Source organism: Pygocentrus nattereri, chromosome 6 (assembly GCF_015220715.1).
Source record: "Pygocentrus nattereri isolate fPygNat1 chromosome 6, fPygNat1.pri, whole genome shotgun sequence".
Classification (NCBI taxonomy): Eukaryota; Metazoa; Chordata; class Actinopteri; order Characiformes; family Serrasalmidae; genus Pygocentrus; species Pygocentrus nattereri.
In genome coordinates, this window is record NC_051216.1 from 24,369,948 (window position 1) to 24,514,126 (window position 144,179).

Genomic DNA, 144,179 nt, shown 5'->3' on the forward strand with positions numbered 1-144,179 from the left:
ATCTTTCAGCTTTACAATTACTGCCAGGTTAGCACATTAAATAAGCTCAGTAATACAATTTGATTTTGTTTGCTGAAACTGAACTTAACAGAAGCACCATCACATTACATTTTAAGACTAATGTACCCTAACTTGTTAAAGGGATTAACCAGGGTTTCCAGGTCCAGCAAACTCAACACCAAAAGAAACTGTAAATTGCATATAAAAATACGGTGTAAAATTAGTTATGTGTTATATGTAAATCTGTTGATCTGGGCAGTAGTTATTATTAAAAAAAACATTAAATTCAACACACAAATAAAGAATTCATTACTTTTAACCATTTAATACCATCCAATGCAATGCCTGAATCTCGCATGGCTCCCTACTCCCTACGTAATGCATAACATAGGCCTTAACTTACAGCTCCTGCACTCAAACACTGCATACTGTAACAAAGAGATACTGGCAATTAAACAACCTGCACACAATTGACTACAGGACATTCAGAGCATGAAGAAGCCAAAACTCCATAATCCTTATTCAAGATGAAGCAATCTATGAGGAAACTGTACTTTTGTTTCATCCGTAGTCTCTTACTCCCTCTATTTAGAAAATACAGGTCAATATTGTTAGAATTGCTATAGTAAAGACATCTTAAGCTAAAAATAGTTATGTTGTTTGCAAAAAATAAGCTAATGCAGTAATGGTGTTAATCGTTTCTAGAAACGTCTAGTGAGGATATATTAAGCTAACTCAAGTGGGGGGAAAAACAGAGCTAATGGTGTGAAACAACCACTCAGAAATTACTGGCAACTATGAAACGTATGTTTTTGTTATATTTGTTTATTCTAATAGGTTGTAAGTTCTCTAGTAATTTGAATGTGCATATGACAGAAATCGTTAGTTAAAGAGGTCAGTGCCACCATTTCAGGATATTACTTTACCCATGGAATGTGCATGGCAGACTAGATAATGATAATGGCGGATAGATATAGTCCAAAATCTGGATTGGTTATTGGCTGTTTAAATTATGTGTTGTAATCATGTACGTAAATCAGTCTAAAACAAGAACAAGTCCAAACAGAGGTGTTTGTTTCTATTTGTAAAAAAATACTATAGATGTTCTGATATAACATTTTATACACAGTTGTAAAAGTTGTAAGCACCTAAGCAGGCTGTTTAGAACCATTTATATTGGCAATGAGTGTATTGTTCAAAAACTCCAAAGATATTAGAATATATTCAAGTGTGGTGTCTGACTTCTCCTTGATGCCCATTAGCCATCGCATGTATTTGTGCAATACCTGCAGTTACAATACCATCTGATCCATTAGCCCCAAAATCTGCTGTACTAGAGTGTAATGCACCTGTACAATCAGTTCTACACACATACTACATATTAAATCCTCTTGCACCTGCCTTGTCAGCCTTACAACCTTCAGCACTCAATCAGTTCTATAGCCTCCAGCACTGCAGTCTCCTGAACCTACACCACAGCCCCTGCCTCATCTGGCCTACAGCCATCAGCACTGCAGCCTCAAGTCCACCAATATCAGACCCGCAGCATCACACACCTGCACCATCAGCCCTGCAGCCTCAGATACCTACCACAGTCAGTCCTGCAGGCTCAGACACCTGCATCATGCACAACTGTACAGGGACAGACTCCACTGTCAGCTCTGCAGCATCATTTACTTGCAGCGTCAGCTCTACAGCATCAAGTACTTCAGCTTCCTGCACCATCACCCCCACAGCCTCCTGCATTGCAGCCTGCAGAACCTGCAATGCAGTTTTATCGGACAACACATGATTTTTTTTTAATGTATTCTAGTTCATGCATGTTACAAACCTCATATAAAAGTGTATAATAAAAAAGTGTATATGTGAAAGTTTTATTTATTAAGAGGTTTTACTTGCTTATGTTAGGTACAATTGAACTGTCCTTTTTATGTCAACACAGAAATATTCCCTTGTGAAAGAATTCTGAGAAGGAGAATCAAGGAGGTCAGTATAGGAGGGAGCTGCAAAAAATATAGCAGATCTTTACTAACTAAAAAATGTTATCTGGCAGGCCATGTTGGGGTTTACTATTTCCAGACATAACATTTGCTATGGGAAATTTGGCAAAGATAAAGACAGACATGATTTCTCCTTTTTATACATGGTCAGCTGTTACAGAAGGCTCAGTGTGTTTTATGGGGTTCTTAAATTCCAAACTTGAATGGTATTAGCTGCTAAGATGCCACTTTAATTGATGCAGTTGCTAAAAGCCACAGTTTGTGCTTAAACTATTTAAATGACCTTGCAGGTTCCTAGATGTTGACTCACCAGTAAAAGCTTTCAAAATGGTCTGACATGATGAACTCAGGACAATATATGTGATGGTGGTGATGATGATGATAGACTCAGGATAACAAACATGATGATGATAGACTCAGGATAACACACTTGATGATGGAGTCAGGACAACACACGTGATGATGGACTCAGGACAATACACATGATGATGAATGACTTAGGACAACACATTTGACGATGATGGACTCAGGACAAGATATTTGATGATGATGATGATGATGATGATGGACTCAGGTTACACATGATGATGTACTCAGGACAACACCCATGATGATAATGATGATGATGATGAGGATGATGATAGACTCAGAATGACATGATGATGATAGATTCAGGATAACACACATGATGATGATGGACTCAGGATAACACACATCATGATGATGGACTTAGGATAACACACATCATGATGTACTCAGGAAAACACACATGATAATGATAGACTCAGGACAACACACATGATAATGATAGACTCAGGATAACACACATGATAATGATAGACTCAGGATAACACACATGATGATGGTGAAGATGTGCTGTTTGTTTATTTAGTATTTCACTACTTTCTCCACATCGCAGAGAGAAGCTTCTTCATGGTCTTGACCTTCTTCTGCTTTTTGGGCTCTTTATCCTTCTCGAGGTCGAGGTCAACTGTTGCTTCTCCTTCAGCTTCTGTCAGCACTGCTCCAAGCAGCTCTAACTGCTCCAGCATGCGGCTCTCCAATCTCTCTGCCCATTTTGAGCTCTGTCAATGAGCTGTCTCTCAGCTTGATGAGCTGCCTTAAACTGCTCGTTCACTTTGGCAATCAGAGCGTTTGTAAGCTTCCTTGCACCTCCAAGGAGCTCCACCAGTTTTGCCTGTCCTTCTTTGTGTGCACTCTGCATTTGTGCAAATGACCGACATCACTGGTTAGCTGTGTCATGTAAATGGAAGCTGTTCTTTCAAATTCTTCTAATACATCCTTTTTTCAGGACACTGCACTAGAACAACTCCAGCTAGCTCCAGTAAATTAGTGGAACCAAAACGCTTCCAGTTCTCACAGTGACTAACACAATGAGCACAGTAGTGCACCGCAGAAGTACAACAGTGCTCGGTGACATCATCCACACGATGATCACGTGAGTAAAAGATGAAAAGGGTTACAAACTATTTTTCGAGGGACACCTCTTCAATTTCGAGGGTAATTATTTTTAAAGAGGTTAGCAGTTAGCTAGATAGAGGGCAATGAATGAATGAATAATGGTACATAACTAGCTAGCTAGCTGGTTAACATTTTTGCCCCTATTTTAACAATTACTATACGACTAAACATTTGATGTGCTTATATGAAAGTGGAAGTGACAGTAAGGGCTAGGTGTCAAAAAATGAGGAGCCCCATAGAGTGCAGGTGTTTTAGTTAGGAAGGTTCATAAACAGGTTGAAAAATTAATATTCAGCGACATTAAACTATCTTATATTTATTTTTAACAGTTCAGTTAAGCCTAAGCTGATTCTGTGTAGTTTGGTAGTTTGGTAGTAATCCAGTGGCTCACATATAGTCTCTTGTACTGAAGCTATTCTAGCAGCCAAATGCTTCTGCAAGTTCTGGTGTTAGTTTTCCACCTGGTTGGTTAAAGCAGTGCTTGGTTGTTAAGAGGTTCAGTATTTTTCCACCTTTTTCAAATATTGTTCAGGTAGACAGTAAGTTTAGGGTCGCCTAACAAGTTACAGATGTGGTAATAAGTGAATGGCTAAAACATGGCTATTTATATTTGGTGACTAATTAAAAATCTCTGTTTTTCTCTGAGCTAACATTATGTCTGTACTTTGAATTATAGATGATCTTTTGTGGCACAGAGTTATAGCACCTGTAAAGCTATATACACTGATCAGGCATAACATTATGACTTTGTTTCTATGCTCAATTTGGAAGTTGATCCTCTGTAAGCAATCCGAGAACCCCAATAGCAGCTTGTCTGAAATAGATGGGGTTTACTTCAAAAACTGAATAATGAGGCAAGAACTCCACAACTGCAAGATCTGTAAAGAAGAATGGTTTTTTTCTAACAAACATTAAGAAACTCAATCAAAATTATTGTTATATTATAAGCTATTTGCAGGTGAAACTAATGCAAGACAGTCCTGACAATGAACCATGAAATATCGCCTCACCTGTGTGTGTGTGTGTATATATATATATATACATATATATATATATATATATATATATATATATATATATATATATATATATATATATATATATATATATATATATATACACACACACACAGTTTAATATATGTAAACATATATACATGTGTATTCTGAATATGTAATTTTGATAATAGTGGCAAATCTAAAAAAAATGATTTTTACTTAGGTCATCAAACTAATACTTGTTGGGTAGATTAGCTTGATATGTTTGTTAGCATTTGAGGTGAAAGTAAGATGGATGTACAATGTAAGCCCAGCACTCCATAATTTCATTAGTTTCAAATTTTATATAAGCTTGAAGTAAACTACATTAACCCAGTTGCCATTTTAGCTCATAACCTGAAGTAAAATTAGGTTAGCTAACCTTATGCAGCAAGGGGATTTAGTTAGCCACATGATATCAATAGTAATGGCCTGTTTAAATTAGTGTTTATTTTCTGTAATTTTAACTGTTAACTTATATGATGGTGAAGTCCCGTGTGGTGTTAAATTACATTTATTGTGAAATGAGATATACATTGCTTTCAAATTCAGCTTCCAGTACAAAATCTTATGGAAATGTGAGTACACTGAAAAATGTGACTAATGGTTACTTGAAAAAAAACAAGTAACACATAATTAAATAGACTTGACTTACCTAAACTTTGATTGAAATTTAAGCAAAAAAAAAAGGTTAAAAAATGCAACAGTTAAAATGTGTTGTATTTAGTATTAGTATGCCACATTGAGTTAATGTAGCTCACAAATCGTAAGTAAATACAAATTATTTTAACAAGAAACATTTAGTAATGTCTACCAGGTGTCTGAGCAAAACTGCTTTATATTTACTCAATATCTGGTGAAAACTACTTTACAACAGCTGTGGTTGCTAGATCTTCATGGTAAAAATATATAATGGAAAAGTATAAGACATTACGGTATGCTTTTTTTTTGCCAACCATAACTTACTCTGTTGTTTGTTTATGGTAATCACTGTTAAAATAAGCATATATTGTAAATCTGTGTACAGTAAATTATTATTGAAAACAACAGATATACTGACGGAGAAGCGGCTTAGAAAATGGATGGATGGATGGATAATTATAGTCTATCAATGATAAACACAGTACAACCATATGACACAAAGTATTTTATTGCAAAGTTCAACAGTCAGTTACCGACAGCTGTGGCTGCCAGAATTTCATTGCAAAAAAATACAGTACAACTCATAAGGAATATTACAATTAGTTAGCATAGATTTAACAGTCAACAACTGCTAGTGATAAATTACAGACTATATTGATGAACTTCAAGGAACTTTTCTTGCATTATTCAACAAAATGTCCAGTCCAGCATATCCACAAAGCTATGTTGAGATGATGAAAATACAGCATGTGTCATATATACTCACCATACAAAACAGAAGGATAAAAAATCCTGAACAAACAGTAGACAGTATCAAAAATAAATCCAAATATCCAAATACAAAGTAACAAGAAAAACAAAGGTATATGCAAAGCAATACAAGAAAGAACATTGTACGGTATTTTTCAAAAGCACACATTCTTTAAAGTTGTATTGTTGTCATAGACGTTTTGCAAAGTAAAGAAAAAAGTAAAGCAGATGAGTCAAATACATGTTAAAATATGTAATGTTGACAATGTCTTGTGCTAAAAGACGTATTAAAATATTTAGTGTAATATATAAAAATATTACAAAGAGCAATACCATAAAGATACTATAAATTAAAGTACCTGGGAAAATTCCTGATCAGCTTAGAACAAGAAGCAGCAGTGGGTGGCTGTAAAAGATTAAACATTTGGTAAAGGTTTAAAAGACAAGCTTCAACAACTGGAACAGATACGGGCACATTTATGTTGACGAACTTCATTTATATAAGCATTCAAGCCTCTTGAATATTGTAAACATGCTGCTTTTATAGCCTAGAGATATTTTTCTGGCTTATTCTGGAGTTGGTAATCAGCGAGAAGCAGGGTGGACAAAACACACAGCATCTTAGTTGTTATGTAAGACAGGTGTTGGTAATTTGAGTAAAAGCAGAAATACTTGGTTAAGTATTACTTGTGAAAAGGTACTCAGTCAACATCTGTATGTGAGTCAACATGCAGAAAATATTTAAAAACGTCACAAAACTTCTTTCCCAAAGTCAGTCAACAGTCAGTCATGAGAAAAACAGACACACTAATTATTAAGTTTAAAACACTGACTTCAATTAAAGACAGACATATTCATCTTGGACGATTACAAATGTAGACAAATGAGTATAAACAAATCAGTAACATGCCAGAGAAAGAGAGATAAATAAAAGCTGCTTCCATACCTGAGAAATGCTGGTGGTAGATGTAGGAAATGTGTAGGTAACTGCAAGAAGAAAATAACCAGAACCAGGAACAGTGAAACTGAAACAACAACAAAAAATGGTAATCATATGAACTGCATGTAATGTTCAAAATAAAGAGTTGTTGTTTTCACAGATGTTCTGTTAATATAAACAAATCTAGCTGCTAATTCCAGATATTAGAAAAGGTGTATGTATACAGTTAACAAGCATGTTGTTCACAAATCTATAATGAGGTATTCACCCAACATATTAATATTATCTTTGCTTAAGTAGGACCGGGAAGTCTTTCTTCAACAAACCTAGACATGCAGTCATACATTCATCCCAAAGTATGTGCTGCAGTTGAGGTCAGATCCATTTGATGCTATGGTGTATGCTGAGGCAGTAATGTCAAGAACCAAAACAGTCACGAAATTCAACATGGTGGCCAGTTCTGTTAATGAAGTCAGCCTCAACACACTGGAGACGACTGCAGAGAGGAGAATAATGTCCACACTGCCCGCCGTCCCAACTCATCTCACCTTGGCCCAGGTAATAGAACATCTTCAGAATGAATGTGCATATTTGCATGAAAGATACAGTAGATCAGTCATCCCCTCAGCTACATAGGCATTGAAGTTTATCATTCATGTATGTTTGAACGCTACCTTATATGATGCTACCTAGCAGGGTAGATCATTTATTGTGATTTAATTTTTTTAACCTGACCTATGTTTAGAAACCATGGGCAGTACACCTTAAGGTGGGTATTTATTTGTTCAATTGTTGATAGGTATTTAGTTGATAAGCTATTGACAGAATCTTATGTCGTCATCAAACTTTCTCTAGAGGCTAAGAACTAATCCATGTCTATTCTTTACATGAACAAAATTGAACCCAATTTTAACTGAACACTGATCAATATTATACTGCATGAAATAATAATGATGTGGGCCAGATGCGTTAGTGTTTAACAGTGCCATTAAAAATAATAACAAATACTACAATAACAACATACTACTAAAATAATATTAAAAATAATAATTATTGCTGTTATTACTACAGAGCATTTAATTATACAGCTCTCTATTACAGAAAGGACAGTATCAAACACTACTTAAATCTAGTAGATCTAGTTTAAAGTTTTAATTCCACTATATATATATATATATATATATATATATATATATATATATATATATATATATAGTGTGTGTGTGTGTGTGTGTGTGTGTGTGTGTGTGCATGTATTGTCTAGCTTTAAAACTGTTTTTGGGGGTAATGGGGAAACGTGACTAGTGCTTGCGTTTAACGTCAGCTTTGTCATAGGATATTTATCTGCATATACAGTTCATCTAACTACAAAATAATGAACAAGAACATGATTAAACACAAATACATTTATTTTGAGTGGGCTTTAAAAATTATCTTTGATATAGGCATCAATATAAAAGAGGACACTATAGTTTTAATAAATGGAAATGGGGTTTTATACAATCTTGTAGACTGTAACTTAAGTTTACAAATGTTTGAGTGAACAACATTCGTAACATTAACTAAACTAGAGAGCTGCATATAAGCTAACAAAAGCAAAGGTTTCTAATAAAATGATATATTAATATTTTTCAAAACCCACCAGAGACACCAACAATCTCTGCAACTCTGTGCATTATTTTGGATAATTTCCAAAATAAGACAATGATGAACAACATATATATGACCATATATGTCCCAGTGTTTGGCAGAGGTAAAAACAGTACTGTGCAAAAGTCAGAGACCGCCCTTTCATTTATTTAATTTCCTATTTAAAAAAAAGTAAAAATAAAACCTATGTTGTAAATTTCAGGATGTAATATTTAGGATCTACACCTGTTTGCTCTTCCCCAGCCCCAGATGTTTCTCTGAATTTCTTAACCCGAATTTTACAACCTGAATTTCTCAACCTGAAAAAGCATCAGGAATTCAGGTTCAGCATCACAAATTCAGGTTCAGAATCATGCATTCAGGTTCTGGTGACACTGATTTAACTACATATTTGGAGTTGAATCATATTGAAACTGAGATGAGGCTGTTTTAGTTTCAAGTATGTCTTAGACCATTCTCAACACGGTTCTCCATTTGCAGCATCAAAGAATCATTTCCTACAACAATGTATGCACTGGCAGCAGAGAAAGATTTGGGAAATCATTCCACTATCTGCTGAACAACTTGCCTTAGCTTCGTTCTACCTGGACGAGATCCACTGGCAAGAAGATTATCAACCGTGATGTGAATCATCTCTCTTCTGAGCTCTGGCATTTGCCTCTTTTTTTTTTAATTCGATGCTTTGACAAGCTTACTGGGTAGTCTCGTGTGCCTGTAGAAAGTGATGCAAACGTCAAGGAGTCTGGACAAGTCAAATAGAGCTGTGTCGTAACTGGGTCATTGCGTGGCTCCAGATTACTCTGTGGTGCTGAGAATGAATAAAACAAACAGGATTTTTAGTTTATGTTTCTAAGCAACTTTAAATACAGTTTACAGATTTAAAATACTTCTGCCACCTGATAAAATGACAACATTTCTTTAGTCAACTGCAGTAAAATAAATCCAAACCCTTTAAACATTATTTAATTAATTAAATAGTTTAAAAACTATTTCATAAAATAAAGGGTTAAGCACTCTAAATATAAACGTAGAGAAAATATTTAGTAGAAACACTAGAAGAGTAATATGTAAAGGTTTATAAAGCCTCTATTTTTTAAAAAGTACACGTAAAAAACCTACAGTTTAAATGTTATATTACAGAAATAGTGAGGATAACTGCAGCAAGAAACATGGAGCAGAAGCACAACAGCACAGAAAAAGAGACAACAGCAAGATATACACAATGGCAGAGAAAAAACTTCTAATGTTGATATACTGCAGTGAATACATATTTATTACTGAACACTCTGGAGTCTTTTTTTCATGCTTCTTTTTTCCCCTCTTGTAGTGACTGATCACAGTATATTTATCATATCATACTGCTTTTTGCATATACATGTATTTCCATATATATATAGTACAATTCTTTTCCCCACAGTAAATCTTGCTAGTACAATAGTAGTAGTAGTTGTAGTACAATAGATTTATATGTGAAACTAACCTGTTTTGATTTTTCTTTTCTTTGTTTCTATATAATTCTCATCTTTGTCAACATGCTATTAATGTTGATGGGAAAACATAAAAATAAACTTTATTTGTGAAATCGCTACATTTATGTTTAGCTACATTTCATGTATTTTAGGTATTTGATAACAGAATTTGAAGCTTAAACAGTGTGGGGAAGTTTTTATACTAGTTTGTGCTTGTATGCAGACAGAACCGCATAATTCTACATTTAAATGCTCTCAGGATTAAAACCGTCTGCATTTTGGTCCATTCCAGAAGGGAATTTATTTCTGGATTCAAATGCTCAGCAGTAAAAAAATAAAATGACTTTTTTTTGTTAAGATATAAAAAGTGATAGTAGGATGTATGCGTTTTTCTCTTTTTTTGAAATGTTTGACCTTTGCAATCTTAAAACTGCACTGAACACAGATAGAACGAAGTGAAACCGTCAACTGTGTTAAACTATTTCAACTTCAAAATATGAGAAGTCTTACAAAGAATGTGGAAATTAATGCCGTGTTTACTGATAATGGTACCCATATATAATGTGAATAATATAGGTCCTAAAACAGAGTCTTGTGGAACACCATACTTTACTTTTGCAAGAACAGAAGACTCAGCGTTTACATTTACGTTTACTGCTACAGTGGTCATTCGTGTTAAATGATGCACTAAGATCAAGGAGGACTAGCAGAGATACATTTCCTTGGTCAGAGATCATTTACAATTTTCACTGTTGCTGCCTCTGTACTATGATAAGTCCTAAAACCAGACTGAAATATTTCATGTATATGATTACTATGCAGATTGGACCTTAATTGTTTTGCCACGATGTTTTCCAAGATCTTTGATATAAAAGGAAGATTCTAGATAGTTTGCAGGGATCATGGTTAGCTTTCTTAATCAGAGGTCTAATTACTGCTAGTTTAAATGGTTTTGGGATATAGCCAAGGCTAACAGAGAAGTTTATTGTTGACAGAATAGGCTTGGTTATTTCTAGCCAAATTTCTTTGAGTAAACCTGTAGGAATCGGATGTTGCAGAGGAAATCATTTTAACTAGTTCATTTTGTTGAAGTGAGGTAAAAAATTCCAGCCTCTCTGCAGTAGTTACAATATTCTCAAGATCTGGATTGGCATTATAAGGCAGAGTTTGTGAGTTTTTAATTTTTGCCTAACTTTTGTTCAATTTTATCACTAAAGGAATTAATAAAATCGTTGTTGCTATAGGCTAATGGCATCTGGGGTCCAGTAACTTTTTGGTCAGTTTAGAAATTGTGTTAAATAATAATATGGGATTATTCTTAATTCAGTGACACAGGAGAGATAGGTTGAGTGTGCTTCAGTAAGTGCTCTTCTATAGTAAGTCTCTCCCTCCAGGTGGACTGGAATACTTCTAGTGTAGTCAGGTGCCATTTTCGCTCTAGTTGTCTGACAGTCTGTTTTAAAGCTTGAGTATAATTATTGTACCATAGGGCAAGTTTTTTTTTGCCTTATTATCTCAATTATAATGGAGCCACATTATCTAGAGAAGATAAAGTCAAGGCCATGTGTACCATTGTGTAGCATCCCCTCTTCTTTTAGCAACAGTCTGTAAACGTCTGGAAAGTGGGTCTTCTTTGCCAGATTTCTCGTTTCATGATGTACCAAATATTTTCTGTTGGTGAAAGATCTGGACTGCAGTCAGGCTAGTTCAGCACCCAGACTCTTCTTCTGCAAAGACATGCTGTTGTGATGGATGCAGTATGTGGTTTAGCATCATCTTGCTGAAATATGCGACGCCTTCTCTGAAAGAAACGTTGTGTGGGTGGAAGCATATGTTGCACTAAAATCTTTATATACTGTTCAGCATTGATGGTGCCTTTCCAGATCGGTAAGCTGCCCACACCATAGGCACTAATGCAACCCCATACCATCAGCGATGCAGGCTTTTGAACTTTGCACGGATAAGAAGCTAGATGGTCCCTCTCCTCTTGAGTCTGCAGGACACAGCATCCATGGTTTCCAAAAAGAATTTCTAATTTTGTTTTACCACTGAACAATGATTCTGGAAGTGTTCCTGAGCCCATGCAGTGATTTCCACTACAGAACAATGCCTGTTTTCAATGCAGTGTCACCTGAGGGCCTGAAGATCACAAGTACCCAATACTGACCGTCAGCCTTATCCCTTGTGGACAGGGATTTCTCCAGATTCTCTTAATCTTTTTTGATATTATTATGTACTGTAGATAATTATAATAATATCCAAAGTCTTCGCAATTTTATGTTGAGAAACATTTTTCAAAATTTGTTCCACTAGTTGTAAACATAGTTTTTTGCAGATTGGTGAACCTCTGCCCATCTTTGCTTCTGAGAGTCTCTGCCCCTCTGAAATGTTTATTTTATACCCAGTCATGTGAGCTAGTTGTAAATTGCTCCTTTAGCTGTTTTTTGTTAGTACCACTTTTCCAACCTTTTGTTGCCCCTGTCCCAACTTTTTTGAGATGTGTTGTTGGCATCAAGTTCTAAATGAGTTAATGTTTTCATGAAATGGTAAAATGTCTCACTTTCAACATCTGATATGTGTTCTATGTTCTGTTGTGAATAAAATATGGGTCTGTGAGATTTGCAAATCATCACATTCTGTTTTTATTTACATTTACTTACATTTTACACAACGTTCCAACTTTTGGAACTGATGCTACTTTCCTCAACGGAAACAGTATCTGCCACACAGCATCTGTGTCACATTTGTGTCTGTGTCCACAATTTTGTCATACAGCAAAACAGACAAAAAACGTAGCAACCACTAATTTTGAGAGGCTTGTCTCCCAAGCTTAAGTCCTTTACTCAGAACAGCAACTGGTTTGTTAGCGAGCCCTTTCACCAGGAAATAATTTAAGCTCATCATTTAGACATCCATAACTAAACTAGTGTTCTTTAACCCAAACTTGAAGCCAGAGTACACAGATGGGACAAACTTACAGTTTGTGTGCAATGTCCACGCTTGGTAGTTTATAGGTTCTAGAGGGTTCTCTCCCTGTTCACCCCATTTTACTTTGCTCGTTGGGTCTTTTCTGACTATTTAAGGACAAGTGGAAACATCAGAGAGCCGTTTTTTGTTTGTGTTTGTCCCGTTGGTGTACTCGGGCCTGAGGTAACTTAGCTAGCAAGCCAAGATTGTTGGATTAGATCCATCCACTCTGAGAAACTTCTTTTCCCTTTGAATGGAAAAAGGCACATGTTTTCAGGCTTTCGTTGCAGCAGAGATTATTTTTTTGTCAAAACTATGTTGATATTTAGTTACCAATGAGGCGATTGTGTAAAAACCAAAAATGACACAAAAACGCTAACGTTAGCCTGTCCAGAAAATATGTGGTAAGCTTTAGCTAATTTACAGCTAATGCTAAAGAGCTAGCTAGGTTAATTAGCCAACTACGTAACCCACAGGCAATGCTTCGTCATCTATATTAAATTTGTTGAGTGGGATTATTTATCTTTATGATACTAGCTAATAGCTATGATACTAGCTTCTAGACATGCACCTAAGACAGATACAAATTTGTGAGATTCAGGGGTCCATATCTCTGGTTCCCTGTAGGCTGCCTTTCAGAGCTTTCCAAAAAGTTCACCTCACGCTCTACTGAACTGTGTAGTGTCATTGGGTTCTAAAAGTTCTCTGCCAAAATACAGCATTTCGAAATTTCAGATGTTCAACACTTTGTTTTGAACTCTTCAGAGCTGTTTGGACCTTAAATGATACATTTTAAACACTAAAATTTATTTTCCACACTAAAAAGGCACTGTCTGACCAGAGGAGGGCATTACTTCCACAGTCCTCTCTGAAGTATTTAAATGGGGGATATGGGTGTAATCTGGTTGAAGGAGTGCTAAGGGGGAATGGTAAAGCAGTTAGAAGCCAGGAGCACTCCATAGGGTTTCAGACTCAGCTTCAGAGAATTTCCTGGTATGCCGGAAGAGCCAGCTTTAAAACGAGATTTGTCCAGTTTGGTACAACACAGATGTAACGCGAGACCAGGGTAGAATCCAATCGCAGGTTTATTGAGGATAAGGTTAAACAAATCCAAAAAACGTACAAACAGAGGGGAATCCAATAATCGTAGTCGGGGTACACAGAAGAAAGATCATCCAGAGGCATACAAACAAAGGGAAATCCTAAATCGTGGTCAGGTTCAAACAAAGCAAGGTCATACACAAAAAATACAGAGAAAGGACAAACGCTTCAAAATGACTATGGGAAGACAAGACGTCGCAAGATGAGTTCAGAGGAGCGTGCTTAAATACTGAGCTAATTACAGATGAGATGCAGGTGAGTGAGTGCTAGAACTGGGGCGAGAGTGACCTCCTCTGGGCAGGAGGGGTAACTGCAGGGCCAATAGTGACAGAACCCCCCCCCGACGGTCGGCCCCAGCCGACCTAACTGCTCTACGAGGACGACCACGAGGACGGGGGGCAGGACGATCAGGGCGAGCCCTGTGGAAGTCATCGATAAGGGATTGGTCCAGGATGTCCACAGCCGGAACCCATGACCTCTCCTCCGGCCCGTAGCCCTCCCAGTCCACAAGATAGAGCAGTCGTCCCCTACAACGTTTAGAGTCCAGCAAAGTACGCACTGAGTAGGCTGGGGCTCCGTCGATGTCCAGAGGTGGGGGAGGGTCAGCCACCGGCACAGAAATCTGAGTAGCAGAGGCAGAAACAGGTTTGAGAAGGGAAACATGAAAAGTGGGAGCTATCCTATAGTGTGAAGGCAACTCCAAACGATAAGATACTGGAGAAACCCTTTTGATAATACGGAAGGGACCTATAAAACGTGGACTTAACTTCTTAGAAGGAAGTCGTAGTCTCAGATCACGTGTTGACAGCCAAACCCTCTGTCCAACCTGGAAGGCTGGAGTAGGACCTCTCCTCCGGTTAGCCTGTACTTCCATGCGGCGGACGGCTCTTTGTAATCGTACGTGAGCCTCCTCCCATGTTTGTTGGCTCCTGTTCTTCCATTCATCCACTGCTGGTACCTGACTAGGCTCAGAATCCAAAGGGAGGAAGGGAGGCTGGTATCCTAGGACGCATTGAAAAGGTGTGATACCTGTGGCAGAGCTGATCAGGGAGTTTTGTGCATATTCCGCCCAAGGGAGAAACGAGCTCCAGTCATGTTGATTGCGTGAGCAGTATGAGCGAAGAAAACGTCCGATCTCCTGGTTCAAACGTTCCACTTGCCCGTTGGATTGGGGATGGTATCCTGAACTGAGGCTGATGTTGATGCCCAGGACTTTACAGAAGGCCCGCCATACATGTGAAGTAAATTGGGTGCCCCTGTCAGATACTATATCCTCGGGTAGACCATAAAACCTGAATACCTTTTCGAATAAGGTTTCAGCCATCTCCCAGGCTGTGGGTAGTTTCTTAAGGGGTAGCAAACGACAGGACTTCGAGAACCGGTCTATAACCACGAGTATAGTAGTGTTACCATTGGAGGGGGGTAGGTCAGTGATGAAGTCTACCCCCAAATGAGACCATGGGCATCTAGGGATTTCTAAAGGGACTAACAACCTCGACGGAGGGGAGCGAGGAGTCTTGCTCTTGGCACATTCCTCACAGTCCTTAACAAAGCGATGAGTATCCTCTTCAGAGGTAGGCCACCAAAACTTGCGTTGAAGCAACTCCACGGTGCGTCTCATGCCAGGGTGTCCAGCGCTAGGGGAAGCATGAACAATTGTCAGTACACGAGTGCGCATGGTCTTGGGTACATACATTTTACCTTCGGGACATTCAGCAGGAACCGGATCTGTGGCATATTCCAATTGTAGCTCTCCCTCCAGATCCCAACTGACAGGTGCTAAGACACAAGAGCGAGGGAGTATAGCCTCAGGTTCACAGTGGTTGGCGTCCTCGGTGACGGAAAACATGCGTGAAAGAGCATCTGCCTTTCCGTTCTTGGAGCCAGGCCTGTAGGTGACAGAAAAATCAAACCTATTAAAAAACAAAGACCAGCGAGCCTGACGGGCATTGAGTCTCTTAGCCGACCTTATGTATTCCAGATTGCGGTGATCCGTGAAAATCAAGAAAGGATGTCTTGCACCCTCCAGCCAATGTCTCCACTCCTCCAAAGTGTACTTCATGGCCAGGAGCTCCCGGTTTCCCACGTCATAGTTTCTTTCGGCAGAATTCAATTTACGTGAGAAGTACGCACACGGGTGTAGTTTGGGTGGCACTCCGGTTCTCTGGGATAACACAGCCCCTACCCCAGTATCAGACGCATCCACCTCTACTTCAAAAGGCAGATTTGGGTTAGGGTGCGTCAGAATAGACGCAGTGGTGAATCTCTCTTTTAAAGCCTTGAACGCAAGATCAGCAGTAGGTGTCCACAGCAGGTGTTTTTTCTGACCCTTGAGCAAGGCGGTGAGAGGAGCAGCTACCATACTGAAGCCTCTGATGAAGCGACGGTAGAAATTGGCAAATCCGAGGAAGCATTGCATATCCTTAACAGTTTTCGGCTGTGGCCAATTGACTACCGCCTTGACCTTGTCAGTACTCATGCTGACACCTCCTGGTCTAATGTCATATCCCAAAAAAGAGAGGTCCTGTACATGGAACTTGCATTTCTCGGCCTTCACGAACAATCTGTGGCGAAGCAGTCTCTGTAACACGGACCTCACATGTCTGATGTGCTCAGAGAGGGAGGACGAGTATACTAGGATATCATCCATAAAAACTATGACCCACCTGTCTATCATGTCCCTTAGGACATCATTAACAAACGCCTGGAAAACGGAAGGAGATCCGGATAAACCAAAGGGCATGACCAGTTACTCGTAGTGCCCTCTGGTGGTGACATGCCGTTTTCCATTCGTCTCCCTCCTTTATACGTATGAGGTTGTAGGCGCTCCTGAGGTCCAATTTAGTGAACCATTGAGCGTCTCTCAACTTCTCCAGGGCTGAGGGGACTAAGGGCAACGGATATGGGTTCTTAACAGAAATAGCATTGAGACCCCTATAATCCACACAAGGACGGAGACCACCGTCCTTCTTCTGGAAAAAAAGAACCCAGCAGCAAATGGAGACGTGGAGGGTCTGATGTGGCCCATCGCGAGAGCTTCATCTATATATGTCTCAAGTGCTTGAGATTCTGGTTCTGACAATGGATACACTCGACCCCGGGGGGGAGTAGTATTAGGTAACAGTTCAATGGAACAGTCGCCGGGACGGTGTGGGGGGAGTTGGGTGGCGCGTTCCTTGCTAAATACCTCCATAATGTCGTGATAACAGTCCGGAATGACCGAAAAATCCGGGTTCCTCTGGGCTTTCAATAGTCGTAGCACGACATGGCAGGTCGAGACAATGATCCTGGCAATAATTACTCCATTTGAGAATCTCCATGTTTCCATGAGATGACAGGATCATGTTTAGCCAACCAAGTATATCCCAAGATAATGGGGTGATCGGGAGAGTCAATGAGAAAAAAGGATATTCTTTCTCGATGAAAGAGTCCAACCTGGAGGTCAATGTCAGGTGTTTGTTTGGTAACTGTCCCTGTGCCCAGGGGACGACCATCCAGAGCTTTTATCCTCAGCTGGTTGTTCATGGGTTGGAGGGGGATTTTGAGTTGTTCCGCCAAAGCAATGTCCATGAAATTCCCAGCTGCTCCCGAATCTACAAGGGCTGATACAGAAAATGTCTCAGCGGCCAGTATGCACGTAACATCTATAGACATGTGATTCAGCAACATATCAGTGAATGACACGCTTACCTCTGCCGTCCTGGTTTGACCAGGACGAGTCGGGCATGATGAGCATAAGTGACCAGCTTGACCACAGTACAGACACAGGCCCTCTCTGCGCCTGCGTTGTTTCTCCTCCGGAGTTAACCGTGTCTTCCCCAATTGCATAGGCTCAGCTTCACGTGGAGAAGATTCTCCCGAAAAAACAGGAGGAAGGGACTCCCTCAAAAGCCTCTTTCTTCCGCGGAGTAATGAATCGAGAGATATGGCTGCCTCAATAGCCTGATTAAGAGTCAGCTCAGGACCACGAAATACCAGTTCAGCCTGAACATCCTCTCTTAACCCTCTCATGAACATGGTCTTTAGCGCAGGTTCACTCCAGCCACTGCCCGCCGCGAGCGTGCGGAAGTCCAGAGCATAGTCAGCCGCAGAGTGGGTGCCTTGTTTTAAGTCACATATTTGAGATCCCACCTCTTTTCCGGTGGGAGAATGGGCGAACACAGCCTTAAACTAAGAAAGAAACCGGCTCTCGGACTGTAATATCGCACTATTTACTGTCCATAGAGCAGTGGCCCATTCTTTAGCCCTGCCAGTGAGCAACGAGATAACAAAATGCACTTTATCTGTCTCAAGACGAAACTGTGAGGGATTGTGAGTAATATAGAGAGTGCATTGCATTAGAAAACTATTGCACATACCCGGAGAGCCGTCATAACGTTCAGGTACAGCTATAAATGCAGAGGAGTGCGAAGGATGGCCTCGTGGTTCGGGACTCGCAGCTTGATCCGAATCCTGGCCATGTGGGGCTGCCGGCGTGGAAATTCGCTGCAACAAACCCTGGACTAGCTGTGCCAACTCGTCCAGTTTCTGGTCCTGGGATGTCAGCCGTTGTTCCAAACCTGCTGGATCCATTTTAGGCGACGTCTTATGTAATGCGAGACCAGGGTAGAATCCAATCGCAGGTTTATTGAGGATAAGGTTAAACAAATCCAAAAAACGTACAAACAGAGGGGAATCCAATAATCGTAGTCGGGGTACACAGAAGAAAGATCATCCAGAGGGATACAAACAAAGGGAAATCCTAAATCGTGGTCAGGTTCAAACAAAGCAAGGTCATACACAAAAAATACAGAGAAAGGACAAACGCTTCAAAATGACTATGGGAAGACAAGACGTCGCGAGGTGAGTTCAGAGCAGCGTGCTTAAATACTGAGCTAATTACAGATGAGATGCAGGTGAGTGAGTGCTAGAACTGGGGCGAGAGTGACCTCCTGTGGGCAGGAGGGGTAACTGCAGGGCCAATAGTGACAACAGAACACTTGACAGTACTGGGTTGAAAAATAAGGGGGTAAAATTCAGGTTGAGAAATTCAGGGAAACATTTGTAGTGCTCAGGAACAGCAAACAAACATAGAAATAATCAAATCCCTTTTTACATTATAAGAAATCAAGCATCAGCTTTTATCTGTACGAGCAACCAATAAAACAATAAGTACTAGTATTGATCTGAGCTTATATAAAGAGAAAGAAGAATAAGTGATTGGAAACGTTCCACTGGCTTGCTCTTTTGCCATGGTCCTTCATCAGCATGTACTTGGTGACTCCCACAGATGTTTAGTGATTGGCTAGGTATGAGCTACGCCTGAGTGCCTCGGATGTTTCTCTGAATTTCTCAACCTGAAGAAAGATCACAGATTCCGGTCCAGCATCACAAATTCAGTTTCAGGTTCTGGTGACACTGATTTAACTCCATAGTTTCTCATTAACTGCACACACTCATTTTTTTTCTGCTCATCATCAGCTGACAAACCATTGAATCTGAGATAAGACTATATTTGTTTCAAGCTCTAATACTTGAGTGAGCTGTACATGCTCAACTCATCATTATTGCTATTGTAATTGCTTTAGTGGAAGCAGCGTTACCCTGCAGCACCTACTTCCGGCAGAAAAATGCATAAATGTGAAAAGGGCCAATTCAACCATTGGTTCTATACAGTGTAATGCATTACTGGAGTAAATGAGCCTATTTTGTGGCAATGGTCTTTTGTTTTAGAGATACACATACACTCTCTCTTACAATGTTTCATTGCAGCTTATTACTGTATGCTGTACCACACACTGTTGTTTCTCCTGTCAAACTCACAAGGTGGGGTTTATTTGCCTGTTTGCCAAAAAACAAATCCCAATAACACATCCCAACTGCTTTGTAGTCTTTAAAACTGCTGCAAAAATAACAACCGTCAGGTAACATAAGTAGTAGCAGCCATAGTTCACATGCAAGTGTTTGGGTGGGAAATTACGTTTCTTCCTAAGTGAAAATAACATTTCATCTACAGGGAACACATTTCCACATGTTACTGTTACTGTAAACTTACTTTTTTGCTTTTATTCAAAAGTTATAGGATATTGTAGATTTTGTCATTTCCCAACATGAATTGAACTCAGCTAAATAAAGAAAGAAAGAAATAGTAAAGAGAACAGACATTTTGCACTGAAATGTGAAGAAAATGGCATATTTAAGTGCGTTCTCTGTAAAGGAAGTGTTGACTTATTTTGACTTATAGAAAATCAAGAGAACATGTCATTTGACCAGGGGTGTTCAAACGTTTGCATACAACTACACAAGGCAGTTTTACTTCTGTTTTCATCTGCACTGTTATTCACACAGTAATGCCATGTATAGCACAACCTCTACTAATCAGATTGTAGAGGACTATCAATTTAGACCAACAGATAATGCTATTAACACATTATAATATGCCTATATCATGTATTCTGAGCTTACGAATGAAATGCCTGTCGTTATGATCATATTTTGTGTGGCCACCAGGGGGAGTAAAGGGACCAGAAATGCTCCGGAGTGTTTTGAGCTCTGATCATCTAAAGGCTGTTCTTAATGGAGGTCCGCTCGGTCAGTATTTCAGTATTTCCAGTACATCTGCTTTTGTATAAACAGCCTCAAACACTTTTTACATTTTTTACATTAAATATTCCGTAAGACACTGACGTGAACAACCAATGACTGTCATTATGTTCCTATTCATTGAATATCTATACTCGTATACACACGCTGCATCAAAACACACACACATGAATGCTCTGTGAATACATTAGCATGTTTAGCAGCTATATGTTATTTGAGAGACGGTATATGGAGTACTTTAGGCCTAATAAATGAAAGAGACATCAAGGGGAAAAGACATTGGATTAAATCTATTATATGGCTGTTTTTTTCCCCTCCATATTTAAACACTCATCTGGCTACAGATTATCTCCAGTACAAAAAAATCAGATATAATATCACTAAATTAGCTGTACATGCAGATTAGCCTGGTTCAGGTGGACACTGAGCACATGGTTCCTCGTGTGCTGAGTCCTGATCAGGGTTTGAGGAGCTGCTGCTCGTGAACGCGCTGAAACACCTGAACCGTCCTTGCTGCTCGGTGCGCGTGCCCGCTGATGGGTGGCGCGCGCCCCCGCCAGGCTGAAGGCGGCGCGAGCTCTGGCGCAGCCGCGGAGCTCCACATCAGCCGCTCGGCTCTCTGCTCCAGCAGCTCAGGCGTGAACCGCGGCTCGACGTTCAGCGGGAACTCGTCTGAGGACGGTAAGAGCTCTCGCTTCCTTCGCCGTTAAAGCTCGCGGCGTGCGCGGACCCGTCTGTGTGTTCGTGCTGCCTGCGACGCTGCCTCGACTGCCTGCAGACTTCCGCGCGCTATTGTTTTACACGACGTGCTGGGAGCTCAGGAATGGACTGTGTATCTCTTCATTAACCGGACAGGCAAAGTTAAGGACGAGCTGGTGGTGGATGCTAGCACGAATAACCCCGCACAAGCTCGGGCAGCGTGCGGTGTGTTACTTTGCTGAGGGAGAAGCCGGATAATCTGTAACGTGTTGAATGTTTTCGGTGTTAATTACTGAAATGTTGAGGACGAGGTGTTCGTGGTGGAACATGTGCGGCAGCAGCAAAGTCCTCTCGGACCCAGGGCTGTTGTTTCTGTGGTCTAATCCATGTGAGTCTGTGCGAACTAGGGTCATAGTCTGTGCGCTGTGCACGAGCAATACCAGTGACTTCTGTCGTGGCAGCTGTTCTCTAAGTTTTATGTAGAAGGCACAGTTTTCTAGACGAGCTTGAGGAATCTGACAGCAGTCGTTATAATTAAGCCCAGTCCTCCTCAGCGGCCCTCTGTGATCTGTTGCTCTCTTTCATCTCGCAAGGTACGTCACCGGCTTTAAAGAGCGCTGTGTTTTTTAATGAGCCATTAAAGAGTAAGAGCATCTCTAATGAATCACAGTGATTGAACCGAGCAGCATCTGATTGGCTGATGGCCTTGATGACACGGTCACCTGGGAGACGCTTCAGCACCATGGAGAGGGTTCTGCGATCTGCTAGGCTACAGGGCCAAACACGGAGCAAACTCATTCAGACTCAGGGCTGAAACTCTCTTTAAACCTCTTAATGCACTTTTCACACTTTCAAGGCTCTCACACATGCAAAGTAGAACCGTTTTAAGTTTCTTGGTTGTGATATATATGTGATATGTGATATATAGCTTCACAAAGAGGTGAAGAAGAGGGTGCAGGCAGGATGGAGTGGGTGGAGACGGGTGTCAGGGCTGATGTGTGACAGAAGGATAGCAGCAAGAGTGAAAGGGAAGGTTTACAAGACAGTAGTGCGTCCTGCTATGATGTATGGTTTGGAGACTGTGGCTCTGTCTAAAAGACAGGAGGCTGAGCTGGAGGTGGCGGAGATGAAGATGCTGAGATTTTCGTTGGGAGTGACAAGGATGGACAAGATTAGAAATGAGCAGATCAGAGGGACAGTGAAGGTGGAGCAGTTTGGAGATAAAGCCAGACAGGCCAGGTTGAGATGGTTTGGACATGTGTTGAGGAGGAGTAGTGGATATATTGGGCAAAGAATGTTGGAGATGGAGCTGCCGGGTAGAAGGAGAAGAGGTAGACCTCAGAGAAGGTTTATGGATGTAGTGAAGGTGGACATGGAGATGGTTGGTGTGAAAGAGGAGGCAATGGATAGGGCAAGATGGAGGCAGATGATCTGCTGTGGCGACCCCTAAAGGGAGCAGCCGAAAGAAGAAGAAGAAGAAGATATATATCTACACACCATCACACCACGTGTGTCCACAAATCACCTTCGATACATTATACAGTTTTATCAGCTCCACTTACTCTATATGTGCACTTTGCAGTTCTGCAATTACAGACTGTAGTCCATCTCTTTCTCTGCATACTTTGTTAGCCCCATTTTTCCTGTTCTTCAACAGTCAGGACCACCACAGAGCAGTTATTGTTTGGGTGATGGATCATTCTCTGCACTGCAGTGACACTGATGTTGTGATGGGGTGTTAGTGTGTGTTGCAGTGATACAAGTGAGCCTTTAAACTCACTATCTACTCTTTTAGACCCTCCTACCTTGTTGGTCCACTTTGTAGACAAAAAGTCAGAGACAGTAGCTCACCTGTTGCTGCACAGTTTGTGTTGGTCATCCTCTAGTCCTTTATCAGTGGCCATCAGGCTGGTCACTGTTGGATGGATATTTTTGGTTGGTGGACTGTCTCAGTCCAGGAGTGACACTGAGGTGTTTAAAAACTCCATCAGCACTGCTGTGTCTGATCTACTCAGACTACCGCAACACAAACTAACACGTTGCCACCATGTCAGTGTCACTGCAGTGCTGAGAATAATCCACTGCCCAAATAATACATGCTCTGTGGGGGTCCTGACTGTCTAAGAACAGGGAGCAAGGGGGCCAAAAAAGTAGGCAGAGAAACAAATTGACTACAGCCTGTAATTGTAGAACTACAAAATGCACCTATATAGTAAGTGGAGGTATAATCAAAATAAGGTGATTTAACCAAAAAAGATATCAATATTTCTTGCATCTGTTAGCCTACATGCCTACATGCATTATGCTAAAAAAAAGGAAAAGGTTTTGGAACAAGATATTTGTAATGTATCTGAACCCACATAGCATCTTATCTAATTTGTCTATTGTTAAAATTCCCATGGTTCTGTTTTCTGTTTATAGGTAACTAGTATGGAGCCAATATATGTCCTTTGCTTTGTGTTGCTTTATTGATAAGAAATGTATGCCAGTAAGTATTTTTTGTCCTCTGCTTACCTTGAAACACTGAAGCAAACAACAAAATTACTTACGCAGGAAAAAACACAAAGGACACAGTTCTCTAATATGTTATAATATAGCACGTCATTGTTATGCTTGTGTTTTGGCACAAACAAAACGAGACATGCCAGCTTTTGACTGACCATTTACATGACCCTTCCCGGCAAATATTCTCCCACTCATGCTGTTTATAAATACAGTCATGCTACAAAAGTGAAACCTTACCGATGCCTTCTAGTCCCACTGAAATTAAATTATTGTCAGTAATTGCAGTGGCATTTTAATGTAGTACATTACATTTGCCTGGTTCTGGAGTTTTAAAAATGTTAATTCAGCTACGAGACTGGAAGGTCTTCCTGCTGGCCTTGTCTTTTCAAAAAACCCAGCTGTGTTTTCCATCGATCCAAAGGGTGTCCAATTAGGCTCGCTTACAGCTCTGCAGATACATGGCTGCCTTTTTTTTCTGCATTTTTATTAACATTTTCCGCTGGCTCTGCATGTGAAAGCGACAGAAGTGCTTGTGTAAATAACCGCTGGAGAAAAATTACACTGCTGTGGGTGCATTGTGTCGCATCACATGGTTTGCATTTCCTCCAAAGGTCTGTTGTTGAATGCTGAAATACAAAGGAGCCGTGTGCTCTCCTTTTAGCCACATGCAGATGAAAGCTGAGGCCATGTCGATGGCTAGCTTTCGCTCAGAGATGTAGGACGCCGGGAAGGTGATGGTATTTGCCATGGCATGCTTTTCCCCTTGCCGCTGGCCGCCACCACCAGCTGTCTCCTCTGGTTAGTGGAACCTGGCGTCATTAGTGTCACCGCATCAGATATAGTCATCCTTGGGTGTCTGCTCCTCCATTCATCAACTATGATCATCACAGATGAGGCCAGCGTTATCCATTGTGCCAGATTAGAATGGCTTTGGTCACAGCTGCTCTTTGTCCTCAGGGGCCACCATTTCTTATTGCTTCTCAGCACAGCAGATATGAAAGTGCCCTTTGATGTGGGGATACTTTTTGTGGTGGTGTGTGAGCTGCTATAAGCTGTATTTTATAGGAGCTGTGGAGCCTTCCAGTAACGCTTGGCATCAAATCAGGTTAATTTAATTTATATGGACATCCATGGAAAAGCAAGCAGGAAATGCAATTTGCTGCTTCTCAGTTGCTGGAATAAAGGCAGCTGGTTTAGTGTACGACGACGACGGATAAAGCAAAACCCTGAGGGGGGGGCAGTTGTGCTTCAGGAAACAGAAGACTGTATATCTCTCAGAAAACTATGGAATACAAAATGCCCAATACAGTACTTCGAAATGCAATCAAAATATACATTACTTTAATTCTTATAAAATAAATATTTACAAAGTTTGAATTGACTGCTTTTCCTTTCAGCTCAACTATTTTTTTATTGCAATTACACATTTTAAGTGCTGAAGTTAATTAGCCATGGGTAGCACTTAATGCCCTATTTAAATTTCCCTCGATGATAGTTTATTATCAAATAAATATGACTGCCTGTTAAAATGGGGAGTTTTCTCACCTTCCTTTAATCTCTGTGTCAGATAACAAGTACCTACATTAATGGTTGCAATGGACGTTTTTCTTTTAAGAAAAAAGCACCACATGACCTCAATTATGCTTTCATTTGTCTTGAGAGGTGTGTTGGCTGGAACTCTCAGAGTTAGAGGGATAAACGAGGGTGTTACAGATAAGAGCAGACCTTCAGTCTTCCTATTACCAGCCCATGACCAGAAAGAGCTTATCACAGACACAAGCATATACTGCTGCCCCTGTATACACAAGCAATCAGTACTGCACCATAATAGTGTGGACAAAATTGGTTTTCCTGTAGGTTTGCATGTTTCACTGTCTGGGGATTAACTGTTGGAACATTTAGCAGACTAGACACATCTATAAATTTAATACGGCTCCATGTTTTATGTTTCCAGTGCTGTGGAAATGATTCTGTTTGAGGCTATAATTGTCACTGTCACATATGAATGCAGGGCTGTTATTCACAATTGAATGTGGTTTAATTCATATGAATAAGTAGATGTTGGTATGGGTGTATCGATGTAAATAATTAAAGTACTCCTGACTATGAACTTGACAAACCTTGCACTATGAATGCTTAGAAAATTTGAGTGGGCAATATGAAAAATATTCAACATCACAACACACTGAGATATTTTCATGAGACACAATAAACAGCTGTATATTAGCACCAGAGGCTAAAGTTAGCTTAGTGAGAAGGCTAAACTACCAGCTGGCTTATTGATCTTGCACTGAAACAAGTTTAGAGGATAAAGCCTAAAACTGAAGGAGTGAAGTTGTGTTGAGGTTTAGGGACCCTCCTGTGTACATTTTTGGTAGTTTCTTAATCACGCCAGAAATGTATAAACTTTTAAAACGTTTTTTATTTAGTATAATTTTTTGTGTTAAAAAAAAATTAGGGGTACTTGTGTACAACATCCACGGTAAGTTCAGAAAAGCATACCGTGGCAAAATTTATCACAATGATTTAATATTGTTGTATGGCCCATCCCTGCTGAAGACACAGAAATAAATGAGAATTTACTGTCATAGGCTCAAATAAATCATGCAACACTATGTGAATGAAAATGATTAGAAGTCCAGTCTGGATTATTAGGATGAGAGATAAGTGGTTTGGTGTGAAGCTCATTATGTGGACCTGGTTGTTTTCTTGTTGCTGTTTCAGGCTTTTCCAAAGAAGATTGTCTTGTTTTTCTGTGTGCATTGTTTATGTTCGGTGCTGGCCACCCAAAGGTTAAGACATGGCATTTTATGCTACATGTGAGCATGCGGCTGTAGTGGTGTGCAGGTGCAGTGCTGCAGCAGTGATGTGCATGTGGAGCAGGATTACTGCAGATGAGCCCATGCTGTTCCCTTAGCAGGTGCTGTGTGTTGTGATTAGGGGTTACTTTGAGAGAAGAGCATTGGCTGGGCTGGGTGGAAGACCCTCTCCGGTGTGACGCAGGGTCATGGCTGTCCTTTCAGCTGGAGGCTCAGTGTGTCCAAACCCAGTGTGTCCAAAGCCTGGTGGCAGCGTGACAGTGAGAAATGGGCTCTTACAGGAAAGAATGGCATTTTTCCTCTGGAAAGAAGACAGATTATTTCAGTCTTTTTCTTCCTCTAGAGGGAACAAAGAGAAGAAAAGGCAAGCTTTAATCTGCCATTCCCATTGCTTGGCAGAGAGGGGGGGGAAAGTTCCTGCATAAGTGAGATGTTCACACGGGTGCATAAAATGTCCCCCAGTTTTATAGATTGCATATTGTTAGATAATGCAACAATGCCCAGTCCTGTGGATGCTAATGGTTTTTGCTGTGTCCATAAAAGACCTTCATCCTCTTTACCATAAAAGCTCATAAATGACTGTTAGCATGGAAGTACAGTTCTAGTAAAATTTTTGACATTTTATTTTTAAGAATGAACTGTATTATATGGGTGCAACATATTTTGCCAGTTGTGGAATAGTTATGAATACACAGGCAGATTGGTTGAGTGCTGTTATATCCGTTCCATATAGGCCTAATTGTGATAACAGCACCGCCTTTTCACAATAAATGCATTATTCTTCTGAGCACTGGTTGGCAAGTAATGACTCACTTTATGCTGCAGTTAACCATGTGTTTCTGCAAAAACAGAAAATGGACCCATTGGATAATTTCTATAAGGTTGTATTTGACCTGCAGTTTGTTGGGTCAGATTCAGAGTATAACAGTAGTTAAGCTGGTTAAGCTGAACCTGATACTGCAATAGTTATACAGGTCTATCCAGAAGGAATAATTAATATTAACTAATGTTTGATGCACTTTTGCAGAACTGTTATATGAAAGCAATTAAAACAACCTAGATTGTGTGTTATTATGAATAATATACAAGAGGGAGTGTGTTCGTAATATCACACAAATATCAGATAGTCGTATGATGTTAGTAATGCACTCCCTCTAGTATTATACTGCTTGAATATATTATTCACTCATAAATTGAGGACCTTTTGTTATTATTGGTCTAATATTGAAATTACAGTTGATAATTGCTACCAATAACTTGGTGCCCTGTTTGTGCTTAGGCACACACTGATGCCTGTGTAGTCGTTAGTGATGAGTGGCGGGTGTCTCAGACTCAGCTTTTGTTCAGTGAAATATATAGCATAGTGTATAACGTCACAGCCCTGCACATGAATGATCAAGTGCTTGATTCATCCTCAAGGCCGAATCACCATTCCAATACCAGTGAGAGTCTCAAGGTGAGGCTCCTAGCATTACATTCTGTGATTGTCTGTTAAGTATTCAAGTGTTTACAACATGCCTGATTTAGCTACAGTGTGTAAAATGAATGAATAATCAATTATCTCTTTGTAGATTTTTAATCTGTTTTATGCTCACTGCATTGCATGAGTGAATTATAGCGTTTTGAAATGCACAAAAAGTAAAAGTGTTGACTACTGGGATTGATATCAGCCACAGCAAGGTTATCTGTTGTCATTATCAGCCCATCAATTCCATATTAGTCCTTCTGTTTTTATGCACAACCTCTTCAAGGGCAGCTCTGATCTCTTCTCTCCTTTGCTGCAAGGACAAAGAGTGATAAAGGTGGGGGATGGTGGGAGGCTGCTTAAGAAGAGTAGGTCATACAGCCAGCACTGGACCACTTGCTCTCAGCCTCAACTCCTCCCTGTCTGCTTAATACTGCCCACCTCTGTGCCCTCTACAGCTGGAGGTGATGGCGAGGTGATGAAGAGCTTAGTGGGTCTGATTGGGCCGCAGCTCCAATTCTCTCTATGCTCACATATCTGTGATGGGATTTCTCTAGACAGCAGTGGCCAGTAATCAGGGGATTGTGCTGGGCTTCCGTTGTCTTCCAGTTGGATGGAATGTCTGACTGATATGAAGAGAATCCTCTTTCATCTCTGGCTCAAGCCGAGGCTTGGCTTCAAATAAACATTGCTTCTTGCATTCAACTTTTGTTTTTTGCCATTTGAACAGTGGCGACTGTGTCAGCAGCGATTGTGCTTGTGCAGAGTACATCTCCTGGTCACTGTCTCATCTCTGGCCCACTTCCTTTCACCTAGATTGCTTGGGGAATTGATATGGCCCTAAGGGGCTGGACTTATAAATAAGAGTAAGGAAAATGTGCGGACTACAGGGCTACAGCCTCTCTCTGTATTACTGAGGGTCGGGGTGGGTAGAAGAGCACTGAATTGTGCATTGGACCTTAAAGCTATATAGCAGTGCTGCATCATCTCCTTCAGCCTCTGACATTAACGCACTCCTGACAACATGAATACAGCCTATGCAAATTGCTGGAGTTAAACTGTGAGTCTCCACCATCTGATGTGCCCTTCTGTTCAAGCATGTGCGTGCACCCTCAGTGATACATGGATTAAAAATTGAAAAAATGCCTTAAGTCCACATATGACAAAGCATGACACTGTTCATGACCCACTTTATAGTGATGTGGAATTGTTGTTATAGCTAAGCAGTGTGGGTACACCAATCTTTCTGTCATATCTTCTAAATGTCATTGTTTCAAATAATACAGTGTGGAAAAAGTTAGAGACCACCCTTTATTTATTTAATTTCCCGTCAAAATGGCTGTTATGTACACATTATTGATTTTTCATGAGATGTTTCTGAGGAAATTAGATATAAGATAATGCACTTGCATAAGAAAGAGGAAAGCCAAAATATGGGACTCATAACAACCATAGAAGACCTGGAAGACCACCAAAACTGTCCAAATCAGATAAACAGTATTTAGCTTTCATCTTTGAGAGAGGAGAAAATTTAATTCTGCTCTTGATATTTAAATAACCCAAAGGTGCATCTATCCACTGTGAGATGACAAATCAGTGTTGCAGGTCTTACAGGATGTGTAGATGTCAAGAAGGCGTTACTGAGAAAAGAAAGTGAACATCAAATCAAATAAAGAAGCTGCTAGTGTTCTCAGATCAGTGGACTGACCACCCCAGAATCCAGACCTCAACAACACTGAATGTGTTTGGGATTACTTGGATTGTGAGGAGCAGAAACTACAACCAACTTCTGAGATTGAATTTTGGAGGTGTGAAAACAAATCATCAGAAAAATGATAAAAGCTGTAATAAAGACAGGGTTGAAATGAACTTAATGAACGTTTTGTTCTTCTTTTGCATAGTTCTGTATATTCACCAAAATGTGCTATTACATGCCAGGGTTCCTTTGCTGCAAATACAACAATTGAAAATAGCCTGTGCATGAGCAGAGCTCATTCTGTGTTCACCAATAAGAGGAATAGAGCAATGCCCACAGGCTGATATACACATGTACCACAGATCTGACACCTTTTCAGTGAAAAATTAACAGGTTGCTTAGCAACAATGCACAAGCATGTCCTTGGATTCTTTTAATCTTAATTGGGGTGTGACTTTGAGTGGGCATTTTTGTAGGGGGTGGGGGGTTGCAAACTCATGTCAAGGTGTTCCCTGGAAGTGAAATGTTAGCAAGAAACCTGAAGTTTAGAGAATAAATTATGAAACCGGGGACAGTGCCTTTCCCTGCTCAATCTACCTCGAACGATTTGCATAGGCACACTCCTGTTTTTCTTCAAGCGTAACGGAGCGGCAGCACCTGAATGCTACAGAGTCGATTGTTTCTCAGTGCAGTTGAGTTCCTTCTCCACAGGGAAAGGAGCGTAGCATGAAAACTGGAGGTGCAGACCTAACTGCCTCTGTAATTTTACTGACATTTGGAAAAATTACTCACTAGCGAGGCATGCCACAGTATGAAACCATGGTTAGGCTCCAGTTCTTTTTTTTTTTTTTTTTCCTGGATTTCCACAAAAATAATTACTTTGGGATGGGGGCCGTGTCTGTAAAAACAAATGTCTGTCAGTGATTTTGCAGTCCAAATGAAAACATATTTGATTTCATGTGTGCCATGAACCATTTTGCTGGGGAATTATGGGTCACTCCAGATTGTGTTGACACATTGTTTTATTTCAAAACTGGCGGCCTCATAATAGAGAAAATGATTTTATGCTATATTTCTGTTGTGATTAAGTGCAGTTAAGTGCAGCATGCGTAATGATACTATCATACTATTATTTGCATGTACACACAGAAAGCATTCAGTGTTCAGACTGAGATTTCTCCTGTCACTGTGGTGTTTCCCCATTAATGTTTTAGCAACCACCTCCCGAGGGTGTCAAAAATAAGTGTAACATTATCCCTCCCCATCACAGTGACACAGAGGCAGCATGTGAAATCTACAGCCTGAGAGCTACAGAGTAGCACACATTCTCACACTCTTCTTTCCAACCAGCTCTCTATCTGTCTCTCTATCTCTCTTGCTATCAATCTATCTCCCTCTATCTCTCAAACGCACATACATTCCCGTTCCACATTTAGCAAATACACACTCCAGGCATCAGGGAAATAAGAACATGCTGTATAATATCAGTGCAAAAGCTGTCTCCATTCATTCTGAAGGTAATGCATGCAGAACAGTACAGCGATATCCAAAGGAAATAATAGTTTAAATTCTAATGACTTTTGCAGAAGGCGGATATTTCTTTGGTAACACTTAGCCGCACAGGGTAAAATCTGTAATCCTCTTTATTGGACGGAGACTCAGCATATTCCCATGGGAATATACCGATTCTGTATACTAATGTAGTTCTTTGGGGAGTGAGAGGAGACAGGGGTGATGTTCCTTTGTTCAGCCTGTATAAATTTGTCTCCATTCTTATGTGTTGTATTGAGACTAAAGGCTCCAAAGCCAAACCTTTTGTTCAGGATATATTTATACCACTTTATAGTAATGATTGAGCTATTAAATATAAGTTGTGCTATGTTGTTTAACCTTTTTCTGCAGGCATCCTAGTGAAATTGACACAGATATTTTCAATTAATATGATTAAATAAAACTATAACACTGTTTTTTAGGTTAACCTCTTAAAATCCCAAGCTTATTACATACTATGGCTGATCATTCAATAACTACAGGGACTTAAATGGCAAGTGACTGAGCTATTCTTAGGTTATAGAAGTGTATAATAAAACCTTTATGGCATTTAAGGAGTTAAGCTGGCTATCTGTGTGTGAAATGTTGTGACTCTGCTTGTAGCTGCTAGTGAGCAATGAGCGGTGAAAAGGCAGGGCTAAGAACATCTCGTTGTAAAAACAGTTAACTCTTCACAGATGCTCTTGCCGTAATAAAACAAACAGCTATAAACTGGAGCTGTCTTCACATCAGAAATGGCATAAATAATAAAAAATAAACATAATTAACTTTCATAAATGATGATATGCTTAGTTACCTAGGAATATGAAGATCCAGCTCATTTCAGGTTTTTTAAAGTATACACATTTACATTTACATTTTTAAAGAAAAATACATAAAACAAAAACTGAGGGACCACTATAACAGGTGGAAATCACATTCTATAGCTACTGTGAAAAGAGGTTAAGATGAAACAAGGATTGTATAGTTAGTTTCTGGATTAAAAATGCAGTTATAAAACTAAATTACTACATGCTGTTAACCACCTAAATTCCAGGCTTATTACATCTTAAGGTTCTCAAACTGATCTTCTTGGCCCCCCAGAGGGTTCACATTTTTGCTAGATCCCAACTCCTAACACATAGAGATAAAGCCCTGAGGACTGTTTTAAGAACCACTATCTTGTGGCTTATTATTCAGTAACTACGCTGCAATGAGTTATTCTTAAGTTATAGGAAAAAGGAACGGAAGACTGGAGGAACTGGTGGCATTTACAGGGTTGATTTTCTGCAAGTTTGGCATGAGACAACAACAGGCAATGGCTTTTGATATGCCTGTGCATAAACAGGAATAGCTAATTAACCTTGATTTCCATATGACAGTTTCTGAAGTTTCAAACCCCGGTTTCAAATATACATCAATCATTTTCTTCTTGTAGATCAAATGACAACAGGTATGTGGAAAATGTGGTGAAAATGTTCTCATGGGTGCATAAGTTAGTACTTGAGAGTCAAATGAGCACTTTCTTCACTTGAATGGTACACGCAGCCAAACTCATTCCCCTCAATTCCACAGTGATCCCACAGACATTAGACATTATGGTAGAATCATAACTGCTGGCACTGAGGCTTCTTTTCATAGTAAAACTCAGTGACACTCGTGTCATATTTGTCAGTTTATGTAGATCTTGCAATATCTTAAACTAGCTCATTGGATTCCAAACGAGGCCCAGTAGCCCTCTCCTCTGATTTCTGATTGCTGTCATGTTTTGTGTAATCAGTATTTAAACTGCCTATAGCCAGGACATCTGAACGGTATGGAGAATAGCAGAAGTTCAAAAAGGTAATGCAATGCATGTGAAGATAAAAAGAGTCAGCAGCCACACATTTTGAAGGCCATTTATGTGCTAGAAAATGTAAACGCACCGTTAAGCTTTCGATAAAGTCTGTGGTCTATTTATTCATGGTTTAATACAGAGAACACAAAAATCAATCGCACCTCTTGTGCAAAATGAAGAAATGAGAAGTAACCGCGCATATGCTACTCAGATCACATTTCCCAAATTGATTCAAGATATGTTTGTACGTTCAACACCATGTGCGATTAAATTTGAATTAGAACCTATATATTGCTGCCGAGAGCATACGATGCCTGGTATTTTCAGACTTCCTCTTCTGCTGATTATACTGCAAGGACTTCTTCGGGCACCCTGAGGAGCTCCATCTGGTTTTTGTTTTGAAGTTAATGGTGGATGGAAACATTTGAATGCTTGGGTAATGCGGTAAATTTCTGAGTGCTTACCTTGTGTTTGGATGTTTGGACTTGTCTGGAAATGGTGATGAACGCTCCTGCACTCAGCAGGATCCCAGTCATCCAAGATTACTCAAGTAATGACCAGTGGAAGTGGTGGCAGTTTCCCTTAATTTCCTTGCGACAGAGTGAGAGAGAACTCCAAGTTCTCTGCTTTTGCATTTTTTTCAAAGAAAAAGGGTATTTGAGGTCATATGTGCTTTTGAGCTCTGAATGTGGTTTGCATAGCAGGGTTCCCTGGGTTCCTCTGAGCTTTTAGCATAATCCCCTTGGAAACTGCCTTTTGCTGTGTTGATTGAGATGTACAACCTGATACACATGGTCTGAATACTTCCATAGCTGGACTTAAAGAACCTTGACGGGAAGTTAAGTATAGCATAACATTTCCTGAGAGTGATTACTGTGCTTCACTTCCACATTCTACTGCCCAGCAAAATTACAGGCTAATATTCAGTCTATGTTCTCCACTTGGTTGATATTCATGTTATTATTCATACTTTATAAGACTATATGTTCTCTAAAGCACATCAGAAGGAAAGGCTATCTGAGGCTAGAGCAGTACAACAATCTGATGTTTACCCGGCGTGTATAATTAAGCAATGATTGATAAGAGGGTTTGGTGAAAAATTGATTGTGTCAGTGGGATAAGTGCTGGTGTGTGATGTTAACTAGTATGAGAGCAGCGAGGTGCATATCCCTGCCTGCCTGTGGGTGATTGATCATGACTAAAGCACCAGCCCCACCTCTCGGCTCCCAGAGAAGCTCTAGTCGGTCCAGCTATAGAAGCTGCTCATTAGGAGGAGCCCTCTCTCTCCATGGACATTATGATGAATTAAAAGGAATAGAGGAAGGGACCTTGTCTGGGCTCCAAGCTGATGGCTCTTTATCTGTGAGCATTTCTCTATGTCTTTATGTCTTGAGCCTGCCACTGCATCACCCTTCAGCTACTGCGTTGTTTAAGCAAAAAAAAAAAAAAAGATCCCCAATGTAGCTGATGAAGTTTGCTTATCTAGCTTTGCACTGGAGCATTGAGGCTAATGTAGCTAACAGGTAATGAAAGCTTGTACTTCACCTTTGTCTTACTTGCAGCTCAACCAGCAGGTTGATTGGATTTTCATCTTTCATCATTGAAGGGCTTGACTTTTTATAAACAGATACCATGTTATGAGCATTACAAGCTTTTATATTTATATTCCAATCAGTAAACTGGCTCCTCCTTTATAACAGTGTATGTACAATGTACAATGCTAATTGTTATATGGCATTGCTTATTAGCTGCATTACTTTTGTAACTCCAGTGTAAAACTAAAGATTTGGACACCAAGTATAAGCTTGCTGATTTATTAAAGGTGAGAGGAATGTTGTTGGATTTTTCCCTGGCATTTTAATCTGTTTCCTTAAACTAGCTTCATCAGCTCTGTTTTCCTTGATGCGTGAAAAATATATGCAGGTTTTTATCATCTTGTGAGTGAGACACTAGTTTGTCATAAAAATGTTGTGAATTTTTTGTGAGTAGTTTTTATTCATTTAAAAGGAGCAAGCCTGTGCTGGTTTATGTGTGCATGCTTGATTAGATTTCTGTGTGTTTCTCTTAATTACTGTGCCAGTGTGCATAATTTAATGACTAAAAAATGCACTTCTCACCCAATGCATCTTGCTAATGAGGCGTTTTCTCCTAGTTTTTGAGAGCAGGCCCTGTTCTTTTCCATATGCACAGACATGCTGCACAGAAATCACTGATTTAGCTGTGGGTCGCCTGACCATAGCCGAGCTCTACCATATGTGAATTTCTGGCACAAATGTCCCTGCACTCAATCACCACTCGAATCTGATTTCACAGGAGTGATTTCTGATACTTCTTTCCACAAAATATCAAAGCATGCCGTCTCTACTGTTAGCAACTTGCCACGTTCCTCACAGTCTCTTTCCAGTGTGATGTGAATATGCCAAAATCACGCTATTTTATGCTCTTCTTCTCTCAGCTTAGATTGCCCTCAGCAATCTTCACAGGCGATTGATTCTTGGTGCAGTGACAATGGGCATATAGGTCCTTTAGGTCTGATCTCAGATGTAGGGTCTAGAGCCCTACAGCAAGCTACCAGCAGGTCCACAGAGCTTCACAGACAACCACACAAATGAAAGATAAGCACTTTGTCCTGATTATGATTTATGCACACTGACAATATTTCAGTCTTTCTGTAAGTTTCATAATGTACCCCCTTGAGGATAATGGTTCCTCGGGGGGTTTTAGTTTGTTGTAGTTTAATTGGCTTTAATTGGTGCAAGACCTTTACAGAATGTAGGTTCTTTGAAAGATCATCACATCATCTTATCATGGTTCTTCAAATCACCATTGTAAGGTCATTTGTTTCTTCTGTGTTATTCGTCCAAAAAATCCTTTTTGTAGCTTTAATTTTAAGAATGCAGATCTATACTTGCTCATACCATAGCAGGTGTGTCCTCAAAATGACAGCTGTTGCCCTCTGTAGAAAGTCTCAGCTCTTTGGCGCTGGCCTATTAGTGTAACTCTGACGTTCTGTGATGATGTAAATCATAACAAGTCTGTCTCCCACCCTGCTGCTACATCCCAACACCGCATGCAACTTGGCTGCACCCAGAACCTTCTGCTACTGCATATGTTGACCCTTTGTACTCTAAGCCTGTTATTAGTTATTAATCTTAAGGCTTGATTTTCACTTATTATTATTAGTCATAGTAACATTACCTAGAGGTGCAACGATTATTCGACATAGTCGACTAAAAACGAATTAGTTCGTGACGTCATTACGCGTCTTTCTCGCGCTCACTAGGAACGTTTTCACATTACCTCTCACTGGAGAGTTAACAACAGCGCGATGGCAGCCCCAAAAGCAAAATCCTCGAAAGTGTGGAGTTTAACTCAGAAAAAAGATTGTCAGCTGTGCTATTTGTAAAGCCGAGCTCAGCTGGCACGGGAGCATCTGAAGACTAAACTCGTCAGCTCACTGGATGAAGATTCAGCTTGGTATACGCCTCGTCCCAAACCGCATACGAGCTCACTAGATAGTGTGTAAAAATAGCGCATATACCATGAGAAGTGCACTCATTAGTGTAGTATGTGAAGTACAGGAGTGTGTGGTTTGGGACGCGGCGATAGTTGTGCTAGTGAGCTAATGCTAATGCTATAAGCCGCCCTTCTTCATGTTATGAGCTGAGCTGTAACATGTTCTGTTCCGAGATGCAGGTTCTCTGGTATCGTTAACGGAGCTGGAACAGAGAAGTAACTATTATTCACAGTGACCCTGTTCACCCTGTTCCAGATAACGCTTAACCAGTTTGAGGCCAACACAGGAGGTCCAAACAGGTCTCCGTTCTCCGCGAGCGTTTGGCACCACTCGCTAACACTTTATAGAGAAGTTTGCCACAAACTTTCGACACTTTCCCCTCCGCGCCACCAGAGCGCGTCTTCTCTGCTGAGCGGAGTGTCTGCTCTCAGAGGAGATCGAGTCCCTCACACGAGCATGCAGAGATGCTGACTTTCCTCCGTTTCACTAAAGACCAGTGACTGTAGAATTCAGTTCCAGCGAAGTGCAGACAGACAGCGGAATTCACAGAGCACAGACTGCACTGTTTACTTTTAAATTTAGATGGATTTGATTAAAGAAAAACTGATTTAGTTGTGTTAAGCTACATTTTATTGCTGCTTCCTTGTTTATAAATTTTGACAGGACAAATATATGGGAATTTTATTTTTAATCTTTTAACAGGAAAGTTCATTAAAACAGTGAAATCTTGAATGATGTTCATCTTTATTGTTTTCACTGATAGTTAGCGAATGCATAAAACAACCTCAAGCTGGATTTGCAAACTGATAGCTACATAAAAGATATCTGGTAATGTAGTGATTCATAATCCAAATAATCGATTATTTGTTTCAGTAATCGATCAGATATTCAACTATCAAATAAGTCGTTTGTTACAGCACTAATATTACCATGAAATGAATATGTAAATCATACCGTGCAAACATCAGAGACTTGATTTATTACATTTCCAGTCAGAATAGCTTTTAATTTATTCATTTTTCTGAATAAGTTATTTCTGAGAGAAAGATATTTCTGAGATAAGAAATAATCCACAAGGGTATCGGTCCATCTTTCCACTGTGAGAAGACAGCTCAACACTGTGAGTGTGAAAGGATGTGTAGCTGTTGAGAAACCTTTATTGAGAAAAGGAAGTGGACAAAAAAAGCTGCTGGTGTTCTCAGAATATGGACTGACCACCCCAAAGTCCAGACCTCAACATCACTGAATGTGTTTGGGATTACTTGGATCATGAGAAGCAGAAAATGCAACCAACTTGACTGAACTTTGGAAGTGTAGAAAATATCCCTGTAGATGTCTTTGAAAAAAGCAAGTTTCCCATGAAATCTGTAATAAAGGCAAAACATTAAATGTTTTTCTGCTCTTTTCATGATGCTAAAAAAACAGAAAACTTGTACTTAATTAGCTGTTTTGACTTTAAATTAAATAAAAGAAGGGTGGTCTCAGACTGTTGCACCATTCTGTAGTTATGAGAGTATGAAATTGTGATGTGGGACCTTGTACAGGCCATCAGGTTTTAAGAAGTTAAAGTTACACTAGAGCTTCAGGAAGGGTGTGTACTGTGCACAGACACACACACACACACACATACACACACACACAGATCCAAACAGCACAGCACATGCGGAGAGCACAGACCCAGCAGGAGCAAACCACGGCCACCTGTCCCCGCTTTATCGAGCCCAGCTGCCCAGCTCCAGGAACTCTTCTCTTTAAGGGATCAATATTACTCAGGAGGGCTGGAGAACTATTGATCCTCTCAGTTTGAAACATTTTCTACTCTTGTCATTAGGTAAGCTTGAACTAATGTTTTTACGCTCGCTGCTACAGTTCACTAGCCATCATATTTCATGAATTGAAATTTATTTTAAACTTAGCTATGCCTTGACGTAAGCCTTGCTTGCACAATTCTTTGCTTTTCCTTCTTCCTTCCTTGCTTTTTTCTTTCTTTCTATTTTTTTTCTTTTTTAATAAAAATGACTGCATGAAATTAAGCAAGTCTGTTTAATTAACTGAATAGCCCGAGCTGGATGATCATTATTCAGGAGATTTTTTTATTTACCAAGCAGGGTGTTATTATACAATAATTACTATTAATGTTCCAATACTATTAATGAAACAATACACACAATCAATTGATTACAGTGATTACATTCAAAATATTTGTGATCTCCATTAGTGAACTGTGACAGAGCTAGTCCTTCAGTTGGGGCCAGAAAAGTCAAAAACTTCTAACGCTAATGTCTTCTAGTGCCGGGGATGTTAATGCTAAGCTAATGGTGAATTATTTTTTTAGCTATTCCAGGTCAAACATAAACATTTGAAGCTTGTAAAAGACATTCCGTGTTTTGTTTGAAACTTGAAACAGAGATATATGCTACCTTCTAGGAGTTTTACAGTGACTACACTTAGTCAGACCTCTGACATAGAGCGATTGATGTTTTAAATTTTTGCTTCCTGACTGAAACATGATTAGGCCACCACTTGTACTTGCAGTCGGTGCCGTATCTAGGACATATCTAGAATGACATTATTTCTAACAAAATAGCTCTAACCAGTTGGAAATCCAAATGTGTCTGGTTGATATCAGTGTCAATTCCTAATTATGTTGATGGTTCGTCTGACCTGTTAGGCCAGTTAAGTTAGGCTCCTGAAGGCCTAACCAATGAGAGAGTTAACTGGACTGTATCTAACTAGAAAACTAGATAACAACTAGATAAAGTTTCCAACCAAAACATAACAATGAGATAAAAATATTACAACAAAACTTGCAAAGTTTAAATACAACATGCATAATGATGATACCAAGGCACTGGAGAGAGGAAGCAATAAAAGTGGATTAGCGCTAGATTAGTTAGCTGTCACCTTACTCTGCATTTTCTCCTCCTTCACACCTCACTTCACTGCCACGCTGTGTAGCAGTCATACAGAAACACACACAGATGCCATCACACAAGGCAGGAAAAAGTTAAAACAGTAATAGGTTTGGAATTTACATCTTGATATGGCAGGGGACCCCCATAGTGCAGAGGTGATGAATTGGTGTTTCACTCCATTGTGCTGTGGTAAACCTGCTGAGATTTATGGGGTCTATTAAAGCCAGAGATGGTCACTCTTAGGCCACTTCATCTTGTTGATATATAGGAGGAGAGAGAAAAAGATAGGGACAGGCGAAAGTAGAAAAACAGAGAAAGGGGTGTGTACGTGGCTGGCTAAGGCAGGTCCTACAGTGCTGTGGGCAGTGAGGGAGATGATGCTGCATGGCCGTGCTAAGGGCTGATGACTTGTTTTACGGCGACAGCCATCGGGCGTTCCTCTCAGATTTGAGCGTGTGGGCGGCGGCAGCGATGCGGGCTGACAGGGCGCCGGGCGCAGAGAGAGGAGAAAGGCTGCAGGCTCGTCCGTCTTTGCCAGGACACTGCATCTGATTTTAGAGGCCCAGGCCTGTACATGAATTCCATTATTCAACTGTCCCAGCAGTCCCTGGAGCTGCAGGCGAAACCACGCAGGCCCTGCAACCACGGAGAGAAGGAGGGCAATAGAAAGAGAGAGACATAAAAGATTAAGAGAGAAAGAAGGAGAAAGTGGGAGAAAAGAGACAAAGAGAGGGAGAAAAAGGGAAGCGGTAAAGAAAAAGAGAGGTGGATAAAATGGAGATGGATAAAGAGAACAAGAAGAGAGGATAGGCTAATTGATAAACAGAATAAAAGAATGAGGGAGAATAGAGTGAGAGAGCAGGAGAAAGACAGAAAGTGAAAGACAGAAAAGAGGAATTAAGAGATGGTTAAATAAGATGGATAAAGAGAAAAAAAGAGAGGGAAGGAGAAAAAGGAGTGGAGAGGGGGTAGAAAGAGATCAAGAGAGAGACATAAAAGATTGAAAGAGAAAGAAGGAGGAAGCGGGAGAAAAGAGACAAAGAGGGAGAAAAACTAACAGTTAAGAAAAAGAGAGGTGGATAAAAAGAGCAAGAACAGAGAAGAGGCTAATTGATAAACAATAAAAGAATGAGGGAGAGTAGAGTGAGAGCAGGAGAAATTGCAAGACAAAAGAGGAACTAAGAGGGGGTTAATGAAGATGGATAAAGAGAAAAAGAAACAAAAAGAGAAAGAAGGAGAAAAAGGAGTGGAAAGGGAGAATGAGAAGAGAAAGAGCAGTAAAGAGAATGGAAAGAGAAAAGAAACAGATAAAGATTTTATTCAGATAGAGAGCAGGAAAAGAAAGGGAAGAGAAAAGAGTAGAGAGAAAGAAATGGGGAGGAAGAGAAACAGAAAGATAGAGGCAGGACAAGTGAAGAGACAGCAAGATAAGGGAGATTTTATCAAGAGAGAAGGAGAGAGGGAGGCTGATAAAGAGATTTTAGTGAAGGAGAGAGGAAGGAAGAAAGAGAGGAAAGAAATAATGGGAAGAGAAAAAAAGAAGTAGAGAGAGAAAGGAGGAGGAACAGAAATAGAGAAACAGACATGAAAAGTCAAAGGGAGGGAGAGAGAGGTAAAGAGACAAAGACATTTTTGTGATAGAGACCGAAAGGGGGAAAGACAAGGAAAGAGAGAGAACAGGAGAGAGATGGGGGATTGGGGGGTCAGGGGGATCTGCATCTATTCTTTCAGTTTAAAGTATCCAGTCGAAAGCCTGAGGCCGATGTGTTTGTGATAGGGATAGGGTCTGTATTTGGGTTCTCCTTCTATTTCCTTCTTCCTGTCTGTATGTGCTCATACTCTCATACTAGAGTAACCAGCTCGTCTGAGCTCAGTAGTTACTGGCCTGATTGTTCGAATAATTTCCCTCACAGCTCTGCAGTCCTGAATGGCGCTACTTTAAGCTGGAGTTAAGTGCTGGCAATTCCCCAGGGACATTAACATTAAGCATTTAGCCTTCAGGGATCCATTTGGGTTTGCGGTGGAGCTCTGTGTGCAGCCATGATCTCATGTCTAGACCAGCTGTCAGCCACCGGCTCAGCCCAACTCCCATCTCTCTGCCATCAAAACCTTCACCGAGTCAAAGGAAAATATGACACTTTCATTTGAAACGTGCGCTTTTCAGTCTGTTTCTACCATGGCCATGTTAACTGATGCTGGAAAAGGCTATTAGTGAATAAGGATCCACACATAGCACTGCTCTCTCTCTCTCTCTCTCTCTCTTTCTCTCTCCCTGCTTCCGCCTGCATGCTGTCAAGCAGAGTGTTAATTTTTTATTACGTATTTGCTTCGTTATTTCTATGGCAACATTATGTTTTATTCCCACTCTAATTGTGATCTCTAGGCAGAGACACCCTACATTTTGTAAGCAATGTCAAAACAGCATATCACAATCACCCTCTGTGGGCTCTCCCAATTAAGAGAGAGTAGATAAGAGAAGCTTTTCAGAGCTTTGTGAAGTCAAACCTCTTTGCAGAATGAGTCTGATTAGTCTTGCATTTATGACTGCTTGTCTGAAAAGGCCTGACCTCTGTGTGTGTGTGTGTGTGTGTGTGTGTGTGTGTGTGTGTGTGTGTGTGTGTGTGTGTGTTTAATAGAGACTCAGCATAGACAGGTGTGAGTATAGTACCTTAAACCCATATCCAAGTAAAAGTATTGTTAGATCAATAAAATAAATGTTTTTTTATATTCAGTTTCTCTACTAGTCAGCACTTTTTTCATCACACAGTCCTAGTTGACATTTTTTCTCTTGGGTACACACAGACAGCTATAGGCTCACTGGGGTTCAAATGCACAAACTGCTGTTGGGCTGATGGCTCAGTCCATTGCACCACTCAGGAACAACTGAAAGGAATTTTTTGTCCATATATGTTTAATAGACTGTAGAAAATATGTCTTGTTTTAACTTTGACTCATGTCTCATGTGGTGCAATAATAATAATAATAATAATTCATCCCAGTATATGAGGAAACTGAGTTTGAATGCCAGCAATGCCATAGATGTCCATATTCAGAAGCCCAAAAGCAAAAATGACATATGGAACCATGTAATAGATGGAAAGTCAGCTAGTGGGGAAACTGAGTAAAAAAATGTAAACTCGATTTTGTTTATCTAACTAAGATGCAGACCAAGAAACAGTAGCTGGGAGAATTTTGGACTCCACTAAGAAATTTGAGTTGGGTGAACTCAAAGTTGAAAGCTAGAAAAGCCATGTCATCATTTACTGTATAATTTCAAGTTGAGCAGGCTCACTTAAAAGTTGTGAAGTAGCAGCAAAAGGTGTTTTGTGTGGGTTTGCATGCCAGAAACAGACACTATGTTCACATGATCATTTTCTTAGGATGTACCATTTGTGGGCTGATATCAGATTTTTCCCATGTACAAATCTGCTGATTTTGATGCCAGTTCAAAAATGCTTTTGTAATGTAGAAACTGGGGCAACATATACCTGCAGTTGCATTGTAAAGAAATACAAGACTGATTATTGCAGGGTTACAAAAGCAGTAAAATGCAGACATTATAACAAAGCCTCAACTAAACTTTCTGCTCATCTTCCAGAATACAATAAATACATCACTTAATATGTGCTGAAAAAATCTGTCAAATCTAAACAGTCTGTGCTGTGCCGATAATTTTTGCAAGGAATTATCTGCTGAAATGTATATGCTTCCAATATTATTGCATGTCCCTACCATTTTCTAGCCTTTCTTACAGCTAAACCTCCTGTTTTTGTTGTGTTTTTAAGATCGACATATATAAATGAGCTCTGTTCTGCCTTGCTGCCCTGAATTGTGCCTCATTTAAAAAAGCAGTCCAAACTGAAATTCCCTCTGTAGCTTTAACATGAATGGATAGGAACTGTTGTAGGCTGAATAGGAGGTATGAAGTATGTAGATGTGTTGACTTGTGTGACATCACAGAAACAGGGAATTCAGAATGGGTTGTGCTTGCAGCTTAATTTCCATATGTGGACTGTATGGGCTGACGAGAGAAGAGAGAGAAGAGAAGAGTGGATTTCCATGATATGGGCCCTTTAAAATAAACTGATACAAGATAAGTCAGAGGTGTGACTAATCACAAAGCAGTACAGATGCTGTCTGTGGTGTAACACAAAGAATGTAACAAAAACAAATTAGTGTAATAGAAACAAATTAGTAACTAAATATGAATTAATAAATAAATAGATGAATAAAATGAAAAGATGTGAAGGCCATTACCATTTAAACAATAGTTGGGAAAGTACAAATCCATTAGCACTTGGTACATGGAACCAAGCAAATGACACCCCCTCTGAGCATGGATGCAACAAAACCCTGCTCTGTGTAATGTTAGAGAGCATTAATGTTAGAGCTGCTCTAGGTCCCGTCAACTGTAGCTTCTTTATCTGTAAGAGGGAATACTAAGCCAGGAAACTTAATCTTCCTGTCAGACTCAACCTCGTCTGGAATGATAGAGCAGATTACCAGACAGTACCATGCTCCTTTTTTCTGTGTTTTCTCAATTTTGAAAGAAGACTATAGGCTTAAACACAAACATATAGTCATTCATTTGGTAGGGAAGCATCAAGCCGTACAATGAGCAACCAATATGGGAATGTTTTGTGGTGACCAAAATTTTGTGGTTGAGACTCTGAGCTCAAACGAGACAATATTAATTTTGTTAAATGAATGGGCCATATTGAAAAGTTTGTCAGACGTATGACGTACTGCATAAGCTTAAAAATCCTTTATTCGTTTCGTCTCTTTAACAAGAACCACAATAGTTGGCAGAAATATAACTTCACCTCCTTTTTGCATACAAGCAAAACTCACTAAACTGCTGCTGAAACTAGCTTGGACTAGAACGACTCAGTCAGGACTCTCTGGGACTTCCTGCATATGTGGATAAGATTTATAGTCTATTTTGGTTTGGCTGTGATTGATGGGTGTGCAGTTTTGGAGAACTCAGGTCTTTTTTCTGTTGTTTTCTCTTTCTAACCACAATGGAATTATAATTTCATCGCGTATGCAGGCACGCCTCAGTTGCAGAGCATCTATTTTCTCAAAAGCTAGAATTATACAGTTAGACACCGATGAGCTTTAAAAAGTTCTCCATCTATTTTTAATGGCAGTTACACTGAAGTAACTGAAGTAGAGGGATGGGCTAAGGTCCTGAATTTACTGAAACTACTCAAACCATCTGCATCAGAGAGTCTGAAAAGTGGTGCATTTCAAGTTTGGTGCAGAAATATTTTCCTTGCTCATTTTAGCAGCTAGCTGATTCAGCAGATGTCTGATGAGAAGATGGGGGAGTAAGTGTGAGGTTTGCTGACAAGCAAGCACAGGGAAGGGGTTCAGAGATTGTTTAGTGGGGGTGAATTATTCAGAGCTGAGTGGCTTGTCCTTGACCTTCCTCTCTGTTATTACATACTGAATACACTGAGATTTTAAAGAGAATGCCTTTTGAAGCTCAGGCAGAGGTACCAGACTTCCTTACCTCCTCGGGGTGGGGGCGCTGACAGAGCTTTTCAGGTTAATGCTTTATTACACCAATGGTAGAGACAAGGGCATGTCATACTCAAATGTGCTCTCACGCTTGGTCCCCCATCATTTGTTTTCTACTCTGCTGAGTGTACCAGGCAGCCACATGCATTTTAAATGATATTTATCCCCAAATAGCTTTCTATTAAAGGCCAGTACATTAGGCCATACCCTTTGGCCTTGTCTTTGTTCAACCCTTTTCATGCACCTTTTTGTTGGCTATGTTTAGGATCAGAATGTTTGATATATATATATATATATATATATATATTGTGTGTGTGTGTGTGTGTGTGTGTGTGTGTGTGTATATGTATTGAGGCTTAATGCTGCACTGCATAAACTTGCAGTGACAAAGTGCAGGCCTCATCTTCTTAAAGATGTAGTGGTTAGGGTTATGGTTTAGGGCTGTACTGCATCTTGTTATACAGGTTTATCAGCCTTGGTTATACATGTATTCTTCTAAAGGAAAGGACATAAGTAAAACTGATAATTCCTGTCCTGGTTCTTGTGATATGTTGCCAATTATCTTACAAAAACTATATTTTTACAGTGTGCTTTGAACCAATTACCAATTGTGTAATGGTCCAGTTATTACAATCTTTGTAGTTCTTGCGATCTTTGTCCTCTTTTCAAGGAAATGAGAAACTGTTCTAAAGACAGCCAGTAAATCACTGAGGAAAAGAACTACAAACCCCTAGAATTAATGCCAGCGTTCAGCTGTTAGTTATCTGTGATGTAAACTTTTTACCATTGGCCATCCTCAAGAGCTGTGGATTATTGTTAATGGCATACCTTTATAACACTTCCATACAATAAAGACTTTTTAAAAGCCATTTATTATATGAATGTGTCTGAGGGAAAGAACTGAATGACTGTGCAAAAGAAGATGTGACGGTGTTCTGAGGGCCCAGAATGGCCTTATCTGTTTCCTTCCTTTGCCCTGCTGGGTTTTTCCTTTTTAATTGGTTGTATATCAGATGAGAGCTTTCAACTGACTCTTTCAATAAGCTCCTCCATGCAACAGTAGTTCTATTAAGCCCAGAAGACAGTGATTCTTTCTGAAGGCAAGGCTTTGCTGGTGTGTGCGTGTGTGTGTGTGTGTGTGTGTGTGTGTGTGTGTGTGTGTGTGTGTGTGTGTGTGTGTGTGTGTGTGTGTGTGTGTGTGTGTGTGTGTGTGTGCGTGTGTTTTGGCTGTTAGAAGACTTGAATAGACTCAGTGCTTGCTACATTTGAATTGTGAAACCTCATTGTGAGATGCCCTATAATATGCCTGTTTATTGAAAATGCTTGATGCTTGACTTTTATAAAGAGGCAGTTTCAACCATTTCAAGAACCATTTCAACAGCTGTGTGGCTTTTTCTTCTGTTGTTAATTATAAAAAAGCATGCAATAGAGAATGACTGAAGGCTTTCATGCTGTTCAGTTGTAGCTGTATGAGTTCACACATGACTGTTCTAAGAAGTGGGGCCTGTATATCCTAATCTCCAGGGCTGTCTGCCTCAGGAACAAAATCTATCATCTCAGATTGATTAGTTGACCTCTAAGCGAGGCCATTCTTTAGACAGTGTAATTTAGGCCGAGTGTAAAGTGGTTATGGGAATACAGGGAATTTTGCTACATGACTTTTGCCATTGTGAACAGTCTGGGCCTTTGATTGATAATCCAAATTGCTGAAAGAATCACTGAGTGGGAAAATGTATATGACTGCCAGACTGTTGCTTCAATTCTGTGGATTCAGGTTGGCAGGTCAAGTTTGGCAGTTTAATGCATGGATAATGGCAGTAATAAAATATTCCTTTCAGTAAAAATCACAATATGCCCAGGATTTAGTTTATGGGCTTACTTCTCATTTAAAAGGTTTTAGTGTTTCGTTATGACTTTCCCCTTTCCTAACAGCAAGGCTTTGATCCAGGCGTTTTTTATGGCTGGAATAGTATGCCATGCTGTGGGAGCCAGACTGTGGAAAATCCTCACTCTCTTACCTTTATCCATGCCAGTGGCCAAGAGTCCTTCGTGCAAAATAATTGTGGGTAAAAACCATTTTGTTCCGTCATTTCTCTGATCTCACTTGCTGAGGGCATGGACGAGAGAGGCCTGTAGATCAGGCCGGGACATGGAGAAGTGAGAGCCAAAACATCTGGGGCTATCGTCAGACCCTTATATCCGAAATCCAGCAGTCTCTCATGAAAACGCATAGCGGGGGGCAAGACATGCTGTGACTGCACTGGGTCTGCATGTCTTAAACCTCTTTGCTTTACAATTGGGACTAATCATTAGCCAAGAATGAGTCCATATCTGGATATTGTTTGTAGATCAGATTGTAAACATGTGCTTAATGAAGTTGATGACAAATCTCCTTGTACTGTAGAGTACGGGCTTTGAGACAAAATTCTGAGGCTTGACAACTTATGCTTAAACTTGAAGTTAATTAGAAAGGAAGGGAACATATGGTGCTGCCGTAGCTCAGTGACTCTGTCAGTCATGCTGCTTTGTGCAGATACACAAGCCTCTAATAAATGCGGCTCCGAACAGGCTTGAAAGCATTGCGTAAACTCAGTGTCTAAAATCAGCTGTTTCGAGCGCTCAGCTCGTCCACATGTTTGCATCACAGCACTGACATGTTACAAAGGCTGTGAATAGTAGTTGAATTGAGTGGAGCTGGCATTGAGTGGAGATGTGCTTTCTGTTGGATGCCTGATGGCTGATAAATCACCACGCTGGCCTTGGGTGCAACGTGCCTGCAGAAGGCCTGACATGCAGTAACAAATGGTCCGGCGGTATTCCACAGCGACCCTTCCTGCTTGGACATTCTTCCACTGTGCTAGGAGGCTTATGGTACAGTATAGCGCAGTATGCAAATGGAGCAGTGGAGGAGTCACAGGCAGTTCTGTCAGGCTCTGTACCAGGCTCAAAAAGGTAGGAGGGGATCCGGCATGAAACACTTGTCTGTTGCGTCTCTCTAAGATCACTGAACGCTTCGAGGCATTTTGTGACAGTCTTCCAAAGAGTCTTAGACTCCTGTGAATCAGACATTATTTCACTCCCATATCCTGCAGCTTGCTGTTATTCTGTTGTTGCCCCTTTCTGCATGCTTAACTATACACTCTTCAAAATAAAGGGTTCTTTTGAACAATCCCATAGAATAACCACTTTTGACTCAGTAAAGAACCATCCTTTAAAGAACCAAGCTTTATTTTGCTTCTTTAGGGAAGCATGAGTATTTCTCCTATGGTTTTGCTGCACAAAACCCTTTTTGGAACCTTTTAAGAGTGTAGTGCCAGGCTTGGGGGCAGGAGGCCGCTGGCCTTGCTCCAGGAACAGCAGCCTGCATTTAGGTTGGTGATTCTCAGATTCCATCAGCAACAAGCAGTCATGTGGAGAAGGGTCACTCAAACTGCATGCTCTTAGCATTAGAGAGGGGCCTTGACTAGAGGGGGTAAGTTTTGCTCTGCAGCCAGGCACTAGATGCTACTTTCTCTGCCTCTAATGCTTTCTAAAAGTGCCCACCAAGCCTGCCTCTGTAGACCTTTCTGTAGAGAGATTATATCATGGAAAACTTAGCTCACTTTTATTATGTGAATATTGTTAATGTAGTAATCACTCCCTATATGGCCAATATATGGTAACTAAGCTGCAAATTCATTGCATTTGTGATATAACAAATTCAACACATTTACAAATATCCACAGTTTAGCTCCACCCTATTCCAGAAGAAGTGTTTCAGCCCTGACTGGTTTTTCAGTAAGGCACCACGCATAGCAGCCAATCAGAGCCGAGATTTTTTACATATGTCCGTTGGCACAACAGCAAACACAGCCTACTTAATTATAAGGGATAAAAATAAAAGCGAATTAAGGCTGGTTTTGGTACATGACATCACATAGACCTCATAAGTGGACTTCAAGGTAAATGTAGGATAAGGGTCTTTTAACTCCAACCATTTCTACACCTGATCCAGTAGATGATGGTCTACAGAATCCTTTGTCAGTTGATCCAGGAACAAATGCAAAATTTTCGATGTGACTGAAACCTGAAGGCAAGTGTACTGAAAGAAAAACATCCATCCATCCATCCATCCATTTTCTAAGCCTTCTTCTCCGTCAGGGTCGCGGGGTGAAAGAAAAACAATGCTTGGATTTGCTTGATTCAAGTGTGCACATCATTTCCGCATGAATAAAACATAATACATCAACACGACAATAATTGTGTTGATGTAATATATTTTATTCATATGGAGAAGATGCACACATTTGAGTCGAGTAAATCCAGTGAACACATTAGTATTGTACAGTATGGTATTGTACAGTATACTTTCAGTGGCTTTACAAGGTGTCATTCTCCTTCAATCTGTAACAAAGACTGACTGACAAAAATGGGGATTGCTTGCAGCCAAACCTGGCCTATTCCACATCCCACCGTACTGAACTGTAATGAGCCTCTAAAGCTGAAGAGAGTCAGCAGCAAAGGCATGGCGGGTGACTACAGAGGATGATGTGGAGAAGCATTGGAAAAGGGTGTGCACTTACCAATGATGCTGCCATGGAGCATCTGTGCGTGGGACAGCAGGTTCCCTCTTCCCTCTCCTGCAGCATGGCACCAGTGTCCCAGTGGGAATGGGGCTTGGTGCTGCTGTGTAAACAGAGCCAGGCTGGGTGCTGGAGCTAAGCCAGAGTAAAGAAGGGTTTATGTTGCGTCTGACGTGTACATATACCCTCTAACTGCGTGTCGAGGAGAGACATTCTCTGTCAACGCACTGGCTCATCCGAGTGTTAAGTCAGCACAGCTGTGAGAGCCATTAGTATGTCTGAGGAGGGTTCCACCCAAACATGATATTAGTCCAACTCTCTTTTTTGTGGGGATTATATCATGGTCTTTTGAAAGTTTCCTCCTTTAAGCACATTATAAAAGTTATAAAAGGTGATATTTTGCTCATGTGGTTTTCCTTCACTGTTGAAACTCTGCGATAACATTTAGAGGTTTCTAAAACCAATGAAGTGCAGATGGATACAGTAAATATGCAAGTGTTAACCATTTAAACAGCACCTCAAATCCTCATACTATGGCACACCAGTGTTATACAGTTGTTGCTGAAATCTTTAGTTTTAAGTCTTAAGATTCATAAGTAGGGGTGCATGATATATTAGTGGCCAACATATTGTTCATCAATAATGAGAAAATAATGAGATCCTATATTGGAATAAGTCACAATCTTGAAATTGATAAATTGTCATGTGCATATTTATGATTACCAATTTAATGAAATTAAAATGAAAGCCTTAAGTAGCTGAAATAAGCAAATAGTACTCACACTGCTCTCTAAAAGTTATAGCAACTATTCAAAAATTCTGACTTTTGTTGTTTTCATAAGACCAACATCATCTCTCAATAAATGTGTTTTTTGCTTTCCTGTTTTGTTATTTTATTTGCATCAATCCAGATGAATATGCACCCACATGCTCACATTCTGTTTGTTTTGGCCTGAAAATATGATTGCAAAGTTTAGGTGACTGTTTAATGATTGTAAGAGGGATTACAGTCAATAATCACAGCCAGTAATCTTTAGAGCTCCATTTTTAGCCTGTATATGCACTGAGCACAGTTAGTTGCTAGTGTTGAGCATCCAAATGGATAGCATAACGAATAACACAATAGCTTAGCAAGAAGGAAGACTGTTCAAGACAGCAGGGCTGGGAATCGATCCCAAAGATAAATTGATTCCTTGATTTCAGGCATGTGGGAATTGAAAGTCTCCAAAGCTTTGGATGCAATTCCATGCGGTGACGTTCATGTTTGTCTGAACTTACATGCACATATAGTCTGCCATCATTGTCTAGACAGTCTGTCTGAAAAATATGTCCTTCCACAACTCATATGTTGATTCTCCAGCTGTATTTTACTTTACATAAAGTGGAATACAAATTAAAATCTGAAATTCGTCATGAAGAATTGGCTTACCAAATAACATTGGTAGTGCCAAGGCATCCACTCTAATCAGGTACAGTCCCATTAGTCAGTTAATTTAGCTAGCTTTAGCTCCCCAAATTTCCATGTTAAGTCAAATATAATTAATTTTGTCTTTGCCAGGTGTCCCTCTCAGTTTCATGGTTTTTGGAATCCTGACTAATTTAAATATATTGAATCTATTTTCTAAAATGCATCTCATATGAGTATTGAATGGTGTGAAATACTAATTTATATGTGAAAGAATATTAAATAAGTAGTATTGGCCAACAAAGTGTTAATTATTAGTATTGGCCCAGAAATGTTTGAAGTATATCTATTAATAATTTAATCATAAGCTTGCACTTTAAAGGGTTAACACAAACATTTGTCTTCTGATTGCATGTATGTGTGGCAGATGATTAGAGGAGCACAATGGCATCAGTCTGTTTTTTTCAGGGCATAATAGCATCCTGCTCTATTTCTCTTGTGCCTCTCTGCGGACCCTGATCTCTAAATATTCATGGCTCAGGTTTACAGGCAGTGTGTGAAATGCAGTACGATGCTAATTGGGCCTGCCTGCCACTGTGTGTATGTGTGTGTGTGTGTGTGTGTGTGTGTGTGTGTGTGTGTGTGTGTGTGTGTGTGTGTGTGTGTTTGAGTGTGAGAGAGACAGCGGGAGAGAGAGAGCAAGAGAGAGGGGAGGTGTTTAAAATGCAGAGCAGTCACGGCTGGAGGAATGCTCCAACTTGCTCTCGCCATCTGGTCACTTTCACTGTGACTCAGAGCTATCACCCCCTCATACGCCCCAGGCTGCTGCAGCTAGCGCACACACAAACACATGCATACAAACACACACATATGCATATGCAGCGTATGGTCAGTACTGCCCTTGTGCACTTTTAATGCATTCACCCCGTAAATTTGTGAGATGTGGTGCAACAGCAGCAGTGAATAGCAGTGGGTAGTGGTGCAGGGGCTGTGAAGAAACCCACACATGATGAAGGAGTTGGTAATTTATGATGGTTCAGAGCTGGCTTGGTATAGGTGTTTAATAGATGGGTGTGAATCTTTTTCTGACTCAACTCTATTAATAACTAGGGCAAGAGAAAGAGACTCAGTGTGTGAGTGTGAGTGTGTGTCTGTGTGTGTGTGTTCTGACTGGTAGCTAGCATGACCATTCCTGGATGTCCGTCACAGCCAAACTGCAGCTGTAATGAGTGGAAACTGTTTCTGGAACCGTGTCTAAAAAGATCTGCATAACTCACTCATTGAGGTATAAACAAAATCATTCAGAGTTGTTTAATGTGAAATGCTCCAGTTTAGAGGAATTTACCAACTCGATTTCTGTACATTGGTGATGATAGGAACTAGGACTCGCAATGTCTGCAATACTAATATAGTCATTTTATTTACTGTTCAGAAAAAACAGTGAACCTACACACATCTTTTGAGTTTTATTTGTAAAACAGGTTTTTGTTGGGGGGCTATTTTGCCTTACAGCACCCTGTACATAACTCTCTGCCATGAATAAGAATACCTTTTAGGCCAATAAATATATATCATAACTGTTGTACGACATCAGACATTAGGCAGCACAGTCATAATTATTTCATGCAATAACTTTCTATAAAGGAGTTTTTAGAGGTATTCTAAAGAGATATATAACTCTTCAGATGTATAATTATTTTATTTTAATTTTAATTAATTATAATTAAATATAAATAAAAAATAATAATAAAAAATAAAAATAATTTTATTATTATTAATATGTTGCATATTTTTGTATTGTACATAGATTTAAGTCAGCACATTTGTACAGTTCCTTATCGAGACTGTCTCCCTTGAAAGGCCACAGGTTGGCTTCCCTTGTGTGCACACAGCCCGGGCCTGAGAAGCAGTGACATGTGGTAGTGTTTACCTTCAGCCAAGGCCCTCTCTCTTCACCAAGTAGGCGTCAACGGACAGGCGCAACAGATGGAGGGATCGGATAGATGACAAGACCCGTGGAGAGATGGGCGAGTTCCTTAGGAAAGGAGAGAACATGTCGTGGTTTCCACGAAAGAAAAATAGAGCATAATAATGATGGCTGCCAGTGAGGCCTCACAGCTAAAAGGTGTGGGCTTCACTGAGTTTATCATATGTGTTTATGCCGCTGTAGACCACACACAGACAAGGCATCATCGGCTGTCTGGAGCTGTGCTGATGAGGGATGTGAGTCTTTCGCCCACAGAGAGAGCTGGAGGGTGAGTAAGTGATGGAGACTGTGAGACAGACAGGATGCCCGCAGGAGGAGAGAAGGGAACGAATACCGAAGGATGAAGCCTGAGAGAAGGAGAGGGGGAGTAGAGGAGAGGAAGTGAGGAGTTGCCTTCTGTTGCATGCTGCTTTGTGTTGGGCGTCCACCGACACAAATGCTCACATTTGTCTTCATTAACAGCTGAGAGAAGTTTTGTTCTGACAGTGGCAGCCTGGCCGTCTGCAGGCTCTCTTATTACGCTACCACAGTTCTCCAGGCCAGGATAGACACACTAATTAGCTTTGCATACTGGAACGGTCAGACTAATGGGCTCTTTGCTTATGTGGAAGCTTTTATGACAAAGCCACACATTGCCCAGTGTCCAGAGCGTCACAAGTGTTTAGCAGGCTGATTGGTGAGATTAGCACTGGGAGAGGTGGCGAGACAGTGTCCGCATCAACAGTCAGAAACTGAAAATCAGCTGTGATCAACTGCTCATCAACACAGTGAATAAAGAGAGAGACAGAGCAATACACACACACACACACACATACACATTCTCTGTTCATAATTTATGTTTGTGGCTTTGGGGTGGGGATGTATGAGACTAGAGGTTTAATCAAGCCTGTAATTTTGAACCAAAGCTGAATATAGCCCAGCAAAATTCTGTCCCAACCCAGCTGTAGGCCACTGAATCTCTCTCCAAACCAAGTTGCGTCCTGACAAACTTCTGTCCAAAACTGGCTCTGGCCGAATTAAATTCTTTCCAAATTCACTTTTAGCCTGAAGAAATTCTGTCTGAATCCAACTGGAGCCAGATAAAATTCTGTCCAAATCTGGCTTTGGCTTGACAAAACTCTGTCCCCACCTAACTATAGCCAAAGAAAATTCTATCCAAACTTAGCTTTACCCCTAGAAAGTCTGTCCAGACTAAGCTCTGTCAAATTTCTGCCCAACCCCATGCGTAGCCCACCAAAATTCTGTGCAAACTTAGCTATGGCACAATAAAATTATGCCCGAACCCAACTGGAACACAACAAAATTCTATCCAAATATGGTGTACAATGATTTCCAGTTACTTGATGAATACCTTTTTGGCTGCACTAACCTGTACTGTCCTGAATCAGTTTGCTCCATGTCTGCCCTTCACACACATTTTTTTTTGCATATCAGAAAAAAAGGAAATTCATTCCTCAGCACACTTCAACACTGCTCCATTTATTCTGTCAACTGCAGCTCGTTTTTCTTCACCTTCCAAGACTTCACCTTCCAAGACTGAAATGGAGAGAGCGAGCCATACCTAATGAGAGGGTCTCTAGAGGAACAGGGTTTGTTTTTTGACCTCTGTGGCTGGACTAAGTGCTCATTTGCATGCGGGGGAAATGGGAATTTTCCACATGTCTGGGAGAATCAGCGTCTGCATATGGTTTATGACATTTCCCCACTCAACTCTGTGGAAGCATATTTCATCATTCTCACCTCTCATTGAAGCATTGGTGTCTGCTAACTGTTGTGGGCAGGCAGGGCTCTGGGGGCACACGCTGTGAAAGTAGGCACTGGAACGACCTACCCCTGAGCTCCACACAGGCTCTGCTGTCACTCAGCATAATGTTAAAGCTGCCAACATGTCTACGCACAACCGTGGACTCATTTCCTCTTGTGGTAGCCCTATAAAGATCTGCCATCCATGGTTATTATGTAGTTGTAATGAGCACAGTTCTATAAAACTAACAAAAAGGCAGTGACATGTTTTGCCATACCACAGTAAATTACACGAACAAATTCAGTTACGTTGTGTGCAAGATGCTGCAACTTCTGTTATTATTTATTTTTATTATTATTATTAATTCTGCTAACATTAACTGTATACACTTCCTGACCACTTTATTATGTTCAGTTGCTTATTAACACAAATAGCTAATCAGCCAATCACATGGCCACAACTCAATGCATTTAGGCATGTGGAGGTGGTCAAGACAACTTGCTGAAGTGCAAACCGAGCATCAAATTGGGGAATATAGGTGCCAGAGGTGCTGATCTGAGTATTTCAGAAACTGCTGATCTACTGGGATTTTCACATGCAACCAACTCTAGGGTTTACAGAGAACAGTCCAAAAAAGAGAAAATATCCAGTGAGCGGCAGTTGTGTGGACGAAAATGCCTTTGTTGATGTGAGAGATTAGAGGAGAATGAGCAGACTGGTTTGAGATGATAGAAAGGCAAGAGTAACTCAAATAACCAACCAAAATCTCTGAGGAATGTTTCCAACACCTTGTGGAAAGTATGCCACGAGGAATTAAGGCAGTTCTGAAGGCAAAAGGGGGTCCAACCTGTAAGTGTACCCTCTGGGTGTTTCATTTCTACATTCTCTTGCATTTGGTCTTCTTTCACCCTATACATTGGCCAACTGGAATGAAAACAGCATCTGGTTACATCTGGACACACATGCTGAGCCACTACTGGTTTATTCTCATGGGTACCTCATGTGTCTTAAACACCACTTTATAAAAAAGCTAACATGCTGAAGGCCCTCATTCCTATTTCAAAAGCCACTCAGCCCCAACAGCACCAAATAGCTTAGAAATGACAGTCAGAAAGCCACCTCACTTGATCCTGAATAATACTGTAGCCACTCCACTAGGAATAACGTTATTGTAATACAAGGGATTGCTGAGATTATTCAACTCACTAATGGGATTAGGATGATGTATAGGTATGCATGCTTCACATCAGAGAGACAGGGTTGGGTAAAGAGGCTTTAGAAACAGGCTCAAAGAGGTATGTGTATGTCACTCATTCCTCTGGTAAATGTCCGCCCCTCTTTTCAGGCACTTGCATCATTACCTGTCAATAGTACATCTGCTTTGTTATGTAGGGCTGATTCAGCCACAGTGGATGCGTCCACTGGTACATGTTCTGCGTGCTCCATGCTGTCATGCTTATAGATGCTGGCATTATGCATTGTCTCCAGTTGGCTGGCTCCGTAAGGGCTTGGTGAATATTGAGCACACTTCACAGCTCCTCTATTCCCTGCAGCCATCCTCACTCTTACATCTTTGTTCAGAGGAAGCAGCAGGAGAGCTGCCTTCTCTTTGTTCTACTAGAGCACTATTTTCAGCATTAATTCTAGCAGCAGATACGCTGTGATGCATTCTCAAGGAGGAAAGACATGGATACTGATTTTTAGTATCGGTGAGAGGCTCTAAGCCGAGCATAGTTGATATACGGATGTTAATTCACAGCTGTAAAGTAGAAGTAAAAAGGCTGAGCACTGTTGCTTTCACTCATATTTACAACCTCATCGAAGCACACCCAGGCTAACAAGACCTTCTCTGGGCTTTTGTTGCAGGACAGTGCTGGTGCTTTCATAATGACTTGTGGGAGCTGGGCTTAAATGAATCTTGGCATAGTGTTTCTCATTCTCCACCATATGAGATTTCTCTCCATGAGGAGACATGAGTTTAATGGTGCCTTTCTAAAGGCATTATTAGGTGCAATTTGCTCTAAGCAGTGACTGATATCGTGGTCGTGACCCCTTTTTCAATGAAGGGTAGTGCTCCTCTTAGCCTGCCATTCGTTTCATAGCTGTATTCAATCAATATAGGCCAGACTACCCTAAAATAGGAGACAAATGTTCGGTAAATGGTGCAGTGGCAGGGCAAAGCAAGCACAGGTGTGAACCTGGATGATGTGAAGCTGAAATCCTGAAAGATTTCAAATAAAAACCACAGTACTTTGCAAAAGATGGGTGATGTGGTGAAAAAGACCTGGCAGACCACCAAAACTGTCACCATCAGCTAAACAGTAATTAAAACTTCAGTAATTAAAAAATCTTTGAGAGAGAGGAGAAAATCAAGCTCTACTCATGCTTCAGATCTGAAAAAATACACAGGTGTTTCTGTCCATCCTTCTACAATGAGAAGATAACTTAAAGCTATGGGTCTAAAAGGATGTGCAGCTTTCAAGAAGAAAATTTGCAGATTAAAAAGGAGCTGCTAGTATTCCCAGAACAATAGTCTGTTCATCCTAGAGTCCAGACCTCAAAATCATTGAATGTTTTTTGGGAAAATGCAGCCAACTTCTAAAACTAAACATTGGAGGTGTGGAAAAAAAATCTCTGCAGATTTCTTTGAATAACTAAAAAAACAAGCCTCCGAAAAGGAATTGAAGCTGTTATAAAGGTAAAGTGACACAAAATACTGAAAAAATGCTGACTAAATTAATACGTTGTACTAGAAATTAAACAAATGAAGGGTGGTTTCTGACTTGCACAGTACCATATATTCCTCTTATTTTGAACTCGCACAGTCCTTATTCTCAGGAGAATCACTGGCCTGTTCACCATAGTGTCACTGCTAGGTGAAGGATTCCACGCTGAGCTGCTCTACATACACATCAGATAGCTCACCAAAACTGCTGTTATATGTAGGTGCTGCTATGAGCAGCTGATTTGAGCTGCCCTGACATCTTTGATGCATTATAGATGTGTTATTATGGGTTATACATTCATTCATGATCCTTCATAAGGTTCTGGCTGGCCAAAAGTGTTAGCAGATAGCATGACATGTACCTGTGATGATGAAATATTGAGCTTTTTAAATTGCTGTGTCCACAGTGTGTGGAAAGCTAGCTCAGTGGAGCAGTAACAATGGCTGCTGAAGAATTATTTTGTGTTGCTGTCTGTCTGCACAGATGTGGAGGTACTGGCATCAGCTTCTGGTTCGACCACAGTTTAAGAAAGTGATATGGTTGCAATCAGATGGTAAAAACTGGAAAATGCAGTCATTTCTCCACTGTGCCAAGCTTAAAAAGATTATCTCTTAGAAACCCAGTATACGGAACTCTAAGAAGAACTACACTGGTGCCAGAAAAGTTCTATGCCTGTGAAATATGTGAAATATGTTGCTTTGGGAGATGCTGATCCAGTTGCTATAATGAAATTATTTGTCAAAGTAATTAGAGAAGCAATTACTCCTGATCATCAAAGCATAATTGAGATTGAGTAGGTGAATTTAAGGGAACTCTCTGTGTCTGTACAGATTATCTATATTATCTTCATATCCCCAAGTTCCTTACACAGAGGAACGGATCACAGTTCTGGCACAAGTCTGTGAACTTTGTCCAAACACCAACAATTATATTGATTTTTTTTCTCCAAGAAAGAGGATTCTTCATCTGGCAAAAGAGACAGAAAGCCAATAAAACCGATTTACACTGTTGGATTTGATTTATCCATTTTTTTTTCTCTTCTATTATGAATATCCTCAGTAGCATTTGGGATTAATCTGAGCTCTCACATGTGTGCACCATATTTTTCATTTGTGTCCCTCTCTTTCTCCACGTCTCCCTCATGGGGTGGGCTTCAGATTCAGGCCCACTTGATTTCAGAGCAGGATGCCACTTGAATGATTCAGACATGTCAAGTGTGCTCATGAATAATGAAGGCAACACGAATTGTGGAGTAAATATTTCATGGTGCGTGAAAGTGAGCAAAGATGCTTGGAGGGGATTGCTGTCCCTGGTCAGTTGGGAGTGTGTCTGGATGGGAAGAATACGGAGAAAGGTGAAGGGAAGTGTGCTTGACATGGTGATGGGAAATTGTCTCTTCCTATGAGCTGCTATGATAGAGGAAAAAAGGAGATGGTGCCCCATAAGAGCCATTATTGTAATAAACCCTTACGGCCTGTGTGTGCTCCACATTCTCATGCCTACATAACTTCTGCATTAGTTTTACAATGAGCAATGAGAGTTAAAATAAGAGTATAACTATAAGAGTTAATCTAGACTTCAAGAGGGTTTATTACCACAGCAAGATTGTGATGAACAATTTGCATTCATGTCATCTTTGAATGTTCTACACTTTTAATAATAAAAGATTCTAAGGAATTCTTGCTATAGAACATTTATATAAAATAGAAAATAGGATGTAGGAATGACCTTCACAGCTCATTCTGTTGTAGGCACTACACCATGTTTGTTCAAACCTTAAAGGAAAAAAGAAAGAAAGAAAAGAAAGCAGGGTAGAATGAAAACCAAGCAGTTAATAAGATGGGAGACTAAGTCTATTACATCAGCAGGCATCACTGTGGTTTACCATTATTCGTGGGTAAAAAGGTCAGTGGATATAAGGATTTGAAAGTCACAGTATTAAATGCTGTTGCATGTTGAACCAGAGTTTACTGGCCTACCATACCAAAAATGTAGCATTGGTTAAGCGTTCTTGAAGTTAATTTGAGGTTTCTTAATGCTAACCATTTGCTGTGTAAACACTAGTGCAAGTCAGTTTGAATATGTTAACCGTAACATAATAAACACCTATGTTTGACAGATTATCAGCTCTAGCGTATTTCATTTTTATTTCATAAGCAACAACTTAGTGAAGAAATTGATAGCATAAAGTAAAACATTCTAAAATGTAGCTTGATGTTGTACTATCTGAGCTAATGCTCAGGCAAAAAAGTGACTAACATTAGTAGCTAAATTTACTGCTAGGTTGAGAAACGGAATACTTTGCTGGCTGTACAGAAAAAAACAATTTAGTACAAAAGTGATTACAAATCTTTATTTTAACTTATTTGTATTAAACAATGCAAAACAGAACAGTTTTTCAAGGCTGCTTTGTCATCAGAAAAGAGTCAGCACATAGTTTGTTGAAATTACTGCTGATGTGAATGATAGTACACTGGCAAGCGACATGTTGATGTAAACAGTGTAATGTAACAAACAAATATTTATTGGTTTGAATTTAAATGCTAAAACTCACTGAAAGTATGTACATTTTACATCTTGCATTCGGTTTACACCCTCATAAACAGATAAACAACTAAAGATACATACTGTGTATTTTACAATATATTTTACTGGCCTTTTTAAACAACATGTAGCTGGTTTCATCTGCCAGCATTTCTTTTGAACTTTCTTCAGGTCAGATGCATGCACAAAAGATTATGAGCAACAGAAGACCATGAAAAATACTCCTATAGCATCCTCAGATATTGCCTAATGTAGGCTTTAGGCACATAATTGGAACAGAATTCAGTGATATAATGGTGTAGAAAGCTAGTGTTGCCACCTCAGCTGTGATAAAATTCCCAAACACTCAGTGAGTGGCTATATTTTTGTAATAATTTCAATGGACAGTTACCTTTGCTCACAATTCAGTCTGTAAATGTCAATTCAGCTACAGAACTCAATCTTTCTGTTATGATACTGAAGTGCTGCCCAGTGCCTAAATATTTCGCAAACAGTGCACTTTTCAGAAACAGCTGTCCCTGCATTAAGAAAAGTCTAAGTATACATATGGTTTGACTGGATAGAATCAGTTTAAACTTAATAAGAGCATATTAAACTTCATAGTAGACTGGGAAAATGTCTTCCTGGACATTTTTTTGTGAAATAAATTTTTTCCTGGACAGACAATCAAAATCCTAAACATGCATCAACTCTAAGCAGTCCACCAACACCACAGCCTGGAATTTTAGAACACAGTTTATACATCCCCCTCCTTTATAATGTTTTTGGTTATAGTGACTACACCTGGCAGTCGTGGAAGGGTATGTGGGCTTTTCTGCCTTGTGTCCAGTATACTTCCCTCGACCCAGCCACTAACCCAGTTACAAGTAACTACCCAGCACTGAGGAACTGACCCCACAAAATGATCCAGTAGGCTCTACATAGGATTTGGGATGAAAAAATGTTTTTGGATCACTGAGCTCATTAGTAGAGCAGTGCTGCCTCTGTACATGTTACATTTTTTAATGCATGCCTTCAGTTTTTAATTGCCAGAAGTCTGGATATTTGGATGGGAACCTCCAACTTGCTTCAGCAGAAGTGTTTTTGGTATCATAAATAAACATTTCCTCATTAAGCCTGTGCCCTTAATATGAAAGCAGTGATATGATTGCCTCAATTAAAAGGAAATTGTGTTTCGCTCCTAAGTTGATTTCCGTGTGTCAGATTTGAATAATGATCATTACTGCAGTGTGCTCAAAAGTGGCAGAGAGGAACATGTTTGGCATACTGATGACAGCCGTGCTCTCAGCTTAGCTGCTGCTGCTGTAGGGAAAGAGCACAGTCGCTCTCTCCACGATTGGGATCCATCACCCGTGCCCATAATAAGCAGCGTAATGGCCCTCTTGCTCAGACATTGATTTCCTGGATGATATAATGCATGTGGACGAAGGCGAGGCGCAGTGAGAGCATTGGAGAGAGGAGGAAGTGAGCTGGAGAGGCAGGCGAGCTGCTAGTCAGGAGAGGAATGGGGGATGGGGTGGGTCATCTCACACAAACACATGCACTGGACTGTGCCACTAGACATCTGATGGGTTGCAGGACGACATATGTCAAATTGATGGTCCACTGACAGGTTAGCTGAAAGTCATTCAGCGAGGGCACTCTGACAGGAGCTTTCAGATTAGCTCTGAAGAGCTACATATACTTCAGGGCTATCCTTGAGTGAACTATGTAGCCTGAATCACAGGAAAATCTGCTAAATAGTTGCAATAATGAGGTCTAGAAAGGCACAATGGTCCTTATGTAAGCAGATCTGGGTTATATTTAACCCTCCTAGATTCCCAGTGAGAAAATAACCAGTATCTCCTTTTTTGTCGTTTTTGCATTTTACATAATTTGAAAGCCAAGGTCCAGAATCACATAAAATAAAATCTTGTTTCATTAACAAACATTAAAAGATAAGCAGGTTTTTGGCTTCTCCTGTAAAGTTACCATTTTGAAGATAAAAGCCATTGTCTTACAGTGATGAATTATGTACATTTATGAATCTAAATGAAGGTTTTTATAGAAGTATTTACATAATTTCTTGTGTAAATATACACATGTATTCCTAATTGCAGTTACATTAAACCTATTATAGTAATTATTTGTATAGGAAAATATACATATTAATGTGCATCACTCTGAATTAAAGCATTTGTCCTGCCCTGAATATTTTCATGCACCCCAAAAATTCATGTTTTTGTATTTTTGTATAAACTGATGTTCATTAGAACTGATGTGCTTGCATTTGTGTCTGTTATAGGTTTGTGTGTATGCTGTGATGAGCCCTTGAGTTCTTTTCTCCCCTCTGGCCAGCTGCCCCGGACAAGCAGGGGCTCTGGTGACAGCAGTGGCCACCACAAACAGAGATATAGCAGACCTGCCATGGCCAGTGGTAACTAACCCTCTCTCACAACCATCTCAGTTTATCCTCAATATATCATCTGACTCAGCACAATGCAGAATGAAGCTGGCTTTTGATTATTTATAAGCCTCATATTGAACCCTGACTTTGCATGTCTCTTTAGCAGTGCCTGGTGTTGAGGATGGAATATCAAATTAGGGAGAGGTCTCAAACTGTTAAGCAGACACATGTTATGATATTAAACCTAGTGCTGGGCAGTATTGTTAACATTCCGTGTTTCCAAATATAATCACACCATCACAATATCAGACAATGTTTAATGTTCTATTAATACAATTAATAAGGCCACGTCTTATTAGTACTACTACTCCTGACATAGTATGTTTTGATTGGACTGCTTACACCAAAGGGAATCCTACACAACATTATTCAGCATCACCCAGACAGAGACCAGAGATCCAGACAGTAACTTAATATTTATTAATTTCTTTTTGTATTTTGAACTGCTCTTTCAAAACACTCTGAAGCACTCAGAAGATGACATACATTGCCTATGACTCACCTAAGTTTTCATAGAAAAACCGGGCAGAGAAAATTGATAAACACTGAACACAGTTTGTGAAACTGACACTGAAAATGTTCTTAAATAAAAAGCACATTATAACAACTGATCTATGACAGCCACTTGTTCTTTAGAGGAGAAAGTGTATCCAGAGTTTTTTAGCCAAGCTGATTTTCTCCACACAAGCTCAATGTGAAGTTGTTTACAAAATGGCTTGTTTTGCTTAATGTTCTCGTCAGTATTGACATAAGTGATCAAAGAGTAGTTTGTGAAAGAGTGTTCTCTCTGTTTTTCTCAGCAGCAGACAGCATTGGGGGAACAGAGCAGAGCCACATCAGTGTGCCCGTGGCAGACCCTGGTGCTTGGGCCACAGCCATGAACAACTTGGGCATCATGCCAATGGGCCTAACCGGGCAGCAGCTGGTGTCAGGTAGAGCCATACATCATAGGCCTCTAATCACACTAACCCTTTCACTAGCCCCAGCCTTTTCACAACTGTAACCCCTAGTCTTCTCTCACATAGCTACAGAAATAGGCTGAGGTTTACTTCAGTGAGCAGCTCTAGCACCAGCCACCCAAGCCAAATATGTGACCTTTAGAAGCAATGCTAGACATTGGATTTTATGTTAAACCATGTTTGAGTCTGTTGAGCTTTATTCTTTCGGTGAGGTACCAAGTTGTTTCAGCTCTAAAAGGCTGAGGCCCTGGAGTGCACTGGAGGCACACGCAGTCCAAAAAGGCACTGTCTGGTTCCGCTCAGAAGAAACATTCATAGATGTGTTGGGTGGCTGCTGAATGTTGTCTTTCTTTGGCCACTACTGTGGAAATTTGAGAATTATGAGCTAATCTGTATCATGAGCTCAATCTGTATAGTTATGCTCTCTTTTTATAATTAAGCTGAATTCACAAGGCACGTAAGATTCATTGGGATTGTGTGTGAGGTGGACAGCAGAAACAGTAAGTGAATGATAGGGGAGCAATATAATTGGCTTTCCTCTCAGACAGCACTTTATGCAGTTACTGCATTTATAATGGCAGACTATCTCATACAAATAGAGCCTCTGCTGAGTGTGCAACCTATTGTAATTATTATAACGCCAAGGCGCCATGGTGGATAGAGGCAAATTAAGCTGAGATTAAAATGCATGAGCTGATTCTACAGATCATGCATATTTATGGGACTGTTATTAGTTGGAATAGCTCACATTTGAATTGTATATTTGAGTTTTTTTTTTGTTCTTGAGGAATCATTCAAGACTCAATTCACAAGATACCAATGTGTTTAAATACCAGTGTGATTTCGCTTTACACACTGCTCACTTGTGCGTATTGTGTGAATCATAAGAATTACTAAAAGCATGACACACACATAGCTGGTCTCAAAGCAGACCCAGTCACACTAAAAAAGCTCGCTGATCTTTGAGAACAAACAGGTTGAACCTTCTGGAGCCAGCAGGACCATTGTGATATTTACAGAAGTACCAGCTTCAAAAGAAAGATGGGAAAAAAGGCATCTGGTCTCTGTCAGTTTTTAAAGTAAATGCTGTAATGTCTGCTGAGGTTTTGTTCTGGTCTCCCTAAACCAGATTTTCTAGGACACATTTACATATTGTATAAATTGCTCTTGACATACTGTTTTAAACTGCTTCTGAACCTTCTACATGTAAAGCATATATGTACTATTTCTACTGTGGGATATATATATATATATATATATATATATATATATATATATATATATATGTTCTATTTCTGTTGATTTTAACTGTTTATTTTCACCATTTATTTTCACCACTTTATTTGAGGACATGCTTTGTACAATTATTTCTTAGCCTACACTTATCCAGCAGGATTTGTAAAGAACCACAAAGAAGCCAACTCTAAATATAGCGGATTTTCTCAACATTGGAGTTGCTATTGTTAAAGCTCCATTTTGAGCGCTATTAAATGAGCACGCTGGGAGATTTGGAGTCAGAATTGGTGTAAGCCCTGAATGGCTGAACGCATGGGTTTATGCAAAGATTCAGGAAGCCTGAGCTGAGTTGCTAAAAAAAACAATACAAAAAAAAAAAAAAAACAATCATGCTGTTTCAGAAACGCTGGTGCACATTCATGATGACCTATTTAGCCACTGCTGTGTTTTGACAAGGAAACAACTCAATGTGTGTTTGTTATGGTACAGTCTGGAGTGAGTGTGATATCTGTGGATAAAAGCTTAAGGCCCAGAGTCTCTGCTTCTGCCACATTAAACTCTCTGGGTGTAGAATTTGCATAACCTCCCCAGTCTACTTTTGATCGCTGATACCTGAGTAAAGTTGCTGATCTTTCTAGAAAGAAGAAAAATGAACAACAACAAACATGGTTAGGATGTAATGGAATAAAAGTATTCGTAATACGTATTCAGAAGTGCCTGCATTCAGTCCACATAAAAAGAATACATTTATTTTCTTAATTTTTTAGATTAATAATTTTAGAATGCACACTAAAATTTTAAAATGCAATTTTATTTAAATTTAAAATAAATACTTTCAATTTTGTTTGTCATTTTAAAGTTACATTATGTACGCTTTCAAAAATTTGGAGACCTCTGAAATGTGTGATTCCATGCAACATGTGGAAGAACATTTTGTAATGTTGGTTGTGCTTCTGACCCAACAAGCAGATGAATCTGATTATTGCAAGCGCATTGAACTCAATCAAAACTCAGAGAAGGATGTGTTTTCCAAGGATTGTCTGTTATTACTATACTACTGATACTATTACTGCTGTTCCTACTGTTCTGACTGTATCTTCATCAGAATAATGTTGATTTTGCATTTAAGGCTGAAACACTAAACCGTCATGTAATATGTCATGATAAATTTACATGGTAAAAAACCTTATTTCAGGCCTTACACAGTGACTTGCAGCAGCACATGCACACTGCATTTTTTTCTCCTTATTCCGTAATTCTACTTCTTTCAATATGGACAAAAAAATAATATACTGCAGCTTTAAGATCAGCAGCACCTAATTTCTAAAGTCTTTTGAGGGATGATAAACTGAACAGTCTCCTCAGTAGTGGGTTTTAAGCTTAAGCATCTGTAGTATCTTCTTTGTGCATTCCATACCATGATGTTATCGACATATATAGTCAAGATTTTTTTACTGGGACATGAATTCATATCCCAAGACAGACGGCAGCCCAGCATGGGGAGTTGTGGGAGTAACAGGCAAAAACAAGAAAATTTGGGTGAGAATTTAATGAAATAAACTGCCCAAGAGTCTTCTTCTTCTTCTTTCGGCTGCTCCCTTTAGGGGTCGCCACAGCAGATCATCTGCCTCCATCTTGCCCTATCCATTGCCTCCTCTACTTTCACACCAACCATCTCCATGTCCACCTTCACTACATCCATAAACCTTCTCTGAGGTCTACCTCTTCTCCTTCTACCCGGCAGCTCCATCTCCAAAATTCTTTGACCAATATATCCACTATTCCTCCTCAACACATGTCCAAACCATCTCAACCTGGCCTCTCTGGCTTTATCTCCAAACTGCTCCACCTTCACTGTCCCTCTGATCTGCTCATTTCTAATCTTGTCCATCCTTGTCACTCCCAACAAAAATCTCAGCATCTTCATCTCCTCCACCTCCAGCTCAGCCTCCTGTCTTTTAGACAGAGCCACAGTCTCCAAACCATACATCATAGCAGGACGCACTACTGTCTTGTAAACCTTCCCTTTCACTCTTGCTGCTATCCTTCTGTCACACATCAGCCCTGACATCCGTCTCCACCCACTCCATCCTGCCTGCACCCTCTTCTTCACCTCTTTTCTACACTGTCCATTGCTCTGGATGGTTGACCCAAGATATTTGAAGTCATCCACCTTTACGACCTCTACTCCTTGCATCTTCACCTTTCCACCTGGCTGCCTCTCATTCACACACATGTATTCCGTCTTCTCTCTACTGACCTTGATTCCTCTCCTCTCCAGTGCAAACCTCCATCTCTCCAGATTCTCTTCCACCTGCTCTCTACTCTCACCACAGATTACAATGTCATCTGCAAACATCATGGTCCATGGAGCCTCCTGCCTGACCTCATCTGTCAACCTGTCCATCACCATTGCAAACAAGAAGGGGCTCAAAGCTGATCCCTGATGTAACCCTACCTTCACATTGAAACCATTTGTCAATCCAACTGCACACCTCACCACTGTCTCACTATCCTCATACATGTCCTGCACCACCCTAACATACTTTTCAGCTACACCTGACTTCCTCATACAGTACTACAGTTCCTGTCTTGTCACCTTATCATATGCCTTCTCTAGATCCACAAAGACACAATGTAGCTCCTTCTGACCTTCTCTGTACTTCTCTATCAACACTCTCAACGCAAAAATTGCATCTGTGGTACTCTTTCTGGGCATAAAACCAAACTGCTGCTCACTGATCTGGACCTCTCGCCTTAGCCTTGCTTCAACAACTCTTTCCCATACCTTCATGGTGTGGCTCATCAACTTTATACCTCTGTAGTTACTGCAGCTCTGCACATCACCCTTGTTCTTAAAAATGGGGACCAGTACACTACTTCTCCACTCATCAGGCATCCTCTCACTCTCCAGGATTTTGTTAAACAACCTGGTTAAAAAGTCCACTGCCTTCTCTCCTAAACATCTCCATACCTCCACAGGTATGTCATCTGGACCAACTGCCTTTCCATCCTTTTTAAAGCTGCCCTCACTTCCACCTTACTAATTCTCTGCATTTCCTGATCCACTATCTCTCCCCCCGTTGTCCTCCTCTCTCTCTTGTTTTCCTCATTCATTAGTTCTTCAAAGTACTCCTTCCATCTACTCAACACTCTCTGTTCACTCACTAGTACATTTCCCTCTCTATCCTTTATCAGCCTAACCTGCTGTACATCTTTTCCAGCTCTATCTCTCTGTTTAGCCAAACAATACAAGTCCTTTACTCCTTCTTTACTGTCCAGCCTCTCATACAGCTCATCATAGGCCTGAGCCTTTGCCTTTGCCACCATCTTTTCGCTATGCGACTAGCCTCACAGTACTCCTGCCTACTTCCTTCATCTATCTGGTTATCCCACTTTTTCTTAGCTGCCTTCTTCTTCTGAATACTCTCCTGGACTTCCTCATTCCACCACCAACTTTCCTTGTCTTCTTTCCTTTGACCAGACGAAACACCCAACACATTCTTGCCAGTTTCTCTCACCACCTTAGCTGTATTTTCCCAGTCCTCAGGTAGCTCCTCACTGCCCCCAAGGGCCTGTTGCAATTTTTCCCTGAACTGCCTGCAACCATCCTCCTCCTTCAGCTTCCACCATCTAATCTTTGGCTCTGTCTTCACTCTCTTCCTCTTCTTTGTTTCTAATCTCATTCTACAGACAACCACCCCATGCTGCCTTGCTACACTTTCCCCTGGTACCACTTTACAATCTCCAATCTCCTTAAGGTGGCATCTCCTGCTAAGGATATAATCCACCTGTGTGCACCTCCCTCCACTCTTGTATGTCACCCTGTGTTCTTCCCTCTTCTGAAAATATGTGTTCACCACAGCCATTTCCATTCTCTTTGCAAAATCTACAACCATCTGACCTTTCACATTTCTGTCTTTCACACCATACATACCCAGCACCTCTTCATCCCCACTGTTCCCTTCACCAACATGTCCATTGAAGTCTGCACCAATCACCAGTCTCTCCTCTCTAGGGACACCATCTACCACTTCATCCATCTTACTCCAAAATTCCTCTTTCTCCTCTAACTGACAACCAACCTGTGGCGCATATGAACTGACCACATTCAAAATTACACCATCAACCTCCAACTTCAGGCTCATGATCCTGTCTGACATTCTCTTTACATCCAGAACACTTTTCCCAAGCTGCTCCTTTAGGATTATCCCTACTCCATTTCTCTTCCTCTCTACACCATGATAGAACAGTTTGAATCCACCTCCAATGTTCCTGGCCTTGCTTCCTTCTGGTCTCCTGGACACACAGAATATCCACCTTCCTTCTCTCCATCATGTCTGCAAGCTCTCTCCCTTTACCAGTCATTGTCCTTATGTTCAGAGTCCCTACTCTAACCTCCACACTCCTGCCTTTCCTTCTCTCTCGCTGCCGTCTAACCCGCCTTCCTCCTCTCCTCTTTGATGGTCTTCGACCTACAGTAGTCCAATTTCCACCAGCACCCTGCTGGTCAACAGCACCGGAGGCGGTCGTTGTTAACCCGGGCCTCGACCGATCTGGTATGGCAATCATATTTGTGATCCGCATGATAGTTTTGGCACAAGTTTTACGCAGGATGCCCTTCCTGACGCAACCCTCACCATTTATCCGGGCTTGGGACCGGTACCAGAAGTACACAAAGTACACCCCTAATGGCTGGTTTAAACTGCCCAAGAGTAACAGTTTGAATTAAGTCAATTATTTCCTTTTTTTCAAAGTATTCTGCCCAACTCTGACAACTAACACAATTTGTAAAGAGGACAGAATCGCATGTTAGAATCGCAGTATTCTTCAAACACAGCTCTTTTTCTCCAGAGAGACCTCAATGTACCATGAATGTGGCCACAAAATCCTCACAGGCAGTGAACTGACTGAGCATGAACAGTAAGTGCTGTTTGCACAGTGGCTGCTCTCTGCTGAGGCGCCTGCTGTTAGATTAGGTTTTTGTGTTCCTATCAGAGTTACACATCATCACTGAGACTGCTGTGGATAATCAAGTCTCGCAAATGCGTCCTGATGAGGAATGGCTAGAGCTTTCCTGTGGCCAAGAAGTACAGGAAGAGAGAGAATTCCTTATGGAATTGATATTTGAAGTGGCCCACAAATAGCTGATAATGGTATCTGTGGAGGCCTCTGATTGATGACATCTCACCTCCGTGCTAATCACAGGCAGCTGTTTTCTGTTGAGCAGCTTCGACTCTTGGAAGCTTCATGGTGAATCTAATTTCTGTGGAAAGAGAAGAAAAAAGATAATAATGGCAAATAAAACCCATCCTTCAGTCTCTGGCAGCAAGCGAGAAGCCTTGGGCCAAAAGTGAGCAGTGTTTGAATCATTCACTGAGGGAGAAAAAACAACATTAAGAAATAATGCATTAAAGGTATTGCTTTGGACAATTTACCTGTTAAAGTCATTACAATCTATAGATTCACACGAGCTCATATGTACATTTCACATGATTCTGATCATAGGGATTTAGTACCAGACATCTCCACTCCTATCTAATTGCACATTAGTATAACATGCAACATTTTATATTGTGATATCATGGGATAAACGGGGTGTGTTGCTGGTTTAACATATGATTTATATTATGAAATGCTTTTAGCATTGATCAGCAATGATCAGCCAGGCATGCTAAGAAGGGAAGATATTTCAGCTTTGGAATGCATTTTCTTTGGGATTTAAGACCATGCTTAAGTGTCAAGGAGATAGCATGCAGATATTCTTCACAAATGCAGTAGTGGTTATATTTCTACTTTGTTATCATATGCTGCTGGCAGTATCAAGATAGATGACTCATTTCTATAGTAGAAAAAAGAATAAGACTCTTTAGGAGGAAAGATAGTAGTAAGAATTCTTTGTACTGTAAGCCTTGAATAGATAAGATGAAAAGTAGAAGAAAGAAAGTAGAAGAGCAAGCTTGGTTATCATGTACCTTTTATATATTTCAGTAAACTATGTATGCAAATATAGTGAAATTGCTTTTACAGATACATAGTAGTATAAATCCTTTCCACAGTTTATTGTAAATTGTCACTGTCCCAAAAAAGCCTTAACTTTGAAAGGAACTTAATAGAACAAGATTTTTCCCCATGTAATTTGAGTATTTCTATTACTTTATTCATCATAAAAGTTTAACACATTGTAAATGCCCTTAGACATCTTCAAATTAATGTTAAAAATAAATACAGTGATGATATATTTAGACCTGAGTAAATCCATGGGTTTTATGTGTCATATCCTGCGTGGCCCAGTATAATAGAAATGTGGTTAAAGAACTCATATTTGATGGATTTCCTGCCTTTTTACTTTATTGTAAAGAATGATGCCGTTTGGTCTGATCTCAGTTTTACCAGCTTGACTCTTTGCCATTCTACTTTAGTGATTTAGAGTTCAGCTCCTCATCAATGGCTGCACTCATAACTGTTTACTTTGTCTGTTTTTCTTCTTTAGACTCAATATGCATCCAGGGTTTTGACCCCAACCTGGGAATTATCGCCCCCATTAACCCCATGATGGCAGGAATCAGTCTGGTGCCACCCCCGCCTGTGCAGCCTGAGCTACCTGTTATCAAGGAAATTATCCATTGCAAAAGCTGCACGCTCTTCCCTCAAAACCCGAGTGAGTTCATGGTGCTCTCTGCATGAGTAAATGCATCACATATTTCTATTTTAACAAGTGTAGTTCAGTCTTTAGTAAAATGTGATGTTTAATGTTTGTCCCTGTGTACCCTGCAGATCTCCCACCCCCATCCACAAGAGAGCGGCCTCCAGGCTGTAAAACAGTTTTCGTCGGTGGACTTCCTGAGAATGCCAGCGAGGAGATTATCCGAGAGGTGTTTGACCAATGTGGGGAAATCATTGCCATCCGCAAAAGCAAGAAAAACTTCTGCCATATCCGCTTCAGTGAGGAGTTTATGGTGGACAAGGCCCTTTATCTGTCTGGTTTGTGTTTGATTTGTATGATAAAACTCATAATAAACTGCATTTTGCCTTTTAGTTTGGTAAAATCATTATGCACCTTCACCAGACTTCACATTTTAGTTACATCTGCTGCATAATTTCTGATCATGGGAGGTTTGAGCTAAGAAAGTTGCCTCTTCAAATGAGAAAATGCTAAGACTCATATGACAGCCAGTTAGAGTTAGATGCTGAGAAGGACTCCTCTTTTTCACAATAATTCTTTTACAAAGAATGTTTTAAATCACAGCTCTTAAAGGTTCTGATTAATCTGAATATTTTATGAAATTAGCTGTCAGCAGACAATTTAGAAAAGCTAATGTGACTGACTGTTCTTAACATTATTGTATCAACATTATGTATCATTAGACATGATATTGAAATGTGTGTTAGTAGTAATGCAGCTAAACCCAGTTTGCTTTACCTTGGATTCAGCATTGGTATGTTAATAGCTTTGACATTGAGCTGGGAGTGTGGTCTACATATTTTAATCAAAAACCCTTTCAGCTTGAGAGTGAAATACAAACAGAACTGCCCTTTAAATGATCAGGATAGTGTGTTTCTGAATGACATGATTCTCAGTAATGGTCAATTACTTGTGCTTTGACTCCAGGGAAAGAATAATGCAGAAACATGTAATATCTTTGGATGAGTTTTTGGTAACACTTTATTTGAACCCTGCAACATATGCCATAAATATATTATGGCAAAAATTATATGAACATATGTTACAAGATTTTGTTCAAAATGTTTGATGTCATGACAGTTTATGTCACATGCTGATTTTTGTTGAGTGGATTGTAGTTATTCGTCATAACATTGAACATTATGACATCACCATGTTTTATTACTAGACACAATCTGTCATGACAAGTCAACACAGCATATGAAATCTACTATTACATGTTTATGGCATGGTTATGTCAAATTTAGGGAGCAGGGTTTAAGGGAAATGTGACCAGTTTTTTCAGTACACTGGAATGTGATATGAGTGTGGATGTGTCATGGCTGTGTTTGATGCGGGTTATCTTAGGCTACCGGATGCGCATCGGCTCCAGCACGGACAAAAAGGATTCAGGCCGCATACATGTGGACTTTGCTCAGGCAAGGGATGACTTGTATGAGTGGGAGTGCAAGCAGAGGTTACTGGCGCGAGAAGAACGTCATCGGCGTAAAATCCAGGAGGATCGTCTTAGACCCCCCTCTCCCCCTCCCATCATGCACTACTCTGAGCATGAGGTGGGCCTGTTGGCTGAAAGACTGAAAGGTATGGATTTCTTCTGAAAGTGCTGTCATAATCACTGAGGCTGGGTGTCATCAGGAGATTTATCATCATTACCATAACTTAGAAACACAGTTCAGGTGGAAGATTTCCCTAGTAGCTGCTCTGGCCTGCTTTACAAAGTTCAGACTAGTGTGATGACCTGATCTGCCGTGTGTGCTGTTTTATACACCTTCCAGGCATGCCTGACGGTTCTCTGCTGATGTAATGGGTGTTACTGTAATGATTGGCTGCCTGGCTGTAAGTCCCTTGATGCTCCACAGATCAGTCTTCTCCACTCTCTGCAGCTGCCACCCAAACAGCCACAGCTGTTGTTTGTTCTGTAGGGCTGGTGTGCTTTTGTGTTGAGCTAGTGCCATTAGTGGCCCATAGTGAATATTCACTTGAAAAGCTTCATACCTCTAGACTAAACACAGCGCCCAAAGGCTCGGGTAACAAGAATCTTCCAGACTTACGTAGATAATAGTGATTCATTTTTAGGGAGTATTAAGTTCAGTCAGCTTTTTGCTCATTTATAAATAGCTTTGCTTTAAATGCATTGTTAATCATAGATAAAACTGTCCAGGTTTAGTTTGTAATTCAAAGCACTGTAGCATGTGTCAAGATCTCAAAGGAGTACTGTGCTCATTTCACAAAAGTCAAAGGTCCTGTCAGTATAAAAAACACACTGCTGAAACATCTTTAGCAAGGAGGTTGGTTCATTAATTAGACAATGAACATCCTCAAAAAATCAGTAAAAATGTTTTATTAGTTGTCTTACATATTTCTATTATATAATTTCTCCCCTATGTCTTCTAATATTATACTAATAATTTATTTGAACATTTGAGTATTAGACTAGATAGTTTTAATTATTATCATTTCTTGATAAGCACATTGAGCCACAATTAAGTATGAAACATGCTGTATAAGTAGTTTATGCAATAATACTAATGCATGTTGTTATAATAAATATATTATTCTCATAATACTTATTTTTATTGCTGTTGTCGATTATGTTAATGAAGTAGATGATGATAGTTGGGCATCGATATTTTTTTTTTGGGCAGCTTCATGTTATAAATTTTATACCAAATATAGATCTGATAAATTAATAGAAAATTTACAAATGAAGCTGAAAACAAAGTATTTGTAATTATCAGCCTTAGAGGTGAATTTTGTCCTGGGTACATGCAGTGTGTGGGTTCCCTTTGTGTTGCTTGAATAAACCCTATTGATTTTTACCTCATGCCTCAGGGTGATTTTCCAGGTACCAGAATTGGTTTTCTAAACCTGGAACCCAGCATTTCTCTGTTGCTTGCCAGCAGACAAACTAAATCTATGCCATCTTCATTCTTAAAGGGGAATTCCACAGTTTTTTAAAAATGTCTGTCTAATTCAGTTGATAAGGTGTAAACACATTCATCCAGAGAGGTTTGATATGAATTGCTCCATTGTGGAGAAAGTTGCCGTCTCAGAATTTGTTAGAGGCTGCACACAATGGTGGTAAGAGGAACCAGGCATTTAATACCTCTGAAAGCTACATAAAGTCATTACATAAGATTGTAATTAATACACTGCTTGATGCCTACGACATTGTTTTACAATAGTTTGGAGTGAAATTGCCAAAAGAAAACTTTTTTTTTTCTGATTTACCAATATTTTGCCATTGTCACCACGACATACCTCACGTAGGTTCACTGGTCATGTTGGCTAGCAAATAAAATAGCTATAATTGCCATGTAGACATTAAGACCCCTGGTTCCTATCACCACCACTGTAAAGAAATCTGAGTTTCTATAATTCTCTGCAGTGCACCATTTTACATCAAACCCTTCTGAATTATGAAGTCATTTGTAAAAATCTGTGGAATTCCTCCTTCTCTATCGAATATGCATCATAAACAACAAATGACTGCTGGTGCTGTTGTTCTTCTTCCCAGGCACTTTCTTTTTTTTAAGGATTTTACACTGCTATCGTTGCGTGTCCATGAATGTCCAGTGCATCACATGCTTTTACATTTCACACACAGTACTTCATCAAATACTCTCCTGGCTCAAAGCTAATATTTTCCTGTGCTTTGTTATGATTAGAGGAACCCTGAGGTAGACAGCAGGTTTATGGCAAAGACTGTCTTTTCCATGCTTCTCAGAAACTCTGTCCTCTCTGGAGAGATTTCTGCTTTCATTTAGATGATGGGAACTCAACTGCAACCCCCACCTCATCGGCAATCAGGGCACACCATCAAGCCTTTCCCATTCTCTCTGTGTGCCGCATCCCTTCCACTATGCTCTCTTGTATGATAATTGAGCCCAAAGGGCATCAGATAAAGCATCTCTATGTCTGACACAACTCAGTATTCTTCCTGGCACCGGAACACTTCACTCTCTATCAAAACCTTGGTTAAAATTGGGTCCAGCCTGCTCCATTTAATTTTATACTACTAATATTTACAGGCTACAAATATCAGAGTACCTTTTTAAAATCTGAACAGCATGCAGACAGACAGGAAGCTTTTGTTCCTTTTACAGAAACTGTGGTGTAAAACATCAGGGTGCACTCCCGCACTAGAACATTTCTGTGTAATACAGTAGCAGAAGGCCATCAGAAAGGCACCTCTCAGTAAGAGGGCAGCATTTGAAAGCCATTCACAAGCGTGGTTGTGTTAATACTGTGTATTCTCCTCTGCTTTTCATTTTTTCTTTTTGGCTCTTTGAGTGTCCCTGTTGTCTGATCCATCTTTTTCCACCTACTGTCCTCAGCGTTGCAGTTGAAGGCATTATTTGTTTTTGTTAATACCATTCATTCCAACAGCCTCTGGTTAATGCTTTCTCATTTCAGGCAAATAAGCATATTAATCACATTCATTACTGCTCTATACAGGCTCAGAAAACATAAATGTGGCAGCTTCATAAAAATAAGCCAATAACCAGACACTAAGCGTTTCTGTTTTTTGTTGGCACCAAAGAGCCAGTAACATGGTGACTGTCACAGGGGTTGAGTTACAGTGAGGACAGAGGGGGATGCTGGGGGATTTTGAGGGAGGGTGTGGAGATTTACACATTTACATTTTCTGTCATGGCCCTCATTAGTGGTGGGGGTGGCGGCTGTGCAGTCTCATTTGACTGAGGGAATTATTTTTACTCCTGTCAAATGGCATTCTTGCCCTGGGACCAGGAGAATTCTATTAGCTTTAATTAGCTGGGAAGGCACTGTGCCACCTGAATGACATATCTGCTCTCCCTCTTGCTCTCTCTCTCTCTCTTGCTCAAGCAACTGCATCAGAAGCCTGGGGCCCCTTAAGTTCCTTGCCAAACATAGATTACATATCAAGGCTGAGAGTAATATTGGTCAATTGCATATAGAGTCCAGATGCTTAGAATATAGAGAGATTATCTCCTCCTGTTTTCCATATATGCAGTGGGAAAAATGTAATTGATGTATCGCTTATTATACAGTGGAATTCATAGTCCAGGATATTGTTTCCTTTCCCCGCAGAAATATCTTCCTGGTCAAAAGCACACGTCCGGGGTGGAGAAACTAATATAAGGGTGTTGCATATAGGATCTCATAATGGGGGTTGTGTAATTTACTACTGGCCTTATAATGTCTGCTCTGGCTCTTGGCAAATTTCAATTATTCTTGCAATTTCTCTAATGCATTTCAAAGTGGTCCACAGAGACCAGATTACTGAAGCCTGAGAGAGGCCACACTCAAAGTCTCTGCCACAGACGCTCAACCCAGAATTGTACTTCATGTTGAGGCATCAAGACACACTGTGCTATTTACCCACTCATAGGCTTCGATCCAGCTTCAAGAGTAAATCTTGCACCATCACATTACCGGAGAGTAAGCTGTTGTTTGAATTTGTAAGAACCATGTTCTTCCTCCTTTTCTACAGATGACAACAAATTCAGTGAAGCAATAGCTGTGCTGTTCACATGGATAGAAAGGGGCGAAGTGAACCGGCGCACCGCCAACCACTTCTACTCCATGATCCAATCGGCCAACAGCCATGTGCGGCGCCTCATGAACGAGAAGGCCCAGCATGAGGAGGAAATGGAATTGGCCAAAGAGCATTTCAAGAACTCCCTGCTCGCCATCCTCACACAATGTAAGACACAGCCTGCATGCTGCTTACCAGGAGATATTCATCTGGGGTTGCCATGACAACGGTACATCCTTTTTACAGGCTGAGATTATGCAGGATTCTTAAGGATGCTTAGCCTCTGATCTGATCGTTGAGGCTTTTATGTTCTTCTCAACAATGCCAGTATATAAAGATCAGCCATTTGTAAATGCCTGCATCAAGCAGTTATGCTGTGTAATGTAATGACACACAAGGTGGTGTTCACTTTTTTTTATGTGTGACACAATCGCCTCATTTGTTCTTTCGAAGAATGTCAGAAGTTCAGAGGTGAACAATAAACGAATGAAAAAGCAAAACAGATGAGATTCAGACCTAGTTCCCTAAGTCACTGCGATTCTAGCCATAGCCCAGAGAATGGCCCAGGGTAAGTACAGTCTCAATGGAAGCAGTCTGTCCTCATAGCAGGGATGGAGCTGTTCAACTTAATGTGCAGGTAGGCCAAAATCAGATTCCCTCATCTTCTGAGACATGCAGAGCAGCTGGGGGTACTTCATGAACCAACAGCCACTGAGAAGCTCACAAATCAATAGCATCCACTGAGGAACTCATTATTGAGACTTTCATACAGAATGTATGGATGGAATGCAAGATGATCTGTGTAGGTGTGATGGTGAAATACATCCATAACTGTGCATGGCAGCTTGGCTACAGCAAAAAACATAACTGTTTTCTTTTATCCTCCTTTAAAGTCAGTAAACTAGTAAGAGCTGGGAATTAAAGTAATACTGATTATGGTAAAGAACGTTTATTCATTACTACAGCTTTGATGTCTCTTATGTTTTGTCTTCTGAACATCACACCAGTAGAAATTTATAGTCAAATCAAAGCAAAACAGAAGGCAACATTTTACAAGAGGTAGAAATTCAGTGAGCATTTGGTACCCTGAAACTAAATAAAAAATTCATGCTTTATTGTCATTGTAATGCAAAAATGTGGAACATTCATTTCAACTGAAATTCCCTGTCAACTCTGCTTAATACTACTATTATAAAGCATTTGACTGCAAGCAGAATATTCCACCCATTGTAGTCTGTTGCCTTCCTCAGTCCTAAAGGATTTGAATCAGCAGGTAATGAGATGTAAGTACAATAGAGCAGGCACTATCAGGAACCTTGCTGGTGCTAGTACAGCAGTCAGAGGTTTCTGGTGTGTGGCTCTAGCTGGCAGTGGTGCAGAGCTTTACATAAATGGCTTGTCTTGTCTGACTTCCTTATCCACCAAAGTTGAGCAGATTACGGCTGTATTCACCGCTGCCACCAGACAAAAGGCATGGGACCATTTCTCAAAAGCACAGCGCAAGAACATAGACATTTGGCGAAAGCAGTGCGAGGTTGGTATATCTCCTCCCTTCTTGTCATGCTGACTCTACAGGCTACCTTGGTGCTCCAGCTGCTAATGTTAATGTGGCTCTTGTGGCTGTTCATTATGCTCATTACCAATGTAGCCTGTCCATAACTATTGTGGTCTCACAAATAAACCATCCTGGATATCTGATTCTGGTCTCTCGCTCTGCAACACAGTCGATATCTGCTAGAAAGTCAAGTACCTCTTAAGTTGCCACGGTAACAGATGCTTCCAGGGTTAAAATGATAGTCATCAATGATAAAAGTGGATTAGTTATTCATAACTCATCAAATTTGTATTACATCTCTCTACATCTCTAAAGCTGAAAAAAGGGAAGTCCATGTAAAAGCCATCCCTGTAAAATTTGGCACTTTCTAGATTCAGCATTTTCACAAAACATCTACATGGTGCCTATGATTTTTCTCTGAGCATCTACAACCTTACCTTCTTCCAAACTGCCTATAGACTGTAGAGGTACTTTATTTGTGAATCATCTTGTTATGGTCCTTTTCCATAACTTGATGCCCAAATATATATAATTGCAGTGAGTGAGTGGGATGTTTTTTTCTGTGAGGACCAAAAAAAAATGAGACCTCTTTGAGCGAAATACACTATCTATATTCATACAGTTCTATAAGGCCAGTCATTGAAAGGAAACGTCCCATTTAAGTTCACAGTACACCCAGAGGTAAGAGGTTGCTTTTCTGAAGGTGACTTTGGTGCAGTGACAGGCCAAAATCAGTCATGATGCCACCACTGTGAAATCAGGGTAATGTTTTAGGGACTTTAGCTGAACTGTATGTCATACTATAACATCATTTTTCTTCAGTTACCAGCAGTTCATTCTGTTGTGACAGAAAGAAATGTAGTTTCAGATATGATCTACTTATCTGCATGAGAGCTTTTAGGAAAGTCAGATCAAAGATAAGGCAATGTGGAACTAGAACAGAGCATCACTAAGGATATTTATTGTGTCTAGGCTGCAGGATTTCACAGCAATGGCATTAAACATCCTTGCCACTGATCCCTATAATGACTATCAGAGGATCAGCGTGCCTGGAAGTTTGTATAATGTGATTTTTACACTCTCTTTTTAGTACCAGACAAATGGAGCATCCAAACTTCTGTTATCATGCACAGCTGTGAGACGTTCAGCACATTCTTGGCTTTTTTTAGGCTGTGTTTCAGACTCACCAAATCAGTCACCAAGGCTGTGTGCTTGCCACTGTCTGTTATTTTGTCACTAGAGATGCTTTGCATTTCTTATATTTTACAGTCTCCTTTATGCCATAGGAGCTGTGTAAATCTCAAGACAGTTACACATTTCTTTAGAATATGTTTATTAGAATATGCTGTTTGTGGTATAGACATTTGTCTCTGAGGCTGTATTGCTCTTTCTGGGAGTAACTAACAAACCATTAAATATTAAAGTCGTGTTATGGCGCAATGTCTAGGACAGCTGCCACTAATGGGGTGTGTGCATGTGTGTATGTGTCTCTGTGTGTGTGTTTATGATTATGGTGTGCTAGGAGCTGAGGAACGCCCACAGTGAGGAGATAATGGGAATCAGGAGGGAAGAAGAAATGGAGATGTCAGATGAGGACTTGGAAGAAAATCCCTGTAAGAAGATCCGAATGGACGACTCAGGTATGATCTCAACAATCAGGACTGTATACTAGCCATTGTCTTTAAAAATTACCATTGGAATTATGGGAGAATTATGTTGCTGCCAGATGTCAAACAGTCATTCTAGAAGCCTATAAAATAATGAATCCTATCCTGAGCATAGTGTTTACTTGAAACTCAACCTGCAGATAATATTTATTTATTTATTTGAACTGGGGTGTCAGAATGAGTCATTGAACCATATAGTTTTATGTTTTCCATTTCAAGTTTGATTAAGAATGATTTCTCCTGCAGAGCCCAGATGTAGAAACTCTCTAGGAATTCAGAGCTTAGTAATATTTCATGATCTGTCATAACATGGCAGCACAGAATCCTTAAGTACAATTTTGCATGCCATGAAAAAACTGGGCTATTTAATAGCCAAATTCAGTTCATTTTTATATATTTTATACAGAAAACTGTCATGAGACTGTATTTATTAATATTCAGGTCAGAACCAAAGAATGCATGATAAGGGCAACACGGAAAATAAATGATTTAGATGTTTCATTAACCTTGCAGAGTGACAGTACAAGGACAAAGCTGTTCAAAAATGTTATACTGCTACATTTATGGTATATATTATTCGAATCACTTACAGCATTGCGCAGCAGAGGCTTACTTTTTAGAATATCCCCATTCACCTATTCCTATACATTTCTTGCAAGCCAGTTATAAGGTACTGTAATGCCCTTTTTGTGCATCTACAAAAGTACACAAACTAGATAGATGTGTCTAATATAGGGAGAGTAAGTTTACACTGTGTTTAGTAGTGTTTAGCAGTGTTCAGCAGCACTGCTGTGTTTGATACACTTGTACAAGCACAACACAGACCCAACATGTCACTACCATTTTGGTATCACTGCTATGCAAAGAATGGTCCACTATACCAATAATATCTGGTCAGTGGTGGTTCTACGGTGGTACTTTTTAGTTGATGGACAGGTCGGGGTGTAGTGACAAATTGTACATCAACAGATGGGTGTGTCAACCTATAAAGGGCACTTATATGGCAGACATACTTGATAAAATAACCAGTGACTATGGATAATCTATGTGATGTTTGCATTATTTTGTACATTCATCGTATATCATTGATGTCCAAAGAACAACTTATATCCCCAAAATAGTAACTTTACAGGAGAAGACAGAAGATGCGTTCAAATTATATAGAAAAATAAAAATTGGCAAAAATGGAGATACATGTTTTTTGGACAGTGATGATGTGTCTGACAGAGTTGCTAGACCAACAGCAATGGCCAAAGGTTACATGCAAAAACTCATATTAAATTAGATTACATACATTAAAGTTAATGTTAAGTAACACTTTGCTGAAGGGCAGCATTCATAAGGCTATATGACACCTTCATAAAGCCCTCATGAGTCAGTATCATGGCAGCTTTAGTCCATTTTGATGTTATCTCATCACAGCAAGTGTTCTGATATCTGAGACTTGTTGTAATATGCCTTTATAAAGGTATATAGATGTATATAATTTATTATGTAGGTTTTATGTAGCTTTATGAATGCTATCCTTCACTGATTGTGTTTTTTTTTGCTTGCTCTACAAAGCCACCATTATGGCGATTTTGATACAGTAAGAACATGATAAAATGTGCATGTCTGTGCTATCTTTGGCACAGCTGACAGCAAGTCCCTTTCTCGCTCTCGCTCTCTTTCTCTCTCTCTCTCTCTCTCTCTCTCTCTCTCTCTCTCTGTGTGCAGCTTTGGCTGCACAGTCATGTGCCCTGCGAGAGGAAAATGACAGTCTGCGCTGGCAGCTGGATGCCTACAGGAACGAGGTGGAGCTGCTGAAGAAAGAGCAGGGCAAAGCCCATCGCTCTGAGGAAGACCACACCCATGAACAACAGCTCCATTTCCTCCAGCAGACCATGCACAGCATGCAGCAGGTAACACACACTCACATCCACAAGCACATTATCACACCCGCAGGCATGTTCACACTTACATGCATCTTATACTCATACCTTTAAAGCAGTTCTGACAGCTCCAGTGAATTTACATCGGAGAAGATGCTGCCTGTACTTACACCTTCCTCCTGTTAACACACACTCACTCAGTCCTTCGATATCCAAACCCATTTCACTCTGATATACGACAACATGCTTACCCTCTTTACACTGAGCTTACCTGCTAGTGGAAGTGTTGGAAGATTTCTGCATCTGCTCTACCTGATTTATTGTCTGGACAAGGCAACTTGCACTATCTCTCTATAAAAGCATGAGGAAAATCTCTCTCTCTCTCTCTCACTCACTGTATTTCTTCGGTTATTTTCATCTTGTATTTCCTTTTGCTTGCCACACATCATGCACCCGATCAAGAACTAGGCTTTTCAAAATATTCACTATGGCTGGGAAAGTGTTCAGAAAGCCACTTTTTAATATCAGTGTGCTTAGAAAGGAACAGAATATAATTACAATCCTTCTCACCCTCTTCACTCAAACTTTAAACTGCTTCCTTCTGGCTGACAATTTAAGATTCCAAAAGCCCCCAGAAACATATGTAAAAGTAATTTTTCCCACAAGCTATACAGGCATTAAATAGTTATATGTAGGCTTTTTACCCATTTAAATGATGTTGATTACCTTGCAGTCCACATCCCTTATTTTTGGTTAAATCGCTCAATGTTGAGGCAAAAATCTTCTAATTCTTTCATTTAATCTACCCTCCTTTAATAATGATCCAATTGCATTTATTTGGATATTATCACTGTCATATCAAAGCCATGTATCTCTGGATTATTTTTCCTACATCATTTGCAGGTGCACTATATATCATGTGGATATTTTATGACAAACTGACCTGAGAAAAATTGTCCAAAATTGCTCAAAATAAAACCTTCCAGTTATTACATTAACTCAAATTTTAATTATGAGCATGTTCACCTTCTCCTATACATTTTTGCTCGGATGAAATGAAGCAATAACAAGCCCTTAATGATCTGAATTATGTTCTAAATGTGCATCCAATAGTAAAGGCAGCAACACACTTCTTTTATTAATTAGATTAACTGACCCTTAAATGTCCCACAACAGGATTTAACCGCATTTAACCCATCCATGAAGTGAAACACCACATAGACACTAGTGAGCACACACACTAGGGGGCAGTGAGCACACTTGCCCAGGGAGCAGTTGGGGGTTAGGTGCCTTGCTCAAGTACTGTCGACTCTGGGGATCGAACCGGGGCCAGTTCCCTAACCTCCAACCCATACATAGCGAACAGGAAACTCCAATTCTACACGCTGCAGATTTTAATGACTTAATTGGAAACATCACCATAATCTCTGAATGAATTTGTGGCAAGGCGTTAAGCATGATAGGGTTACATTTTACCCTACTTGATTTTCTAATACTTGAATCTGAGTGAATGTCATGAAACCTGCATACCTATATTTAGCTGAAAATTGTCTGATTTTCTGCACTGAGGTCTAATAGTACCCTCATTTTCGGGGGAAAATGCAATTTGAACAAGGCTACATTGCATCTGTGTCTTCAGAACTTACTACATTAGCAGTGTTTTGATCGGTGTGCCATTTGTAGAAACTCAGCTGTGGTGTAATAAAACTCTGATCTAATGGTTGTGTTAATCTGGATTTGCTGACAATATATGTTAAACAACATATTGCACAGGCTTGTTTTCACTGACAGTGTGTTTATCTGTTACAATATTTCCTGCCTTTACCTTTTTCTAGCACATAGTCACTTTTTCAGGTAGCAATCAAGCTCAAGTGTCCTTCAGTTTTCAGTGTGAGATTGAATTAGATCCCTGTTGTCAATGTGGGATTTATTTCTTTACGTACATTCTCTATCTTTAGAGGCAGTACTTTGTCATGGCCTGCTGCCTTTTGTTCTTCATGAAACTGCCTGTCTCCACAGCAACTCTTGCGGCTCCAGGAGGAACTGAAGAGTAAAGAGCTGGAGCTGGAACAGGCCCGAGATGAGCAGCACTACCTGGAGGGAGAGGTCTTCAGCCTCAGAGAGAAGGTTAGACTAGCATATAAAAATTTAAAGGAATTGTTTGGATAAAATTCAAATTTATGCAGTTTTCCCCAAATTTCAAGTAACCAAAACATGTTTAGTGTTTGCTTCATTAGTTTTGCACTGGAGCAAATGTAGCTAACTAGTAATGGAAGATTTTACACCATTGCACAAGTACAGACAAAATGCACAAAGGCAGTTTGAACATGATTTGAGGCAAGTGTGTGATGATTTAGGCATGCTGTCATACTTATTTAATTCACATTGGTCCTCACTGTTACTGTTTGGCAGTTTTCTTTGTGTAATTATTTTGTTAACTCTTTAAGGCAGATGCAAAAAACATGGCTATTCCTGCAGTTTAATCTGTTCCTCTCCATTGTTGCATTTATTTGATGTATAAAGAACAGGATTTATATTAGGTTTGTCTCTGAAACTATATTTTTGACAAAGAAAGCACATTAATAGGAATATGTCACAGACCAGTAGTATTTAATAATTTCTCTGATTAAACAACACAATAAAAATGTTTGCTACATGCATTGACTGATTTTAAAATAATTAATAATCAAGAATTGGTGTTTCATTTAAAGATGGTGTATTTCATTAGTTAGTGAGTAAGTATTCTAATGTTTTCTCATAGAAGTTTAAAACGTAACTGTTTTCTGAATAACACTTCATGAAAATCTAACATGAACTCAAAACAGACGTTTAATTTCTGTAATCTAAATATGGATTCCCAATACTTGTAATCTGCTACATCCCAGTCCTTTAGGAGGCTTGTTTATGAAATACAACCATTTAAGTGGACACCTACTTACAGTTGTCTTTTTCATTATCTTTTACTGATATAAATCATCTTTAGAGCACTTTTCTGTTGGAAGATTTTCCAGTTTGGCAGCAATGCCTCTCTCTGTCTTTCTTCATGTGTGACAGCAGGAGGGCAATGTGCAGCCTGGGGTCACTCAGTGTCCTCACTCTCTCTCTGGGAGAGCAGCTACATATGGCAGCAGCAGAGCTCAACACACACAACCCCACACACTGTTCTAAATAGAAAAGTCTGTCTTAAAATTTTCATAACATGATGGATCTGAACTGCTGTGTCTGGAGGGGAGAACCCAGCACAGAAAAACATTTTTTACCTCCATTATGCTTTGCTGAGGCTGACTCACTAAGACTATGCCTTGCCTTACTTGCTGCTTAAGAACTCATGTCCCTGTTTGACTGCTTCATGCTCTCAGGTCCACACACATCTGGTCTAAACATGGAGACCAGAAGTCACCAACCCTAGTCCTGGAGATCTACCATCCTGTAAAGTCTAGTTTGAACCTAAATCTGCCACACCTGCTACAGCTAATTAGCTGTTTGAGAAGTCCTTCAAGAGCCTGTTATATGAAGGTTGGAACAAAGAACTCAGCAGAAAAGTAGATCTCCAGAACCAGAGTTGGTGACCAACCACTGATGTAGACCATATAGAAATCATACTTTACTATACGTTGAGTGCATTCATGTAGCCCACACAGAGCTACTGCAAAATTAAGCCACTGTTATGGCTTCCTTACTGCTGCACTGCTCAACATGATACCTCAACATTTGTGTGAGCATGATGGTTTACTCAGGAGCATACAATAACAGCCATGCTTGTTTACTCATTATTTTTCTAACTGCAGACATTGGTTTGCATGAATGTTATTTGACTGAGATAATAGGAACATCAATATGTAGCGGAGTTCCTGCAGAGTCAGTGGTGTATCGTGCTCCTAACCAAAGACATAGCAGCTAGGTGATATATACTGCTTCAGCTCCATCATGGACCTGTTTCCATACATTCTAAACAGATCAGAACCTGTTATGACCTTGAGAAGGTGCTCTAAAGTCTGTGAGTACTATTTTATGGACAGAATTATGGATGTAGCTACAACAGGGTAAAGGTTTTTAAACTCCAGTTGCCTGAAAATCCATTAAATATTAAGCATATACATGACTATGCATGTGCTTCACAAACTCAGTGCCAACGTTTCAAAGATGTTAAGTCACAGTGTTCACAAAGTTCCCTTACCATTTCCTCCTTGGCATTTTCTTCCTTCTACAGCACACCAATTGAGTGAATTTTTGTCTATTTCTCCTGACAGCTTCTGAACAGTTCAGACTCAGTGGAGGGGACAAACCACACTGCTGAAGCCCCTGAAAAGGTAAAGGTATGACTCAGCTGTCACTACACCACCACATGCTGGGTTTGCTGTTTTTACGTAATGCTGTGAGAACATAGACCAAAATTGCTTATGTGCCTTGAGCTGCTCAAAACTGGGCTACTGAAATGATCTTTTATTTTTCTAAACAGTACTGTGCAAAAGTCAGAGACCACCCTTCATATATTTTATTTCTAGTTAAAATGATCACTAAGTACAAATTCAGTATTCAGGAGACACTGTATGGCCACAAATATATGGACATCCCTCCTAATTGTTAAGTTCAAGTGTTTCATCCATATGTATCACTAACAATTGTATGAACACAAGTACATAGCCATGTAATCCCCACAGACAAACACTGGCAGTAGAATGAGTCATACTGAAGAGCTCAGTGACTTTAAAGGTGGCACTGTCACAGGATGCCACCTTTGCCACAAGTCAGCTTTTGAAATTTGTTTCCGACTTGATCTGCCCTGGTCAACTGTAAATGTTATTACTGTGAAATGGAAGCATCTGAGCTGTTGTTGCTCCTAGTCTTGAAGCTGTAGACACTGAGTGGGGAAGCCACATGCTGAAGAATGGGCTGGAACTGTTTTTCAGGCTTTGGGCTAGGCCCCTTAATTTTAATATTAGAGCATACAAAGACATTTTAGACAGTTATATACTTACAACTTTGTGGCAACAGTTCCAGCATGACTGCCCCTATGCACAAAGTGAGGTCCATAAAGTTATTGTTTGACAAGCTTGGTGTGGAGGAACTTCAGTGGTCTGCACATACCCCTCACCACAACTCCACTGAACACCTTTGGGATCTTCTTGTCCAACAGTGCCTGACATCACAAATGCTCTTTTGACAGAATGACCACACATTCTTTCAAATACACTCCAAAATCTTGTAGAAAGTCTTCTCAGAAGAGTGAAGGCTGGTACAAAGAGAAGACAATTCCTCACAAATGTCAATGGTTTTGGAATGGGACGTTCAATAAGGTCATAACAGTGTGAAGATCAGGTATCCACATGTTTTTGGCAATGTAGTGTATTTCTGAGAAGATTAGATATAAGGAGTCAGACCTGGGTAGTATTCCTCAGCAAACATCTGGTGGTTGGGCAGTCCATGTAACCCAGCTGGGCTTAGCCCAAAAAGGCAATGTAGAGGGACCATGTGAGCCCATGACCCTCAAGGCTCAGCGTGGAGGACCAGTGCAATGCCATTAAGGCAGTGGGAGATGGCAGGTGCAATTATAAAAAGAAGCGGCTGCCCAGACCTCAGCATCATTTAATGTGCTTGGGATTACTTAAAGCATAAGAAGCAAAAATAAAAACAAAAAAAAAACTTTGAACTTTGGAGGTGTGGAAAAAACCAAAAGAAACTCTAGAAAACAGAACACTTGAACACTAAATAATGAAGAATTTATATTATATTTATTTGTTGAGGATTCTGTGTAATTTTCTGTTAAATGTTTTCTGCTTTTTTCATGGTGCTGAAAAATGAATAACCAGAAATGGAAGGGTGGTCTCTGGGTGTACAGTACTGTATTTCATATGTTCTCCTGAGTATCTTTTTAGTCAAATGTACTTGTCTGGTATAGTATATTACATGCTATACATGCACTGTGTGCACTCACCAACACATAAAACTGCTAAAGCTAATTTATCACACCTCGGACAAATATGTCTTAGCATTAAGTGTCTCTTGTCACATGCTGTTCAGACTGAGCTGACATGGTTTTGGCTTTTGATTCTTGCCTGTTTAGTTGAGTGGGGTTAATGCAGTTTGCATAGCTAATACTCAATATAAAAAATAAATGATAAAAAGAAAGAATAAGCCTAAGCTGAGTTTCCATGTGGCTGCAGCTGTACATACAATTAGAAAAATTTTACATTGAACATTTGACTGGATATACATGCCTTATGCACCACTGCTTCTATTTATGAGGTGGTCTTAAAGGGCATCTGAATAGATAGCTCAGTGAGTATGCAGTGCCAATTGCTATGATCCATGCTTTGATTCATCTTTTGTGTGACTTATAGCTTGACATCTTGAGCAGCCTGTGCAAAGGAAAGGCTGGTAAATGTCAATAACCATTGATTTCTCTGAAAGCAGAGCAGAACGCTTTGCATTTTTAGTACAGATTGGTCAGCATGAATGTGGCTGTTGCTCAGTCTGTCAGCCTCATCTGGATGTTCACTGCATTCTGTTTCAAATTCTATCTCAGAGGTTCACTGCATTCTAATTCTTATTCTGGGCCTGATCCTTGTGTGTCTGCCCATGTGTGTGTATGTATGTGTGAACAGGGTTTGAATGGCACTGCAGTGCTTTATCACCATCGGGAGAAGAACAATGAGGCGGTCATGCGAGGTCCTCTGAGATCAGAGAAAGAAGCTCTGTTGCTGGGTAATTACATGCTATCTCTGCTCTATAAAGCTGTACGGTCTTGATGTTTAAAACATCGGCAGCAGTGGGTGGATAGGGTAGAATATCTAGAGTCTCAGTAGAGTCTCGGTCTGTCTCCTCTTAGAGTCAAAGTTAAAAGCATATAGTAGGCAGAGGACAGGATGTAATTTACTACGTATAGTGCTAGGCCTCAGTAGTAGATATTAGTAGGCCTTACTGAGCATGTTAGGCTATGTTAACACCATTTGTTAAGTACTACATTAAACTGCTAAGATTTACTGTTCAAATCTGATTTTACTGATGTGGTCTTATATCCAACTACTCTGAAATGGACATGCTACTTAAAACTGACCATGTGCAAAAGAACAGCAGACGTACACAGACAGAAGGCAACACACACAGTCACAGCTCTCCTCCATCTTTGCCTACAATTAATTCCACGGAATTAAAATGTTAAAACTGGATTGACAAAAAATGTTATAAATTCTGTTCTGACTGTTCAGGCACAGGTCAACACATATCAGATATGCTTGAGAATTTAGAACCATATATGAAAATGGTTCATATTTGAATTGACAATGTCATATTCAGTGACTATTGTTTACATCTGAGACATCCAAAAAAAAATAAAATTATGAACATAGCATTTGACCGTAGCCAGGTTTCCATCTGTCAAATTAAATTCAAATAAATAACAGAAACGTTGCAAAATATTATAGGAATAAGGCTGTGTTTCCATCATCTCTGAACAAGAGGATAAAACTCTAGTTTGTAAAAATATTTCTGATAAATAGGTGACAAACTTACAGACAAATCTTTAATGTTGAGCAACTTTGTTTAACTGTATTGTTAAATTTTATGGCTATGTTTTACATTGTAAGAGTGCAAGGACAAAATGTAATGGAAAATAGGGCTTGTTCTTTGTTTACATGCTACAAATATACAACAAGAGTGTAAAGACAGTGCTGTTTTATTGTGTTTCAGGCTTGTCTTGCTTAAAAAAGTGAATTAAATGAAAGGGAGTATATCTGTACCAACACCATAGAATTCCAAATTTGCAGACAGTTAGCCTTATTGATGGTTTGGCTCCATACAAATTTCCCACAGAGTGGACTAATGAGCTGGATATGCTATTGTTACCTCATGTTTCATTCATAGGTTTTTTCTACATGGTATATAGGTCAGTCACTCAGAGGCAACGTAAAGGATACAAAGGGCAGTTCCACGTAGCCAATGGCAGATTCAACCCCATTACTGGTGTATTTCATTGAGCCTGAGCTTGATGTTTATCTGTACCCTCACTGTGTTGCTTCCTGTAAGATATTTGACTAGATCCGCATCGGAATAGTTAAATGAAACCTTCTTTCCTGCCTGCTTTCCTCAATTTTGTTCTGATTGATTTTCAGTAGCTTTGTAGCTCCACATGCTTGTCAGCTCTGCCAGCATATTTAGTGAGTGCATGTGCTAAAGAAAAGTAGGTAGGAAAGGAAGATTCATTCAACTATTCAGATGCAGATCTAGTCAAATATCCTGCCACAATGTCAGATCACCCAAAAGACACTGTGGCATGACATCACATTCCCAAGCTCTATATCATAACTCAAGATCTGCTATAGGCAGCTAATATCTGTTTACCTTCTAATATCACTGAGATCACTGAGTATGTTGTTTGATAAGGTATGTTTTAATTTCTCCATTGTAAAACAGTTACCTCCTGCTTTCTGTTATGTTGTGTTTCATCATAATTTATTGCATTTCCATCAAATCTTTGTACTCAATCATGTCAGAGAGAGAAAGAGAGAGAGAGATTGCTGTTGCTAGGGGACAGAGTCACAGCCTCTGTCTGTCATATTTCTGGATGAAGATCCTGAAGAGCAGTGAGGTCAGGAGGACTCAGGGGAGCTGTTCCTTTCTCTGCCAGGCGCTCTGCTGGCTCTGACCCACACAGCCCCCACTAATTCTCCACACACACTTGCACAAACACACACCCCTAGATACACATCTAATGGTTGCACAACATGCACCATATTGCCCTGTTCACAGAGAAGACACATACTCTACAGATGGGGCTGGGGAGGAGAAAGCCTGATCTAGAAGGCCTTCAGCCAGAACGACAGAAAAGCTCAACTTGTTCCAGCAGGGGGGAGAGAAAAGACTGACAGTGAAACACAAATTGCTTAAATCTCCAGACTCCTGCACTACTCAGCCAGCCGCACTGGAGTGTTAACTCTGGAGAGGAAGCCCTTCCTAATAATTCACTGATTTGAACTGGCTTCCTTTGCTTCTTAACATTTCTTTGTTGCAGGCATGCATTATTTCTCGTCAATTTTCCACTGCATCGTTTGCTAATATTACTTCCCTTTATTTAAAATGATTGTCAAATTTGCTTCTTTTCATACCGATTGATTAAGAAATAGATTTTTTCATTTTTAGCTGTGTGGGAGCAGCAGGCTGTAACACAACAGGAAAGTGAGAGAGTCGCAGGCTTCCAGCAAACGCTCTATCAGCTCCTGCACAGCTGCTCTGCCTCTCATTTCAGAATCTGAGCAGACATCATGAAGCACCCCAGCACCTCCCCTCCCCACTCCAGAGTGAGCCGCCGTGAAAGTAGGGCTTGCGGAGGGAATTGAATTAGGCTCCTCTGTAATTGGCAGTGTTACGCCATATAAATCAAGGAAATAAATATTGGCTTGGGGCCCTCCAGGGAAGGCACTATATTCTCTGCCTCTGCATCAGCACGTTACCTTTGCAGGACCTCTCCAAAGTAATCAACTTAAGAGGGGGTGGGGCGGCGGTTCTGCTCTGAGCAGGAGCTTTATGATTGTGCGGGCTGCATTTATTGCCTTGCCTGTCTGTTACATGCAAATTTGGTCACCGTAATGTTCGGTCACCTTCTGTGCTCTCTGTCTGCAGGAGTTATATCAACCTTCCTCCATGTCCACCCTTTTGGAGCCAACATTGAGTATCTGTGGTCTTACATCCAGAGGCTCGATGCAAAGGTAAAGCCTTTATATGGTTTCTTTAGTAAAATAAGCCTTGGGATTTCATAATACTCTGGTTAAAGGATTTGAAGATGTGTAAATATAGTTTTAGTGCCATGCGACTGAACGATGTGTAGCTAAATGAGTGTGGTTGTCTGGTACCTACTAATGAGTAAGGCCATGACCTCTGACATCAGATTAGCTTTACTTAGCTTAACTGTAGATTGAACAGAGCCAACACCCGACCGCCACTACTCTTCAATTAATTCAAAAAATCTTGGATGCAACCCATCAAAATATCAGTTAAAAAAAGATAAATCAGACTCAAATCTGACTGTAAAGTCATTGTAATGACTGTGTCATTGTAAAATACTTGATAGAATATACCACTTATAAGCACTCACATCCAGTGAATTCTTTATTTATGCATCCAAAATATTAATATTAATATTCCTTGTATGGACCATGGAGAGTTGTACTGATAGGTGGGGCCAGGCATAAACCAAAACCATATTAAACACACCATACATAAGAACCCAGTTTTATTAAAATGTAGGGCTGAGAACGTGTTTAGAATTATATGACCACAATAATTAAATGACTGCAACATACAGTGATGGGCTACTGACAATTCTATATTCTAAACATCTTAATTTAAATTCACCACTCATTACTTGTCCAAGTTATAAAACAAGCATGAATAGCATAAGCAAAGCCAGCTTGGCAGTAATTCTGGAAAGCTGTCACTGTTCATCAGATTCTCTTCTATGATTTTACACACACGTGATTTCTTCACACCACTGTGCAACACACAGCAAAACACGTTGCCTAACTGTCACTGTAATTATGCTGTCATCCCCTCAAGAGCTATTCTCAGACACTAATGTTTGTAGCTGTGCATATAATTTTTTAGTAGGCCGATCTAGCAGAACCAGTGGCCTATTGCACCCCTATGCGTAAAATTTTTAAAAGTTTCTCAACTTAAATTATAAACCCACCTATTGAAGAACCATTGTTTATAGTTTTTTCTAACCAATACATCATCACATGCCTAACAGTTGTTTAGATGTCAGATAATGGTCAATCGATTAATTATTTCCATCCCACTTGAACCTCCCCTCCTTAGATCTCAGCCAGTGAGCTGGAGAGGCTCATGGTGCGGCTGCCCAACATGTTCAAGCAGGAGTTCAGCGGCGTGGGTGCCACACTGGAGAAACGTTGGAAGTTCTGCGGCTTTGAGGCTCTCAACTCAGCATGACGAACAGAGCCACAGGCACTGAGGCTGCCGGACCTGCAGGCACTCAGCCTTGGTGACACATCCACAGTGAGACTGGCCAGAGCCTTAGAAGAACTCTGTAGAGGGTTCTCGCTCCCTGCTGGAGCCATTTGAGCTGTCAGGCCTGCTGCTCTGCTTTACAGAGGCACTACATGCAGCACAGAATCAGGACACATGTATTTACTTGAAGAAGCTCTTTTCAGACTTTGAGCCCTGTTGCATAACTTTTCCTGTCAACGGCAGAGTCCCCGAAGACTTGAGAAAATATCTAGGAATACAACACTGCTCAATTATAAATATGGAATGTGGAATATGGTAATCTACACTGACACACAGGCGTGTGATAGTGGCCCCTGTGCACCCATCAGAAACCAGTGTGTGGGGACATTCACTGTACTGGACATTTCTTTAAGACTTGAGTCTCAGTTTCTCCAAAGTATCATAGGCTTAAGATCACTGTTACAGAGAGTGTTCAAAGTGATACATTTTCTATAGTCTATCAATGCGCATCTTCGTGATGGTCTTTTAGGGACCTCAGCCTCAGCCAGTGCTCCTTCATGGCTAACATGCAGCAGCCAATACTGACCTGTGAAGAGAATCCTTTCACCACTGTGTGAGTGGGTTTTTTTTTTTTCGTTTATCGTTGTGTAGACAATGTATGTAACGTGCATTCTCTTTGTGTCATAATGCACCGTTGTTATCTTCTCATGTAAATTATGACTTTATAAAAATCTATTAAAAAGCTTTTTATCCAGTCTCTGGTGCTATTAGACTTCATAAGATGAAAGCTATGTCCCATCAATGTCTTGAAGCGCTCCACAGCTGTTTGCATCATATTTGACATGTTTATTTTGACTTATGTTTGATCCAGAAGTGCTCAGCAGGCAGGCTGGATGAGGATGGGGTAAAGCAGAGAGTTCCCCAATCACTCTGATTATAACAAGCTGTTAATTATTAATAGAAAAGAGGAGGAGAAGGTTGATCTGTCTCTATGTTACATTGATATTTCCACCCTCCACCACGGTGAAGTTTGTTTTGTCAGACCATATTAACGTTTGCATTTAAAGAGCAACTATGCAACATTTATGTTTTTTCTGTCTGAATCCTTGTCTGGAAAGTGGTCAGTTCTAAGTGTCAAAAAGCATTCAAGTGTATCTAATCTAAACCAGTGAGGAGGGAATAGTTTAGCTGCACCCAAATTATGCACTAGAGCATTCAAAATATCACAAATGCAGTTTAGGAAAAGAGGAGACATCAACTGATGTAGGGCAATGTTAGTGTTCATACTGAAGAGTGTAGAGAGAGATCAGCTTTCAGACTTAGTATCAGAGATAGTCACTGTTCTGAGGAGCTCAATTAGGGAACCTGAAACTAGATGCTACTCAAAAACAACAGAACTGGAGCAGAGTTTATCTTCTAAGGTATATTTAGATTTCCTGCAGCAGGTCAAAACCATATTTTCTAGCAAGACCATTTGAGCTCTCTGATACCTCTGTGTCTTAACCTGAAGTCTTAGATTTGGATTAGAGATCCAGGCTCCTAGGTGGTAGTATTTTACTGGCAAGTGAGATGCAACGTGCTCCAACAGTGAATATGCTGTGTTCCAGAGCTCTGGTGCATCTGATTTTAGACAATAGCTCCCATCTGTCTGGGATTAGATCTGAGGGAATCGGGATGTACATCCAGCTGCAGATACTAACATACTAAAGTTCTCATCTACTCATTTTCCTGTTGTTTTCTGAGGCTGACAGCTCTTGTACATGAAGTTGATGAAAGTATGCATTATTTCATAGCAACCACATCACCACATTTGTACATGCAAAGAGGTTACACTCTTTGCATATAAAACGCTTCATATGTAGCAAACATAACAAAGTTGAATAAGCTTCTTATATATTCTTACAAATCAATGAAAAATATTAGGATATACTGATTAGATTGAACCTGTATAGGGCATATCCTGCCTTCCGCGCAATGACCAGTGGGACTGGCTCCAGCACCCCCTGTAACCCTGAGGGAGAAGCAGCTTAGAAAATGTGTGTGTGTGTGTGTGTGTGATTAGATTTAAGCTGTTTCAACGTATCAAAATATATGTCTTGCTATTTATTCTTTCTAAACAACTTCTGCATAATTGCATTTAACAATTTACCTTGCACAAGCAAAAAGAAACATGGAAAGGAATTCATTGGATTGTTGGCGTATTGGACAGAAATACAGCTTGCCTAAGCTATTCTTAACTGGCCAAAGCAGTGAATAAAAATAGTGTTTCAATAACTCAGGACACAAAAACGGAGATTGCCAGAACAGCACTTATTCCTCTAGCATGATTTCCCTCTGTGACAGATAAGCTTTATTTTAAATGTCCCTGGAGCTGAAGAAAATGCACATAGTCTTGTTGTTTTAGTCATGCAGTGGCCGCTTTAAGCACATCCATATTTTCCATTTTTCTTCCCTGGTCATTTGGTTTCCCGTCCAAGCAGGTTCTAATGCGCCTGAATATCCGTGGCATGATGGATGACCAGTGAGACGCTAACAGACACAGCAGGCTGTTTACAAGCCCAGATTGAGTGCCTGTCTTTCTCTTCCATTTTGGATCCCTCCCCAATCTTTTAGCCAGGGGTCGTTCTATTGTTCTGTGCAGTCTGTTGCTTACATCACGTGAAAGGAGACAGAGAGGCTGTATTTGTTATGTGGGTGCCGTCAGCCTGCTTATTGTCTCCATATTAATGGGATGTAGTTGACGGGACACAGACAAATACTCCCAGTGATTGGTCAAGGGGACCTTGCCTGGCTGTGAAAGCTCAGAGAATTGTATGCTGCACTACAAATCTCCATGGTCAAATTAAACGCCATCAGCTATACATTTTCTAGAAAGATATTCACTCATTCCAGTGAGGTGAAAAATAACAAATTTTCATCATCAATCAATTGCATGTTTTGCATAACGATGAGAGTGATTCAATGGGAACATGTTTTTTTTTTTGCCTGGAAACAGACTGCATTAGGTCTTCTAAGGAAGCCTGTGGAAGGAGCTCAGTTTGTAAATGAGGTTTATTGAAGTCATCTATAAATAAACTGGGAAAGGCTGGGAATACAGCATTAACTGTTGTGGATTTATGCTAATGAAGCTACACAGTGCATAATTGGTTTCAGCATTTGTTTTCTTTTTATGAAAAACAACAAGTAGATCATTCTAAATGTCATGCAGTATCTTTTTGCAGGACACCAGTGGTGTGATGCTTTTAAATGTGTAACTTCATACAGACCTTGCTTATGCTCGCATTGTTTCCATTACTGCAGCTGATGCAACAGACAACTCTTATTCCAGCAGTTACATTCTGCTTCTCTTAAGACCTTCTCCCTACATCAGTCATGCCTACACAACTCCTTACCTTCAACTCAAATGCCCTACGCCAAGCACCCTGCTGAGCAAAGCGGGATATACAGGTTACAAAGTCTGATTTTTGTAGCTCTTTGGCTCTGCTCTTCTGCTTCTGAAGTCTTGAGCTTCTGACAGCGAACTGAGACTTGATCTGATGCTTGACCTGACAGCTGTGTGGAGTTTAAAGACAAAAGTGAGGAACGGCATGGACTGAATGGGAAGTGGAGCAGTGCGCTAAACAATCTACACATACTCTACCACACTAGCACACTAGTTTAACTCCCAAAACAGAAGTCTCTCTCCTAAAGCTATTTATTCAGAAGTCCGGTTCAATGATTACGGCAGTATCGCAGTAACTGAAACCACATGAAGGCTTAAAATATTACATCCTTTCCACAGATGAATGAGGAAAATGTCAAGATGAGAAGAACAGAAGCTGAGGATCAAAGATCCATCAGAAATACAGCATGGACAGCAGCTGTGGAGATGCCAGAAGAGTCCTCTGTGTGTGGAGCCTCACACAAACTGAACTTTCATTGTAAAAAGCCATACTAGACACATACCTGTTTTGTCAGTTTGGAAGACAAACCATTCTTAAACTACTGAGTAAGTCCGAAGGTTTGTAGGCACCTGCTCATCCAGTATTTCTGAACCCCTTCCATTCACTGGATGTTGAAACATTGCTGTGAGGATTTGGTTGCTTTGAGCCACAAGAGCATTACTGAGGTCAGCTACTGATGTTGGATGATCATGATAGTTCAGGATCACAAACTCCACTCCCACTCATCCAAAAGGCATTCAATGGTGCTCCATCACTCCACAGCCCAATGCTAGGGGGGCTTTACCCCTCTAACTAATAGTTGGCACAGGACACAGTGACGTTAGGCTCATGTGCAGCTGCTCCAGAGTGCACCATTCTACTGGCAACACTTTACATGGAGATTGTGACCAAATGAATGTGTCAGCAATGGGTGCATTTTTAAGTATCTTGACTTTTGCCCATACAATACAGATGAAGGATTAGGTTTTAGGCACATCATGCAGTGGGATTTTACAATAGTCCAAGGTACAAGTCATTAAAATAAGCTTTATGAAGCATCAATATTTAATTCACATCTGTTTTCAGGGCTTTGCGAGGTGAAAAGTAGCTCTACTGGAGAGTGTGCTTCAGAAACAAAGCCTTGTTTGGACTCTGTTCTTATTTTGCACCGCTTAATGGAAGGTCACGGTGGTAGAGGGGGACCGGCAGAGAGCAGACTTGTTCAGGAACTCCATGCAGCTTTCACAGCGTGAGCAGAGGCTGAAAATAGCTGCAGTCACAGGGGGGTGAGAGCGACACAAGCCGACAACAGGGCTTTAGTCAGAACCAGGACAAAACATTCACCTCTGATATACTTACTGTACACATACAAGTAATCAATATCAACTGCAGCACCCAAACAGGGCTGGGCCAAGAGGGGGAAGCTGCTATAATCCACATATCAGTGCTGGACTGAGAGGAAGGCTGAAGAAGGATCATACTCATTTTGGCTTGTGCTTTACATACCAATCATTTTACTGGGCGTCTGACGCAAGCTTTAACTTATTAAACACTTGCTCATAATTATCAAAGTGGGCTTTACAGCAGACGAATAGAACTTGATCAGAATCTTTCCATTACATATTCAGTCAGCAATGGTCTGGCTCTGTAAACATGAAGAATGCTTGCTGGTCCATCTGGATGATCACTCTTTTGAAGGTGCTTAAATCACTCATGTAGTGTGCTCCTAAAAATAAAGAACTTGCTCCACTCACTATTGTCGTTCAGTTAAAATGAATACAGCCTTATACTTATTTCAAAAGCTCAGCGGCTTCCCTTCTTTACATCTGCCCTTTTTATATTTCAACAAACAGCTTACTGGCAGCAAAGCTTAAGAACATCTGAGCAATAGCCGTGCATAGTGCCAAGACCTTCACATCAATCTACAGGGGACTGACAAACAGCAAATGACCGTCCCCTTACTGTGTCCATCTATCAGCCTGGGACACTGTGTACACCACATCACAGATGACTCCCATGCATTAGTTGCTTGCAGTAAAAACACAGCACTGTTTATCTGATGGTGACAGTTCTGGTGGTCGACCGAGTCTTGCATTCAATGTTCTCTGCATATTTTCTTTTGCAAATGGATTATTTTCTTGTATCTGATTGCCTAAGAAAAATCTCCCAATATACTAAGTATTCATACTAAATGGCTGTTTTGACTAAAAAGTAAAAGTGGGGTCCCTGACTTTTACATAGTAAACAGATACACAAACAATACATTAAGAAAATACTAGAGATACATGATGATATTGTTATATCCGTATTTATCACTGTCTGCATCTGATAGATATTTCAATGTGACCATTATTTCAAACAATATTGTATGTATTTTTTCTTTGTATGTATGCATTGTACTTCAGAAGGGCAAAATACTTGGGCGATGCTTAGCTACTATGTCTAATGGCTGTCTCCATATTATTTTATTGCATTTGTAACTCTTTACAAATAATATATTATTATAGGTTACATAAGTGGGCATCCCTAGAGCATACATCATTAAAACAATAATGAGACATTTGTTTTTAAGATTAATATGTATCGGTTTATTTAGTGCCTTAAAATAACTTAATGAGTGCTCACACACGCAGGTCCATCTGGCTCACTCCGAGCACTTTTGCACCCTTACACTTCTTCAAAATGATAAACAGATGATTAATATTAATGTTGTATTACAACAAACAGAGCACATGTTTTCAGCAATCTAAAACGAATAATTTTAATACAATTTCATACTTGCAATATAACAATGTCATATCTACAACACAAAGGTCCTTCAACATGAAAGATCTGCCTTTGATGTCTGATGATCCACATTGATGGCGGTAGTAGTCCATGTAGTAGTTGACAGGTCAGCGATGCAGAGCCTCTGAGTTGGCTGGGTGCAGGGCAGCATAAAGAGGAAGATGCTGGTCAGTGAGAGCTCCTGTAGAGGAGGGGTGTGTGACAGAGATGGAGGATGAGAGCAAAAAGGAAACAGCTGAGTGGATGGAGCTTTGAAGAGCACAGACAGTCAGGTCAACGCCGAGGGCCAGACTCAAGCAGATCTTTTGCTTCATTGATCTTCGCTGCCAAATATGGAGATCCACCTGCAGGAGAAGCAACCATTTCCCATCAATGCGTTTGTATGTGTTTTTTCTTTAACCCCACCCCCTCCTCCAATCCCTCTAGTAAATCTGCAGAAGGTGTGGAAGCTGGAGCTTTGCACAGCATGCAAAATGCAGGCGTTCACATGAAAGCGAACACTGAGCTCCCTGAGGTGTGTGATCTGACTACAAACACTGAGCTTAATCCATGCTCGTAATTACATGGCATACAGTATTCAAGGTAAGACTCACCTAATGGAAACGCTCAACTTTGTGACACAGCAAGAGAACCTGACAGTCTGCTGTAGATTAAGTGCAGCAATCTTAAGTCATTAGCTGCCCGGAGTTCAGAGGTCCGGTGCCATTTAATTCTAATTTTCCTTTAATGCTGGTCTGCTTGCACACATTGTTACTAACAGTTTCTTTATCTCAAAAATGATTTCATATACTTGAGTGCAAAGATAATGTGCCGTAACATCAAAGAGATAATCGTTTCATAATAGCACAATGTTAGTAAACAGTTGTGGCCTCTTTCTGGAGGCCCCCTAGCAGTCATTACACCAGTAGAATTGAAATCAACATGGATATGATTATTTATATACTCAAGAACACATTTTCTCCCCATAACTTATCAGACTAACTACAATACTGCTGGCTATTTCTGTGTGAAATGGTATGACTCTGGGTTGAGATGCAAGTGAGCAATGAGGGGTGAAAGTTGAGGGGGTGAGAAACCCCTGCACACTTTTTCACAAAAACAGCTATAACATGAAAATGGACAGTAAAACTGCAGCTTTCTTGATGTTAAAAAATAAAATCACATACAATTTCCACTTTCATAATGCTGACTAACTTGCTCACCTACAAAGACGAAAATCTACACTCGTTTTTCAAAAATTCATACACATTTCCATTGAACAAATATATTTCATCAACATTTTCCATTTTAAGAAATGCATAGTTCACTTGCCCCCCCCAAAAAAGATATAAAGTGCATTTAACGGGTACTGTGAAAAGGGATTAAATTTGTGTGAATTCTCAAAATGGCCTGCTACAGTGCCTCCTAGTGCACATAACAGCAGAGCGAATAAAGGGCTTTTGGAGAGTACAGGTTCAGGTCATGCAGCAGAAGCGCTTTTGGGCAGCAAAAGCTAAGCGTGAGGCTTCAGATTTAGGCGTCTCATTTATCTACACAGGTCAATAAGTATGAGTGCTCAGTGCTGTGTCACAGTGACCTTGTTCAGCATGTAGGGCACACAATGTAGACAAAAACACCCACCCAAACACACACATATTGCTTTAGTTTGCACACCACTCTCACCAACGAGTGTCAGGAGTGGTGGCGGTTATAAATTGGAGAACATGCTGGAGAGTGAGCAGGTAGCAGAGAGCAGGGCCGACAGCGGCTGCTAATCTGTCTGTGTGCCAGAGGGGGAGCGGCACAGAGCAACGCAGCCTGCAGTGACAGACTTAATTACACACAGCTCCGGCAAAGCCACAAACACACATAAACAAACACACACACACACACACACACGGATCACAGCACTGCCTAGGACGGCTTAAGTATAAAGACTCAGGTTCCATCTTCAGATGTGGCTTTCAGAGCCTTACACAGGAAACTAAACATGGTCTGCGCCCACGGCTAGGACTGTCACGACTGAAATTTTAGCTAATGATTAACTGCCATATAAAGAATTGCAAGTGACAATTTAAATGGTCAGAAATGTTCATGTTTACCAGTATGTTTCCATTGTTAAAATTACATATTAAAAACTCAGAAAACGTGTAGATTCACTGGTCATAGTAATTAAACTGGCTATATTTGCACTGCAGACATGGCAATCCAGGGCTGCACAAACACTGCAAAGGAAATCTGACTCGGTATGGGGCTTTTATACATCACAACTCTCCGTTAACATGAATGTGAAAGCTAACAACTGTAGAAAATAACAGCTGTCAACGTCAATAACTGTGATCAGATGATTATTTAATAACTGACCTATGGCTCTTGGCTGCTCATTAAATATGAAACTGTTACCTTGGTGCTCCGTAAAGGATGCAATTAAATGACAAATTGTCCATATTCAACATTTTACCTGTTTTTGATACTCTTCCTTGGGGTCCAAAGCAGAATCATTTTGCTGTACAAATTTTACCTCTGAACATCGGTGGATCCTCTTAATTATGAGAAATTTTATTACTGGATGCAAGCTGACATCATAAGACTGGAAATATCACCCAAATACCCCAACACAAACCAGCAAGCTTTGTCAAATGTGGTGGTTCAGAGACTTTAGCAGTAGTAGGCTGCAGTTTGAGTAGCCCGTGTTGGTGTATAACAGTGCTGAAATTTAATAGTAGACATTTTCTTACAAGGTCATTTCAGCGCACAATAGCGTTAGCTTGCTTGTAGCATGTATGTTGCCATATTTGTATTTTTACTGCCTAACAACCTGGTAATACAGAGGACCAGTGACGCCAAGAAAAAAATGTACACAGGACAAAAAGTCTCAGCTTTAGGGCATTTTAGTTTACCAAAGACACAGCAGCAGCAGCAGCAGCAGCAGCAGAGATTTTCAGAAACACCACTCATTTCTCTCATAGAGAAAACCCGCTTAGACCCGTAGTTCCTGACATGGGCGTGACACTGACTACAGAATGATGCATGATGCAGGTCTAGTCCAGCAGGAATGAGTGAGCTAAACTGCAGTAAACCAAAGAGGCAAATACATTCAAATTTGCCAGTTTGTGATACAGCAGAAACAATGAACTTTCAGCAACTTTCTTTGCAGCTTAGTTTCCATATAAAGACTGTATAGTAAATGGTACAGGAAATAGGCAGCCATACTTGGCACAGACAGGCATGTTCACACTTCCTCAGTGGCTCACTGCTAGCAGGCTAATGAAGCCTAATTCAACAATCATGCCACGTCATTACTCTGGCCATTACAGTAAGTCATCATTAAAGAACAGAAAACCATTACCGGACTCACGCATGAAGAAAAAGTGGCTACTAATATTGATCTTCACATCACTGCTTGCGTAAAGTCACAGTCACCATAACAAAAAGTGATACTATGAGAACACAGCAAAATATAGAAAATCTATTGATCTAGTCAAAGTAATGGAGTAATTTTCAATTGAAATTGTGTTTGACGTCAGGGTCAGCTGATTAAGACAATAGATGCATACAATCACCATTTATGATAATTTATCAGGCCTGAGACCGCCAACACAGAGGTCTCAGCTGCCAGCATCTCATGGCAGGTAATCTTGTAGATTCGCATAATTGGGGAAGTGTTCGCTTCTGCAACAGAATTCGATGCATGCCTTGTTCGCACTCTCCCTCTGCATAACAAAAAGGATGATACTACGATGCGGGTGTGAGAGGTACTGTTTTAATAAGCAATATTTCTCTGCAGAACAAGTAAATGGGCACATAGTTCTCTCTCTCTCCCTCCTTCCCTCTGTTGCTCGCTCGCTCTCTCTCTGCAGGGCATCTTCCCCCTCGGTTACTGGCCTTATCTTTCAGCCACAGATAGGCATCACGGAGCACATTGCTCATTTCACACAGAGTAAAAGTGGCCTGGAGCAGCACTGCACGGGCTGGAAGGCACACTTACTCTCTCACACTCACACACACACATACACACACACACACACACACATACACATCAGGACTGTGAAAAATGCAGGCAGGAGAGGGAAAAGCCAAAGAGATGTGAGGGGAGGCCATTAACCTTGAGCAAGAAAAACAAAGCAAGATCACTGGCCAGCTGTGGGTACAATGCTTTAAAGAGAAAAATTAACCGTCTTGCTGTTTGTGTTTGATTCATTCGGACCAGTCTAATATATGACCACACAAAACAGATGCAATAATTCATGCTTATAGATCTGCATTCAGTCAAAACTTTGTAAGACATTATTAAAAAAAAAATACACAATACCGAACCAACCCCAATAAAAAAAAAAGAAAAGAAAAAAAAAGAAAAGAAAAGAAAAAGTTTACTGCACACATCAGTGGACAAAGGGAAAATGCAGCATTTAAAATCAAAATCATTAGGCAACATTGCTTAAAATTTTCACAAAGAGATAATCTTAAATCTTTAAGACAAACACTAACTGTGTGAGTTCACCTCAGCTAATGTTACTAGCTGTGTTTTCCTTCATACCTCACACCTCAGAAACATGAAATATATGAAAAATGAGCTAATAACATGTGATAAATTCATTAAAAATACTTTTATTGCATTAATTCTTTAGTTGGGTTAGATCATTTTTTGGTGATGCTTCCTAAGTGCTATAGCTGTGCTGTGTTCCTCCTTTGGATTAAACAGGTAAGAAACTCAATGTAAGAAATAACAAAACACCAAACAAGATGCTGCCCCTACACCGCCATCTGGTGGAGCACAGAGTTCAGACAGCACATGATTCTTAGAATGTACAATGTTAGAGAGAAGGCACTTATTTGACTATTTCAATAATTTAAACTTATTCCAAGTTAATCCAGCTTCTACCTTCTACCTTTACAAAGACTGACTTTACTGATTTTTCCCCCTAAAGTTTCTTTAACATGAAGACAGAACAAACTCTTTTGATCAAGAAACATAGCAAAATGGTAAATAAAGTACAACACTGCAAAACAGAAAGCACTAACCTTTGTCAGGGTGATTTAGGACCATGATCCTCCTGTGGGCCTCACGTACCTTTGCCTTGGTGCTGGTTGGACTGTGGACAGAGAGACATGGAAATATTTTAAAAAGCACCACACCTCCATCTAGTGGTCATGATATGCAATGTCACACTCTGCAGCAGTCCACGCACGCCAACTACTCCTCAGACTCAATTTTCAGTGTTTGTATCACAAGCCGTATTCATTTTTCCCCACACAAATCATCAGCTTAATCAAAGGGATTTCTACAGACCATACGCTGTCAAAAGGTTCCAGAAGAGTTGGCTGTAATTTTTTTAGCCGCTGCATACTGAATCCATGCCGAAAAACAGACGACCTCTTTCCTGACTAAAGCCTCAATTTATCCAGGGTTAAAGGTGGACGTGAGTCAGTTATGATGATTAGAAATGACAGATCATTAGTCCTAACACACACACACACCCACACACACACGACCTGAGGAGTTTAGAGGCTTGGACCACTAATCACCACAAAAGAGGAACTTTCCAAAATGTGATGTGGTAACTATCAGGTCAAACTGCCCAAGTTTGAGGCCTCAGGATCCTATGTGCTAAAGCACACCAGATGGCTTTATATGCTCTGGCAGATGGGAGACAAATCAATCCAGTCTTTTTCTCCCCACACCCTTTTTAACAGTGAAACGATGTCGAATGGAAAGTCAAATATGAGGAAGACATAAAGAAAGATGCTGATGTAAACAAGAGTCCAACCCTTTTGAGAGCAGAGAGACAAAGTGTAGAGAGAACATTGAAAGCTAAGGCATATTCTTAGCAAGTCCCACACAGGATCAGCAATGACATCCGCACAATTTCACTGCAAAATACAAGAAAGACAAACACTGCCTGACTGCAAGCACCATGAATGAAGAAACAAAATTCTGCAGTGTCATGTCTCTGTGGATATTTGATTCTCTAGAAGGCCTCATTCCACAAATAGGAAGTCTGATTCCTCAGCATTCCTCCCACAGTGCTGATTATATACTGTTTCGCTAGGAGATACCGTTACCTAAAAGTCAAAGTCTGGCTAATAAAAACAAAATGGCAACATGCAGAATGAATAATTTGTTACAATGCCCCAAAAAAGTCTTCAAAAATACAAACCATAACTAAAATAGACACAAATCAACACTGTCAATACCATTCAACCAGGATGGATTTGCTTAAAGAAACTGAGGGAACATAGCCAAGGAATATTGGTAACATTGTGGTTGAACCTAGTCAAAATACAACCCAACAGACAGGAGGATTAAGTGAGCCACAGTTGTATGACGTAAGGCCTACCACACAGTGTGTGACGCTGTCAGGGTGAGTCACACCTGGTGTGGGACCCTAACAAGGCCTCCTTACTCCTCCCTCTACACTGGAGAAATTGGGGTGGTCCCTGACTGAGCAGATTACAAAGCTAAAGACGTGATTGCGGTTTACAGTTGTCACCCCCACTGGGATCAAAGCTAAGACACACAGGGTGACTATCAACAAGAAACCAAAAAGATAGCCTTTGGATGTGACCACAGGCCCTGCTGGGAATTTTGGTGAATCAGCATCTGTGCATGTTGTGAAAGATTTTGTCTTTGTTCATATAGACAAACTGACAAAGGAAGCATTCGAAAGAGAGACTGCTACAAGAGTGGACTCTCTGGCTACAGAGAACACACAAGTCTTTCATCCTTACCTGATACCCAAGATGAGACTTGCTTCCCGCTTAGTCATCTTCTGCTCAAATCCACCTTTGTAATAGGCTGAGAAAGCCTGGCGAAACGTAAAGGGAACAAATCAGATTCTACACCTTAATGCATTACATACAGTGGCAGTTAACAACAGCCTGCTTTTGTTCGAGGTTCTGGATCTAGCACACTATTGTATTACAGTGTGAAAAATAACACTATTTAGAGATTTTAACAGATTTACCAGACATCAGTATGAATGCCAAAAACAAAGTCCAGTGGGCCCAAGGCAAAGATGTGTTAAGTCCATGAAAGTTTCAGTGGAGTGTTAGGCATTTCTTGAGAACTTTAGGTTTAGTTTGGATGCTTGACTCGAACGCTGGTTTTGCTGTTAATACCAGCCTCCAAAGACGTTTGGTTAAAGTATAGCCCCCTAGAGGGGAGGCCATGTTTATTCTAGTATGGGCGTTCCAGGTTTTTCATTTTGGGACTTTTCTCCATCTAGTTCAACAAGTTCTTCATTAAAACACTTTAATGGTTTCAGCACGTTCTCAAGCTTTCATCAAGCATATGAAAAGAAAAACAATTTGCTCACAAAAATCAATCAGTGGCCCCACTGGAAGTAAGGAGTGGGCCAGATGTTTAAAAAGCTATCATGATTTAAAACACAAATGAAACAACTCACAGGTCAAGGGGTGACCATCTGAACAAGTCATATTTATATAATATATAAATATAATACACACTGTATAACCAAAAATATTCACTTGTCTGCCTTCACACGCATATGAAATTGAGTGACATCCTATTCTTAATCCATAGGGTTTAATATGATGTCGGCCCACCCTTTGCAGCTATAACAGCTTCAACTCCTCTGGGAAGGCTTTCCACAAGGGTTAGGAGTGTGATTATGGGAATGTTTGACCATTCATCCAGAAGCACATTTATGAGGTCAGACAATGAGGTTGGATAAGAAGGCCTGGCTCACAGTCTCCGCTCTAATTCATCCCAAAGGTGTTCTATCGGGTTGAAGTCAGGACTCTGTGCAGGCCAGTGAAGTTCTTTTACACCAAACTCCCTCATCCATGTCTTTATGGACCTTGCTCTGTGCACAAAGTTGCGAGCATGAAATTGTCCAAAATCTCTTGGTCTTAAGAGATTGGTTTTAAGAGATTAATTAAGAGTTCCTTTCACTGGAACTAAGGGGCCGAGCCCAACTCATGAAAAACAACCCCACACCGTAATCCTCTCTCCACCAAACTTTACACTTGGCACAATGCAGTCAGGCAATTACTGTTCTCATGGCAAACATCAAACCCAGACTCGTCCATCAGATTACCAGATGGAGAAGCGTGATTTGCACTCAAGAGAACACGTCTCCACTGCTCTAGAGTCCAGTGGCATCGTGTTTAACACCACTGTATTCGATGCTTTGCATTGCGCTTGGTAATGCAAGGCTTGGATGCAGCTGCTCGGCCATGGAAACCCATTCCTTGAAGCTCTCCATGCTGTTCTTGAGCTAATCTGAAGGCCACATGAAGTTTGGAGGTCTGCAGCAAGTGATTCTGCAGACAGTTGGCGACCTCTGTGCACTATACATCCCAGGATCCGCTGACTCCACCACTTCGTGGCTGAGTTACCGTCGCTCCAAATCACTTCCATTTAGTTATAATACCACTGACAGTTGACTGTGGAATATTTAGTGTCAAGAAGATTTCATGACTGGATTTGATGCACAGGTGGCATCCTATCACAGTACCACGCTGGAATTCACTGAGCTCCTGAGAGCGGCCCATTCCTTCACAAATGTTTGTAGAAGCAGTCTGCGTGCCTAGGTGCTTAGGTTCTATACACCTGTGGCCGTGGAAGTGAATGGAACACCTGAATTTAATTATTTGGATGGGTGAGTGAATAGTTTTGGCAATACAGTGTGTGAACAAACAAACAAACAAACAAACACACACACACACACACACACACACACACACACACACACACACACACAATGAAGGTGGGATGCTGTGTAAAACAAAAACAGAACGACGATTTGCAAATCCTTTTCAACCTATATTCAATTGAATACACTACAAAGACGAGATATTTAATGTTCAAACAGATAAACTTTGTTTTTTTTGTAAATATTCACTCATTTTGAATTCGATGCCTGTTCCAAAGAAGTTGAGACAGGGGCATGTTTACCACTGTATTAAATCATCTGTCCTTTTAACAACACTCAATTAGTGTTTGGGAACTGAGGACACTAATTGTTGAAGCTTTTTAGGTGGAATTCTTTCCCATTCTTGCTTGATGTACAACTTCAGTTGCTTAACATATGTTCCTTTCAGCATTAATGGTGCCTTCACAGATGTGCAGGTTACCCATGCGATGGGCACTAACACACCCCCACACCATCAGAGATGCTGGCTTTTGAATTTTGCGCTGATAATAATCCAGACAGTCTTTTCCTCTTTGGCCCAGAGGACACGATGTCCATGATTTCCAAAAACTATTTGAAATGTGGACTCATCAGACCACAGGACACTTTTCCACTTTGCGTCAGTCCATCTCAGATGAGCTCGGGCCCAGAGAAGCCGGCGGCGTTTCTGGGTGTTGTTGATATACAGCTTTCTCTTTGCATTGCAGAGTTTTAACTTGCACTTGTAGATGGAGCGACAAACTGAGTTCACTGACAGTGGTTTTCTGAAGTGTTCCTGAGCCCATGTGGTAATATCAGTTACAGAATGATGTCGGTTTTTAATGCAGTGCCGCCTGGGGGATCGAAGGTCACAGGCATTCAATGTTGGTTTTCTGCCTTGCTGCTTACTTGCAGAGATTTCTCCAGATTCTCTGAATCTTTTGATGATATTATGGACTGTAGATGATGAAATCCCTAAATTCCTTGCAATTGCATGTTGAGAAACGTTGTTCTTAAACTGTTGGACTATTTGCTCATGCAGTTGTTCACAAAGTGGTGAACCTCACCCCATCCTTCTTTGTGAACGACTGAGCTTTTCAGTGATGCTCCCTTTATACCCATTCATGACACTCACCTGCTTCCAATTAACCTGTTCACCTGTGGAATGTTCCAAAAACGTGTTATTTGAGCATTCCTCAACTTTCCCAGTCTTTTGTTGCCCCTGTACCAACTTCTTTGGAACGTGTTGCAGGCATCAAATTCAAAATGAGTAAATATTTGCAAAAAACAACAAAGTTTATCTGTTTGAACATTAAATATCTTGTCTTTGTAGTGTATTCAATTGAATATAGGTTGAAAAGGATTTGCAAATCCTCATTCTGTTTTTGTTTTACACAACATCCCAACTTCATTGCATGTGTGTGTGTGTGTGTGTGTGTGTGTGTATTTATTTATTTATTTATTTACACACACACTGTATTGTCACTGTATTTGAACATTAAATATCTCTTCTTTGTAGTGTATTCAATTGAATATAGTATAATTTGCAAATCATCATATTCTGTTTTTATTTATGTTTTACACAACGTCCCAACTTCATTGGAATTGGGGCTTTATATATACACACACACACACACACACACACACACACACACACAGACATAATTATATATATGAAATTTACTCGAAAGTAAAACCATTGTATGCTCATGATTAATATGATGAACTCACAGGTGATGGGGGTTTAGTCCAGGTTAGCGGTAGGGACTGTGAGTCAGTGCCCTAAAAACCTGAATTAACCAACTCTGTCTTGCAGCACTAAGGGAGCTCAGTATGAACTCAAGCCTGGGGTGAAACTGCAATGAGTCACCGCAACCTTTCTCCCCACAGTGAAGGATTAACACGCCAATACCACACACAACCACACAGCTTAAGGCATGGAGGTTAGCATGGGAAAATCCAAAAATCCTCACTACCCACAAATCATCACTGCATGAAACTGAAACTGTGCATGATGGATGAACCCAAAATGGAGGAATTTTTGAGAATCATAAAGGTATGGAACTGAAAGGTGTTATGCACACAGGACACAGAAGCATCTGTAAAAATAGAGCTAACAAAACCTTTTAAAGATTTTTGCTCCATTACTTACTGTGGAGGGAAACTTCTTGGCAGTTTCTGTAATGGCCTGTCCAAGGGGTTTCCATAAGTGGAATGCGTAGCGGCCTAAAAGTGAATGCAAAAAGGAAAGAAAAAAGGATGTATTAAAAAAAATGGCCCATCTAGCCATTTAACAACTTGATTTCAAGAATTAATACAGTTGGCAAAAAGGACAAACTAAATACTGTAGTCTAGCTAAATACATAGTAAGGTGAGAGCTCTGTTCAGCTTCTCTCAGTATTTTCTCGGCCACATTGCTGGTAAACTGCCACAGTCTGTGGTTCTCTCCAGAACAAAATGAGGGCAAATCAACACTCAACAGAAAGGGCAAACAGAGTCTTTCTTAGGACTATGAAGTCAAAATTGTTATTTTTTTTGCGGTGTACTCCAAAAGGGCTCATTCAAGATGAAAAACTGAGATAAAAGTAATGTTTTTCTCACTTTATTTATGTGCACTTCCGTTTTATGATTATGGCACAATTGAACTTTCTCTGTTCAATCCCTCCATTTAAGTCCATTATGTTGTCATTCTGTTTATGGCAAACTATAATGCTATTTCTACAAGGTCTCCGAAGACCAGGCAGTATAGTTTAGACTGTCTGACAACTTTATTCCCCCTTATATTCTCATTTTTCACTGTCAACTAATCTGTCCATAAAAACTTTGGACCCCAAAAAATGATCCATTTTTTCCACTGTAGGGACACGGTTCAACACAGGATGCTTAAAAACCAGGCTCAACGCGGTTTTCTTGACACAATTAGCTAACCGTGTTCAGGGCAACAGAACAGGATGATGTGAAGAGGTAGCTATTCACTGATTGGTTCTCCATTTATGTCGATATTGTGCTACTACATCCTGCTGCTATATTTCAAACCTGAAAACAAATAAATTCAGTTCGCTCACAGACGCCAAACAAAGTGAAAGCAGTTAATGATTCAGAAAGCTGAAATTAATCCTGTCTTTTTTTGGAAATGTTGCCTCCTAGCTAAGTTAATGCTAGCCAACTCCTCTCCCACAGCTAACTTAGCTAACAAAATCCACAAGGTTTGATTTGACTGGTGCTCTGTTATCACAGGTACAGACAAAATGGACCTTGTTCTGCAGTGTTTTATTGCTGTAGCCTACTGGGTTAAGTTAACGCAAATGTACAGTGCGTCCCACCACAGCATACCCTTGGTTCCAGCTAATTCATTCTTAAAAACACCTGCTCAGAGGATAAAGACTCATATTTGAGAGCACAAATTCAAATGACTGGTGTTGAAGTGACAAAGAAAAAAAAATAGAATTGCTCTGTGGTGCTTTGAGTTGTACTCGGCTATGCTAAAAGCATAAACAGCCGGATACAGGTGCAACCCACCACAATGCAGGCTCAGTTTCAGTAACTGATGCTCAGTTACCACCTGTTTAGAGGACAAAGAACCTGAGAGCACAGAGAGAGATTGCGATGGAGTAACAGCTGGAACCTGTTTTGTGGTGGATGTTGTGCATGTAGGTATTAGGATGTTAGCAGTTAGCCACTCTTTTGTGTAAATTTTCTTTAGTATTTCATAGTTTCGATTTAGCAGCAAAGCAGATGGAAAAAGAAACTGTAACCGGTCTCACAAGCCTGGTTCTACAGTGGAAAAGAGGCTTTACACTCCTCTCTTCTTTCAGCACACTGACATCCTTCCTTTGCCAGGTTTTGAAATCGGTAGCTTTGAAGTCTTGCAAATTTCAGCACTTCATCTTTAGGACTCATGTTTCCTCCAATTTGTAGACACTCTCTACAACAATCATAGTTTTCTAGGATATTTTCTGGCTGTATGCAATTCACTAGGAATTGTTTTCTTTTAGGATCCAGACAGACAAGGATAGCTCTCAAACGTACGTATTCAATTAAGGCACTTTTCATGTTAGGAAAATTTCCTTACACACATTTAAAATGTGACAAAGTGTGCAAACTCAAAAATGGTAACACATCCAGAAATACAATCAAAACAAAAAGTCACATTCTGTGATTTATTTAATAACTCTTCATATCATTTTTATATTGAACTAAACCATGAAAGTGGATCAAAAGTAAAAACTGTCTTCACAGTACAAACACTCATGGAAAACACTGCAAACAGCACAGTAAAAGGAGTTTGAATACTTAGAAAGGTTACAAAAACCTATAAAGAGAGCTGTTAACAAACTCCTTCAGAGAAATTGGTTTTCATAAGGAGAATTTCAGAAGTATACGATGTGAATTGGTTTGGAATATTTTATCACATTCTATGTGATGAAAGATATATAATTGAGTGTTCAGAGTTATTTTACTTTCCTTCTCTCTAAGCCAAATCCTTTCCCCCCCAAACAGACCACACACTGCTTGGGTTTTTGGCAAGAGAGCTGCCCCCTCACTATACTGGGAGAGGAATTACGTCCGTTCCTCAAAGCAACCACAAGAGCTATTCCATGCTGACCTCACACAATCATGGGTGGAAGTCTAGCAACGATTAACAACGATTACCTACTACATGAGGATAGGGAGTGGGACACATACACCTGCCAGAAGAGAACAAAAGTAAACAGTGTGATGGCAGAGTTGGGTTCAATTATTCCGCCACACTCATCCTTTCAAATGTTGCAGTCATTCATTTTATGGTAAAGACGCTTTGATTTTTTTTTGCTCTAATGGCAGCCTTAACCTCATTAACCAGGGAAAGGATCATTTGAGGACTTGAACAAACACTTTTGGTAAGAGAGGCTTAACCGTCATTTTCATCAGTGTCTCCACAATATTAAGTCTTTCCAACACAACCGCATGGCAGAAATGTACTCCTGTCTGATCTGGTCATTTCTTGCCATTATGAGGAAAATTTATACTATTTGTTATAATTAGATAACTAATTTATTAAAAATAACTTTCAAATATCCAGATTATTTATTAAGCTTGGCTTTTCCAGTCAAAATAGTGAGCTCTCCTATTGTTTTATAATTAAAATGCTTGTCCAAGTCTTGTCTTGGGCACTAAGCCCTGTGTCTTTTACCCATCAAGCTGAAACCTGCTCAGTATTTACAGAGCTTTTGCAAAAATGTTCTTGGTAGACATGATGTCTGCAGTCACTAAATAGTATCTCGGCCATCACGACCAGCTTTAAAAGCGTTACCCTCATCATTTGCAATATTTAGTTGTTTAAGCACTGAAGACCGGCCAAGAAGTGGCAAAAACTCCTGATAAGGGCTTCAAGCATGTAACAAAGATTTAATCAAATCTGTAATGTTTGTTTTGGCCTCTCTTTATGATTCTAAAGGACACTCATTACAGGAATACATGCCCCTTCTCCTCTACTGTGCACACCTTACCAGTTGAAAAAACAAACCATAGCTAATTTTTTTTTTAAATCAATGAACAATTTCAGGATACGGCAAATCAAAATTCAGGCTGCAAAACCAACATCTGCCATTTCCAGAGCTAGGCTGCAGTTAGGCATAAATGGCCAACAATTCTGGTGCGATAAATACTGTTAAATGTAAGGCTTTATGCATCCATGTAAAAAAACAAGTTAGTGTAAAACTAATTTCTGACATATGTAAAACCATTGTCCATTAAAACACTATACTGCATAAATGTTGATAGATACAAACTATATAAAACTACATAAAGAGTGCTAAAACAATATAGCATTTTATTAGGTACACTTATCTGATATCTACAATCAGTTTATTTGAATCAGGTTCACTTTTTAGGTCTGCAGTTAAAGATTGTAATACATCTGTTTATCTTCATAACATCACCCCCTCACCCTTTTTTACCCTATTCATCAATGGTGAAGAACCCAAAAGGACCAGCAGGTATTATCTGGGTCCACACTGACACTGACATGGTGATGTCATTGTGTATTAGTGGTTTTTGTATTGGTACAAGTGGATCAGACACAGCAGTGCTGCTGGAGTTTTAAACACTGTGATCACTCACTGTCACTCTATTTGACACATCTACCTTATGGTTAACCTCATAACGTCAAAAGTTCAACAGCTCCTCTTCTGCTTCACACTTTGCATTGGTCATCCTCTGGTCCAGGGGTTTCCAATCAACTTTCGGCCCACACAAACGACCACAGGCCACAAGAGTTCACTGATTAGGGGCAAGTTTCCCAATCAATGACACAAATCACTACTGAGCCAACACAGTACAATGGATCAACTAATAAACATCCTATTAACCTTTTGAAAACCCACTGCAACTCAATCGAACCACAGTAGTCTGAACATCATTAATTAGAACTACCTTAGTTTGAACAACAGTGTTTGACTTGTGTCTTTAATGGAATTTGCAGTGTAAAAATACCTTTGAACAGTAGCCTAGCTTGTGCAGATTAAGTGAAGTAATGTTATCTGAAATATGTATCCCAATTGAGCTTCGACCTTCAGCATGTTGAATTTTTGGGTAACAGAATTTCCACATTTTGGATTATACATTAATCTTTCTTAATGTGCTCATATCAGATTATTTTTCACAGTAAAGGCAGGATGTTAACATTGCTCCATATTATCCATCATATTTTAGATTGACTAAAATTGAAACTTAAATTGACTGAATGACAATTAATAATTGTAACTATTATTTTAATCTTTATTTTGATGCACCTGTTGTCACTAAGCTTTAGCTACATATTTTTCTGCCAATATAACTTGTAACATGACTTATATAAAATATAGCTCCACTGCAGATTCTGGGCAATTAAAGCCTAAGAAGTGTCCTCCAGAAAACACTGGAAGTTCATTTTCACACCATATTATTCTTTATTACACAACTTTGATTAAGTCTGTGAATATTAAATAAATGACAGATGCAGTAATTGTTATAAATGACATAGTGTAATCAAATCAGCATTTGAAAAGCCCGCTGGAAACAGCCCAGAGCTGTAGTCGCTCGTCTTTAGTTTCCACTGGCAACAGGTTGTCACTGCTGGTTTTCTTCAGTTCAGTTTAGGCTTGGTTTTGTCAATCGAGAAATCTATATAAATGTTTTATTTTTGCAAATAATCAACAAAATATGTAATATTAAAAGTTATGTTTAGTTAAATGTCTAAACTGTAACAAATTTTTGCAGTTCAAGGGAAAAAAAAAAATGCCCCCTAGCAGCATCACCACATCCCACAGGCTGGAAACCACTGCTCATAGGACGCTGTTATCCACAGGCTGGATATGTTTTATTCTCAGTCCAGCACTGACACTTTAGTGTTTAAAGTCATCAGCAGCACAAACACACACCAACATGTTACTGCCATCTCAGTGTCACTGCAGTGCTGAGAATGATCCATCATGCAAATATTATCTGGTGGTCCTGTAGGGTCCTGACTGTTGATTAATGAGGTAAAGGGACTAACAAAGTACACAAACAGACTGGCCAGAATAGACATTTGTAGAATGACAATGTGTAACTAGATGGTAAGTGGATATGATAAAATGGACAGTAAGCAGAGATACAAGGCAGGACAGAGATTGTATATTATGAAATACGTAGCAGACACACTCAGGACTTGTTAATGGAGTGAATAGCAAACACTACTGCAGATCATATCGTTTGGTAACTCAACAATGTTACAGAATGTCTGAATGTTTACATTCACGTTAAACTTGAAATGCTGCAGTAAACATAAACCAGCTTTGCTCACCTGCAAAGCCTGCTGCAGCAACACCGAGCCCCACTGCAATGAGTGTGCCTCCCTGAAAAAAGAGCGAGCAGAACAACCAGCAATGAAACAAGACACAACAGAAACTGTAACTCACTCGATGGTAAAACTGTGATTAGATGTGCTTTGAATGTCTCCTGTAATACGTTATATTAATATGCTGTGAAGGCTGAAGGTACTCGCTACCTGCTAGGTTAGGTCACTCTCAGCTAACGCGCCGGCGGGCTAGCTAGCTACCGTTAATCATGCTACAGCTCTGAGTTCATCTGACTAACAAGCAGTGCTAGGAAACCAGACTCATTCAGCGGTACAGCAGCTTTCAGAGAGCAGGTCTGGTCTCATATCCAGAGGTTAACGGATGAGGGGAAATGTTCCAGAAGGTCACCGGCTGGATAACACCTGCCAGGCTGAGGCAGACTGAGGCAGACTGACTCGCTAGCTCTTATTAGCTTCACAGGTTTTAGGAGACTTCAGAGCATCACACAGAAGCATTTACTCACAAGGCGCCTGTCGATGTCTGTTTCACTCCGTGTGTTAGATTTGGCTGTATATTCAGCATATCTTAACTCATCCACCACCACGCCACCGCCCGGACTCGCCATGTTTCACACCAGGGAAAATCTACGGGTGCGTCAGTGGGACAAACTACACACGTGACGTCAAGACTCGCTGCCCTCGTGGTCACCCAAAACCCAGTTTGTAAATGTAGTAATATTTGTTTTTTGATCTCTAACCCAGTTTGTAAATGTAGTAATATTAGTTTTTTGATCTATAACCCAGTTTGTAAGTGTAGTAATATTAGTTTTTTGATCTATAACCCAGTTTGTAAATGTAGCAATATGAGTTTTTTGATCTATAACCCAGTTTGTAAATGTAGTAATATTTGTTTTTTAATCTACAACCCAGTTTGTAAATGTAGCAAAAATTTCATTTTTGATGTAAATTAATTTCAATAACTCTAAGTAGATCTATTTACTTAGTATTGGTGTATAAAACAGTAATATTAGTTTTTTGATCTACAACCCAGTTTGTAAATGTAGTAATATTTGTTTTGATCTGAAATCCTGTTTGTAAATGTAGTAATATTAGTTTTTTTATCTATAACGCAGTTTGTAAATGTAGTAATATTTGTTTTTTAATCTACAACCCAGTTTGTAAATGTAGTAATATTAGTAATATTAGTTTTTTGATCTATAACCCAGTTTGTAAATGTAGGAATATTTGTTTTTTGATCTATAACCCAGTTTGTAAATGTAGCAATATTAGTTTTTTGATCTATAACCCAGTTTGTAAATGTAGTAATATTTGTTTTTTAATCTACAACCCAGTTTGTAAATGTAGCAAAAATTTCATTTTTGATGTAAATTAATTTCAATAACTCTAAGTAGATCTATTTACTTATTATTGGTGTATAAAACAGCTTGTTGCTAAGTTAATGACATCTTCCATGATTTCCATGAGTTCAGTTTATCTCCCATTTAAAACCAATAAAGTGACTTGTTTTTTCCGTGAAAGGTGAAAGACTCTGTACTTTAACTTAAAATTCTTACATTTAGCATTTAAATTATCACAAAAACACATAAAATTTCAATTACATTTACAGCATTTAGCAGATGCTCTTATCCAGAGCGACTTACAAGAAGTGCTTTGTCAATCTAGATAACGTATCTTTGCTAGTTACCAATAGAGTAGAGAGAAAACTAATCCTGAGCTCAGGTACTGCTAGAAACAAAAGGACACTGTTGATACCCAGAGAAAAAGGAACAGATGTGAACACAGAACAGTGCAATACAATAAAATACAATACATAAGTGCAGTACAACAAATGATAATCAATACTTAATTCAGTGTTCATTTAAGTGCTGTGTAAAGAGATGTCTTCAGTCTGCATTTGAAGACAGCAAGAGACTCTGCTGTTCGGACAGCCAGTGGGAGTTCGTTCCACCACTTGGGTGCCAGTGCGGAGAACATTCTCGACGCTTGTCTTCCACTCGCCTTGAAGGATGGTGGGTCAAGCCGAACTGAAGCTCAAAGGGCTTGTGGTACAGTTTGAGATTTCACCATTACCATCAAGAAGGTAGGGGCTGGTCCATTTTTGGCTTTATAGGCAAGCATTAGGGTTTTAAATCTGATGCATGCACCTACAGGAAGGTTGAACTTGGGGAGATTGAAGACGAGCTGTGCTGCCAGCCATTCTGGGTGAGTTGCAGAGGTTTGATGGTCTGCATGGGACCAGCCAAGAGCAAGTTGTAGTAGTCAAGTCTTGAGATGACCAGAGAATCTACTAGCACCTGGGTGGCCTCTCAAGTGAGATAGGGTCGGACCCTCTGGATGCTGTACAGGAGAAATCTGCATGACCGAATGATTGGTCCAGAATGATTGTACAGCTGGCCATGTCAAAAGCTGCTGAGAGGTCAAGAAGAATCAGGACAGATGACAGTTTGGCTGATCTTGCTGACTGGAGCTTCTTGGTCACTGCTACAAGAGCAGTTTCTGTAGAGTGTGCTGGTTTGAAGCCAGACTGGTTGGGGACCTAGAGCAGATTCTGTGTGAGAAAGAGAAACAGTTGATTATAGACTGCATGTTCAAGAATTTTTGAAAGGAAAATGAATATTCCATTTTTAAGGTATATACATCAAGTTGCATCATGTTGTTTTTTTCTGCTGAATAACCTTAAGACAAACAAGTACTTTCATTCTATTTTCTCAGTTTCCAAACACATTTGTCTACATGAGTAACGTTTGATCATTCAACTCTGTTACCAAAATAAACAATGCTAACTGTGTGAAACAAATGTTTTAATGCAAACATTTTAGTTAAAATAATTTTCAACTTTCCTTTCTGCTCCATATCATATACTTTATGTTTTTTACTGCATTAATAGCAGTTTAATGTAGAATATGACCTCTGTGTTGAACCCTGATACCAGGGTTTAAACCCTTTTGTTCAATCATTTTTTTATAAAACTCTTAAAGCATTTAATTTAGTAGGTTATGTCACCACAAGTTTCAACTTGGTAAAAAGAGTTTTTAGTTTAAGTTAATAATAAAAGAAAAATTACTGTATTTTTGTTTAGAGAGGAAGAAAAAAGACTTTGAAGTACTATATATAAAAAAACAGGAAACAAAAGAAACTTTTTATTATTTATTTGAAAACTATAATCATGAAATATATGAAAGCATATATATATATATATATATATATATATATATATATATATATATATATATATATATATATATATATATATATATATATATATATATATACATGTGTGTGTATAAATTATAATATATAATATTATTATATAAGTTTAGAGGCCTAAAATAATCTCTATTCACAGAAAGTTCCTTGTAAAGTTGCATGGGCTGAACTGCAGTCTCCATATTTGGTCCAAATTGTGAAGAGGTAGCATGGCCTAAAAAGTAAATATCTAATGTCACAGACCTTATACAAACATAAATAAATAACTGTAAAACAATTCACAGTGCTTTGGTCTGAAATGTACCATTCTAGAGAAGCATACCAACTCAGAACTGTTCATAGCAGTACTAATAGGAGACATCCAAAGACTTTAACACCACTAAGAGCTACCTCACAAAAAATGATAGAAATTTATACAAATAAGCTCCTGAACTCTGAGACATACATGTAATTTTGAAATGAGGACTAAAATGTATATTTTTAATACATTAACAGTGGAGAGGAACACTCTCCACTGAGTGTAGGCAAAACGTTTTACCACTATTCTACCATTGTCAATGGTAAAACTTATATGACTTGTGTAGGTTGTTCTAGATAACAAACAAATTATATATAATTTGCACTGTATATATATATATATATATATATATATATATATATATATATATATATATATATATATATATATATATTTGCACTGTAAATATCACTGGTTGATATCGTGGCCAACAGCTGATTTCTTTATGATGCACCAATCATACCAAACTGCTTTCAGTGATTTTGTTTACATCATATTGACTGAACTATGTAGAAATCTTGACAAAATCAGGGGAATTTACTGTTAAGAAAGTATTGTTAGCTATATACAACAGATACAATTTTCTGCAATGGATATCTGAAATAAGCTATTTATGCATTTGGAAAATAATAGTAATATTTATGGTTATAGGTAATTTTAGTTATTGGCATTAAAACCATTAATCTGAGGCAGAGAGAGTTAGTGATACCTAAGTCAAAATAGGAAATGGGTTCATTATTAAGATGATATAACACAAGGCTGTACATAAACTGAAAAATATATACATCAACATAATGCTGCCTAGAGGTTTCTGTGCTGATACTGAAAGTGGCTAAGGCCATGTGGAGACTGTAACAATAACAATGGAGCTCTCAGGTCTGCTTTGTAGTGTTAAAACTACTAGAGGAGTGTCAAAATCAAGGCCAAGACCTGGACACATCAGGTAAGAGTTAAGACCAATACCTAGATACACTAGAGGTGAGTCCGAGTCAAGACCATGATCTGAACACATTGAGCCAAAAATGAAACCAGGTTTGGCTGAGACAAGCCAGTGGCTGAGACCAGATAGATAGATAGATAGATAGATAGATAGATAGATAGATAGATAGATAGATAGATAGATGGATGGATGGATGGATGGATGGATGGATGGATGGATGGATGGATGGATAGATAGATAGATAGATAGATAGATAGATAGATAGATAGATAGATAGATAGATAGATAGATAGATAGATAGATAGATAGATAGATAGATAGATAGATAGAAACTTTATTGATCCTGAAGGAAATTTAGCAGCCAGTACCAGACACACAACACTATACAGTAACCGTAAACGGGTGTAGACATATAACAAGAATAAATAAACCAGATCCTATCCACAGGCATATATACAAATAGAAAAAAATACAACAGTCTGTGATATCTATAACCTGAGATTAGAAATGCTGTGCAATACTGACTGTACAAAAATGTACAGGTGACAGCATATAATGACCACAGAATGAATAGATAAATATGTGCATATATTGTACCAAATAAAGTGTCTAGTGTCCAGATGTGCAAGATGCGCAATGAGGTATGCAGAAAGTGCAATATGTGCAGCGTGCTGTCTATATGTGCAGATGAATAGATAAACACAAGATAAGCATGAGATTCAGATTCAGTTCTCCACCCCCCTCCTTCTCTGCTGGTCCCCCTGGGAAGAGTTGAAGAGCCTGATGACTCTGGGGACAAAGGATCTCCTGAATCTGTCAGTTGAGCAGCTCTGTGACAGCAACCTGCCACTATACATGCTCCTCCTGTCCATGATGATGGTGTGCAGTGGGTGGCCATCATCCTCCATAATGGTTAGCAGTTTGTGCAGTGTCCTTCTCTCAGCCACCTTGACCACAGAGTCAAGTTCCACACCGTCCTCTGACCCCGCTCGCCTGAGCAGCTTGACCGGTCGCATCTCATCTCTCCTTTTTATGCTTCCTCCCCAGCACACCACAGCATGGAAAAGAAAGCTGGCAACCATGGTCTGATAGAACATATGAAAGCAAAAAGAATAAAACATAAATTAATTTGTGGTTCCTTGTGCTTTTATTATGAGTCTTCATACATGACATGCATTAATAAATAACATTGTTTTATAATATATTTTGTAAGACATAAAAATCAATATATTTATTATAATTTTATTTCAACTTTGCATTGTAAGTTTTGAAAACAAATGTCTGTGAGGTTCTTCTCTATCCCTCTTTCTCTTAAACTCAGTCAGAATCACCAACTAGAGTCAACTGAAAATAAACAAAACCAAAACCAAACCATATATCATGGTCCTGAGTCTGGACTCTAGCACTGCAACACTACTGCTTTGTATTTGATCCTACCAACTAGCTAAATATAAATAATACGCTTAAACTCATCATGTTAAGCACTGAAGTGTCATCCCTCTGCTTATACTGATCTCACAACTTTGTGTTATTCTTTTCTGTCTGTGCTGTTGCTATGGGCAACAGCCCACCCACTGACTGGCCTGTTGTTTTCATCAGGGTTGGTCGGCTAATGAAAAACAATGGTTTGCTTTAGTCTGCACTCTGAAAACGTTATGATAAAGAACCATTTAACTTAAGATCAGCATGCACACTGTGGACTCATGGAAATGTGGAAATGTGTTATCTGGATTTATGATCCATGCTTCAGTTTCTGGCAGTCTGATGGATGAATCTAGGTTTGGTAGAGGCAAGGAGATGCATAGTACCAACAGTAACGTTTGGTGGAGGAGGAATAATGGGCTGGGCTCCTTAGTTCCAGTGAAAGGTAATCTTAATGTTACAGCACACAAATACATTTTAGATCATTACATGCTTCCAAATTTGAGGCAAGTTTGGGAAGGCCCTTTGAAAGTTCCAGCACGACTGTGGCCCTGTGCATAACTCCATATTAATGCACATGGTTTTAAAATGTGATGTCCAATAAGTTTATATAGGTGTGATGGTCAAGTGTCCACATATATCTGGCCATGTTATCTGGCAATCAGATTATATTTCAGTCAGCATTAACAAAGCTAATGAACCCATGCTTCCTTAGTACTAGCGTTCTGTTGTAAGGAAACTTATTATCCATTTAGCTTTTCTTTATTAGATTTATTAATAAATGTAGCTTTTATTAATAGACGTAAAAACAAACTGCTTGGCAACAAGCACAACAGATTGGATAGATAGATAGATAGATAGATAGATAGATAGATAGATAGATAGATAGATAGATAGATAGATAGATAGATCCTAAAGGAAAAATATCCTATCTACAGGCATATATACAAAAAGAAAAATACAACAATCAGTAATAATATCTATAATCTGAGATGAAATATGCAGTGCAATAATGACTGTACAGGAATGTACAGATAACAGCATATAATGACCATACTGAATGAATAAATATGTGTAGATATTGGAACCAAAAATAAAGTGTCTAGTGTCCAGATGTGCAAGATGCGAAGTAAGTATGCAGAAAGTGCAATATGTGCAGCAGCGTGTCCTTATGTGTAGATGGATAAAAACACATAAGATTAGGCATGAGATATAAGACCTATGATGATTTGTGATTTAACATGAGATTCAGATTCAGTCCTCATCTCTCCTCTTCCCTCTTCTCTCCTGGCCCCCCTGGGAAGAGTTGAAGAGCCTGATGGCTCTGGGGACAAAGGATCTCCTGAATCTGTTGGTTGAACAGCTCTGTGACAGCAACCTGCCACTAAACATGCTCCTCCTGTCCATGATAATGGTGTGCAGTTCCTGTACATAATGGAGAGCAGTTTGTGCAGTGTCCTTCTCTCAGCCACCTTGACCACAGAGTCCAGTTCCACACCAACCACTGACAACGCTTGCCTGACCAGCTTGTCCAGTTGCCTCTCGTTTCTCCTTTTAATGCTTCCTCCCCAACACAACACAGCATAAAAAAGACAGCTGACAACCATGGTCTGATAGAACATCTACAGGAGCTTTATACAGATGTTAAAGGACCTCAGCCTCCTTGGGAAGTAGAACCGGCTTTGCCTCTTCCTGTACAGGATGTCTTTGTTGGCTGACCAGTCCAGCCTATCATCCAGCTGCAGACCGAGATACCTGTAGGTCATTACCCTCTCCACTTCAACCCCCTCAGTAGAGATTGGCTGTGTGGGTGGCCTATCCCTGCGAAAGTCCACCACCATCTCCTTGGTCTTGGCAGTGTTCAAAAGCAGGTTGTTTCCATGGCACCAGTCCACAAACACTGTTTTATGGGCATTATATAATGCACATAAAGCTCATTATGCTCACTAAAATGTTGCTATAATATAATGGTATGTCATAGTATACTGATTGAAATTATATATCATCAAGCACTAATCGCCATGAGTGATGGAGGTGAAAGAGTTAGGACTGGCAGATTAGGCCAATCATGCTGGACCCCAACGGGCCTGACAGGCTATCAGTCAGTGGCAGATTATTATTATTATTATTGTACTGTTGACGTCATAAATGATTTTTTTTTAAATCCCAATTAGAAAACAGCAGTTAATTTTGCCATAACACAGGAGCACTTCCCATCACCACCACCACCCTTTGCCCTCTGAACAGAAACCTCTTACCAAGCTCTCATTAAAGTGGATGTCACAGTCGAAACTGAATGAGGACACACCTCAGTTAGGCTGGCAGAAGCTCTACTTCTCTCTCTACTGATTCTGTAGTAGCGACTTAGGAAAGGACTAGCTCAGAAGTCAGTTTTATTCCTGTACATACTTGAATTACGTTCAACTCATGAATCCAAATCCCAACGGTGACATTTGGTCTGGAATTAATAACGAAGTGGACGACATGCAGCCTGGTGAGAGTGGAGATTCCCTCAACAACAACCCAAACCCCGAAAACCCCCCAGACACTCAGGCTCCAGTAGCTCGGACACCGACACAGTAAGTGAACGCCAGAGAACCGAAATGGTCTATTTTGGCCACTGCAATTCTAATCTTTTCATTTATTTGCGAGCTAGCCATATTATCCGACGAACAAGCTAGCTACACTATAAAGGCTATCTATGGATTCAGGTTAAAGCATAGTTCAGTACTGCATATAGTGTAGTATAGAGAAATACAGCGTAGTACAAACCGATGTTCATATATAGGCTACAATTACGGATTTATGTTAATTATTTTGCTTGAATAACAAGAAATTTCTCTCAAGTTTCACTCGCTGTAAGTTTCTGTTTCGTTTCTTCAGCAGCGCTCGGTGCAGACACTGGGGTGGAAACAAACTCGGCGCATGCGCGCTAGCCTGCTACAAAAATTAGCCTGTGCTGCTAATCCCAGCCCTACACAATGCTGCAGTACAGATTACTACTGCTCCTGACTCAACTCAGGTCACAGCCGTCCTTTATGAGTGGAAGCAGGAATGTTTCAAGAAGAGCAGGATAGTTGTTTGAGTGTGATGAATTGGAGCCAGAGGCATTTAATACATTTACATGCTTTCCTGAGTATTTTCACTGATTATGCCTTTACTTATACTCAGTTATTGAAACAATTAATGCCCAGTTATATTTAGTCATTAACATTTAGTTACTAATTCCCCTTTTTATTATTATATTTGTTGGTGACAGCATCAGTACTGCTTTGTGATGGATCAAACCTCAAATAAGACATTATTCTCACTACTTTCTGTTATTTTTGGATTATTTGTCATATGAAGGCAAGAGATAAAATTTCAACAAGCCTTTAACATAACAAAGCAAAAAGGAAAACACAAAGTCATATTAGGTGATGTACTGTGTGCTATTGTGTGCTGTTTTACATCTATTTGAAAATGTCTATATTTATTTGTATTCAAATAAGTTCAGAATAAAAAAAATGAAATGCTATCACACGTAGGGGTGGAGTGTGTTACAACAAAACACTCTGTATGCAAAGACTACTGTAGTGTTGCTTTTAACACATATTTATAAAATGTTGATAAACACTTTTCTGAAAAAGGCTAAAACAAGTCAGACTCACTCATCTGGATTAAATGGAGCATGATCAGGCCTAGTATTAAAGTTACTTTAATGTTTAAAAAAACGGGTTTTAACTCTAAATATAGATATTTTTTTCTTTCACTCCTATATTTTTCATTTCTTACTTTTAAGTGAGCAAGATTTTGACACAAAACTTACGCTTTAGTACAGTTTGTCTGTATTTCCACTCCCTGTGATGTAGAACCACATGGAAAGTGGGGACATAAGCGTTGTGTCTCATACAAATGGTCACTGATCTTACGTTTAGCGAAATCTAAGTGGAGCAATATGTGGAAATATTTTGGACATAAAGATGAAAACCTTGGTACAGAGTCAGTTGTGCAAGTTATCATTCTATAGGCCAACTGGTAGGAGGTTCATCATATAAGCCTAAACGCCTTCTCCTGAAGCTCTCCACAATAGGGAGCAGCATTACCATTCACATTGGTTTTGTATGCATCATTAAAAGAGAGAAAAACAGGGTCAAAGTCTCAAAGTCAAGGCTGCAGCCAAGGTAGGAGAGACATTGCTAGCACTGATAAGGGGTCTCCTCTACAGTGATCAGTCACATGCAAGTGAGATGATTTTAGTTGGCTATACTGACATGTCTCAGTTGCAGGCAATGTTTCACATTTCAATCTTACATTTAAAAACATTGCATTCAAATTTACATTTCATCATGAACTCTGGCACTGCAGCGAATTGCCATTCTTAACTATGACATTTCTGAAATGTGTTGTGTTCTGATGGGTTGTGACTGAAGGTCTCGAAGGATACTCCAGATGAGTCCTTGAAGTTCTCAGAAATGAAAAGTGCATTTCTGCTACAAAATTAAACAACCTCCAGTGTCATGTGGGCCAAGAAGTGCAGCCTTTCTCGGCTGTGTCCTTGGCTTTGCAATGTGAATTGGAAATCACAAAGCATTTTTTTTTGTCCCATGAGTGATTTCTGAGGGGAACATGATATTAGTCCGGGTCTCTTAGCTAGCGAAGCATTTTTGTTCAATGATAGGTGCAGATGATGGGAGAGGAAGATAAAACTGCTGTGCGTGGTGATGTAACCAAAAATCAGACAATGTTATTATATTTTGAGCTAATATAATAGGAAAATAAAAAACTTGTCTTTTATGACTTTTATGGCTCTTGCTTAATATGAGCAGGGATATGAAATAACAAGGTAAAAATTGATTTCTGGTTGACTGTGAACTGAGATATTGACTGAAAGATTCACTGTAAGGTTACAATATACAAAGTAAAGAGCACGCTATTTGAGTGTCGTACAAGATTATAATTTCTACTGAAAGCAACATCTGCCATAAGTCATATTGGAGCATGTGTGAAAAGTGAATGTACATCATCGTTGGACACCGTTGGAGTTGCTCAGTAGCACTGCTATATGTCTACTCAGTACTTAATCAACTTTTAAAACCTGGTACTTTTCTGCTCAAGTTGCTTTGGCAGTGTTCTTTTATTTGAGTGTTTCCTAATGGTTTACATTCAGTATGGTTTCAAGACACTCTTCTGCCCTTCTCTGGTTAGAGCATAGGATGAGCTTGTTTGATGGTCTTGGGGATGTCCTCCGTAATGGTGTTTAAGTTTTATAATGTTCAGTCAGAACTGCCATAGTTTGTGTGCAGAACAAGATAAAATGCAGCAGTGAAAGTTCTGCTGTTTAAAGTGCCACAGGTGTTCATCTGAGAAATGCATAGATCAGCAGTTCTGACACATAAAGTGAAGCAAAATGAATATACGTCAGCTAGACATTATTGGGCACTTGAGCTAGTTACAAACTAGTTATAAAAACTGATGTGGTAATGGGTAAATCTCCAATGAGGATTATATGTTCAAAGGTAAGTCTGATACAAGGCTTTATGGTAAAATCATTTTGGTAACTATACACTGTTTTATGACCCTCTGGTAAAAATCCTGGAAGGGAATCAGACAGTGAACATCTGTTTAAGATATATAGGATAATGGCAGTGAATCAGCTATGATACAGATGTGCTTTTTAGGGTGGGGATTGTGAATTTCCTTTGCCAGCAGTGTCTTTCTGGATGGTCTAATTTGTGTCATAGCTGTCTATGGTGAGGTTCGAAGGGGAGTTCCCGATGGTTGTTTGTGAAAATGTATTTGGACTTTGTTTACAGTTAAATAGCTCGTGCCCCACCTTTGTTTGGGACATTCTTGGCACATGAGTTAATGGTGTTTGTTAAAATCAGGGCACGGATGGAGATAGTGAGTAAAACTTACCTGCTGTAACTAATTATGTTTCTGCCCACTCAGCTCTGATGGATACAGCATCATACCACCAAATGAATCAAGACGGAGCAAACTGCAGAGGAGTAAGTCATGACGGGAGACTGCTATTGCATTTTTTCCATCTTCTTGTTATCCGCATGTTTCTCTTCTATAATTGTTTCCAGCAGGTGCAGTTTCACTAGATAGTTCTGTCTGGCTATTGCTGCCTGTCAGGAAAACATGAAGCTTGGTTAAATGTAATTTTACACACCATTAAAATTTGTTCTTGTCTCTTATTGCTAAGTGTTGGTAGCACGGTCTGCTTGACCATGATATATTCATGGATCAGTTATTTGAGATTTGTCGTATTAAATCATTCATGGTATATAAAACAGCCACAAACACGCCTAAATGAGTATCAGAAATGTCCAGTACTGTCACAGTAAGTCAGAGACTACTCATTTTTCAATGCTAGAAAAAAGACAAAAATATATGTAGTCGAAAAGAAAACCAAAGCCTCAAGAATGAAATAATTTACAATTTTTTTTAGTTTTTACTGTGTCCACACGTTGCCTTTGTAACAGCTTCCATTGTTTTTTAGAGACTGTTCAGTTTTTTTTTTTTCAAGAAATCTACAGAAATGTTTTTCCACATTTCCAAAGTTTTCTGTTCTGGGGTGTTCGGTCCATTGTTCTGAGAACACCAGCAGCTGATTTTTTTTCTCAGTAACAGCTTCTTGACAGCTACACATCCTTTCAGACCCATAGTGTTGAGTTGTCTTCTTACAGTGGAAGGATGGACAGAAAAACGCTGAATCAAGAAGCAAGAATGAAGCTTGATTCTCTCTCAAAGATGAAAGCTTCAAGCACTGTTTATGTTGATGATGATCTACAATGTCTTTTATGGTTGTTAATTCTACATTTTTTAAAATATTTTTTTTATTTTAAAAATGAGTTATTTCACTTCTTTCACTCCTAGTTTTTTCAATTATTTTCCTTTGACTTTCCTTATGCAAGTGCATTAACGTAATAGCTAATTTCCAAATAAATATCTCCTAACTTGTACTTAAAGGCTGGAATGAAATCAAGACTTTGGCGAGAATTTTAAATGTTCAAAATGTTCCTTTTTCTATGATAAATACAGGCACATAAGGTTAACTGGGTAACTTCAACTTTTAAAGACCTGTCTTGCTTCATTACGGTCATATAATATATATTTCAGTGGTTCAATATGTTAAAGCTGAATTTTGCAGAAATGTTTATATAGCTGTGAACGATCAACAGAATTGTTGGAGGAAGTATTTTGTGAAACGTCCACTGTGCTTCAAAATCCAGGCACCAGAAGTGTTTCTGAATGACCTACATTTTAAATGGCTATGTGGGGAAGAGATGCGTCATACAGAAAGAGCTTTTACACAAACATCAATGCAAACCTATCATTACATCATAAATATAATATATAACATTGGCACTTTTACAATAAACCTTATACTTTAAAAAAATCTAAGCTCTTCAGGGTGTTCTGATGGGGCTTTACATGTAAATAGTATTCAGACCCTACACTGCAAATATAATCAGGATTTAGGGATGTTGACAGAACAAATACAGAACTAGCTCACTTCATCCTTTCTTTTGCAGTGGCTAAGAAAGAGCTGGATGATCTGAATAAATGGAAGGAGGAACATCGGCCTGGCCCCATTCACCTGGCCCCAGAGAAGCTAGGTATTATGGAGATGTATGACAAATATCCTCTGATCTGCTAAAACAGACACAAAAATCTAAGTGAAAGATGTCCAAGAGCCTGCTAATGTATTCCCTCTCATAGGTGGCGGTGTATCCTTGGCAGAGGTCAGACAAAGACAGCAGGTGGAGGCCTGCCAATCAAAACTCCAAAAGAAGGTTTCGACTTTCTGTTTAAAACTCGATATTCATTCTCTAAAGACTATGCACTCAGGCCTACTTATATTGTACCACATTGTTATGTTCTGTAGCTCAAAAAAGAAGAAATGGACAGAATCAGAAAACAGGCAGAAGAAGAGGAGAATCAGAAGAAGAAGGCCATTCAAAGGGAGAAGGTCTGACACGATGGCAAACTGACAAACTGAGATATTGTAGTAAATTCTAAACCTCATTGGTGCTGGTAATTTAAAGCTGTTGCTTTGATACATCTTTGTAGTTCCACTTTGAAACTCTAGATGTCACTGCAGGCACCTGTCACATTCAAGTCATCAAGTGCACCGCAATTAAATCAGATCAAACTTAGGAACTCTATGTAGACATGAGTAGGTTTGCTGATTAATGAGTCCAGTTAGACTAGCAGCCACAGACAGCAATAGTTCATTTATTCAGACAACCTCTAGTCACTGCTTGACTGTTCACTTATTGTGACGGTGGTTTATATCAGTAGCTGATGAAAATATTTTAAAGTAAATCCTTCTTCCCCCACCAATTTGTATTTTGTGTGAAAGTGACATATGCATTATATGCTAGTTTTTAGTCAGGGCTGCATATAAATGTTGCCAATAGTTCTACATGTTCATCAGAATAGAGACTGTTAAGCACTAATAAGTGTCTGAATTGCATTGCAGGCCAATAACCTAGAGTTGAGGAAAAGGCAGGAGGATGAACGGAGAAAGGAGCTGTACCAACATGATCTACAAATGTATGTTCACATATTTTCATTAGACATTGCCAGATCCCCCATGGTGTTAAGAATGCAGCGCTCAGTTATTAGAAGGAAGCTGGCTGCTGTAGCTCAACTGGCTCAAATCCAAAAATAACAAACCTGAGAACACAGTTTCAAGGCACCACAACAGCATTTTTCCATTGCAGTCGCTACAGTTGAAGAGGTAGCACTGATGCAGGAGTATTAGTATTATTGCAGGACGCTGGAGCCGACTGGAAAACCAAAAGAGGTCGACAATATCAGTGACATGAAAGCCCTGAGCTGCAAACTAAAACAGTCATCAACGGACAGTGTGTTTATTTATAGCTACTGTCACCAGATGATGTTTTCAACTGTTCAGTTTTTGTTGGATGCTGTATTAACAGTTCTTAACAGTTATATCAGTAATTAAATGAAATTCAATTAAATGATACACCCATTGAATTAATACAAACAAATGACGTACAGTAATAATGGATAGTTGTCATTTACATGCAAGCTTACGACTTATAGTCGGGCTGGCCCAAATAATTTGAATATTGGAGTAACGTTATTGGTTGGTTATATTGTGTCATTATTTAGTGTTCAGAAGCTTCATTTTTTGTTAACCCTTTAGACTCCATGAGGAATTCTCTCTTCGCCTGGATTCATAATAATTTCAGTTGAAGTTACACTCTCAGAAAGTTAAGAAACTGTCAGTGGAGCAGTAACCTCACTTGTCACTGCAGTGGCACCCTCAAGGGTACGTTTCAGTACCTTTAGTCAGGAAACATAATTATACCATAATCCTTTGAAATTATTTTCTATGTTGTATTGACTCCACACACCCCATCTCGCCTCCAGACTTTTTATTTTATTGGCCTGTTTTAATACATTAGGTTAAGAAAAGGTACAAATGCATACTTTTCACCTGGGAAAAAACATATTTAAGGTACACAGTTGGACCTTAAAACCACTGTTGTACGTTTGAGGGTGTATTTACATTGTTTGTACCTTGATGAACAGACAATGTACCTGCACAGAACCTTTATTTCTAACAGTTTAGAGACTTAGAAATCAATATAGGCTATTTAATCATGAAACAAAAAGAACATGGCAATCACTTAATTGAGGATGGTATATCAGACTATAAACAAATTGTTTATGGTTTTGACAGTAGAAGGACATTCAGGTGAAAAAGCTGAGTGTGCGCTAATCCACCACAGAGCTGAGAGACAGAGACAAACAGATAGCAGGCTAGCTAATAGCTGATTCCTGTAAGGTATGAATGGCCGTAAATCTACACCAGTGGATCACTTGGATCGCTAAGTTACCAATGTAATACTTGGCTACTCATTCAGTAAACCGGTTAATCTGACAATGAAAACACATCACTAAACAAAGATTTTGCTGCTATCCAGGTAAGCAGAGATGCAGTCAAACTAATTTGTCTCCTTATCAGACATAACACTACAAAAGCTACAAAACACTACTATTGGCAAGAATGGCAGTTATGCTGCCTTCAGGTTGTATCAGAAGTACCATATACGACAATCGCATATGTACACCACCACAATGTCTTATGTACTAGTGGGAAGCTCAGATTTTTCAGTGAGCCTCAAGTTTCCGAGTCGGTTATTGAGCAGCCACACATGAACATTATAAGCTAAAATCATCTACTCATGAAAATACAAATGTAAACACATGATGCTTCTAACTGGATAAAAGCATTGTTCATCTCATAAGCATCCTCTGCTCTTCATTTTGCTGCAATAACACAAAATGAAAGAATTTTCTTCAGTGGCAGGAGAGCAAAAGAAAACTACATTACTTTCAGTGCATCTCTCTTGTTTCTGACCAAAACCACTTGAACACAAAAGTTGTATATATGACCTTCAAAGTTGTCATTTCCGAGGACAACCTGAAGACAGCAAAGCAGCAGGGTCATACAAGACCCGTCTCCTATCTCTCTGAATAGGTAGAGAACTAAAAACCCAGAACAGAAAGCCAACACACAATTTTAAAAAAACATATTTAAGATTACTGGCAAAATATGTCTTTACAGGCTTTACCGGCAAACCAACGGTCTCTTTTGGTTGAAGGATGAGACTTTTCCCATAAACAGACGTCATGTTGAGCATTACAAGCTTTTCAATTCATTTTTCAATGAGTGGTGTCCTGCCTCCTCCTTCATAATTTCTCTGTATTACAGCACATCTGTCTCTTGACCTGTTTAGGACATCTGTCATAAGAAGACGTGTAAATGTATAATACTCTTTGTGAAAACTGGAATATTTTGATGAATCTAAAATGAATGAACATATTGTGATTAATTAATTAGTTATAGTTCATTATGACATGCAGTTTATTCTAAGGATAATATTGAGAATGAATACTTTTTCTGAAAAACAAATTCAAAGCCTGTATAATGCTGTTTGGGTCAGCCCTAATGTATAGCTGTAATCATTAATGTGACTTTACATCCTGCAGGAGAAGAGAAGAACACCTTCAAAAGCTTGAGATGTTCAGCTCAGTTCCTATGGCAGCGAGTAACTCCACACCAGCGTCATCTTGGGTAAGATGGCAGCCAAAGAATGCAGTGTGTGCTCCATAGGCCCAAGTTCAAGCTTTCGCAGCATAGCTGCGGCACTGAGGTTAAAGCCTGAGGCACTGGGGTAATTCACACGAATTGATCTGTCTTTGATACATGTTTTCTGAGTAAACACACCCCGCACTGAGGCTTTCATCAACATTGTGCATTCTAGTACAGAAGAGAGGCAGCCTACTGAGGGGTTCAGCCCCTTTCCCTCCAATTATCTCCTTATTGCCCTCACACTAGAAAGAGCTATCTGAGCACATAATTGAATTTTCCCAAATATAAACACACAGGCTTCATCCAGTGCAAGGACGCAAGCGCTGCTGCTGCACATCGAGGCAAGCAGAGTTCAGGGGACTTCCCAGAGTTCATATCGAGCCTGTCTCACAGAGCGCACAGAAGGATGTGTGAGAGCTCAGGAAAAGGACAGACAGACTGGTGTGGAATAACCTGGATTGTTCTAGTGAAAGTACCTGGACAGAAGCCAGAGTCTCAACCAATGGCACAGGCAGTCTCAAAGGATGTAATTGGAGGTGTCAGTCACTGAGTCACTATAATTGCATCACTGTCACTTTAGCAGTTGAAATATGTATCGCGGAACTGCTTTAGCAAACAGCAAACAAAATGGAAGTCTTTTTTAAATGACAAATATAACCTTAATTTTGCTATCAGAGTACTAGATTCTTGCGTGGAATCAACATGTTGGAAAAATTTAACTGTAAAATCTGCAAGAATACAGTATTTTTCTTAGTGTTTGATTTAAGTCTGTGCCTCAGCAGGCCAGGGATGATTCTGCAGACAGGAGACTGGAGTGACCATGGAAAGCTTGAGGCCTGGTTGTCTTACTATATGAACCACTTTATGTGGCATTTGACAGCATTGTTAACATTGCATTCCCAGGTCCTGTGGTGAGCTAAGAAATGTTTTCGTGTGGCTTACTGCATTGTTGTTCATGTTCATTTTCTCTGGACGTCCAGGAGTTCCCTCTGTGTGTCTATGGAGGAAAATCCCTCCACTCTAGACATATAATGCGTTTTATGCAGGCGTGCTGCAAAGAGGCACAAGTTTTAGAGTGCTGCAAAGTGCTCTGGTTCTGTCAGTTTATGAGGAGAGGGAGGCCTTTTTTGATTGTGCTTCTCAGCGTATTGATTTAAATGTCTGGAGGCCCTCCAGGCAAAGTAATGAAATGCTCCAACCTAAATGTCGTAGGCCTGCCGATCAAAGTGTTTGTGGAAAGGCAGGGTATTGATGTGGTTTTGTGGCCACTGAGAATTGTTATGCTTTCAGTGATGGTTCCACAAGACAGATTAATCTCCTCCATATCCTTTGTTTGTGCAAAGGATCCTTTGTGTTGGCTTCCTAGGGTGCCAGGCCCAGGTCGTCCCACCTATTCCCCTTGCTCTTGGGCCATTCCAAACAATGCAGCCCTTGCCCGGTGTCCCCAGGCCGTCTGACCAAACACACAAAGGATCTCTTCATCTCGCAAGCTCTCTCTGGCCTCACCCCTCCTCACAGCGCTTCATTGTACAGTGCAGAGAATCCCACAATTACATCATGAAAAGAACAGCTAACACCCATCTGACTGTACAGTACCAGACTGAGCTGTGTGGTCGAGTCACCTGCAGTAGGGGGTAGGTCTGTCCTCACTCATGCTGTGGCCTCTCTTCACAGGCTCGAGGGCATGAGTACAAGGAAGCCAGGAAGGCTGAGGAGCAGGATGCACTGGAGCAGATGAAAGAGCAGCAACGGAGAAAGGTGCCACACACACTGCAAACCAAACAGCTGCCCTTAAAAACATCACCTGCACTGCTAGTTCACAGCAATGCTAATAAAACTCTGGACCACACCCAAGAAAAAACACTAGCCTGGCTTGTTCGGCACCAGCATGTGTTCTTGATTACAGTGTTGAAGGTTATAGGATGTAGTAATGGGTGAAATAATGTAAGGATTTTCCAGCTGGCTATAAAGCGATATTCCTGCGGCTTTGACTGTTCCCATGTTGGTCAAATATGAATTTTATTCAGTGACATTGATCAAGCATTGAAAGGTCCATATGGCTATAATGTGGTTCAGATTGTTCTTTGTACATCAACTTTGTAATTAAACTGTTGCTGCATTGTAATTACTTGATAAACAGCTGCTTTCAGGTCTGCTAAGCAGTGTTATACAATTAGGTAGAAGTTCATATTAAGGATTAACCTTCCATTAACTTATCATTTCCAGAGTGAAATTCTGGAGGAAAAACAAAAACAACAGGAGGAGGACAGGAAGAGCCGAATGGAAAGTGAACATCTGCGGTATGGACACCTAATTCTGAAAGAACTTTACCAAGCCATGAATGTCAGGGTTAATTACCAATCTGTAGAAACACGAACAGCTTCAAAATAACACTGATGTATTGGTCAGTCTGAACGGTGGTTATGAGGTGGTGATGCTTGGCTTCCTCCAGGGTGAACTTGGCCTTTCTAGACAGACTGGAGGCGAGAGGATCAGGTAGAGTGTCTGAGTCCAATTCCTGCATCCCAGAGGGTGGTAACATCTGGCAGATGGAGGAACCACAGGACCCTGCCTCATCCCCGGTGCCCTTCCCATCACAGGTCCACACTGACAGCGCAAAGGAGGAGGAGGAGGAGGAGGGTGAGCCAGATTTATGTGCTAGCCATTATGTGTGTTTAGTCTTAGGCCTTTCAAAGTATTTCTGTAATTGTTTCCATTGCAGCATCTTCTCTCATCAAAAAGTAATTTGTCTAGTGTGTGATTGATATTGTGCAGAGCTCTGCCGTCCCATCCCCAGTAGTTAGGCACCAAAAGACAGTGTAGGGTATTATGTAAATAAAAGTAAGCCTCTAAATCCTCCTCGTGCGACAGAAATGCAGTGCATTCAGTCGCTGTCTTAGGGCTCCAGAGGCCATGAAAGAACAACAAAGGGTGCAGCTAATTAGGTGCACCCACTGAGAGAGAGAAAGGCCAATTCACTGACAGCAAACTGCATGTTTGACAGTGGATTGACTTGCGTCCAAAATGCATGCCAAAATCATCTGCACTATAAAACATGAGTTATTGACATGCCTTTTTGCATTGAAGTGCGATTAGTCTCATGTCTGAATGTTTCTATAGGACTCATTACTGGAAAAAACAGTGAGCTGCCTGATAACTGGTCTGGTTGTTCTGTTCTTACTTGTAGACATTCTTATTTGTAGACGTTTTTATGTGTGGTGGTTTTAATGTAAATAGGGATATATCCTGAATGACCTGTTGTTAATTACACATATTGTTTAACTAGGTGAAAGTTTGCTGGGGAATCCTTACTTTTGCTTCTTCCAAAGCCTTAGATTGAGAGATGACTTATAACATGATTCAGTGACTGGCCTCAACCATGGCCAAAGCCATGTCCACATTTGAAAATTCTTCCCTCTTTTTGCCAAGAGGGATGGCTCGAGCTGTCTTTTCCGTGAGCTAGCAGTGTTTATGGAGTTCATGCCGCATGACAGTGCAGGATTAATGTGCTATTCACCTTGTGTCTGTCTGCAGTGTTTCTAAGATACTTAATGATACATTACATGGGCATGTTCTGCCTCAGCTACATTTGAATCACTGTGAGGACGCTGACCCTCATCCTCAGCTGTGGTTTGGGGTTAGCTGGGTCCTCCTATTCTCAAACTCTCAGCTCTGCCTCTGATTGCTAGAGACATTCAATACAAACCTCACTTAGAGCCAAGACTGTCCCAGGCTGCCTCTCAGCTGGCTGTGGTCTGCTTTAGCTGCTTAGTGCCACGCTCACGGCAGCGATGGCCCTGGCTGGAGTGACTCGTAAAGGTCCTGGACATCTGGTGCTCATGCAGTACAGCTCAAACACAGCACATAGCCTGCCTATGAGGTTCTGATGTGTGCTTCCATTGGGCTCCTGAGCCACGCTCATTCTATCTATCTAAATTATTACAGTGATTAAGCCCTCAGCATGTCACCGCTTGCCTTATTCAATTTCCTCCTTGGTGCCTCTGTGAAAGCCCAGCCTGCCCGGCGCTGCTCCTGCTGGGATTAGAGCTGTATGGATGGGACATGTGTCTGCCACAGGACTTGTTTTGCCCATTAGCATGTGGTTAGAGGACCAGGATGGCACTGTTTGCGGAACAAGGCTGGCAGGAGCACTGCGGTTTAAACAAGCCTTCCCACCCAGTCTGTACTGTTACATGAACTAGATGAACCAGCAGGGAGATTCACTCATGCATTCAGCAGCTAAGCCTCAGCCTCATTTTGGGATGGGATAGAATGGGATGGGATGGCATGTGTGTCCTCCAATGCTATACTATTCTTCACTTTCTCCTCATCACCTTTCATTTTCAGTACTACTATGCAAAAACAAGTTGATCTATTTAGTTCTAAGTGATTCATTCTTTGTGTTTTTCTTGTAGATACTGGCTATGAATGGACTGTTATGAGGCTTCAAAGTAACTTCCCTTACTATGAGCGAGAACTCCTGGAAGACATTGTTTCCCAGTGTAATGGCAATTATCAGCAAGCTTATGATCTTCTCAATGTTTAAATGAGAACATCATTGGTTCAACCCTATGAACAAGGAGTAAAAGACAAAAATAATATAACGCTGCATTAGCCCTACATGGGTGGGTTTCAGAGAAAGATCAAAACAATAAATACATGTTACAATAAATTCCCTGTCACTGTTTCCTTCTTCTTCTGAATTACAGCCACAATAAACCTTCCTGTTAAGAAAACTAGCTGAACAGGCCAGGCATATCATTCTCTTGTTTCAGTTATGAAAGTTAGTAGTGTTGTCAGAGATTTTAAAAACTGGTGTGAGTAGATGAAAGGAACTGATATGAAATTCCTCATTTAGTTCAAATATAGACAAAATCCTGCAGGGCAATTGAGAGGCTTTAGTGTTTTGCGTTCAAGTCCAAGCCCTGATTTACTATGTTGTGAATGACAAGCTCAAATTTTGCCACCGTCATAGGAAGGAACAGGCAAGCAGTAAACAGAATACAGCTCTCTGGCCGCATGAGTATTGTGCTGGATCCTTCTGTGCTTTGCGTAAATTCATCACTTCAGCCTTTGTTTGTGTGAAATCCAGCAGATGTAATCATGAGGAAATGGAAATGCGGCTTCATCTGACACCAAAAGGGGAAGAGTGCAGGTGCATGTGTGTGGCCAAAAGTCAGTGCGGGTTCTGATCCAAACATTACATCCTGCAGCACCGGGCTTTCCCAGGGCTTCAAAGTTAATGGGACATGAATGCTAAAGCCTTTTCTCTCTGCTCAACAAACACTACAAAGATCGTTGTGCTAGGTTCATAAAGTTGCCTTGTGTGATCACTAGTAATGTTGTACCCACCCATGTTGACATTGAATCAAGATTCATCATGGGTGAGTACAGGAAGGGTTGAATTTGCACTTCTTATGTTCATGTATCCCCTATTAAATAGGCCATTTCCTGTGATAGCCTGTTTGGCTTTTGATCTGTGAGTGTATGAGAGAGAGAGAGAGAGAGACAGAGAGAGAGATATGATGACGATGTAGAGAAATGAATGTAAAAGAGGGGTTTTCCAAAGTGTTTTGAACCTACAGAAGGGAAATCAATGAGTTATTTCTGAGGAGTCTAACACATTATAAGAAATGTTTGTAGGACAAAACAGCACCAGATTCACAGAGAGACTTGTTCCAAAGGGTCAAACTACAAAACCTGAATAGCCAATGTTCTGCATTCACAAGAAATGTACAGGACCCTGATTAACTCTGATGCAGTAAGGGGGATTTCCTGTGGTTCCTCCCCTGAATTAGGTCACCGTATTACCCATATCACAGAAGAATTTTTGGGAAAAATAATAAAAACTACAGACAGTTTTAAACCACTGAATACACCCCGCAGATCTGGAGGCTATTATCCGTTGGTGTCAAAGACAAAATATATTGATTCTTTACAAAACTACTCCATTAGATTTTTGTTTGACCCTCATCCAAACGTGGTGGAGGCAAAAGGTCAAACTGTGCACTATGAGTAACACATTTGTTGCAGTATTTTTCCAAAATCATCTGAACTGAAAAAAGGGTAATGAAATGCAGCCTTGCCTTCCACAAACAAAATGTAACTGAAAAGACTACCCAACGTTGAGTCCCCAATGTCTACAAAGGATACAGTTTTATTACAGAGGACTATGACATTTTTCCACTCAGACTTTACACACTGGACGTCCTGTTTCCTCACAGCTATCTCGCTTTGTTGGATATTTCAGGCCAATGGAGGACCTTAATGTGAACTAAGGAAGCATGCCATTCGCAGGATCATAACATGCAGAAATCTCCACACTCAACCACAACTGAGTCACTATGCTTCCTGGGGAAAATCGGCTCCACGAAAGAGAGGCCATGGAGGCACGCCTTGGCTGTTGGTGAACAGTGCTGACAGTCTGCTGAGCTTTTGTACTAACACTCTCTCACACAAACACCCACACAAGCAAACAAATTTACCAAGGACAGAACAAGCACATTCACAAGCACTAGAATATGTTCTGCCACAGATCTTATACTGATCTAAAGATCCATCCAAAACATCATACTATATCTGCTCAGTCTTGGTGTCTTCACAAAATGTAAGTCGTGTATGCAACATTAGGCATGGGCAGGGTGTGTTGTCTTACATAGCATCAAAGCATTTTTGCAAGCAACCAAGGAACAAAGCGTAAATGATTTGTTCCTGACAATTACTCCACTTCATATACAGCATAAATGGTCTGTAGTATACATACAGTATTATAAACTGCAGATGGTCTTTGGTGTAAAATGACATTTTATTCTCGATTCTCTCACTATTAAAAGTCATAAAGAATTATATACAGTACTGTGTAAATTCTGAGATGACCATTTTATTTATTTTATTTCCAGTCAAAATGGCCATTCACCACTCACTATTAATTTTTCATAATCAGAAAAAAAAAGCAGATATATTTAGCCAAAAGGTTAAAAAGCAGCCTCAACATTTTTTCAGTATGTAGTGAGTCTAACCTTTGACTTTGTTACAGCTTCTATTTTTTTCCAGAGACTTCAGTTTTTCTTATAAATCTGCAGGAACATTTTCTCCACTTCTTGTAAACACCCCCAAAGAAGCTGAAATCTTAGAAAGAAAACATCGAAGTCGGTTGCATTTTCTGCTTCTCACAGTCCAAGTAATCCCAAACACATTCATTGGTGTTGTGCTCTGAGCCCTGCCCAGTTTCGGTGGGTTTTCAATCCCAAGCATCGGTTTTGAATCCCAGTCCTGGCAACCCCACATTATGCACATTTTGTTCTCTAGCTCATTAAGAACACCTGACTCATTAGCTACTAAACAAGCTACAAACAATAGCATCCCCAGCACTGGATTGGGGACCTCTGAGCTGAAGCAAGAGTGGAGCTTGGTTTCTCCTTTCACAGAACTGTATATCATCACTGTCAGGAAAAAAACACTTGCATCTGCAAAATGCAAAAAACTTCAGAATTATATAAGTCACATATGTGTCTGTATATATATATATATACACATACATACATACATACATGTACACACATACATACATACATACATGTACACACACACACATATATATATGTATATATACACACAACAGAGTACACTGTGCTCCTACACTGCATGGAACACTTAAACATGGACAAAGCTGGAGCGGCTTCAGCAGTGATGATACGACAGATCTCATACCACATGCTTATGCTGTCATGGTGGTGTGAAGCCAAAACACAGTACGCTGGTTGGAAATCTGTCACCAGCCTGGCTTGCTTGCCATGAGAGTGTTTGAGGAAAGACTGAGAGGTGATGAGTTCCCTGGACTCCAGTACAACTGTCTCATTCTGTCCTTATAGGACCTCCCCCTTCCATGAAGAGAGGCATAGAGAGGGATGCTGACGCCACTCAAAGTCCCTCACAGCCTGTGTGATTTAACACGCTAATTACCACTAATCTTATTTTGCCAAAAAGATTTTTTTATCTTAACCATTCCCCCACCAACGGCTGGCTGAAGTCCAGCCTAAAGTTGCTGTACGTGGAACCTGCACAGCTGCAAAACAAGAAAAATATTAGCTTTCTCTGGTCTGGCACTGGCACAAAACCCAAGGCCATAGCAAAGCAATAAAGCTGCCTGCTTAGAAAACTCTCTGCTAATACCCACGGTTTGGTTCTCCAGCAGCCCTCTTTGGAAAACAGTGCTCCTCAGTCTCTTGCTGTGGATTCTCACGGGTAGCAGTAGCTGTCAGCCCTGATGAACTTCCTCTGCCCTGGGTCTTCTCGTCACTCTAACCTGACCAACTTCCCTTGCTCTTACATCCAGAGACGACACCCTAGCCTTCCTTCCTTGGAGCACAAAGAGGCACCCCATGCAAGAAACCACTAATGCATGCTTCTGTGGCTGCTGTGCGATGGACAGAACATGCTGCTAGCTGCTAATTAAAGGCCATGGCAGTGCTGGAGACCAAGCATCAACAGTTTCTCATTCGTCTGCAGAGTTGCGCTGTCAGTGGCTGTCTCATGTTCAGAGCGGATTACTGGATGATAGGTTTGCATGATGACTTGCTTTGTTTGGGCTTTCGATTTATGGCAGTTTCGCAGTGGTCATCTGTCATCAAACCAAATAAGTGATGCTGGATTATTTTCAGGGATGGTGTAGAACATGTTGCCAAAACAGAAGAACCTTCCTTTGTATATTTCTGTTTTCTGTTCTGAATTACAAGAGCTAACATTACACAGTTGGTAAATTGTAACATAAAACATTCCTATTGCTCGAAGACATGTAGGAAATTGTTAGAGGAAAAATAAGAATAATACAAACAACTGCAATGAACCGAACAACAGAGGTCAGTTCGGTTTTACAAAAACATTCCACCAAATAAACTCTGACTTAATTTAGAAGTTGCACAGGACAAAAGCCCTGACCATGCTGTGGTCTTCTGTCTCAGTAATATCCTCAATGATGCATCTGAACTCCCAGCAGTATCCCAGTTTATTCACAGCGTAATCAGTTCAGGAGCCTGGGGGAGGCCTTTGACCAGCAGACAGTCAGGCCACTTTCACAACACTGATTCCACTGTAGCAAGTTCTTGCGTAAAGTCTAATTTCAAGCAATTGTGGTATTCTACCAAAGTAGGTCTCTAAAGACCAAAGCGCTCCAGCTATACTGTACAAAGAAAATGATGGTTTTGATTCAACCAAATACCCTTCATTAATTTGAAATAAATATAGGAAAATGCCATACATGTTTTGGTGGTAAAGGAATATAACTCCAATTCCAATGAAGTTGGGACGTTGTGTAAAACATAAATAAAAACAGAACATGATGATATGCAAATCCTTTTCAACCTATATTCAACTGACAAAGACGAGATATTTAATGTTCAAACAGATAAACTTTATTGTTTTTTGCAAATATTCACTCATTTTGAATTTGATACCTGCAACACGTTCCAAAGAAGTTGGGACAGGGGCATGTTTACCACTGTGTTAAATCATCTGTCCTTTTATCAACACTCAATAAGTGTTTGGGAACTGAGGACACTAATTGTTGAAGCTTTGTAGGTGGAATTCTTTCCCATTCTTGCTTGATGTACAACTTCAGTTGCTCAACAGTCCGGGGTCTCCGTTGTATTTTGCGCTCTGTTGTTGTATTTTGCTCTTTGGCCCCATGATTTCCAAAAACAATTTGAAATGTGGACTTGTCAGACCACAGGACACTGTGTTCACTGACAATGGTTTTCTGAAGTGTTCCTGAGCCCATGTGGTAATATCCGTTACAGAATGATGTCGGTTTTTAAAGCAGTGCCGCCTGGGGGATCGAAGGTCACAGGCATTCAATGTTGGTTTTCTGCCTTGCTGCTTACTTGCTGAGATTTCTCCAGATTCTCTGAATCTTTTGTTGATATTATGGACTGTAGATGATGAAATCCCTGAATTCCTTGCAATTGCACGTTGAGAAACATTGTTCTTAAACTGTTGGACTATTTGCTCACGCAGTTGTTCACAAAGTGGTGAACCTCGCCCCATCCTTGTTTGTGAACGACTGAGCTTTTCAGTGATGCTCCCTTTATACCCAATCATGACACTCACCTGCTTCCAATTAACCTGTTCACCTGTGGAATGTTCCAAACAGGTGTTTTTTGAACATTCCTCAACTTTCCCAATCTTTTGTTGCCCTGTCCCAACTTCTTTGGAACGTGTTGCAGGCATCAAATTCAAAATGAGTGAATATTTGCAAAAAACAATAAAGTTTATCCCTTTGAACATTAAATATCTTGTCTTTGTAGTGTATTCAGTTGAATATAGGTTGAAAAGGATTTGCAAATCATCGTATTCTGCTCTCATTTATGTTTTACAAAACATCCCAGCTTCATTGGAATTGGGGTTGTAAGAAAGGGATCACAATGGGAAAAGAAAACAGATACAAAAAAACTTGTGCAACTTCTCGCCATCCTCTTTGCCGTATATGTATTACTGTATGTGTATGTCATGTAGGCCTGCATTGTTTTATCATAATCCTCTTTCTTCAGGTCTGCTGTCATGTACTGTAAGGGGTTTGAGGAGGTGTTGAACTTTGAGCACTGACCGTAATAAGCACATCTAAACAAGTCAGACGGTTCCTAGCAGGCATGCAGAGCAGCCCACAGAGTACCCAGCGAGGATCAAGCTGTCAAGTCAAGCACGTTATTTTCCACTGACTCTTTGCAACGATTGTGCTAACTTGATCAGCAATGCGCAAACACTGCTCTGTACCAACAAATATTACATGAATTAGGTGGGGAAATGTTGTGTAAACAGATCTTGTCTCCTGCCTCGTGTATTCTGAGATTAAAAGTCTTCAAGGTGTCTCTATTACAGTATTTACCACACAGTATGTGTTGGGATGAGATAAAGTGAAGATGGCAGAACTTGGCAGACGGATTTGCAGACTTTAAAAAAGGATAACACAAGTAACTATGTGGACCAGAAACATACAAAAATGGCACCAACTGTGTGGCTTTAAACATGTTATTGTAACTTGTTTCTTGAGTTATGACATATGGCAAAGAGACATCCCATTCAAGTTACTCCTGACAGCAGTTATGGCTGTTTTGGAGCAGCACTGGCCACTCCCTAGAAAGTAAGCAGTCGTTGGACTAATGCAAGAGAATGTTGTCATGTCTGTGTTTACAGTCTGCCTTTTGATTCCTGAAGTAATTACGTAAATCATTTGATTAATGTCTAGTATTTATTCTCAGAAACCATACTTCGTGTTCCCACTACATTTGTCAGCTATCACATGACTGCTGATGAAATAGCTCCCTTTTACATGGAGAGGATCTGTTGATCTCAAGTTGTTCTGTTGATGTCAAATTCAGTGTACATGTTCATGACCTTCGTGGTGTATAAATCAATAGCTTGTCCAAAAATCAAATGTGCACAACTTTAGTTAGCGCTGGAGCCGCAAGGCTAACAAGAGAAGTCAAAAGACACCTATTTTTATGTAAACTCTAAGTATGTGCATTCAGGTATGTAGTATCTGGTTAAGTGCAGCTTA

General features: G+C 40.0%; 3 protein-coding genes across 7 annotated transcripts; 2 read left to right on the forward strand and 1 right to left on the reverse strand.

Moving 5' to 3' along the window:
• Window positions 1–21,124: 21,124 nt before the first annotated feature.
• On the forward strand, window positions 21,125–93,751 carry enox1 (ecto-NOX disulfide-thiol exchanger 1). Of its 4 annotated transcripts, none has more exons than XM_037539422.1 (15): window positions 21,125–21,301; window positions 62,379–62,510; window positions 63,341–63,472; window positions 71,229–71,396; window positions 71,513–71,719; window positions 72,768–73,001; window positions 76,897–77,109; window positions 78,369–78,475; window positions 80,019–80,136; window positions 81,880–82,064; window positions 84,054–84,161; window positions 86,285–86,350; window positions 88,640–88,739; window positions 91,653–91,738; window positions 92,847–93,751. In XM_037539422.1, the coding sequence occupies exons 1-15, from the start codon at window positions 21,157–21,159 to the stop codon at window positions 92,976–92,978; spliced, it is 2,133 nt and encodes a 710-aa protein (XP_037395319.1). In that variant the 5' UTR covers window positions 21,125–21,156; the 3' UTR covers window positions 92,979–93,751. The 4 variants fall into 4 exon arrangements, with proteins under 4 accessions (XP_037395319.1, XP_017566357.2, XP_017566358.2 ...); XM_017710868.2 differs by having other exon boundaries at window positions 63,344–63,472; XM_017710869.2 differs by having other exon boundaries at window positions 86,285–86,344; window positions 92,847–92,984.
• A 5,227-nt stretch (window positions 93,752–98,978) lies between these two features.
• Window positions 98,979–116,298, reverse strand: dnajc15 (DnaJ (Hsp40) homolog, subfamily C, member 15). 2 transcript variants are annotated; one of them, XM_017710866.2, is made up of 6 exons: window positions 116,143–116,295; window positions 115,625–115,676; window positions 109,973–110,046; window positions 105,914–105,990; window positions 104,207–104,277; window positions 98,979–99,549 (listed from the first exon to the last, which is right to left on the reverse strand). In XM_017710866.2, exons 1-6 carry the CDS (start codon window positions 116,242–116,244, stop codon window positions 99,479–99,481), a joined length of 447 nt encoding a protein of 148 aa, XP_017566355.2. In that variant the 5' UTR covers window positions 116,245–116,295; the 3' UTR covers window positions 98,979–99,478. The 2 variants fall into 2 exon arrangements, with proteins under 2 accessions (XP_017566355.2, XP_017566356.2); XM_017710867.2 differs by lacking the exon at window positions 98,979–99,549 and adding an exon at window positions 102,926–103,289 and having other exon boundaries at window positions 116,143–116,298.
• A 7,471-nt stretch (window positions 116,299–123,769) lies between these two features.
• epsti1 (epithelial stromal interaction 1) lies at window positions 123,770–137,300 on the forward strand. Its single transcript, XM_017710865.2, has 11 exons — window positions 123,770–124,085; window positions 127,438–127,496; window positions 129,030–129,113; window positions 129,217–129,290; window positions 129,383–129,466; window positions 129,980–130,053; window positions 132,526–132,610; window positions 134,303–134,386; window positions 134,855–134,928; window positions 135,081–135,268; window positions 137,044–137,300. Exons 1-11 carry the CDS (start codon window positions 123,934–123,936, stop codon window positions 137,172–137,174), a joined length of 1,089 nt encoding a protein of 362 aa, XP_017566354.2. The 5' UTR covers window positions 123,770–123,933; the 3' UTR covers window positions 137,175–137,300.
• The last annotated feature ends 6,879 nt before the right edge of the window (window positions 137,301–144,179 follow it).

Coding starts and splice junctions, on each gene's coding strand:
- enox1 (XM_037539422.1), top strand. CDS start 21,157: ATGGGTGGCGCGCGCCCCCGCCAGGCTGAAGGCGGCGCGAGCTCTGGC. Junction 73,002..76,896: donor GTTGGCTGAAAGACTGAAAG/GTATGGATTTCT, acceptor CCTTTTCTACAG/ATGACAACAAATTCAGTGAA. Junction 84,162..86,284: donor TCTTCAGCCTCAGAGAGAAG/GTTAGACTAGCA, acceptor TTCTCCTGACAG/CTTCTGAACAGTTCAGACTC.
- dnajc15 (XM_017710866.2), bottom strand. CDS start 116,244: ATGGCGAGTCCGGGCGGTGGCGTGGTGGTGGATGAGTTAAGATATGCT. Junction 104,278..105,913: donor AGTCTCATCTTGGGTATCAG/GTAAGGATGAAA, acceptor CTCTGTCCACAG/TCCAACCAGCACCAAGGCAA. Junction 99,550..104,206: donor CCTAAATCACCCTGACAAAG/GTTAGTGCTTTC, acceptor CTTCTCCTGCAG/GTGGATCTCCATATTTGGCA.
- epsti1 (XM_017710865.2), top strand. CDS start 123,934: ATGAATCCAAATCCCAACGGTGACATTTGGTCTGGAATTAATAACGAA. Junction 127,497..129,029: donor ACGGAGCAAACTGCAGAGGA/GTAAGTCATGAC, acceptor TTTCTTTTGCAG/TGGCTAAGAAAGAGCTGGAT. Junction 135,269..137,043: donor GGAGGAGGAGGAGGAGGAGG/GTGAGCCAGATT, acceptor TTTTTCTTGTAG/ATACTGGCTATGAATGGACT.